General features: G+C 44.2%; 3 protein-coding genes across 4 annotated transcripts; 2 read left to right on the top strand and 1 right to left on the bottom strand.

The window, feature by feature from the left end:
• The first annotated feature begins 17,363 nt into the window (after positions 1–17,363).
• st6galnac5a (ST6 (alpha-N-acetyl-neuraminyl-2,3-beta-galactosyl-1,3)-N-acetylgalactosaminide alpha-2,6-sialyltransferase 5a) lies at positions 17,364–49,716 on the top strand. The gene is made up of 5 exons (XM_064338162.1): positions 17,364–17,586; positions 18,527–18,724; positions 39,301–39,710; positions 47,612–47,719; positions 48,401–49,716. The coding sequence occupies exons 1-5, from the start codon at positions 17,572–17,574 to the stop codon at positions 48,669–48,671; spliced, it is 1,002 nt and encodes a 333-aa protein (XP_064194232.1). The 5' UTR covers positions 17,364–17,571; the 3' UTR covers positions 48,672–49,716.
• Positions 49,717–54,370: 4,654 nt separating this feature from the next.
• Positions 54,371–86,078, bottom strand: pigk (phosphatidylinositol glycan anchor biosynthesis, class K). Of its 2 annotated transcripts, XM_064338159.1 has the most exons (11): positions 85,914–86,076; positions 85,030–85,083; positions 84,139–84,230; positions 82,349–82,484; positions 81,887–81,998; positions 81,655–81,751; positions 79,414–79,531; positions 78,659–78,769; positions 75,513–75,685; positions 65,764–65,839; positions 54,371–55,845 (listed from the first exon to the last, which is right to left on the bottom strand). In XM_064338159.1, the coding sequence occupies exons 1-11, from the start codon at positions 85,998–86,000 to the stop codon at positions 55,729–55,731; spliced, it is 1,173 nt and encodes a 390-aa protein (XP_064194229.1). In that variant the 5' UTR covers positions 86,001–86,076; the 3' UTR covers positions 54,371–55,728. The 2 variants fall into 2 exon arrangements, with proteins under 2 accessions (XP_064194229.1, XP_064194230.1); XM_064338160.1 differs by lacking the exon at positions 65,764–65,839 and having other exon boundaries at positions 85,914–86,078.
• A 769-nt stretch (positions 86,079–86,847) lies between these two features.
• ak5 (adenylate kinase 5) lies at positions 86,848–143,264 on the top strand. Its single transcript, XM_064338158.1, has 14 exons — positions 86,848–87,191; positions 88,889–89,075; positions 90,010–90,177; positions 92,646–92,818; positions 94,774–94,887; positions 99,899–100,090; positions 114,921–115,011; positions 123,512–123,588; positions 129,255–129,297; positions 130,260–130,304; positions 135,892–136,055; positions 139,807–139,923; positions 141,211–141,402; positions 142,516–143,264. The coding sequence occupies exons 1-14, from the start codon at positions 87,132–87,134 to the stop codon at positions 142,579–142,581; spliced, it is 1,689 nt and encodes a 562-aa protein (XP_064194228.1). The 5' UTR covers positions 86,848–87,131; the 3' UTR covers positions 142,582–143,264.
• The last annotated feature ends 915 nt before the right edge of the window (positions 143,265–144,179 follow it).

Below are 144,179 nucleotides of genomic sequence, written 5' to 3'. Positions count from 1 at the left end.
GAAGCAAAAAGCTAGGATGGAAAATGGGGGAGCAGCTGTGGGTGCGAATGCATCCGATGTCAGCCGCCTGACCCTCTCTGGGCAGAAGCGGCCCATTGTTACATTTTACTGAGTCAGGAACACCAGGGGCTGCCAGGACTTGGACGTGTCTGTTTCTCTTTGAGACAGAGATCTCACCTGTCACTCCATACCATTTAGACTCGGATGGACCTTGTGGAGTTCACCTGAGAGTGACAGTGCCCACAGTGTGTGCACACCAACCTGGTCTCACCCCTCTGTTGCTATGGAAAGATCATAGTCAGTCTATCGACTTGAAGGAAATGAGGTCAGGTTTGTATTAGAGCTGGTGATTAAATTTTTAAAATAACGTGTCAAAGTCAACCCTTACAGACCTGATTTCCTCAGGCTAGAGTTACATGCATTCTCTAAAAGTAAGGGCTGTACAGTACATTATCCACTATGTGAATGTGGCCAGTCAGAACATCTTAGAAAAGTGGAGAAAGCAACATGGACTCACTCCTTTTGCGTAAATAGGCTGACATCTAACCGTAGGGATGACAATACCATAATTCCAGCCTGGAATATTATTCATTTGGATTTTACGGTTTAATTGGGACCTAGAGTCTCAAGCAAATATGAGGCTGTGCACCTTTCAGGACCTTCAATAGCCTGCTTCGGCAATAATCAGGAGAAGAAAGCCAGCCGAGGGAAGCTTTCAGAAGCAGCGCTGGAATATGTGAGCGCCTGAGGGAAGGTAATTCAAGCTGACAATGTCTCTCCACATCGACCGAGGAGCGTCAGGCGTACATTACGCCGGACAGGATATTTCTCAATGTACTGCGAGCTGCAGGAAAAGGAGAGAGTATTGCCGAGCGGGCCATTGTGTGCTGAAAGAGCAAAGGCCTCTGGGACATCTGCGTTAAGGGAGGGTTATTGATGTTGCGGGTTTGAAGTCTCTGTGAACAGAAAACCAAATGGCTTAGAAGGTACAGCGCAGAATGGAGTATTATCACTGAGGGGAGAATTTTAAATGATCTCTCATGTGGTGTCTCTTTCTTCCAGTTTGAAAGCACCGCATAACTACGCAACTGAAATCTCAGTTGATGATGTAATTATTCAACTTTTTTCTTTTTTTTTGAGAAATGTAGTTGGGGTTAAACTACATATTAAATTAGTCTTTCTAGTTCCCTCACAATTCATGCTTTGACCAGCGGATAGGAAAAGGCAGTAGATGACAAAGAATTGGTCATCTCACAGTGACCTTCTGCCTGTAATGGAATCGGGTGCATTTTGTTTTCCCCACAGTTACAGCAGAGGACGTGGGGAGTGAGCACTGGTCACTTATTGTAATTCAGCAATATGACACCCATATGAGACCGATGGCTCCCTTTCTGGAGTCTCTTCCAGGAACACGTCAAAGAGGTCAGAGGGAGGTCAAGTGATTGCAGAATAGTGGCCAGCTGCCAGGTCCCTGTTAAAGGCTGAAATTCTCTCCCTCGCACTGGCAATCACAGGGCCTCCTTCCGTTCATTAACGAGTCAGAGCAATCAAGCCCATTAGCAAATCAGACTTTTCCACTACAAATGGGGTCAGAGAACAACTCTGTTTTATAACTGTGAACACACTTGTACAGTAAATACCGGGGGTCGGTAACTAAGTTACTAGTTGGTGGGGCGGAACACAGCCTCTGAATGAATAAGCCTATCGTTAGGCCTGCATTGCAAATGGCACATAAAATGCTGCTCACGTGTCTGAGCAGCAGGCCTACATAACAAAATCAAATTAATTCAAGCTGTAAAATCACCCATATCTGTAATTTCAAAAATTCTAATTTTTTCAACTTGATCTCAGGGGAGGAATGTTCACAATGAGTTTTCATGAATTTACATTGTTCAGTTTTTTTAAATAATGACCTACCTACCTGCCTTTTTGTGATTGCATGAATCTAAGTGATGAACTTAACCTAGCTAAACCTGGCTAAAACCAAAAATAGTCAATTCCTTTGCTGAAACTGCACCCGGAATCACACTCCCCAAGCGACACAGTTTGTTTACTAAAAGACTAAAAGAGGTGCATTGCATTGCTAAATAACTTAGCAGACCGCTACCTTCATCCCACAGCAATGGTACTGTAGACTCAGACCCCTCAACTATGATGTTTAAGAACCATAGACTACTGTTGAGGGGAAAGGATCTGGGCTAGAAGCACAATGATTTTACTGGACACCACCTTTACTCCAAGTGGCCTGAGAGCACAGACAATGTTACGTATTCCAAGTCAAGACTGTTGTGTGGTACTACAGTATATGCATTTTTTTTTTTTTTTTCGCAATTTAAATAAATTTGCTTCTGCCATTTAACCCAAGGTGAAATGTAGCTCTGTTCACACTACACTAAAGAAATCATTTTGGCTGTATTAAGTGGGTCAAAAAAAACTTCTGTGGAGCCAGTCCATGTCCCTCCCAAGGTAAATACAACCCATACACTTTATATGTAGGTGCAGTCTCACATCCTAACCATATATGAATGTGTCAAGGCTGAGTTTGAAATGAAAATTGTAATGTGTGCTTTTGCTTGCTCAATGAGATCTATATCAATAAACCATTCATCTAACTATAAGGCCACGGAGACAGCTGTCATCAGCATTTGAATGACTGCCCCATTCAATATACATTGATGGCAGCAAATGACATAGCTCAGTGGGGCTAGTCCAATAGCAGCTAACCAGAGGCAGCAGTGGTGATTTATACACAAGAGAAAAGAGAGCCTTAATCTCACCCTGAAAATTGTGACTCAGCAGTATTGACTTCATTTATATTATTACTTTATTATTATTATTTATTTATTTTCCAAAAGTGCAAATGTTAAATTGCAAGTGTAGCCATTATCGTTTTCATGTTGTTATTTTGGGTAAGGAGTTGGTCTTGTGAGCTGAAGGTCACAGGTTTGATTCCCCGGTAGGACACTGCCATTGTACCCTTGAGCAAGGTACTTAACCTGCATTTCTTCAGTTTCCAGCTGTATAAATTGATACAATGTAAATGTTATGTAAAAAGTTGTCTAAGTCGGTCTGGATAAGAATGCCTGTAATGTAATGTAATAAATGTAAGAGATATTTCTGGAATGACTGCTCACTGATATGTGTCTCACAGCTCGCTCAATTCAGTGCCTCTTCAGAGCACAGCGGTGTTCCATGGGCAAGGGCACAGGAAGTGGGAATCAGGACAGGCACAAAGCGGAGATGTGTGCTGGAATAAGGGTGTGCCATTTTGCAGAGTACAGCCAAATACCCGCGGGACCAAGCTGAGCAGAACGCAATGCCCACCCAGGCTGCTGATCTCCTCTGGGAGATTTTAATCCCACAGGTCTCACACACCCCTCTTCTGTGAGCACAGTTGGTCGGAAAAAAATGGAGCGTGTATGATGATTGGCCTCAGTTGTATTCGTGGCATAAATATATTTGTTCTCTACCTTTATAGGTTGTTTCTTTTCATGTGTATTTTCACCAGGCTGAACATTCAACAGGTTCAATCTTCTGTGCCCACCCAGCTCTCAGGCTTCTGAGATGATGTCACACTTAAGCAGCGACAAGACAAAAGAGGAATTCTTAGTCACAAATGCAAAAAAAATCCCTTGTACTTAAAAAAAATGTACATGAATTAAGTAATGCTTCTTTTGATGCAAGCTGTATATTTAAAGCTCGACATGATATTGAATGTGAACTTGAATAAATAAACGTATGCGAAATTTGCCAAAATCAAAATAACAGGACTCACTAAGGCAATGCGTCTAGGATCTTGTTCGGATCAGCTAAAGTAAATAGCAGACTTTATTTTCAGGGAGATTTTCTTTAAATAAATGAGCAGCTGTATACTGTGTCTGGCATATCAGTCATCTAGATGCAGCTAAGATGTTACCACCCTCCGCTCTCCAGCACTGCGGTGCTCTATCCTCCTCCTGTGCATCATATTAATTTTTTAAGGGAGGTCAGGCACAGAGGGGGGAAAGAACCGCTCAAGGGATGTCAGTGAATTACAGGGTACAGCAAAGCAGTGTCCAGCTGTGCTGCTGGTATAGATTCCAGCAGAAGGTCATTCTCACCCGGAAACAGAGGGGCCTACTCCAGGAGAGACCCGAAAAAACAGGGTGCGTGAAAGCAGGGGTTCGACCCAGACCTCTTTTCTGCCTCCCCGCTTCCGTGTCAGGATAGGATTGCCGTCAACCTTGACGCAATATGAACTTCCGTTTTTTTTTTTCTTAGCACCACAAGCGGTTTCATTATTCTGACAGTAATTGTCCCCCTTTTAAATTTTTTTTTTTTAATCTTCCAACAGCCCTCATTTATTGCTTCAATCAATTATGGGAACGGATGCACCCGTGTGACGGCAGCTGCTCTAAATTAGTCCCGGGTTTTAATGAGGCCTCGTTTGAGTGATGATACGAGCCCCAAATTGACAGCGTCGTCGAATTGCGAGCGGGAACACCGGCGGTTCCCAGCAGCGGCGGCGCCGGCGCCGGCTAACATTCAGGGGACCTGTCCCGCGCCGCGCCGTGCCGCACCACGAGCGTGAGAACGCCTAAAAAAGAGCTGGACTGTAATCCTCCGCGAACTCCGGCGATTTGACAGGAAGGAACGGCGAACCCGCAGCCAGGCAGCGGTGGATATGAGGAGCTTTTATCGACCGCGTTCTTGGCTTGTCAGTTCACAAGAGTTGGCCCCCATTTAAGTCTATCAAGGAAGGGTTAGAACACGTTGTCTTTTAAGCTAAATGGGTTCCCGGCAACCGGAGGCAGAGCAGAGGTAAAGAATGAAATGTTTCTAAAGGAGACCTGAATGCACTTCCGCTGCTTAAGAGCCATGTGGTTTCTTCACTAGAGTATGCACAAAAGATATGAGTCAATAACTGGAGGGGGGGGGGGGGGCAAATAAATGATTTACAGCCATCAAGCTCTCTCATTTCCCAATCCAGCTCCCTCAAGCTGCCCATCTAATCACTCCCCAGCTTCAGTGGATAAATAAATCCTTGACTCTCTGACTCAGCTGAGGTTTGGGAATGGAGCTCAAAATATATGCCCTGCTTGAACCCGAGAGCTTTTATGCAGGTCTTTCAAGCTGCGGTGTATATGCGCTGCTACTGAAAGAGCTGCATGAATCGGACTCTATCAGGTTTGTTTACTTAATAAGCAGGGACAGTACACCAAAGAAGTCCCTTCAGGCAGGTGTCTGTTGACACTTTGACACTGTTCCCCTCCTCCTGGATCAGGAGCCACAGCACACTGACACTGTTCCCCTCCTCCTGGATCAGGAGCCACAGCACACTGACACTGTTCCCCTCCTCCTGGATCAGGAGCCACAGCACACTGACACTGTTCCCCTCCTCCTGGATCAGGAGCCACAGCACACTGACACTGTTCCCCTCCTCCTGGATCAGGAGGCACAGCAGACTGTGACACTGTTCCCCTCCTCCTGGATCAGGAGCCACAGCACACTGACACTGTTCCCCTCCTCCTGGATCAGGAGCCACAGCGGACTGTGACACTGTTCCCCACCTCCTGGATCAGGAGGCACAGCACACTGACACTGTTCCCCTCCTCCTGGATCAGGAGCCACAGCAGACTGTGACACTGTTCCCCTCCTCCTGGATCAGGAGGCACAGCACACTGACACTGTTCCCCTCCTCCTGGATCAGGAGGCACAGCACACTGACACTGTTCCCCTCCTCCTGGATCAGGAGGCACCGCAGAAGGAGGCACAGCCTCTCTTAGGGGAAAGAGGCGTGACCGCAGCCCGGCCTCAGCGGCCGCCCCTCTTTCACGGATTCCCGCCTCCCGCCATTAATGCTGGGGCGCCGCTGCCTCTCCGGAGACTTGACGCGCATTTGCATCTGCAGGGCAGGGGCGGCCTGCCAGCGCCCGGGGCAGGGCAGTGGGGGGTGTTGGGAGGGGGGGGGGGGGCGTGGAGCCAAAGCCTCCGGCAGACATCTGCTGAGGGCGCGCTGACGTTCGAGGGCCCTCGACCCACGGTCGCCGTGACCGCCACGCCCCCCTCCCTTTCATCCCGCTGGAGCCGCGGCCCGTTCTCCCGCCATTCTCCTGGCCCCGCGGGCTCCAGGCTCAGGGCCAACACAGCGAGGGGTGCCTCAGGACCCCGACCGCTGGATCTCAAACACCTCCTCCATGTGGAGCTCCCCCCTAGCGCAGCCGTGGCTGGGAAACATCTTTTTTCTTTTTTCTTTTTTTTTTTAAAAAGCAAATCTGAGAAAACCAGGAAAACAAATTTAATGAAATGGAAAGGGGACACAGATTTTAAGAGTGGTGGACGCATTACTTTAAAAAAAAACAGATTTCAAAAAGAAAGTACCATTACAAATTTCACCCACCACACGAAGGAGGACTGTTGAAAGTGCTTTTGATAAGCAACAAAGATGAAACTACAAAATGACTTCTAATTGAATGCAATTACAATTAGGCATTAACATGGTATTAAATGGAACAGGAAGACAATCTAGCACAAAGGCTTCAGGCAAAAAGCTTGGAAGGGCATGTTACTGTTTTACAGGAAGGGGGAGAAAATGCTACCCACTATATTACACTGTTATTGATATAAAGTGGTATTGGTTTTACGGCTCATTGTGTTTGTCCATGCTGGATGAACTGGATGGGCCCGCCATTTCTCTGGTGGATCCACAGCAATGTCTGCCACGGCTGTGGGTCAAATATGTATTTCTAATGCTTTTAACTCTTTAGATGCCAGTAAAAAAAAATATATCAACACTCCTGAATGCTCAGTGAAACATGTTACTAATGGACAGAGAAATTTGACTGCGATCCTACTATTGGTCAAAAAATAATAATATTTTTCTCTTAAATTTGTCAGTAATGTGCTGAATTTTTATTGATGTTTAAACGGTTTGAGTATTTCAAATAATGTATTTGGACATTTGTCTGATGGTCTTTTTTAGCTTTCTGCCTTTGTGGCCCCTATTCCAAGCTCCATTAGACCCAAGGGGGAAATTTCATTAAAGGCATGAAATAGACTCCGGAGAATGAACAGTTTCAGCTGCAAAAAACGATCACAGGAAGAAAAAAAAAATCATCTGAAAAACAAGCCCCTCAATTGATTAAGTCTGTGTAGATATCCAAATCAGATCTCAAACCTGCGGCCTGCGAATGCCTAAATGTGTTCAGCACAGCCATTCAAACATTGATCCTGCTTGATAATGTTGTTCGGCGCAGACAGGGGGAAATGGATAAGAGATGGATGCTTGTTCGCCGCGGCTAGATTGCGCCGTGGCTACCGTGTAACCAATGGAGGCAGGCTAACACCTCGGGGAGAGAGGGCGGTGCCGCGGGGGCTTTTTAAAGAACGAGTGAGTGAGATGAGTGCCGGGAAAAGTGCTTTCATCCTCCGCAGGACAGCTTCCTGACCTGGCGACCCCATCACACAAACGCAATAAGACAGTCCGGGACCACCAGCGATGCTCTAGAGACTGTTTCTCTGAGAGCGCCGGCCACACACCAATAACTTCAGAGCGCTTCTCTTTCACAAATTTTTATCTGCGAAATATGTCCGCACAAGCCTCGCCCTCCGTGAATCGCTGGTTGAGTTCTGTTCGTAATTTGTAATTAGCAGTGAGCGAGGTGAGCAAACAGTACGCTATGGCAGTATGTCTTTCGCCGAAAACCTCAAATGTCTGGGATGCATGGAGGGTGGATTCAAAAGGAAATGATAATTGAAAGATTTTTGTAATTAAAGAAAGTATGCCTCGTGGCATTTGCTTTTTTTAAAGCAGGTTTCGCCTTGCTGACCTTACCCAGAATGCGATGACAAACAGCTAGGAAAAAACATCCGGCAATGTGTGCAGTGAGTACTAATTAAATGTAACAATAAAAGGACACGATTTAACAAACATAATTCAATTTGCAGACAAGGGATGGAGAAAACCAAAAAATGAATCAAGCTAACTATTAAATAATGCCATGTACAACGAATACAGCATGTTTTTATTTTCCAAATTGGTATTGTAGCTGTATTTTCTCACTCTTTTATTGAATTGTATGGTAGCACCTTGACTGCAGGTCAGTCAGTCAGTTTCTTCTGATTGCAAAGCATCACATTTAAAAATATTAGCTTCCTAAAATGAATGAGGACCTAGTAAATATTGAATGAAGTGCAGACTTGCCCGTTTGACTTTGTACTGTACAGGCCAATAGTATTCAGCCACTTGTGGTGTTTAAAAAAAACCTGAGGTACAGAGGAATTCAGTTAATATATGCACATGTATTGAATATAAAATCATTTTTCAATTTCTACCTGCAATAACACAAAGCGATTCGTTTTTCTCAAAAATAATATTAAAACATGACTTTCCACAAAACAGCTTACTACTTCTCAATTAAACAAATTATTGAAAGTTATCCAATAATTTTGCAAATGTAGGGGTGGGAGGGAGGTGGAGGGATAGTTCCATTGACTGAAATCTTACCTACCTTAAGTTTTTTAAGCCGTCCTAAACATTGGCCTAGTGTCAGTAAATAGGCCTAGCTATTATAGCCTATCCATTGCCTGTAGTGTCAGTAATATAGGCACTAAAGCTGCAAAAAATATAACGAAGAAGAAAGAGTTAGGCTTAGATGTGTGGGGCCAAGTAAACATATTGTGGAAACTTTGTTATTCAATAAATGTACATACAGTATATATAAGAAGAATTCTTCTTGATTTTATTAAACTACAGGTGGCCGAATACTATTGGCCTGTGCTGTATAATTACTGATAACAATAATCCTGATGTTGAATGGGGTCACACAATCATGGTGCACGGCTGCTAGCTTTACTGTAGGGAATAGCCCTATTATAGCCTTATTATATGAGCCTGTATCCATCTTTGAGCAGAATCTCTTTAGCACTATAGATCTTCAATTTCTATGCAATATTCCCCAGCTAAAGACACTGTCTTCATTCTGTACCTGGCTTTTTCCCTTAGTGCACAATTTCCTTTATTATCGCAATCATATGAAAAGTGTGGAGCATTCAGTCTACGGCCCATTGTTCAAAGCCCGAGTGATGAGTATTTCAATTCTTGGACATCAGCGAAAGTTTGGCGGGCTCTGAAATTAATCAAAAATGCTGTGTAAGAACAAAAATGGCTTCAATTTTCTACTGAAAGATAAAAATAAAGCACCTTAGCTGTTAAGCTGTACTCTAGGTCCCCATTAGCTTTGAGCATGCTGAGAATCACAATTGCGTGCTGACAGATGCTTTAAACAACTGTGGCGTGGACAATTGCAGATATTTCATTGTTTCTGAATAAAGCAGTATTCAGGACCCAAGGAATAATTTCTTGGTTTCGTCATGTGATGACTGTCACATTTACATCAACATGCTCATGACTGCAAGGCCACTTCCTTGAACTCGACATGGTTGTTCTCCATGCCCATAATCTGTTCATCTCTGTTATGTGAGGGGGCAGTGTTGTGTGGTGCTATTGCATGCATCCAGCCATGGGTTAATGCGCGATGAACTGGATGCACTCTTAAATAATATAAGTGAGAAAAACTGTGCCAAATCCCAGCCAGGTGTTCCTGTTGCTGTCATGAGGCGATGTCCCAAAACATTACTACAGAGTCACAGTGGAATCCCAGATTAGGTGTGCTGTAAAAGAGATATATACCGTTAGCCTGTGGGGCTGATACACTCAACCCAGCCCCTCACAAGTTATGGTGTTAGGGTAGCATAAACGTCCCGGCGTTATTGCCTTGATAAACACCAGGTGATCAAAGCAGAATAACAAGCTTTAATTGATGGGAAGTGCCACTTATCTCTGCGTGTCTCACGTACCCCCTGCCGCTGAAATATGGACAAATTGATCATTACGGTTCTGCAGAACTCCGGATCACATTATCCATTTAGGAGACGGGGGGTAGGGTATACAGCAGGGATGGCAGAAGGGGGCTCCGTCGTTGGTGCGTGCTAACCAGTCACATGACGCAGTTTCCGGGACACCCCCCCCCCCCAGGCCATGTGTCTGGCCTTGCAGGTGCGATAAATCGAGACGGACTCATGGCGCCATTTGGCAGTCTGTGGAGATATTAAAAGCTGGCTTTTGCTCACTCCCTACCACTGAGCCCATCATCGGGCAGACACTGCAGTGAGAGAGAGAGATCAGCCGATCTGGTCATTTTCCACAGGCGTGGAGCAAGGGGGGGTCCATTACTTATTCATTTACTGTAAATGTTAGCCCTGTAATAGGAACGGAAGTAAAGGGGCCAGAGTCACCTGGGGCAAAAAGTAGCCCTGATTCATTTCCTCGCATTTCTGCCGCAGAAACTGAGATGATGGGTTTTTGGAAGACCCTGTGAATGTAATTCATTTAAAAGAGTTTGCGATCTAACTGCGTGTTAATGACAGTGAAGAAAAAAGGGCTCATATTGTGAGGTCCTCTGCAAAATGTAATGTCAGTGGAAGGGGGCATTCTGTTTCATCCTATGCTGTGTGGCAAAATTTTATGGCTGATCTCTGTTAGACTGAAATGTGCCCCACATCACATGCACGTCACAGGTTAGCATTGTTAATACGGACCCTGGCAAAAGCCACTATTAGCAAACTCTAATACTGACTTTGCCTGTTATCAGAAGGAATAAACTTTTTTTGGCAAAGAAAAGAATGTGTCTGCAGCTTTTACACTGAGGCATTATTAAATTAAAGTTTTATTATGACAGTATGCTGAGAATTCTGTTTACTTAACAGTTTTAGTAAGTGGTAAATTTTTTTCTTAATCTGTACTGACCCACAAGCTGACATACTGTATGAACAAGCAGTTAAAAGGACAGTAAACATAAACATAAACATGCTCTCTAGGTGTAGCCGAGTGTTAAAAATGCAATGCCGTTTCTAAAGTTCAGTATGGATGTAAAAAAAAATTAATTAGTCCGACTGCATGATTACCCAAAGGCTCTACCCCGATATTTCAGGGAATTTCCTGTCCCAGAAGGACCTCTCTTGCTCGATTAACCATGTCTGATGAGCAGATGCTATTTTTCATGCGGCCGATGCTCCCGTTCCATATTTTCAATCTGCTTTCCACCACGCTGCTCTCTGGGGGTATGTCTCCACTGCATGCTACCTCTCTTCATTTCCACTGACCCCCCCCTCTCTGAGCTTGCACCTGACCTGGCACATCTCAGAGCCTTGTGGTGCCAAAGACTTCCTTTTCACGCCCCACACAGGGATGTTAAATCTGAGTCATTAATACTGCTTAACCCCCCACCCCCACATACACACACACACACACACAAGGGTCACGACTAGTTTATCAGATGCTTTTTTTTTCTCCCGGAAGCAGTATGGCAGCATTTGCATATTCTTCGCCACACGGGGAGTGAAATGAGATTGCAGCTTTCATCCATCCGACTTGAATCCCATCGAGGTTTTCCTGTTTGATAAGGGCTCAGTGCTGTTTATCACTGGGACGTTCCTGCTCCACAAACCAACACATTTGCAATTCACATATCACATACAGGCTTTTACAAATGGCTGCTAGCTCTTTAGCCTTTTGTTTCAGTGCATGGGTTCCAGTGAAACTAGCACTAACGTGGGAGAAGAATGTTAAACGACCTACAGTAAAAAAAAAAAAAATGGAACCCCTGGGTGTGGTGTTCACGGTACGGACTCACAGAGAGAGCTTCGCATACATGACTCTTCACACAGTCACGTGTGAGCGTCTTCGTTTGCGCACTGCAGCTATGGCAACACAAGAGCCTTCCTTGAAGCACAAAGGAATGCTTAACATACAGTCGGAGCTGTGATGAGAAAGGTCGAGCATTAGGCATGTTAATGAGGCCCGCCAGAAATAAAGGTCCTTCCCAGCATCCCCTACTGCTTTTAACGGTAAACAGTGCCATCAGTCATGTTTACTCACCCACTCCACCTTAATACAATGCCTGGCCCCGCTGTCTGCGTGCACCTGTGAGAAATCCTTTCAATACCCATAACCGAAAATCAGTTCATTCTTCTCAGAGATCTCTGCAATGATAGGCTTGTTTGGCAGCCTGGAAACTTCTATAGCCATCATTCTGACAATGAAGCACGGTGTCACAAATTGCTTCTATAAATTGTACAAAGAAAGAGCACTGTACTCCCTCCGAGCTTAGTAAAAACTTGCAAATTCCCCATCTGTCTGGAAAAATGGCTGGAAAGACACATTTAGCCTGCTATTTCAAAAGCTGCAGGCTACTACTCTCTACTGTACTCATAAACTAGAGCCCCATACATAATCCATTTACAGCTTGAAATTCAATGTGCTAACAAGCAGAACTTGCTATTAGTTATAAAAGTAGGAATGCTGGCTACAGTATACCCATTGCTGGCTACGAGATACCTCTTTTGAAATGAACACATTCAATTTTGTCATGAAAAATTATAGGCACCATTTGCACATAGTTTATGATGAAAAACCTAAGGCCGGATAAATTGGGCTAATAGCTGTTGTCAGAAATCATTTGTTGTAAATCAGGAGCATACTCTATTAAATGGCGATGCGCTACAATGCTTCCTCACACTGCACATCTAGTATCACAGACATGTGTTCATGGTTGTGACATTTATCCAGACGAGGACACCCCTCATTACACAAGTCTGCCGAGACTGGGGACAGTGGAATGATAGTTGTCACCAAGACAAAGCGTAACTCATGGCAACTGTTAGCTCAGCACCTTTCATGTCCGCTCCATCGATTTCCAGTTGGATGAGATGCCGGCAAAATCACTTAGCGCATTTGACGTAAAATGGACAGTGCGACCCGCAGCTTTTTCTCCAGTTCCTGCGGATTGTTACCGCGACGTGGCACGTAGGTTCGCATTAATTTGATTTGGAGTGGGCTCGCGGGTGATGGTTAAAGCCTCGGACCGCTATAATAGTCTCAGCGAACATCCATAACTCCGGAGTTTCAGAGCCCAGGGGTGCTGGATTGATAGCGCACAGACATCTGTCACGCGGATGCAATCCTGTTTTGTGCTTCCTGTGATCGGGGAGGGAAGCTCTCGAGCAGAAATTTGCGGCGCCATTCATTATCAAATGCCGTGCCTTTGAAAGCTTGAGGATAGATAGGTTAATACTGACACTGACCCTCACTCTTCCTCTCACATGCAAAAAACATTTGGACAAAAACTTACTTTAATTAAAATAAAATAATAAAAAAAACACTGAAAGTACTCCTTTGTAAAGGGTTGCAAAACAGACAAAACAAGTTGATCACTTCATATCACTTCAGTTGCTAATTCCAAAAATAATATTATCAAAATTTGATCTACTTTTTTTCTCTCTGAAGATGCCTAGAATCCTATTTGCAAGGCTGTCTCATTTACCAGGATTTCCTGTCAATTCATAAGTATGCTTGAGAACATAATGACAAGAATGGGCTGCTCAGTGTACGTAGGCTTGTCGTTTACCCTCAGAGTATGAGCGTACCTAGCACAGCATCAAGCCTGCACAAGAATAGCCTACCCAGAGTCTATGCCTCTACTAAATGACCTGTCAAACTGTCCAGTGCAAATTTACCTTGAACTACCTGTGCCCCGTTGTTCTGCTGACTGAACTCAACATGAAAAATCAATTTTTGTTCACCTTGTCAACCCCCTTTTTGAATTGAAACCTTCAAATCGCCTTTAATCTCCTGTTGCTAAACCTAATATAAAGCATCTTAACTATTTCCTCATAGCCTTTCTGTTTCATACCAGGAACCCATTTAGTTTGTATTTTTTACCCAAAACGTGGCATGACAAAGGCATTGTATAAAATTGATTAATACAACCTCCTTTGATTTATACTCAGTATTGGTATAAAGCTTGTACTTTGCTCTATACAGTATGTTAGCAGCCAGCTGGCATTTCTTAATTACAGTGCAATGCCTTGATCCTGACCGATTTTTGTCAACTACTACTCCTACGTCATTTTCAAATTGAATGCATTCTAATTTTGTATATTCCCTTAAATGCAGAACTTTGAACATTTACCTATATTGAATATAATCTGCGAGTTTGTGCCCACATATGTATTCTGATTCAATCTAGAGAGCTACTCTTGCCAGCTAGTAGCTCCACATACTGTATGCACTCAAGTGCACCTGTCACGGGCAGACAGGGACAATCCCAGCAAATGAACCCCTACCACTGTGGGCATCACTACGGCCAGCAGGGCTGCAAGCCACACTCGGCACTGGGCATGCTCAAGAGTCAATAACTGTAACTATATAGGGTGTCACTAAACCGAACAGGTGCTTTTCCAGAATGAGCCATAGGTCATGCAGCTGTCTGTCATATGAAATATATATGAAATCCAATGCACGGGGGGCAAATCGGTGGCCATCAACGGAAGTCCTTGATGTTTCCCATTTTTCTTTGTGCCCCTGTTGTTGTCATCACCTTAACAACCAGATTTACATTTAAAGTGAGGGGTTAAATTTTGATGTTGGGAAAAAAGTATTTGAATGAGAAAGGGGAGGGGGGGGGGGGGTGGAATTCGATCTTGAATATTGTCTGTGTCATCAAACCCAAAGATCTGTAATTCTGGGAAGCAATAACCTTATGGTAAATTTCAAGTTTGAACCTTGCATGAGCGCTTGATACATCAACTTTGTATCACTGTTATTGGCTGCTCAGTCTCCTGATTCAGCCGGCCCCACAGATCCTATCTGATGGTGCCGTACAACATGGCTGAACCCCCCCACCACCACCACCATTAGCAACCCTGGTTGGTGAAGATAAGTTCAACCCCACACAGCCTTGTACTAAATATAAAATAACTAAGAACAATAAAAAATCTTGTTCAATAACACCTGTGAATCATGGTTGAAATGTGTGCCTGCTAGTACCCTCTTCACAAATAAAGTATCACTGTATTTATTAGTTTTGCTTTTATATTTCCCCATGCCTTTTGTAATAACTGACTAAAATATCAACCTGGGTATATCTTTCTCATTGACTTCATTGCATTGCAACTTTATCTGTAATTTAATCTCTCCAGAATTAAATTTTCTACGCAGTAGCTTTCAAGCATGCTGATAAAAGATAAATGTAAACAATGAAAAGATCTAACTAAAGAAAATAAATCACAATCAAGATGGTGATAATAAAACAATGTATGAGGCTGCATCTCACATATTGCACCAGTCCTCAGGGGTTGCTATTCTGATTTGATTACTTTATAGGTTTGGTTAGGAAATATTGATATATTTGAAACAAAAATAGTCAGTAGGAAAATCGTTTCCTAATTTTGTTTTGTAGGGGGAAAGTGGTAGCTTATCACATTTCTAAAGTGTGTCCCGCATGATTCGATAAGTGACGACACCTGGCAGTGTTTTTACGTTTGTTTTCAAAATGCTGCCAAGGTGTGGCCTGGGTTTTTCAAAACACTGCTTAAATCCTCTTTGGTGTGTGTTCAGGGACACCATTTCAGATTTTACCTACCAGCTTAATAAGGGCCTGAAATGTTATAAGGTCAAATACCTTCCATTATGCTCATAATGCTTGTTTCCACCTGATGTGTCGCAGAAAGGCATGAACAGAAATTGAAGTTGCCCATTCAGAACAATGGAGCTGTTGCTATAGGATACATTGAACTTAATGAAGTGTGATGTCACTTTCAAGCTTAGGTGATGGCCATAGACAGTTCCAGCGTCTCGGATCTGGTTTTTTGTCCCATCCCAAGCTTTAATTGGACGATTGGATCAGTGGATAGGCCGAATAAATGCAAGTGACAGATTGTTTAAGGTTTCTAATTCAGAGACTGAATAGATACAGGTATGTGGCATTCCAGGAACAGGACCACCCACTTATTCCATTCTATTTAGAATTAAACTGAAGGTAGAGCTTTAATACATTCACATGTGAAGTTGAAATTATGATGATGTAAACTGTATCATTACAACACCAACTCTCCTCACTGTCAATCTTCGTAGTTAAAGCCACAGAGATCTTCATGTGCTGCACTAAATGTTAGTAATGAATGAATATAAATACTGTGTGATATATGTCCTATTACTTAGCTTGGCTTTTACTTGAAGATGATTGATGAGGAATTCTGTAAAGTATAATGAAAACCATTCTGTTCACGTTTTTCAAGATTAAAGTTACATTGGCACCATTTATTCAGCAAAGGCCAAGAACCTGACCTTGAAAAATAACTAAAATGGTTCCAAAAAAGGAGACCCCTCTGTTTGGTATTTATTGGTATGGCCTCTCCACATAGCTTTTCCCCACTGTTCCCTTCTTCTTCCTGCTACCTCATCTAGTGGTGGTGTCCCATATCCAATTCAGCCTTGTTTATTCCTACCATTACCTCTGCAGTATAACCGTAGGCTAACCTTCATCACCCAATCTTCCCCCAACACCTCTGCAAACCCCATGTGAACACCCACTGTTGCTCAGATGATTACCCTGCTCTCTCCAAGACCCCCAGCAGAGGCAGCCTCATTCTCCTAACTTTGCACCAAGGTGGTGGAATGAGTTGTGTGTTGCTGTGTGGCTGAATTTATTGTAGGCTTATTAAAGACTTGCTCTTTAGGGAGCACCCAAGCTCCCTAGAACAAGTCCAGTACTGGAAATATATTCTACTGTAGACAGTACCTGTATCTGCCTCAGTGTGGCTCTTTCTTAAATAGCATTCATGTGTATACGCATTTAATATTTTGCCTGCAAACTTCTGAATGCCCATTAGCCTTTCAGTTTGCATTTTCTGTGCTTAGTAGCCTACATGTCTATATCGCACTTGCATCCTGGATAAAGAATATAATGCATTATAATGAGATTTTCTTGTAATGTAATATAATGAGAAGTCAGGCACAAAACCAGGTACACATGAATCCAACTTGCCATATTATAATATTGTTCTGTGCGCATAGGTCCGCGTTTTGTGTGTGTTTTTTAAAAATTCCATACATAAAGATAGGCGACTGCTGACTTACTAGTATTTTAGTCGTTTTGAGGAAAAAAGATTTAATTGCCACCTTCTGATGTCGAGAGATTGAGTCGTCTTTGTGACGACTTAAAACGTATTAATGTTACCATTGCAGATTCGTATTTTAATTACAAACACTGTGGGGTACAGTTCAGTTAAATATGATCGACATATTGCCAAATCGCACCAATATAATACTGGCCAATGTGTAATGCCTATATGCCAGTAGGCTACACCATATATTTTACAAGCACGATTCTAAATATTTTAAACTCGGAGATAACTACAAAAAAATATTCGGCGGAGTGTAAATTGCTGTAAAATGTAGATTCCATTGTTTAAGATATCCGTAGTATAATATAAAACACAGTGCACTTTAAGACCATGCAGACCACAGCGAATGGCAACATCTGCCTACCGCTCTTAGTCTGTGCATTACAGTGAGAGAATAGGTTTAGTCCATACCCGTGCGAACGGTAATCTGACATAACAGCGATACACTGCCTAACGCATCAGCTGTGCTCCAGCCGGACTGAGGATGCGATGAGGAGATGTACCGTATTATGAAGAGAAGTGGACCTACATGTGAAGACTTGTGGACATAGCAGAGCGCACCGCAAAATGAAGACACCGATGGTAACAGTTTTTGTGATACTTTTGTGAAATATTATACGGCTCAGATAGTCTCCCACCGAGTATCGCTACACATAATTCATCGTTTTTAGGATTATCGCGTGTCCTGCAGTCCCAAACACAATAGCATCTCGTGACAAAGGAAAGTAAATTATAATAATGATATGGATACTTGTTTTAGTGCACTGAAATGCTTACTGGCTGGGAACCGAATTTCGCATTAGTGCACAGGTGTAGTTGATTGCTTTTATGAAAATTGTAGCTCAGTGTTTAAACTATTAACAATCAGAAAGACGAAGCGGGGATTTAACGTGCATTTGCGACTTCACAACTTACACTTAGGCTAAACCTTCCGTCAATAGACTCATTCAATTAAAAAATTCGTAAGGCTAGTAAAAACTATTCGCAAAAGCTTGAGCGTTAGCTTTACATAGCCTACTTGCATGTTATCTGTTCAACAAAGAAGGATGAGTCACATGTGTTAATGTTAACGTATAAATAAATAAATAAATAAATAAATGGTTTCTGAGAAGCAACCTGTCACCCACCTGTAGTACAGAAATTAGGTTTTCATAAGATATTTTGTTTGATAATGTCACCAATAGGCTACTCTTGAATCACTAGGGTTTGACAAGTTTTATTTGAAAACAATTGCAAGTATTGCAGAGACCCCGGTATGGGGGGGCTTACTTGCGAGCATATTCCATGTATGTATTTATTTGTATGCACTCACGGTATGAAAGCTTTCTATAGGCTAATACTTAATCTTATGAAACGCAAACGTCTTAAAAATTGGTCAGGTGTCATGGGTTTCTCTTTTTGTAGCCTACACATCAGTATTTTGCACATCATGTCCACAGAATATAGTCTTTCTTGCAACTTGTTTCTCCACTGATGTGCATGGCATTGCTAATTTCTGATGTCCCGACTTTCTTTGTTGTAGCGGCATGGCGTGGCTGTGTTTCTAGTGATTACCATGTGTACCAGCTTGTTGTTCGTGTACAACGCCAGCTACAACAACGCGTCAAGAGATCGTAGCGATGTGGACAGTGGACAGAAAGAACCCGCCAAAACAAATGCCAAGCCCCAAAAACCGCAGATATCAACTTTACAGGGATACAGCAGCATCATCGATCAAAAGGTAAGCTTGAAACATCTGGTCCCTTATTGGAATTAAATAGATGACCTGGGCAGTCTGTATTGACGACCTGTCCTTTACTAAATTAATCATTATTTACCCCCCGACAGCTTTGGTTTGAAGCTGGGTATTTAGCGCAGGCAATCGACAGGTTGCTTGTCAATAACGGGTACAGAGCGCTATCACTGTGATTTGATGCCCTTTGGAAAAATACTGGCTTTTGTTTATCATTTGTATTCGCTGGATTTATTTCTTTATCGACCTCAGAATCAAAATGAAGAATTTTGGATATTGTTTTAAAGTGCCTTGCACACCCTTGCAATTACCACAAGCATACATCCCCTATAGCTGTCTAGCATAGTGCTTTATTTGTTATACAGTGCTGTAAGAGATGAGCGGTTTCTGGTTTGTATAGAACATCTAAACAAAGACAAATTAGATTGCCGTTTGTAGTGTGCAGATATTATGCTGATCTGGCATTCAGACAAATAAGTGGTGATGTGTTGCAAAAGCCTGATAGTGGAGATCATGGTCACATTCTGCATGATACGGTGTTCAAGGTGTCACAGAGAGGAAAGTGAACAACGAATGAGATTTTCTGTACTGTGATATAAACAGTCCTTTTTTTTGGCAAGACTGTCCATATTCCTGGCTGTGAGCATCTGTGTGGGCCAGTGCTGACTGGAACACATTAACGCTTTGCACAGGAAACACTGGCATATTTCCGGAAAATGATTCAGTGGCTGTCAGCTTTCTGAATCATGCGGCAGTAAGCAAATGTCTGGTTTTGTGGTCACTTTGAGGACACTGCCAGCCAACGCAGGGAATCGGCAGTACGACTGCATGGCTAAAACTGGAGAGCCTACCCTCCGAACAACTGCAGTACAAACAGCCCGTACCTCTTTTTCCATCCAGCTCGTGGGGTAGAATTAACAACTTGTCATAACTTACCCAGCACTTGCCTTTCCATACTAATCTGTCTTCAAGAGAGGCTCAGGCTAGAACACAAAAGGAACCCCTGGGAAAGGTTTAAATGGGCGACCGATAAAGCTTCCGGAATTTCCCCACAGGTTTAGAGTGACAGGACCTCAGAAATCCTCTTCGCCATTCTTGAATTATCTCTGTTCATACACCCATCAAGAATTGGGGGGAAAAGTGACCAAGTGCAGATTGTTCAGTGATTATCTCATTTTTAGTGGCAAACCGGCTGGCATTGATGAGCTGACAATAACCCGGGGGCTGCCAGAGTTCTAAGTGCTGGAGAGTGCTCTGTATGGATTTCTTATTGAGTTATTGTGATGATGTCTTTGGACAACTGGACGCTTACGCTCCACCATGCATGTAGCCCGAGCCATCATATATGCTCTCAAACAACAACTGTATTATATTTGAGTGGTTGCATTTATATTTCCTCGTTGAGTTGGGGTTTGAGTTAAACAGTCAGCAAAATCAATCTGCCAAACTGTTTTTTGTGAGGGAAACACTTTAATATGTTTGCCAGTCACAAATTAAGGACTGTTGCTGAATTGAATCCCGGCCAAGGTCTATGGGCACTCAGCTGAGGGTCAGTGCAGAGAGTGACGGAAATTTCAGGGGAACGGCATTCCAGCATTTTCTTTTTTTTTCATTTAACAAATAACTGTCATAAAAGCTACATTTGAAATGACTCAGGCTTATGAGAATCTGGGTGGCGTGGACGCACATGTGGCTGTACGGAGGAGGAAGAGGGGGCCGGTATTAAATCAGCCAGCTCTGTATCTGAAATAAGCCCTCGTGCTCAGAACAGTGTGTTTCTGAGCCATCTGGAACTCTAAGCACCCTAAGTGCCACGGATGTCTCTTTGTGAAATATATAATGGATGGGCTGCACATGAAATATTTAGATGTTGATAATTTTCTGAAAGGATGGGCTTCTGCTCTCTGGCATTCTTACCATTTCCCGGGAGGCCATAGTTCAGTAAAGCCATATAGTCAAAGTGCATAAGATGAGCACTTAAAAATACATTTCTTGTGTAAAGTCGTAAAGGAGACTGCTTTGAGTAACAGCGGTACTTTTCCGTACAGTACTTTTCAGGAGCCTTGTAGCCAGGCATCTTAGAAAAGGCACAAGTGGGATATTTGCATTGATGCCTGTAGATGAGGCTGCTCTTTTTGCTCTTGAAATATGAATATTTTACCACGTGTGCAAAATACCCAGTGAACAGGTCCACGCAGCCAGACCTCTGAATATTTTTCAGCATTTCTCATTTCACTTGAATCTAATCAGATACATTTGATTAAAAGTGAATTTCAAAACAGTTAGAACACTTATAATATTACAGGCATTACAGGCATTTAACATATAATATAGTCCTACAAGGCTATAAAAAAATAAATGCTCTGTTTATATTTTTACATTTGTTGAAATGTTTTCCTCTTATCAGAAGACTCGCATTTTCGACTCGCTTGTGGGTCGCGGACAAAGCACCAATTTGACAGTTGCATTTAATCAGCCTGACTGACTGGGAGGCTCATCCAGTCAAGCCACTGTTCTACTGCTTGGACCGGCCCCACGCTCTGGTATCGGTTCCAGAACGCGCCGATTTCCAACTGTGGCTGCCAGCCCCGCAGGGTGATGGATAGCTGCCGCCAGCGTCGCCGGGGAAGGGAAGTTTTTAGGTCTGTCGGGATTGCACCAGCGACCCCTGCTGGTTGATCAGATCAGCCTGGAGGCCCACCTGTGGAGTGCCTTCCAGCCCAGCCTGCAGACTCGCAGTGCAATGCAAAGTGGCCGATGACATCACAGGCTTGCTTTGTGCCCAATCAATACCGAAGCCTGCGGCAACGAGCGCTGATGAATACAATCGGACATTCCAAACAGGGAAGAAAAATGGGCGAAGGATTAAAAAAAAAAAAAAATTTTAATCAGTCTATTTATCCACCTGCATAAATGGTTTGTTAGTCAGACATAAGCAGGGGGAAGTTTCCCGGGCTGAGGCTGTCTGCTCCATGAATAAATCTCGCCCGGCAAACGGAGCAGGTGCTTCCGCACGTGCCGGTGGTCCGTCCACAGGCGTCTGCGTGCCGTCTTTGATCCACAACGCTGCCTCCCAATTCAATTAGATCTGGCCCAGCTGCATCTGCGGCGGCTGTTTTTAATCAGGGCCAGTGCATTGCCAAAGCATCAGATAGCGGGGCCAGGGTAAATACACCTGGAGGGGTGCAGGGGGCGGAGGGAGAGCCCGGCGAGGACGCACGGCCCCCTCCCCGGTCGCCTCCCGACGCGTTTCATGTGCAGATGAGCAGCCCCTCCTTGTCCACCTGTGTCAGAGCGCTTATCAGACTAATTGGGGCGCGTTTTCAAACAAACCCCGAGGACTCCTCCGGTCGCACCTGCACCCGCCTCGGAGCCACTTTAAAAGGCTACCAAAGAAGAAGCCAGCTCAGGCACAAGCTCTCCTGAAAATACGTGGTATATAAGCAACGTTTCTGAATACACATTTCTTCTGTGAAGAAATTATTGACTATATAATTTTTTTTAAATTTCTCCTACTCTCTTTTTTTACTATGTTATGTTAAGTCACATATTGATGCTGTTCACTCCAGTCTACTCAGTGGTCATTGTTTTGGCCACTTCTGTTATATGCACCTGGGAAATGCTGTCTTATGCAGTGACATTAAAGTAAGAATTTGGGAGTTTTCCACTGACCAATGTCCTTTTTGCAACCATCGTTCTACCAAACATGAAAAGCGGAAATGAACAAAACAAAGCAAGCCCAAAATATGTTTATCAAAAGTACTTCTTCTTTCTGGCTGAAAGGGTTTTTTTTTGAAGATGCAAAACATTCAATGATGTAACTGTCCAGGGTCCTGAAAACTTCCCAGGCTGTTCAGAATAGCAGGGGTGTGCCCTGCCTAGTCCCACACTCTCCCTCTCAGCATTATAGCACAACAGTGCAAGTTTTGTAAAACACTGTTACCCATCAGGTTAGGCTACCAAAGAATTCAAATATAGGCGTAATCCTCCATAGGCATAATGCTATGTTTAATATTGATAGGTTCAAAAGTTACCCTTATGGTTTAGCCTGCAATTTTACTGGCAAAATCTTCATGGAAAGTGGACACCTGTATGTACGTGCATGCATTTCCAAATGGAGCATGTCTCTCCCAGTCCGTTGAAATGCAAAAAATTAATTTTCTGTTTATGAATGTGTCACAGTTATTGTTGCGAAATGTCATCTTGTGTATGTGCTGTACTGTTCTGAAGACAGCCAGAGAAGCCTGCTGATTTGTATCGTATCTATTTTAGACAGCACTTGAACGGGCCTTTTCAGAAGTTTTAAAAAGACTATTCAATTAGGTGCTGGGATGGGATCAGATGAAAATCACTCTAATCTGGCAGCACAATATGAACTTGAGCCGGTGGTACTTGAGGCCAGCGTATATACCTGCCCTGTCCTACTCTGTTATCATTCAGTCCAGTGAACTCCAATAAACGGCAAACATTTTCACGGCTAGCAATTCCATCAGCGGAAGCTGTGTTTTTCTGAAGAAAGGGCTATATTCATGATGTTTCTCCCCCCTGTTGAAAGCGTAGTCGGGGCAAAAGTAAATTAAAGACTGGAGGAGCATGCTTCCTCAGCTTATATGCCACTGGTTCCCAATGAGGCAGCGCTTTCAAATGAGCAGACTGCTGAAGGATCAGCGATCGCGCACGAGGTGCTTGTCATCAATAATGTCAGTGTTGCTGAGCCATTCATTGCATTAAGAAATGTTGACATTTGTGTGCTGGAGATGGATTATTCCTTAATGCCACAGCCACATATTATTGAATAATGATTTATGGGTAGAAGGGACAGAACTAGGGGAACAAGATTAATCATTTGTTTACCTTCTCTTGAGGAAAAGAACTGAATTGTATTTGTCTTCACTTGCGAAACTCAGATCTTTTCGGGAACTTTGTACCTTGGGTCAGGGTCATTTTCAACAGTAGAATCCTTTTTTGATCATTTACTACTGACATTTTGACACTCCAGATAAAGACATTAAATATCTTAAACATGTCACAGTAACTGTGTAACGCTGTGTATGCAGTCTACATGTTTTGCACACCACACCAATTCATTGGTGGGGGTAAAACTGCAACTGTTGTGAATGGGAGCTCGAACATAACTTTACAGTGTTTCATCCATCCATCCATTATCTGTACCTGCTTATTCCTGGTCAGGGTCATGGTAGATGCTGGAGCCTATCCCAGCATGCATTGGGTGAGAGGCATTTGGTGAGAGGCAGGAACTGTTCGCCAGTCCATCGCAGGGCACACACACCATTCACTCACACTCATGCCTGTAATATACCTTTGCATGCTACAAAAACTCTATATGAATATGATTAATGGTTTTTTCCACCAGATTTTCTCATCTATAATTTGTAACTGTCGGTGTGTCCCATCGCTGCAGCGTCCTGACTCACTAGTGCATGCATCCTCCAAACGGCACTCCAGACACGGCCTCTTTCCACTCTGCGATCCGACAGCGACTCTGCACGCTTGCTGCACTGGGGGAACCTGCAGGTGTAGCTGGCACAGATGGATGGCAGGTGCCCAGTTCACCAGGTTGCTATTGTGTGATGAGGCAGGGAAAGGAGTAGTGTCAATTCCAAGGTGCCAAGTCTGACTGCGATGCTCTCTGGGCAACGCTGGGGCCAGTTGTGTGTTTCCCCAACAGACCTCCAGCCAGTGGCAGGGTCAGGATTCCCTCTACACCATGATACAAAATCGTTGGGACCATACGGTTGAAACGCACACACATCAGGGTCGATGTCAATTCTAGTTCAATCATGACAAAATTAAGCGTTAAAATGAACTTACAAGTGGAAAAAATGCCTATAATGTTCTTTGAGGATTTTTCAATTGATTAATTACATTTAAAATGATTTTATGAATTGAAGTGAAACTGGAATTGATACCAACCATGATACAAAAGCACATTGCTCATTTTATCACGAAGCATGCATGCATCAATTAATATCGAGCTAATTAGGAAATATGTCAATCGTGCAGAAATTGGGACTGCTGAGAAACGTAACTCTGTAATCCTGTCAGGGTGATCAGGAACTGCAAAATGATTGTTATTATTCTTTTGCTTCTGGGGTTTCGCACGATTTTGGTCTACAGGTAACCATGCCATTAACCACGCTGAAAAATGGCGTAAGCACATCTGTACGGCACATCTGCACCGCGGTTTTCAGAACCGCGGAGACGAGAGCTCTGTCCGTTTCGCGCTCTAAATCAACCGGCGCCCGAGATGGACTTTTAGCGCGGAACTTTGACTGAGAGTGGGAGCAGCGAGCGCGCGGCCAGCTGTAAGTAATGGGTTTCAGCGGGATCCTCCCGGGGTCACTCAAAGATTTATTTTTCCTCCGGTTTATTTTTGGCTCCAGGCCTCGAGGTCCAGGTGACACAGTGCCTGTCATTCTCCCTGCGCACAAAAAAGTCCAGCAGCGCTGCTCGCCGACATCACTTCCCTTCGAGCTCTGGACTTCCTGCCGATCGCCCGAAAAGTTTTTCAAATAATCTAAAAAAAAAACAACCATCTCACGGGTAAAAATCGGCCTGCGGTACGAGGTGACTGTGGCGTCTTTCTTTACCTGTTGGGCAGTGCGGGGGAACGTAAGAGAACTTCCTAAACGATGCGCCCCCAGGTGCCACTGAGGCTCCTGGCACTCAATAAAACTGCTAACGACAACGAGGTCCGGAAATTATTCAAAGGCAAACCCTGGAATCCATTACTCTAATTCAGAGATTGCTGCAGTGGGGGCGGTGGGGGGGGGGGGGGGGGGGAGGAGGAGGGAAATTCAGCAATTAAAAAGAAAAAGCCTGTCACTAATTGGCCATTTAATTTGATTGGTGTGCATTGGCGAAATTGCAGGGCATTGGTGGTTATTATAGTTCAAACAGGAGGAGGGGAGAGCGGGCCGGGAGCTCATATATAATAGATTAAAGGGTTTTTAAGAATAGGTACCTGATGCCCTTTTAATAGACACACAGGAGGATACTAAGGAGAATAAAAGCCGGTGGAAAGATTGTGTTTGAATATAAGGAGCGTTTGCTATCAGTCTTATGAGGGTCATTGATATGCTGTATGCTTAGGTCTTCCCGCATAACATTTTCCCTAGGGTTCATTTTAAAATATTTAAGGACTGTTTGGGAAAAACTTCAAATAAATACCAAGCTCTAATTACTGATTTATTTTTACATTACAACTAAAAGAAACTGCAGATGATTTTTTACAGGGCCGCACGGGGTTTTTTGAAACCAGACCTGGGTCAAATACGTATTTGTTTTGGACTCAAGTACTTTTCTATGCTCTATTGATCTTGTCTGGTGTAATTGAGCCTGCCAATATGACCATAAGGCGGGGTTTGCACTTTTTGAGAGTATTTCACTGGTTCCAATACACCAGACTAGATCAGTAAAGCATAGAAAAATACATTATTTGACCCAGGCCTGTTTGAAACTGGCGAAACAGAAAATAGAAAGTCTCATTGAGTGTGAGAGTAAAGTGCACCACTTTCCCACCACCCCTAACTGACAGATAAAATGGGCGGATCCATAAGCTTCTGGCCAGTCAGATTGATCCCTCATTAGTCAATCTTGCCCAAGCTGGTGGGATAAGGAAAAGAATAGCATACTCAAACACTAAACAGGAGCAAGCGTAGAAAAATCGGATGGCACTATCTCTGGTGACACAGCACCTTGGGTCCTGTGATGGCCGGCTCTTTACAACAAAGGTACTGATGGAGGCTATTAAAATGCAGGCTGTGGCCGCTTTGTCTCATCTTTATAGTTATAGAATCATGAATGTGGCATAAAACTGCAGAGCTAATGCAATCACCACCAACCACCATCACTCCCCCCCCCCAGCCCCCCAGCCCCCCTGCCCGCCCGCCCCCCGCCGTTCTCCAATGGCACAAAGAGATGTCTCCCCCGAAGAGCCACTGACCTTTAAGGTGTCAGCTGCGGCATCATCAATCTGAGCTGGCCTTTAAACCTGGTAATCACCAGTCCTGTCGACGCGGTAAATCTCTGCCGTAGCAGGTTTCCCCCCCCTCCCCCCCCAACCCCAACACCCCCCCCCCAACCCCCCCAGCATCCTCTTCAAGCAACCCCCTGCCCGCCCCCCCACCCCCCCACCCCCCTCCTCTACGCTCGTAAGCTCTGAGTGCGGGGCCCCGTGTCGATGCTATCAGCGACGGAGGAAGGGGGAGGCGGCCGACAGTTTATCAGATCAGAGGACAGAAAACACCTGCACGGCTCTCTTTTGTGGGATTTATTACTCGGACTGAAACCAAATACGACTTATGATGGGGGGGGGGAGAAAAAGAAAAAGAAAATATAAAGATGTACAGTACGAGTACGCGGGCGGCGGTGGCGGCGGTAGAGCCATCAGAGACGCTGGAGAACAATGGCAGAGCGCGCGCGGTACAGTACGGCACGCGGCGGCGAGATTTACGCCAGCGCACCCATACCGCCGCGTGCCATCACAACACTCGCAAATCACGGCTTCATTCCGGAGCGTTCTGTCATCCCGTAATAAGGCCCAGCTGCCGGAGGGAATTGGACGTTTTCGCTAAACGCCGTCAGGTACAGGCTGTCATTTGTGAGGCAGCTTTCTAGTTGCACGTTGAACTCGGGTCCTATTTAAACTTTATAACCAAGAGCCTATACTTTACGCCAAGTTTGGCGGCTCTGTAGCTGCACAGTACGTACGGTGCTCTTATGGTTAATGAAAAGAAATATCTCATAATTCAGTTGCCTTGCTGTCCATGAATACTCCATAGAGGCTAATATTTCACTGTAATCATGGCTCGGGTCAGAGGTCAGTCCCTGTGATTACTGCTCCATTATGAGTGAAGTGTACTTCATGACTCTTGAGGTGACTTGCATAACGTTCATCAAACAAAAATATTATGAGTCTGTATTAAGAATGAATTCATGGTGATGGCATATCCAGGATGGTAAAAGATTAAAGGTTTTATCAGAGACCAGCAAGTACCAGCTTCTTCTATCCTTCATCATATCCTTCACCACTCTTTTCACTCATTTGCAGATTCTTCGTTTTTGAAAATACGTCATTAATAGTTATAAATGCCGTCTTGTAGTTGTCTTGCCATTAAAACAGTGTTAGATTTAGTCACATCTAGAATGATACTGGAAAATATGATTAATTTCAGACTTGGTAACAGAAAGGGTCCATAACTATCTTTAAAATGCTCATGGCCTCTTTAATCCTTGCATAGTTTGTAGCCTGGTAAGAGGGCAGAAACAGGGTTTCCTGGACGCTCTGCATCTTTCAGTTGAAACGCAGTCAAATTTTGAGCAGTTATGAGCAATTGTTTGTCTGCGGATGGCTTGCCGAAACGTCACATTCAGAAACACCTGAGCCTACAAACCGACTGTGCCCCATAATGTCTGATGATTTTATCCGCTGTAAAGTAGAACATTACCATTCGTTCAGCGTATGAAAGTGCGCTACATCATCAGTCACACAAAGCACGTTATCATTGATCAATGCAATTTGGAAGAAATTCCTGTAAAATATAAATCACATTAACCAAAATGGCATACAACATTGGTATAAAAAAGATGGGAACGTGTCTCATTTTCTCCTCATGCTTACTGCCGTCCTCTATTTCATTTTGTCAGTTTGCGGTTGTATCCATCCAGCAATGGAAACTGACCAACAGAACACAGTGAAGTTTAGACTCACAATCTTAGTGGCAGGAACAACCCAGAAGAGCTAGAAAGCCACGTCAGGTCGTGTCTTACAGAAATGCCGGCTGGCGGTATGTGGTGAAAGTGCTACTCGGGGAAGTGAGAGTGGTTTGAGCGAGGGGGTGGGGGGGTAGAGTGGAGGGGGGGGGGGGCAAGAAGGTTGCGGTAGACACCAATTACGTAGTTTCCGGGCAGAGGGTCCTTGTTAGTGTAGATCACTCTTGACCCTTAATCAGCGATGATCTCCTGGGCGTCCAGGATGACACATCAGGCCCATTAGAAGAACATGACATGCAGAGCTCTCCTCTTTCTCCCTCTGCCGCCGGAGCGGGGGGATCAGGGACTGAGGAGCAGGATCTTTTCTCCCTCCTTCACGTCAGGGGAAAAAAAGTTATAATGAGTCTCAAGTTGTCAAGCTCCGACTTAATAGGGACAGAAGGAGCAGAGGAGGAGGGGATTATTTCCTGCCCCGGCATACGTGGCCACTGTGAAAGCCAATTATAACTCTTCAAAACAGGAATCAAAACTTCTGACTCACCCCCCCTAACGGCTAATTAAAGAGTAAGTAGCGTGCCGGCCTTTCGTGTAGGACAGGGAGGATTACGGTATTTGGAGTAGCCGCCCTTCTGGCAGACGATGTTTTGGAACAGGCGTAGGAACGCTGCACGGCGAGCGAACGCGGCGTTCGCCTCACCCCAGACCGTCGGCTCGTTTGTCGTTCGCGTACGTCGCTGTTTCTGATGCGCGTGCTTCGGCCCCTACATTCCCCACGCTCCTGCTTCCTGAAGGGAACAGCGACCCCGCCCTTAGCTCAACGCTCGCGCTTGTACTCATGAATAAAGGTGAATGGTATCTGGGGGGAGGGGGGGGGGGTGCTCAGGCTTGCTCTACATACAGAATGTGCCCTCGGAGCTGTCCTGGGGGGTCGAAGTTGGAGCGCGAGAGGCTCTCCAGAATGCGAGCAGTGTTAAGGGCCAGCACGGCTGCAGCCCGGGCGACACTCTCTTCACCTCGCTTCGCAGGCGACCTCTCCTCGCCCCGAAAAGGGCCGCGCGGCCTCATCGGCAAGCAGAGGAAAAACGCTAAATCATGTCTGCCCTGCTGAGAAGACATGGGGTGGGGGTGGGGGGGGGTGGGGTGGCATGATGGGAACGGGCGGGGGGGGAGGGGGGGCGTTATGAAACGCAGCCCCCATTTTGTGCGGACGACGGTCAGGTGGGGAGGGAAGCGTCGGGGGGGTTTAATGTCGAGCCGCAGCGCTTCTGGTCCCCTCACGCGCTCGCCGCACGGACAAACGAGCAAAGCTCCCGGCTCCCGCCATCATTATTACCCCTCGGCTCCCGCCATCCCACGCAGGGCCGAGGGGTAATTATGGATGCGGAGTGCTTTTTATTTCAGCGAGCGCGTCTCACAAAGACCCCTCATTTGCATGCCGCCGCGTTCCTCTGGGTGTTTCTCAGGTAGGTGAAATAGGCGGCCGAATTAGCATTTCCTGCACAGAGCCACAAGCAGAGCTACTCGTGCTCCTTTAAGCGCGGAATGATCGTTTTAAATCTCCCAAGTTTAAATAACGATTGGTCGCGTGTTATCGTTCGATAGAGTTTGGATATTGAACTTATATATATTGGACTACTTCTGCAATCAGAGCCATGGAAAGAGAAAGGATCAATGCGCCGCATGAAAACATTTATCTTCCCTGGTTTGTTTTTGCTTGTGGCACTTTTCAACCATTTAGTCTTGATTGATGAGTTTTTCTTCCACGCTGAGATAAAGAATGATGAAGCCATTATTTGTGTTTTTGGTGTAATCTTGCTGCAATAAGTCCTTATGTCAATGGTGTTTCCCCAGAGATTACCCGCGTATTGGAAGTTTAAAGAACCTTTAAGTATTAATTAAAGGTCGGCAAAATTAGTCAGACAAGATTTTTGGCCAGGCTTAATAGCTATTTTTAATTAAACTATAAAAATGTTTACTATTTAACTCAAAAAACAATAGAAAATCAGTTCATATTCACACACGGTTAATCTTTAAATATTTACAGTGTGGCTAATTGTGTTGACAATTAGCCTAATCCCTGATGCAAATGAGGCAGCACACAAAGTACTAACCCAGAGAAAATAGTTTTCTTCTGCTCTGACTCCATGTTTGATTCTTAAAAATATGACATGGATTATTTATGATCTACTGTCTACCGAATAGAATTAAGTGAACATGACACAATGACTAGATGCCAAAGTTCTTCCAATTTTTCTTGTAATTGAATACTGTAAAAAAAAATCTATGCAAACACTGTGGTGCAGTTGTTCTGTTCTACACACTTGCCTGGATTCAATCATCATTTGTTATTAACCTTGACTCAGACAAATAAACGCTTTAGTGTTCATCTTTCGGTGGTAGTGGTGGTAAGTTCTGCAGCACATAAATTCAGTATTTACTATACAAATAGTGTTTATGAACTCAAAACATGAACTCCTGTATGGACAGAAGTCTATTTAATCCATACCACTGTCTTGCTGTGTTCACTCATGTACCGTCAATAAACTGCCTTATGGATCCACCTCACAATGATATAGCCGCACAGGAAGAGAAATCTTATTGTTTCGCACGGTAAATTAATTTGTGAATATCTCATTGAGCTGCACTCAGTGAAGGGCATGGGTTGACAGTTTCACTAAACATTACTCAACCAACACATGGCACAAAGGCCCCACGGTTCCGACAGAAACGCAGCCGTACTGCACACGCATTACCCATTGCAGAACACATTAATGGTGACCTGCTGGACCGCTGTCTCGTTACTAATGGAGATGGAGTGGACCAGTCTGTAGAGGATCCTTTCTCTTTCCCTCCACCTTCATATTTACACCTTTCCAGCTTTTCAGCTTTGTCCCACTTAGCCTCTTTATGATCTGGGCTAATAGGATGTGAAATTCCAGCTATTTCCAGCGGTGAGCTGTTGTCTGCAATCCTGGCACTCGCTCCGAGCCTCCGACTGGCTTCCAGCCCTCCCACTTGTGCAGGTGCATCGAGCAAATGGCCAGATTTAAGGCTTGACGGCAGAAGTCATTAAGAATTAAGAGCATGTGACGGACTGACAGCGAATGACAGCGCAAAGCGCACCCGAGCTTGTCTGTCATTAAATAGAGGCCTTCCGCAACAAGCAAAGCTAACCTTAACGAGTGACTTAGTCTGTAGAGCTTTGAAACGCTGTCACTGCTTGACATATTTTGGTTCAAATGTCAAACTGCATTCTACCATTTAACCATTCCCCACTGTTGGGGAAAAATATTGGTTCCAATCAAAGAGTTGGTACTCAAACACTACTTGTGCATTTCTCTGTATTGTAGCAAACAACAAAAATGCATTACTCTGTGGCCTAGTCACAGTCATGGCCCAGGGTATGCTGATACAGTATGCACATACATGATAACTTTTGAGATTGCAAAATGGAAATCTGCAATGACATTTGAATCTCCAAAATCAGAAGGGTGATGTCGCGTCGGTTGAAATCACACAATATTGGCAAGCAGCTCCGCGCTGTTTATATTTATGGCCCATAAAAAATAAATGAGACCGAAATCTCATTTACAAAGGTTTTCTCCTTTTTCCTTGCGATTCAATGGGCACTAATGAGCGGCAGGAAAGTGGCGCAGAATCATTCAACGCGGCTTGATGAATGTCGCCGAGCGCTGGCAGCTGGCGATGTGGCAAACATGACATTGAAACAATGTTGATGGCAGCGCCGTTTTTTTTTTTGCGCGCGTTCTTTTTTTACTGGCGTGAAAGCCGGGTGTGGGCTGCCAAACTCAGCCCCTCGCCCCCCGCCCCCTCCCACCCCCCCAGCTGCATTTGACAGCGCTCCTCTGTCTGGGGCGTCTGTCGCATTGTCTGCGGCTCTGTGGCGTTTGGCCAGCGCTGAGGATAGACGCGCACATCTGGAGCGCAACGCGCGCCGTCGTGTAAACACTCGCGCCCACCCAATCATCATCTCTGCGTCTGACTCCCAATCAAGGACCGCCCTGCTGCCGATGCCAAATGTCAGGCGAAGGAAGTGTTGGCTGTCATTAGTTAGTTTTCAAACTTTCAGTCTTAATTATATTTGAACAAACATCTTTAAATTGGAAAGGGCTCTGAAGAAGTTCTTAATAAATAAAGATAAGGACGATGATGATAATGATGATCATGATAATTATTATAATTATTATTGTTTTATTTATTTATATATTTTTATGGTCTACAAGTTATCTAAAATTCTCACACTAATTTCTAAAAAGCAAGAGTAAAAAGGTAAAAAAACTCTGTTTGTAGTATGTTAGGGTTGGACTTTGGCATCATTGCAATTTGAAGCAGGTTACTGAACGCAAATCCCATTCCTTACATCCTGGCCTCCACTGAGCTGGTAAGGACACAGATACACTGTATTCCTTCCCGGATTGAATTACTTAATCCTCCTTCCATATGATGGTTACTTAGTTATCTCTGCGCATAAATATGGGCAGGCGACTCTCTGAGAGTAATCCTGACACGGTTTCTTCCCCTCAGACCTTTTACATTACATTACATTTATTTAGCAGACGTTTTTTTATCCAAAGCAACGTACAAAACTGCATATCATGGTTAATGGAACAACTACGTAACACAGGTTTGATAAGGTACAACGCTTATTTCGTACAGTTATTTATAGCCAAGAACACAGTTCAGTACACGCAGTGAACATTATTCTGACCTAACTTATGCCGAGTCAAACTAGGGGGAAGAACAAGCTGAAATATTAGGACGAAAATACAAATTGCAATAAGTGTTGGAATGGGGGTGGAGAAAGTGCTTTTCTGCACCATGCACTCCCCTGTTCTGTTTACCCCAGCCTACTGCCTGCTCCTCTCCTCACTCTCCACTCCTGCCTCACCTTTTCTTCTCCGTGATTGCTTTTTTTCCTCCCCCCCCCCACCACGGCTCTCCTTGAAAGGTGCGGGTTATCACGCCGGCCCATCTCTCTCTTATAAAGCCGGGATGAATGGCAATATCTCCCCCGGGGGCCCCCCCGCCCCCTCACCAGCTCGCGGGAACCCGGGACGGCTCCGACTTTGTTAATCTGCGCTTCAGAAGCGCGGGAGATTTACAAGCCAGTGCCTTCGCATTCAGGGGGCGAGAGGCGAGACAATCATCCGTCCGGGGACTGGGTACGTCAGCGCGTCTCCATAACCCCCCCCCCCCCCCCGTACTCGGATTGGCCCTTCGACACACGCCTGTTTTACTGCCTGCCGTAGCTCGGTACTCAAGGGAGGGTGTGATTTACTGGGAGACAGACCACCGCTGGTCCTGCTGCCGGTTCTGGGGCCCTCATCATCATTTGAACTTCCAGCATTTTCTACCTTTTGCCGTGCTCAGATAAGATTTCACGATACGAACAAGCTCTACTGCGTTGTCTGTTTTCATGCCGTCCAATCCCCGTCACCCAGAGCTCAATAGCAAAGCAAATTCTTTCAGCCATAAGAGAGTGAATAAGCACAGATACTGAACATACCGCTGGGTTCACGTAGATGGATATGAACACATTAAATCACACGGTCTGCAAATTACATCATAGTAATTTAGCTCCGGGTGTAAAGAGGGGGTGCGGACCTACAGTTAAGCTTTACTGCTCGTAATGATGAGCCCATGATGAGCCCATGATGAGCGCATTGAGCTTAGCTGCTTTGGCCTCCCCACGAATGTAAGAATCGCACTGGCTGAGCCTTTCCATCTGTGTTCTTTCCCATCTGCCCTCCCTGCTTCAGACCTGGATTTTTCATCTGAAATACCTTTCCTCCCGGGGACCAGGCTCTCTCTAAAAAAAACAGCACATATGGGTCAAATGTTCTCCGAGTTTCATTTGTAAAAACAGTCACGAATAAGACTTATCGGAAGTGCTTTTAAATGCTTTTAATTCACTCTGTTATAAATGTACAAAAGCAAATCTGGACAGTTTTTTTTGACAATTGAGATCCATCTGCATACAGTAATAGCTATTTTTATGATGAAAGAAATTGAAGAAGAAGTGACCAAGTCTGTCAGGCTGCCAAGCGAAGAGCCCAGCAGTGGAACCTCCACACTGCAGAACCCCTGAGGAGTTTCACCTCCTTACCGCAGAACAAATTGCGCTTCCCTGCCGATCAGATTTCAACTTAACAAGACAAACATTAGCTCCTGTGTGCTACAGTACAATGTCTGCCTCAATTACAATACAAAAAAATCTGGGCTTTCCTAAGCACTAAAATAACTGTTACAGTCTCCACTTGCAAGATTTCACATTTGAAAATACATACTGTATCTAATCAAATTATTCTTTTCCTTGATAATTGCTCTGCAGAATGGCTTTTATAGCCCCTGTTAGTAACTTTTCCCCAATTAGACCCATCAGTGTTAGTCAAACCGTTGTGTAACTTAACGATTTTCCGATGGGCGTACTCCTCTTAGACCCATTCCAGCATCGTGCTCAGCCTGGTTGTTTGATTGCTGTCTCTTTCGCTAGCCCACCAGCAATCTGAAATCAGAGATACAGATGAAATGGTCCCAATGGGGTCCTCAATTGACCGGGCCTTAATTACTACCCTCGCAATGTAACTGCACTTTTATTCCCTTTCAATGCGGCTTTTTTAAACCAGCGACTTGTTTTCTGTAATTGCCCGGGGTATGAGCATTGGCTCTGTTTTCTGTTAATACTGAAAAAAAATAATCTGACCACTAAGAGGAGGAAGCCTTTTGTGATAGCCTTTTCCCACACATGGGTGTGAAGGCCTCTTCCGAAAGAGTTGAAGGAGGGTTACTGTGTTCCGGTGCTGGGTGGACTGATAGTGGTGTTTCAGAAATGGCACTGCATTTACCGGCTGTCATGTCCGTTTCAGTCCGGGAAGTCTTGCTGTTCTCTGTCAGATTAACAACAGATTCCGTGAGGTTTGAAAGACATCACGGTCATTTTTTAATAAAACTAAGCTAACTCTAAAATGATCGTAATTACTTAGTTGTGATAATTCCACAAGCCCGGGGTCATATATTCAGTCATGTACCAAGGTGTAATCCCAAGTACACTGAATAGATTGGAAGTCTGATTGCAGGGCGATACCATAAAATTGAATATGAATTCTGAAACACAAGTAAATATTGATGCATGTTAATTAGGCTTTACATTTAGCTACTGTTTAAACATGTATATTTGTTTTCTTCCACCACATTCCTGTTAATCAAGATTGCATGATCTTCATAGATTTATATTCGAGGATTGCATAATATTCATGGATTATTATGCATTTAGCAACTGTTTAAACACATATATTTGTTTGCTTCTACCACACTTGTTAATCAATATTGCATAATATTCATGGACTTGAACTTCTCCCGTGACATGGCATTGCTAATGGGGCACAGTAGAGAATAGTGATGAAAATCAAGACTGACTGACTGACTGACTGCAGTACATCTGATGCAACAGCTCTCCTCCCTCATCAATCTGGGCCTTTAATTTCCTGTATGACATTTTCATTTCAGGCCACCCTCCACCCCTTCCCCCCCCCCCCCCCCCATTTTTTATTTTTTTTTGCATTGCACTTCCACTGTATTAGATCGCGCGAGGGCCAAGACGGAGGGCCCTAAATTGGGGTCAAATTTGAAGTGTAAGCACAGGTTCTGTTTCGTCGTCCGTCGCGCATACTAACAGGCTCGAGCACCCACAGTATCATTTCAAGGACAGCATTCTGATTTCAGTACGCATTAGTCCCTGATACACTGGGGCTTCTGATCCCGCACTGTTCGTCATTATGTTTCTGAATTTCAGAGACTCCTGTCAAATTTAACTCCTGGAGGGAGAAGCCCTATTACAGCTTTTTTTATTTATTTTTTTGTTCCAGATTCTGCTTGTAATTACCTAATTAGCACAATAATATACTTAGTTTCAATTTTTCCCCCTCTACAGTATGTATTAAAAATGCATACCAGCCGAAGCTTGTTTTTTTGCTCTGCGCTCAATGAGTGTTCCCGAAGTTTATTCTGGGAAATGCGTGGATGAAAATGCGTACAGCTATTTGACTAATTACAGCAATTAAGGCAAGAGAATGTTTTTAACAATAACATGTTTACAGGTGCCCTGCAGGAAATGAGTCTGACACCACTGCACTCTACAGTTTTTTTCACAGCGGGGATAATTATTTATCTCTTTATGTACCACGGCAAAAAAAAAAGTCATGTTTCACATAGCGCTGCTCAGATCCTGTCCTTCTAATGTGATTTCACCGCATGTGACACTGATTCTCCCAGCGCTGCTCTTCAAGGTAACGTCGTGCATATTTGTTTCGTTTCCATAAACTGCGAATGATTCGTGCGCCTTTCAGAGGAAGCAGTTTATAGCCTGGGAAGCCAGTTAATCTGCGCGCACGCATTGTGTGCCGCGGTGCGCGCTGTTCTAAGATTTCTCAGAGGTCGTCGACATTCAGCGTAAAAATGGCGAGCATTGTGCGCTCGCGCACACGCTGAAATTTATCCATCTCCTCGGAAACAAACGAGACTATCACTGTCGTAATTAGTGACTGAACATACGCAATACATATGATATTCAGTCACTAAAATTGGGGGAATGTTTGTAAAAAGGACAGTAATTCCTACTACATGATTCATCCAAATTAAATCTGACGGTCATGTTTAATTTAAAATCCAATTTGCTGGAGTAGACAGCCAGAACAACAAAACTCGTGTCACTGTCACTGTCCAAATACGAACTATATATATAGTGAATATTATCGCCTTAACGGCACCATTCCCAGCCCCTCTGTGGTTCCGGTTAATATTTCCACTCCTGCCTGTTCTCGACCGGCAATTCCCTAAGACGACTGAGGGAGAAGCACGCCAACAGAGAGACAAAAAATATGCAGGATCTCAAAAATGGCCATGGATATAATCCGAAATGGAAAAAGGAGAGAGCAACCAATTATTTTTAACATGAAATTTTATGATGTCATCCCACGCAGGTCTTGGCAACACCTCAGTGTCTGATAAATGCCAAAATTTACGTGTACATTGTCCCAAGAAAAGCAGATGACAGGTCCCTCTTCCTTTGCCTTTTATGGGCCCATTAAAAAGTCCGGTGAAATTGGATTTACGGTATTTTTAGAATGTGAGCCTTCCTGCTTCCCCTGTTGCCTCTGTGATTTGCAAATCAGGAATGTCCTACGAGGGCCAGGATGTGTATAGGTTGACCCACAGGAAATGCTGGAATTTTTTCTTTTTTTCTTTTAACTGTGTGGGTCTGGAGCGAATGCTTGCTTGAGTAGCCAGGACCTTATTAACACAGTGATGTACCACATCACCCAACAGCTTTCCCCCCGAGCTACCGGGGGTAATCCATCACCGAGGGAAAAGTCATCAGAAATGCACATGTAAATGCCGCATTTTAAAAAAAGCGAACGCCTCAACGTAAGATATATACCTATAAGACGGAGTCCGTGTAGGGAAGGAGTTATACTGAATGTCAAAGTGACTCTGAAAGAGGGCGAGAAATGGTTCGGTGGGGATTGCTGTACTTGCGTCTGCCTTTCGGTTCCAAAGATTCAGCCTGTCTTTGCACCGCCACGTCGCTGAGTACAATGAAAGGATTTTACGGGCCCTTTTTTTAAAAGTGCGAAATTATCTTTAAGAGAGAAAATAGCGCCTCATATTGCACACCTCAATTCAGTCCCATTGAAATCCACGTTAGAACAGTGCTTTTATCTGTATAATTGTGCTGTTTTCGCTCCCGCTCCGAGTAGCCTCAGCTTATGATCAATTTTGTATCATGCAAGGGTTGGAAAATTATGGCGTTAAACCTACCATTCCACCCTTTTGATAGCTGAAGTGACGAAGAAACATCGTAAGTGCGTAAACAGTGATTTTCAGCATATAGAGAGTAGATTGAAAAATCTTCTTGCGGGTCTAAAATTGCCACTACAGAAGCAGCCTCCAGGCCCCCCACGGGAGTGTTCAACAAAGGAAATGGAACCTAGTTTCCTTTCAAAAACACAATGCTGGGCTCCCATTTTTATTTTATGTTACAGGTTTCTTGGTAATGTAACTGCACTCTACTGCCAAAGCACAGGGCAGTGATAAGGCAACACCATTTTGGCTGGAAAACTGGATTTAGTTTTTCTTTCCAGATGTTTTACTCGTTGCTGTTTCTCATGCAGGAAATAGAGATGTCGATTCTCAGAATGAGACTGAAGTATAAAACTACATTATGACTACATTGGGACATCTACAAAGTTTCCATATAACAGTTTGTTAAGTTTGAGCCCAGTAGTACCTTTTCCCATGATCAGTACATTAGTCCAAGGTGTGAAAGTAATGGTTTGTGCATTAAGGATTGATTAACTTAACCCTAAGGTCCAGAGTCAACACTGTAAGTGGCTGTCCTGCCATCGCAAGGGTATTTGGGGTCCAAAACATGGCAGTGGAATCTCCCAGTACTTCTCAGTAACTAGTTAATATGCTAATATTAAGAATACAACTGCACCTGCACTAACAACAACACCCACCAACATTTAATTTTCTTTTCCTTGACATTTTATACCCGAGAAACAGCATGAGGGGAAACATGCAATAGCTTTTTATGTTGCTGTTTTCTTAAGTGAAAGCGCAGAATGAGAGTTTGGCTTCAGACTACAGTCAGGTATCTTAGAATGTGAAAGTTCATCAGAGAAAAGCGCAGCGTGCTAAATTAAAGTGTATCCGGTACTCTGCAGCACGGAAGGGCCAGCACCAGTGTTCCGGTTGTACTGGACGCTAAAGTGGGCCCTCTCTTCCACCCCCCTCCCCCCCCTCCACAGACTCTGAAGATGCACTGCAACAGCTGCGCCCTGGTCACCAGCTCGGGCCACCTGACGGACGGCGGGCGCGGGGACGAGATCGACCGCACGGAGTGCGTCATCCGCATGAACGACGCGCCCACGGCGGGCTACCGCCGCGACGTGGGCCAGCGGACCAGCCTGCGCGTGGTGGCGCACTCCAGCATGCAGCGCGTGCTCCGCAGCCGCCAGGAGCTGCTCAACGCCAGCCAGGACACCGTCTTCATCTTCTGGGGCCCCGGCAACTACATGCGCCGCGACGGCAAGGGCCTGGTCTACAACAACCTGCGGCTGATGAACCAGGTCCTGCCCCGCCTCAAGGTCTACATCATCTCCCGGCAGAAGATGCTGCAGTTCGACGAGCTCTTCAAGAGGGAGACGGGCAAAGACAGGTGAGAGACCGCACCCGTCGATCTGTCACCAGATTATGAGATTCCGGGCGGGTTTGCAGTCAATGTAAAGCAGAAATCTTGCGCTTATTTTTTTTTACAGAAAACAGTAATTATGCCTTTTAAAACCTACTGCCCCGGGGACACTGACAGAAATGGAAGAAATGCCTTGGCGGTGGCAGTACAGTTGAAAGTTATTAAATAAACATGAGCTGTCAACGCTAAACATGAAGGTGGTTGTTAGGTATGCAGAGTACAGTTCTAAAATATGTCTCCTCACGAATTTAGATCATAACATGGAGGTTGTGTGTAAGGACATCAGAAAATACACATAATGCAAATGTGAGCAGCTGGCGGAGCCAGAAAACTGGTATGTTACAGACAGAAAAATGAAAAATCCAGTGTTCAGATTTGCCGTATATTTACAGCAGAGGATCATAGTGCTGTGATATTAATGTCTCCTCTTAATCCAAAATGGGCCATGACAGTGCCATGGTAATCCAGGCTTAGAATCTGGAAAAGGGATCGTCTTTTAATCTCTGCTTTGGCTGGAGAGATATTTCGAATGCTTTCTGCGCCGGAGAGCTGGCAAGAGAATGGGTATCAAGCCCAGGGACCGTCACAAAACTGCTGCCAGCACAAAAGAGGACAAGTGCATTTGCAAGTATGCAGGAAAGCAGGCAGATGCTATAAAGGTTTTTTTTTTTTTTCCATGCAGCTCTGAGCCAATTAAATTCTGCATGGAAATAATGGTCACTCAGGAGCCTTGGTGCAAAGCTGAAGCAACTTACAGTCAACCAGCCGGCGCTGCTTAATGCAGCAGGGGTAGGGGCTGTAATCTGAGCCCTTTTATCAGCGTGTGTAATATCAGCCTTACACGGAAAGAGGAACCATAATCCTCCAAAAAGACCTCTGAAGCATAATTCAGACCAGATTCCGAAAAGCTAGGAGTTCATTAAGACACTATAATTAGCCGGAAGCACACACCCACAGGGGCCTGGCTCTATTTTTTTTCTCCCACTCGATAATGGAGAGTTTTCTGCTTCCCTGAACCAATCTAATTACGGCTTGGATTCGAAAGGTTGACCCTGTACGTAAATTAATGAATGCACGCTGGCACCCGCAGGTACTGTACCGTCTTTTTCGTCGAGAGGACATTTTTACTATTCATCGCCAAAACCGGTCATTTTAATGTTGAGACATTTTCAGTGATTACTGGCTACTGCGGATGGGATGCCCTGGGCCAAAGGCTTACGATTCATTCTTGTATTACATTCATTTTAAGGCCCGTCAGCTGCACCAATCTAACTTGGCTCTATTAGGTGGCTGAAAGTGACTAATAGTTTCAATGCAAACCGGATGAGGGTGTGACAGGTACGTTTGATTGCTTCCACATGGAAAGGGGGGAAAAAAATTACATCTTTAATAAAAAGATAAATGCACGATTCTGGATGTGACAAGGTAATCACGATTATTAAACCCATTTCTCTGAAGTAATGAAAGTAGGAAACTGTTCAGTAAATTATGCTAGATGTGAGTTCCTCGGCAAAAACCCTTTGTTACAAAAAGCAGTTGGTGTGCTGCGTTCTTTGGCAGTTTCCCCCTACTCCACAGCTGGTGGTGCTGTCACAACCCTCAAACTACCCACAAATACTAATGCCACCACCAGAGAAATGTATAAACTTGGCTAGCAGAAGAAGAGGGTTCTCAAGACTATTCCAGTACCTTTCGCTAACAGCTGTTTCACCACCTTGAACGTTGAGCGGAGGTGAGAAGCCCAAGGAGTCTCAGTGGTGCTTGTGGCTTTGAGGTTTCCCATTTAGAGTCTGCAGGGGTCCACTATTCCTAGAGGATCTCGCTCCTGATCGGAGAGGATTTCATCCAATTTTATCTCTGGGAGCTATGTGATCACACTAATTGTTCCATTTACTGCGTCAATTTGAACGGCCTCTCTAGCACTGAATTTAACAGTGCCTGAACGAGGCCTGGAAAGACAAGACTGGGCACACCTCACGCTGTCCTTCGTGCCACACATCATCACCTTATTGGCTAATATTGTGCATCTTTCTCAAAGAAGAATTATTCAGGAAGGAGTGACTTACAAGTTATATGCAACTTGGAGACAAAAGTTCTCTGTGATTCTGGTCCATATTTTTACACATGCTGAATTCATACATAATAGCTGAAGATAATTGGCCTCATAAAGCACCTGTAAGCAATTTCTAGCAGGTCACAAATTTTGTAAAAACAATAAATAAATAAATAAATAAATAAATAAATAAATAAATAAATAAATAAAAATTAGTCAGATTTGGGTTTCGTTTGCCAAGCTGACGAGAAGGGCTGCCAGCTAAATGCTCCCAGCAGCTGTTTCCAGCGGGAAGCAGTGTGTGAGCCATAGAAGAAGAAAGACGTCAAGGAGACACAAGCAGGACGTGAACATTAATGCAAAAAAAAGTGCGCGTGGCCCGCAAACAGACGACGAGGAGCTTAGCGGATCTTGGCAGACGCACAAGCGTTTATTTGATCCATCTGCGGGGACCGGGCTACCACCACAAATAACAGAAGCACAATGAGTGGGACGAACAGACACACAGTAAGTGAGAGGCAGGAGCTGGCCGGCTTGGTGCAAATGATCCGCGATTCTGCGAGACCACTTGAAACTGTCAAACCTGCAAGAAAGCAAGCATTGACTTTGTAAATACGTGTGGTAGTAATTGTAGCCATCTCCTAGGGGAATGGCATGCGCAGTAGTTACTGCAATTTCTCAATCTCAAAACCTGCGTTGTGCGTCAGCCCTGATTCCTGTAATTCCTCAGAAGCCAGCTTATGTGGTGTGACAGGTGCACTTTCAATCCTCTCAGTTGTGATTTCCAAAAATTGCACTGTGAATTTACTGAGGTATTTACTAATTACTTGTCCAAGCCTGACTAAACATCCTCCATGCCATGGACATATAGTCCGACATGGGACACTGGCCTGCTTAAGGCAAATAATTGACCGAAAGCAGTAATTAAATAAAATTAGGTTAATTATCTCTCAGGGAATGGAGTGCCTATAGTATGTCTGTATGTAATCCTGAGATATGAAGTGGCATGTTACTGTTGTCTTTCCACATACCATTCCTCAATTGTGGAAGACTTGTGGTGATGTAGGAAGGTCTGATAATGTCAGAGAGTACACATATAGTATTGCTTCTTTTCAGTAGCATCATACATGCTCTTGCAAATGATCTAACACATTTCATAACCTATTCAGACTGATTATTGTTGAGCTGAAGTGCCAAGGTAGAGAATTCAACAGAATACCTAGGTAGGTTAAAACACACAATCCCATGGGTCTGTATAGAATATGTGCCTGTTTTTGTTCTGAAATTGTTCATTTTAAACAAAATTATTCCGTTTAAAAAGTGACCAGTATACCTTGAAGAGTCAAATTAAAGTTTTAGTATCCGATAAATCTTTCCGTCATCAAACTTTGAAGTGTGCACAGCCAAGCATTAAATGTTAAACTGTGAGAAGAATGTAATATGAAGCGTTTCAAAGGCCATCATTAGCACTTGTAGCAGACAGTATGCAACAGAGCCTCAGTCTGAGTAATGATCAACAGAAAAGGTCTCTGCATTGTGCAGAGTTTCAACAAAAAAAAAAGGCTGTGCTCAACCCACATATTGAAAGTAGCTGGCAAAGTCTGCCTGAATGGCTCTACATTTGGTCTTCCAGAGAACAATTAACAGTAAAAAAAAGAGGCAGATGGCATAGTAGGAATATTACTTCCCTTCTTTACAGGAGAAATGTGGTCGTGTTTCCAGAGGCAATGATTATAAAGGCAGAAAGCTGCTTCTGGAAAAACGGTTTCAGTCAGTTCCCAAAGGAGGGAAGGAGGGTAGGAGGGTAGGAATACGGGAGCGACGTTGAGTTAAGTGTTGGGGGGGATGGGGGATAGGTGTTCAGAAGTGTGTGGGTCTCCGGCTCTGCTTTCTGCTGATAAACCCAGAAGAAGACAGGCACGGTATGGAGAGGTTTTGGCACGAAGCGTTAAAGTCTTGGCAGAGCGAACGTACACACCGCTTGCCTCCGAGGACCCTTCCGCTGCTCAGTGGAGAGGAGCACATGCAAGTGCAGCCTCAGGCTTCGGTGGAAAAAAGCGGGCCGTGAATAAATATCGATAAAACTCTCAGGAGCCTCCCTCTGACCTACAAAAAAACGGCAGCTGTTGGATCATTCCAACCGGCGGGGGGCGGGGGGGGAATCAGGGGGATGTCACCCCTCTTGGTTAGGGCTATAAAGGGAGGCTTTTTCGCCAACGGCACGTACGGGCCAGTTCCACGCACAAAAGAAAAAATAGAAGACATAAGCACATCCTTTCGTCGTATATGCGGTTTTGTACACCTTTCTCTTGGTCAACTTGTGGCTTTTTTTCTGCTTTCGGCTTGATTGTTCAGCTTTTTGGGGGCCGTCGGCATTGCCGCCGTCGCTTTGCGACCCCCGACAACGTGGGAATGCACTCAGCGGCCCCGTAGAACAGCCCACAAGGTCGTCTCAAAATCGCACAAGCTCTATGACTCTGGAGTGGAAGTACAGTGCGATTGTCAGGAGCAAGCTGTGATTCAGTCACCAGATATGGAAAGACCCCAGCACATCCAGCTCAGACCGAACGTATCACTTTCATCTCTGATCGCTGAGTGGCGTGTAGTCATGGGGCCTCATTTATAAAAGTGTGCTTGGATTTAAACTTAAGCACAATCTTAAGAACATTTCCCAAGGTATGCTTACGCCTGATTGATAGAAATAATAAGACCAAAGAAAGTTGCTAATGTTGGTTTAGCATGGCGTATCTGCAGCTTATGCAGGTATGATATATAAATCTCAAATGTACTTCAATTTGAACTTCAATAAATGTGAGTGGAGCCAATAATAGTATTCTCATGTAGTGCACAATTACTGTAATACGCCATTTTGTTTTCAGTAAAACTTCAGCCCACTTCAACTGTCAGACATGCAGTAACTGCACATAACCGGCAGGAAATTAACTTAAGTCTAGTATAAACCTTGCGTAATACAATCATATCCATGTCAAAGTGGGAGTACTTAGTCATGGTTTTTTCTGTAAGCCACTATTTAAGATGCAATTTGATCATAAGGCCATTCTATAAATGAGGCCCCTGGTGTTCTTTGAATGTATTTTTTTCAAACCATAGATTATAATTATTATGCATGCTATTAGTCTCAGGGGGTGGGTGTAATGTAAATGAATTATAGTGCATTAGCTAATCTTTTGGGCTCCAGCATAATAAAGAGCACCTGGTAGCAGCCTGTCTGTGACCTGAGGACACACTGTGAAGGGAGGGGGATGTCGATGCAGTCACTGACAGCAACTGGGGGCGGAGACAGAACTTGATGCTTGATTTATTCTGTTAGCCCCAGAGCTAATGGAGGCTGTTTCCCCCCTTGCGCCATGGGAACGGTCTCCAGGCATTTGTCAACGGGTTGTCATGACAGAAGCTAACCTGGAACGGTGCGCCCCGCCTGGTCTCCGGGGTTCCAGAGGCTCCTCGCTGGTTTTAAAATGAATGGGAGTACCGTACCGCGGAAGGCGGTGGCTGGGGACCCTGCGCCGTCCCCCAAAATCCTTCTTTGTCAGGACCGAGCTGTATCCGTGATCAAAATCCCACCGTTGACAACAGATTCCGCTGTTCGTAAGCCAGTCCCATCATCCATCACAATATGCAGAGCGTTCTCCAGTTTTTTTTACATCCGTTCTTCCGTGAAGATCAAAGGCGGATTAAGTAAGAATCCAGTAAGCCCTTTTCAGATAGAATTGATAAGCACACCTTCACATTCTGTACCTGTCTTCCCCTTCTCTCATTTGCACAAGGTCTATACCGTCGAACAATACGGTGATAAATTTAAGTAAAGATAATTGAGCTTTACTAGTGTGACATTCAAATAGTTTTTTTTTTCTCCATTTGCTCATATCTCCTGGGTTTTTTAGTCCTTTTGTGATTGATTTCAGGATCAATGCAGATGTCCTTAAGGGCTGCCTAAGGCTCTCCTAGCAGTCGACCTTGCTGCTAACGCATAGGCCTACTTTAAATGGCCAATCAGAGCTCAAGGGTTTTGCTGTAGTAAATTCTTTAACTTCATTAATTGACAAAGCAGCCTTGGAATGATATACTTTTCATATTTGATATTTTTTTTATAAAAAGGCTTTGTCCTCTGTGTCTAGCCTGGTATAAGTCATAATCACCCTCACACCAGGCAAACACAATTTCTATCAATAGAGTTGTGCGTGGGTGGGAGAAAAGGAACATTCTGGCAGATTAAATATGATATACCTTTTGATATCTCAGAAATACATACGCAGTGCATGACTAAGTATTAGAAACCGTGTCCTGTTAGCTTTGAACCCAACCGTGGTCTTCATTTCAGTGATGCATGCTGGCCTTGACCAGCCTGAGCTTTTCATTTAGAGGGAACACCAGGATGCAAACCCCAGGTGGGTACAAAAGCCGTTTTTCTGCAAAAAGCTCTCTAAAAAGTGCCAAGAACTGCAAGCACTATCGGCGTGTGGTGGGTACATGCAAAGTACTGCCTTATTCTCAAACTGAGGGAAAAAGCCAACCTCCACTGGAAGGATTTGCGAGTGTCATCTATCGTTTTATTTCAGTTTTGCTTCCAGTTATATAGATTTTTATTCGCTCGCTGCTCATGATGTTTCCAGGAGAGGCCGAGTATTTGCCCTCCCCTGTACATTCCTCAGAGTAGCCAGGTAAATGCGCATGAAATTTGTTTAAATCAACTCATAGGCCCACAGTAAAGATTCACAGCTCAGAAATTTTAAGACTCAAGCTGTTTGACTGATTTTTTACAGTCACATCCAGTTCCCATAAAAACAAAACAAAAATAAAATGCTAAATCTCTGGCCGTCAGAAATCCCTCTCTGAAATCCCCTGGAGATGCGATCAGAAACCAGCCGCAGAATAGATCATATGCTAACTCTTTGAATAAGAAATTCCAGGATGCGGGAAACAAGGGCATCTTATTCTTGGGCCACGGCATCTTTGCAGAATCATTTCTACTCCCCACAACACCTCAGAGAAGCTGAAAAGGAGTACCAAGATCCTGGTACCAAGTGAAACAGTGAACAAAGTCAGATTGCTTTCCAAGGACCCAGCTGCTACCCATTGTAAAGGAGGAGTAATTAACAGTAATGAAGTGCTGGCTGGGAATGATTCAACTCTGAAACAAATACTGCAGTAATTAGATAAGGGTATGGAGTGTGTAACCATAGTGATGAGTGATCTGGCTGTGGCCAGGTGGAGACGTTCTTGCAGTTTAGATGTAATTTACGACCAGTAAGAGTCTCAGAATCAATCACATGTCAAGATTTATTATGAGTAGCGGTTTCTCTCCCCACTGGCATTGCAGTCCCTTTATTACCTTGTATTAAATTAGAAAGTATTGAAGGCTCGGCTGATCCTTAAGACTGAAATTATGCCCCCGTATGAATGATTAAAATGCAATGCAATCAAAGCCCATTCGTACACACACCCTCTCCTAAAGCAAGGATGGGTTTAGTTTCCATACTAAAATGTTAACTATTTTAACACTTTTTTTGTATAATATTCTATATTAATGATTTTTTGGGGTCCCGTTGAGAAAAGTAACAATAGATTGGTCGCCTGCAACGAAGTGTCAGTTGTAACCTTATTCAAAATTGAACTTTTGTCTATTTCTATGTCATCAGTTCATTCTTTTTTTCTTTTTTTTTTTACCCCCTGCGCTGCAGCAGTGTTCTAGTTAACCGGCGAAGTCCGTCAGTGACACGCTGCGTATTGGTATTATGCTTTTTTGCGAGTGACTAAAGATGACCTTTTCCGCTTCGATCTGTTTTTCTCGCAGGAAGATTTCCAACTCCTGGCTGAGCACAGGCTGGTTCACCATGTCCATCGCTCTGGAGCTGTGTGGCAGGATCAATGTCTACGGCATGGTTCCTCCAGAATTCTGCAGGTGAGCCCCGCTTGATTTAATGCTGAACCGTCAAACCGCAGGCCTGCCCTGCTGCTGCAAAAGTCAGGATGGGGCTCATGTGACTTGTATACAGGGAAATGTTACACAGTCATTTCAGTAATAGTTTAGACAGGAATGCCCTGTAACAACTTGGAACAAGACTATGAACCTGGAAATCGATCATCTTGCTGGTTGCCATATTTTATCTAATTTATGAAAAACCGAATACTTTTTGAAGCCCCAAGTGATTAAGACTAAATTTTAAAGATTAACTATGCTGCTGAACGAGTGCTGTTATAATTTTCAGTCAATGCTCTTTTTTTACACGGAGGGATAACAGGGAAATAGGTTGTGTAGGTGATCTATAAAAAAGCAATGGCTTAGAAATTATTCATAATGATGTTCCCATAAGTTGAATTAAGTCATAATAATTAATATTGATTTGGCCAATTACTGTATGCAGATGGCCAGCAAACCACTGCATGTGTCCAACCAGCTGGAGCCGATTTACTCATCACTTCCTCCCCATTATCAAACAGCCCGCTTTCTTATGCCATTCCACTTTGAGCCTGCTTCACACGACAGGATTGGCTTTGATGAGATCAGTCCAACCAAAATAAAAGGGCCCTTCAACTTCAACCTCTCTCTCTCTCTCTCTCTCTCTCTCTCTCTCATATGCAGGGAGCCTGCCCACGTCTCGGTCCCGTATCACTACTACGAGCCTTCAGGGCCGGACGAGTGCACCATGTACATCTCCCACGAGCGCGGTCGCCGCGGCAGCCATCACCGCTTCATCACCGAGAAGCGCGTCTTCGCCAACTGGGCCCGGACGTTCGACATCCACTTCTACCAGCCCGAATGGACCCCGGCGCCCGACGGCGGGAACAGGACGGCACCGCCGGCCCCCTCCGGCGCACCCGGCGACGCGACCGCCGCCACCGGCAACACGTGACTCCTCACGGCGCTAGGCAACAGCGCGGCCATACGGTCGGACTAGCGCGGGCAGGACCCCCCCCTCCAAAATCCCCTCAACCACCAAAACCGATGCTTTTTTTTTTGCTTTTTTTCCCCCCTGGACGGTTCTCTCCTCTTAATATCCCGCCTCTTCTTCTCATTTACAAACTCATTCTGAGTTCTATGCCTTTTTGATCATGAGTTTGCTCAACCCAAGAACAGAAAAAAAGCAGCAAATGGTTTACAGGTGATTAATGAGCCTCCATGTATTGGCCCTTTGTGCTGTCAGGGACAATAGCAGGGTTCAATATATTAAAGCCATCAAGTCTGTGTTTCAACATCACAGTAGTCTGTTCTCATAGGATTGCTACGGAAGCCATTTTTTATGTTAGGATTAGAGAAATGCCAAAAGAGTACTTTTTGCTAGTTGAGAGATGCTAAGACTTTAGTAGAGGGTTGAATCAGGGGGAAGAGTATCTTGAACGTGCCAAATAGTTTCTCTTACTCAATTTGGAGAATTATGCTTTATTTAAACATGCTACGCTCCTACGTAACGTTTTTAATGAATGTTTTGTATGCTATTTATTTTGAATTATTTGTGAAAAGCATTCAGTTTTGTCATTTCAAATGATGTGCGAGTTTTATTTAAAAATGCCTGTACAGTCAGGACAATTCCTTGTTTCTTATAATTCCAGGAATGTTATGTAAATATCTGGGCCACAGCTCACAGAAAAAGTGGTACTTCTTTTCTGAACTTGCATCATCAATACAAACCAATATTCAGCAAATGTAAGACAATTAAAATCAAGTCAAATAGAAACAACTGTTGAACAGGGAACGATGAGAAATTTTAGGCGAAATCTAACAGAACACCAAATTCCTGTGTTCTTTTAAATATTTTGATAAACTTTTACAATCCTATCCAATCCGTTTTGTCACTTGAATAACCACTGCTAAGACAGCCATACTATTAAAAAATGTTTGCTTCATTTGAATGTACAAACAAAAAAAAATTTAAATACAATATAAACAGAAAAATGCAATCCAGTGGTCTACGTCATTTTATTTTGTTGGTTGGTGCAATACTCCACAGCAAGGTGGGACATTCAAAATGAAGACTGTGGCAGAAAGACATGGGCCCAGATTGAGCCAATTTGCCCTTGACTCATACTGTACTTTAACATTAGTTTTTCTCCAGGCCCAGTCATGGGCAACCTTAGTCGTAACCACCGGTGTTCAGCTCAGTTGTTGGGGGCCTTGGGTGCACCCTTGGACTGAATTTAAAGGCTTAATGAGCCCACTGCCACTGCCACACACTGAGGAAACTGTGGTGTGGATGTGCAAGTCTGGAAGTTTGATTTGGAACCGGGAGGCTGCAGCAGGAAATCCTGGGTGTTGGACAACGCTGATGTAATGCAGAGCCAGGGCTCTCGGGCTGAAACGGCTCAGCAAATAGCCGGCTGTGTAACCAATACAGAGGCGCCTTGCTTGCCAGGTTGTCTACAGTAATCCGCACGGGCTGAAAGTGTCTCCTCAGCACATATTGTGAGAACTTGTCAGTATATTACTGCAGCGTATGCCGGGAAATGCTGTCAAGCACCGGGAAAGGGCTGGGCAAACTGTAGCGCAGGCGTTTGACTGATCTGAAGGAATGTTTAACTCATGTACAGCAATGACAAGGAATCAATCTTTTCCTAATGGCCCCTCAAGACTTCTATAATAGGAAGTATATGACACCTCTTACACGGTAGTTCTCCTATTATTAAAGGAAGGAGTCGTTTCCTGCCTGGTCCGTGATCCACTGTTGTGGAAAATTTCCATTTGAGAGGCTGAAGAAAGTAGAGGAGGGAGCCAGCGCTCCCTTTGAGATTCTTTGTATTCCCACCCCAGCTCCATAAATGATGAGGACATAATTAAACAGATTCTCCATTTCGGCTCAGAGAGAGAGAGGGAGCCAAGATGGTAGCATATTACACAGAAATAATTTATATGCACATAATTTGTGGCAACTGTAAAAATGTGCTCTCAGTCGCTCCCGTGCCCGCTCTCCGGGTGAGAAACGGCAGGACAAGAACAATAGTTACTCACACAGAATTGTAATTGTGTGTACAAGCCAAAGCCACCATTTACTAATTAGCAGGTCTGCAGCTCATAAAATATTTACAATGCGTGCATGCCGGTGTGTGTGAGCGCGCGTCCGTACGTCAAGACATGTAAAACACGCTTTCGGATTCATCGCTATGCAACCAGCCCAAAATGTCTGGCGGACGTCGAATCGTCACGGACCCCCCGAGCCTCGGGAGAACGGAAGAGACGTCCTTATTTACGGCCCTCGCGGCTCAGTCCACAATTAACGAAGCGGTAAATGAGGCGACGAGGTAAAGGGGCGCGTAAATCCCGAGGACAGGAACCGTCCAAACCCGTGAAAAGTGACGCGCATCAGGAATTTGTCCGAGATTGAAAGCGCTGTCCGACGATAAAGATAAGCACCAGGCGGTCTGTCTCTGCATTGTTTAATTTGTCTGCAGTACATGACAGCTCGGCGCTAACCTGCTATATCTGCTACTGGTGGACAAAACGTGTCCGGAGAAACCCAATCATACTCAACGATAAAATGCAGAACTTCCAGAACACAATTAAGTGTACTTTCCAGTCCTCTACAGATACTTATTATGGCTATACACAGATATACTCATTTTTTTTTAGAGAGTGAAACCCCGCATTTTCCCACTGATCTAAGGAGGAGAACATTAGCTTAATGGACGGTCCTTGTGATAAGAGTATACTTTGTGTTGTGTGACTCTTGTGGGGCTTTGCAAAAACATTTCCAATCTCTACACCCAATCATGATACAGACTCTTCTCTGGGGATCCAAGATAAATCTGAAATGACGTTCACAACTCTAGATTTTTTTTTGTTTTAGTTTATTTTCTTTTTACAGAAAGAAATGCCTTAGATACTTAATTTTTGTCCTTTTGAAGCTTTACTGATAAATTTGTACCTGCTTGTATTGTGAGCAGCCATTTTGAATCTCAGCAAATATTGTTTTTGCAGTTTTTTGGATGCTTTAGAATTCAAGTAAATCTGCAGATGAGATCGCTCTCAGAGGGGTGTTTTGGCTTTTCTTTAAGCTCAAGGCTACAGTAAGAGACACTTTGTAGTATCCCGTCAAAACAAATTAATTTACATGATTCTTCAGTAAAGTTTGGAAAGATGGAATTGCTCACGGAAATGAATTGCAGTGAACAAACATCTAATTGCGATATTCAGAACAGCCTTCATGAAATTAAATTATCACAAGGCAACGAGCATTCCTCCCTTTGTCAGAAGTTTTCTATGGACCCTATTATATTCAGTGCTTACAGGCAGTAGGAGTAATGTGACCTTTCCCGAATAGCTCAAAATTGGCCTTGCAAAATGTGATGTGCAGGCGCTGCCATTTAAACAACCTCCCCGCACTCCAAGGACAGTGTTTATGCCCCTGAATGGGGGCGCCCCGCGCCCCCCCCCCCCCGTACTGTATTATAAAACCCAACCGAGAGAAGCAGTTCAATATCTTTTATCTCGGAGAGAAGGCCTTTCCATTTGTAGCCATTAACTCCCAGTGATTTCTCCTTTCCTTTGCAACGTTACCTGGCCTTGAAAACTGAAAAAGACTACAAAAGACACAGGGGTTACTGCGAGGACTTTATCACACAGGGGGCTACAAAATAACCAGTGAGTATTGGGACGTATTAGCCTACCTGTCTCTACATGTCCCGATCCCCTCCACCCGTAGTCCTTCGATGGGACCCACAGCACCTGTGCCTTAACCCTCAACTTAGACTTCCCATGTATTAAGGGAAATAAATAATTAAATAATAAATATTAGATGTTTGGGAACAAGTAGTTGCATCGCTTTTTTTTTTTTTTTAGTGCATAGATGCGCATCTGCAAAATTCATACGCAGTGAAACATTTCAACATTGATAGTCATGTCAGTAATTAAAACCTAATCAGGGGTTTTATTGAATTAAGCAACCATAAAATGATCCTATTTTACATTTTTCAAATAGATAATCATATGCGCACAGAATTTTCTTCAGCAAGTTCAGTGCAGACACATGCATGTTCTGTATCCAGATGTGCAAAGCAATGATCTCTCCCATTAGGCTAATATGATGCATTTATGTGATCATGGCTTCATATGGACGGTCATTTGAAATCAATAATGAATGTTTTTGGAGGGGACAGTTTTAGGACAGCCTGGTGCTTAATAACGGTTTCCCTTTAGCTAATTTGGCACCGTTCAGAGCTTCACAGTCTGCCAAACGCTCACCTGAAAATCTGCCCTGACTGGGGCAGCACACCTACGTTCTTCCGCTCGGTTTTTTCTTCGTTTTTGACCTTTTTTGGCACTTTGTGAACAACACAATTCAGTATCTTCTATCCCCGATGCCCAATGCCAGCACACAGATGTGACAACAAAAAGAAAATGACAGTGTATGATAGACACAGAGAGCATCAGCCTCACAAGGCACCACTTAGGTCAGGTCCTACATTGGGAGTGATTGATCAGTCTACAGAAGTTCTGGCTTTTGGGAGGGCCTTGTCTCTAGCAGTGTGTGTCGCAGGCAAACCCAAACCCCCCAACGTAAAACAATCATGACAGATGTACTGTAAAAGCAAAAGAACCCTTGAAAGCAAACAGAAACGCTGGTGCACCAAACCTTTCTTTTCAATGTGACCACAGTATCAGTTGCTTTTTTAAAAAAATTTCTGCCTCCCAATCAACACGATCTTCTCAACTTCCTGTAGTAGACGGACATCACCAAAAACACTCAAACCCCAGAAAATTATATAGCTTCGATAAGCTTCCCTCAAACAAACCCTGACCCCCCCACCCCCCAACTCCACACAACCTTCAAAGGGCATTCCGTCTCATTTATTCATGGGGACCAGTAGGCTGCGTGAACTGTGAAGCAGGGCCTTTGTTCCTCCCGCCTCCCTCACAGCTACCGAGGGGCCTGCAACACCAGGCCTCGGCGCCCAGCAGAGAACCGACCTCGCTCAAGTTCGCTTTATGAGACGCAAGCAAAACGCTATTGAAGAAATATCAGAGAATATAGAGAGAATGAATCAATAGTCTATTAGACTGGGGTTGGGGGGGGGAGGGGGGCGCGCTGCATACCGATTTGGATCTTCTGCGTTTTTACGAACGGGAGCGAAAAGCAATATTGGCAGATGTGTTTGTACTACACGAGAGGGCGAGTCTTGCTCTGCTAATAAACCCCACTTACGCCCCCGGCGTTTGCGGCCACGTCGGCGCCGGGGAGGCCCGTCGAGCGTCGCGTTTTCCTCGCGGGGACAAATAAGGCGGCTGAACCGATTTAAGCAGAAGAGGCACTCGAAACGCTAAAAGATGGACTAAACGAAGAGATTTCTTAATAATGCGCGTTCCCCGACGCGCGGGTGGAAGCTCGCGCGAACACTTCAAACGAAATGAGGTCACGAAGCATCGTTTCAGCGTCCAAGTGGATGATGCGCGCAAAGTGATCAAGCGCCGACATCCTGTTTAAGGCCATAAATGCGTTGCAGCGACAAAGTGGTTCAACAGGCAGTCGTTTGTTGAAATATTAGTATTTGAATTCAGCTGACTAGTGGGAAAATTCTCTCGGTAAATTACCTGACAGTCAAAAAAAATCACTTTTCCCCCCCGTCATGGTCAAACGTATTCTTTAATGCAGCTTTCATGTGATCTTTCATCTCAGTTCCAGACAGGTTCATCAGCATCGGCTTCAATACATTACATACTGCAGCAGTCTGAGCACACAACATGCAAAATGTCAAAAAGGAGGAGGAGGAGAGGAGAGAAGAGAAGAAAAAAAAAACCTTTGTACAGGAATTGTGAATGAGAGACAGGCCAGTCACTGGCATGGGCGCAGTAGCCCCCTGTTGATGCCTTCATTGAGCAACTGGGCTTGGGAGCTGGACGGAAACCTGACCGGTGCCAGAGAGCGCCTTTTCATCCAATTTGTCAATACCAGAGCTGTCACAGACGGTATAACGAAGCGGGGCTGAGCGCCGCCGCCGTCCCGGACATCCATCACGCTCGCCGCCGCCCCGCGACGCCGCGGACAGGCCGCTCAGGCCACGGAGACGACTTGCAAATGGGAGAAAATCTGGAGCGGGTGGAAGGGATTATCCATCAAAGGGGGTGAGCGCGGGAGCGCCGTTCTCCGCGCCCGTGAGCGGGGCCGACGCCAAGTGCGTTCCACTCCCGCTTAGGAGCGAGGTCAGCACGGAAAATACGCAAGAAAGGGGAGCTTTCAGCGAAATGAAATTTACAGCTTTGAACGTTTCCCCGGTGCAGTGGGTAAGGGGGCGGGGGTGGGGGGGGTCGTTGTTTCCGACCCAGAACGGAGGCACAGGGCGCGCACGAAACAGCAGACAACAAATTACGAGAAGGAAGATAAAAAGTTGAACGACAACTACACACAAGTGACGAGGGGAGCCTTTATGAGTGAAGCTTTGAGGGTTAAATCCCCAGCGGTAGACCAGCTCCCTGGCATGGCCCGCCTGTGCCCTGGCAGAGCCCGCCTGTTCCCTGGCATGGCCCGCCTGTTCCCTGGCAGAGCCCGCCTGTTCCGCGGAGCTCTGTTTGCCGGCGGTTGCATGAGGCTTCAGCGGCGCTGGTGTTGCCGCTTCATTGCCTCCCTCTCAGAGGAGTCCTTTCAGCGAACGCAGGCGAAGGCGCGCAGGAAGAGGAGCGCTGGCGCGCAGGAAGAGGAGCGCTGGCGCGGAGTGTGTCGCCACCTCAGACCGGCTAAAGTCTCGGCCCGGCAAAGGGGCGTTTTCAAGCCCGTCCCATTGGCGTCTGCTGTGGGGAGGGTCTATCAGTGCACCCACCGCCTTGCCAATCGTGCCACCTTACCAAAGTGTATTCCCCATCAAAACATCGAGACTGGTAGGAAGGGGGGGTTGGGGGGAGGGGTGGACGGGGAACTAAAATCAGTCCGGTAGCGGGGTGAGTTCCCTCCTCCCCGCCCCCCCCCTCCCCGGGGGGCACCTGAAGGCTCAGAAGATGTGCTTGAGGTGCTTGATGCCGTAGGTCTTGAAGAAGACCAGCAGAATCAGGGTCCAGAGGCCCAGGATGAAGCCGTCCGGGGGGTGCCAGTCCTTCAGCTTGGGTTTCTGCAGGAAGAGGAAAGAGGAAAGAGTCGTCAGTCAGACGGCGGCGGCGGCTCCGTGCAGGAAGCGCAGAGCATTGTGGGAAACAACGCAGGTTCCCGGTGAGTGCAGAGAGTGGAAACTGCCTGCAGGCGGCATGGGGAAGAGTCATACAGGAGCAAACTGCAATTAGGAGTGCTATTTCGGTCTCTGGAGAGGCACAGTGGCTCAACCCCAGAGGCTCAACGTAAGGTTTGCACATGATGTCATCAGCTAGCACAGTACAATCGCTAAAGCGCTGCTGATCTGAAGCGCTTAGCTTTCCATTCTGCCTTCCGCTACATTGCGACATGAATGTGCACATGATTCATTCTGAGCCACAGCACAAGCCAAGGACACATTTCATACAAGCGCACGTTTAACTTGAGGTTTTCAACTGAACCGGTAGCCCCCTCTTTGCCATAACCACACCTGGACTGCATACACGAGCCGCTTCACAACAAACAGTTAAAGCTGTATGATCATCACCCTGAGAACCGACGTGAAACTTGGGCGAGTAACAGTCCTGCGTTCTGCTCTGCCCTTTTTCTGAAAACAAAACCTGCTCAGGCTCCACGGTCACGTTCCTGACGTGTGAGAATGTGTGGGGGTGAGGGCGGGGGTGGGGGGTGGGGGGTTCGGGGCGTTGTTTTTAAGAACGACGGCGCGACCGGCATCTGTTAGCCACTCTCGTTCGTCGCCTTGCGGCAGAGGTGGCGGTGTGCGCGGGATTCGCCGCCGGCCTTTCCCGTCCCGACGCCGTAATCAAGACGGATGCGGGGCCGCGGCGCTTCGCCCGCCGTCTGAAAGGCGGTTAGTCCCGACGCCGCGCCGCGAACGTCGCGCTAGAAATCACAATTACTGGGAAAGAAAGAAAAACACAAAGGGGCCCGAACACTTCTCCAGAAACAACGGCTTCAATTAAGGACTTCTGATTAGCGAGGCATTAAGGGTTTGAAAACTCATCAGACGGATTTAATCCAGAGCCCCGGCCAGCCCTACGGGCAAAGCGGGGCATGAGGAGCTCTGCCGTTCAATGAGAGAGTCGGTGGACGAAACGGACGAGGAGCCGACGCCGTCTCGCCGCAGAGCGCCCCCTGGTGGGTGGGGTGCGCCTCCGATTTCGCCCACAGCCCCCGCCACGTTTGCAGGCGGATGTTCCGCCCACGCATCTGCCCATGGACACTGCACGGCGGACCGGAGGGTATTCAGTTACATTCATTACAAACGGAAGGTTTGACCTCGAAAACTCCTTCCGACTGCGTCTCCGCTTCGCATTTTGGAAACGCGAGCTCAACAGCGGCCGTTTCAGCTCTCGGACAGAGGCAGAAAGAGAGAACGGAACCCTGCATTCTCTGTTAACAGTACGAGCAACGCGAGCACGTTTACAACTTCCACTCCTCATTTCTGAGAATACAGAAAATAGCTTGTCTCCAACGTGCCATGTTTGAGCTTTCAACGCGTGACCTTCTCGCCATCAGTAAGTGAGGCGTGTGTAATGCACGGCGTATTTCGTTATGGCCTCACACAGGAAACATGCAGCGGCATGAAATGCGGCGATACAGACTCCTATGGTGCAGTAATGCAGTCCCTCATTAGCGAAGACAGCCACTGGGTCAACAGTGGAGCAGGATGGCAGAAACCCCCTAGAAACATGCAGCAGCGTGCCTGTGTTCTTAGCTTGATCGTGAGGTTGGAAGTAATCTGGCCTTTGCGTGACCCTGCCCGCTGCAGAGCAAGGGGGAGGGCGGAGGGTTACCATCTGTGCGTGTACGTCCTCCGCTTGAACCCTGAGGTACCTTCGCAGTTCCTTACGGTCCAGAATAACAAGGTCACGTGCTTAGGATACGCCCCTCTGCTAATTACTCAATCTGCTTCCACCCGAGCGTACCTGTACCCGTGCCCACACCTGTGCCCGCACCCGTGCCCACACGTCCTCTCGCCCGAATATGAGCCCTGCAGTTTGTGGGGAACCCGAGTCTCCCTCATCTGCGCCCGTCCCGTCCTCCAGTCTCACCAGTCACGACTCGGGGGGACACGGGAGGGGAGAACCCCAATCTGCTACCGAGGCGCACGGGGCCCAGGCCCACGCGGGGGGGTGACTCACGCGAAAGGGGGCGAGAGAGTCGTGACGCTCCATCACCGCGTTTGATAGAAATCCATTTCGGTTTCCGTTTCAGTGCCCCCACAGCCGCACGAAAAAAAACAAATCACAACACACAATACGGTTATAAAACACAAAACTACATCACGTCACGTCAACACAATGGCACTCGTTCGCTTCTCATTGTAAAACCTCAGCGCTTCAGGAAAGAATGGGTCCCCGTGTTTTGTGCTGCCGGAGACCACTCCTCCCCCATCGACTTTCATTTCATAGTTTCCGCATGTAGTGGGCGGCAAAAATCACCGAAGATTAGCTTTATTGCGCATCAGACTTCGGTGTAGCTCAGTCACAGTAACTTGGTCCGGGCTAATTACCGTACATGCGGTCCTAATAGCCCTAGTCCTATCAGCTCTTCCTCGTTTGTTTCTGCATATTACCAAAAACACAAAAGAGGCTGAAGCTAATGATGCTTTGCAGCACACTTTTATGAAATGGCTCCTATAAACGGTTTCAGCAGTGGAGTTGCCTTAAAAAGTCAAAGCTTGCAAAGTTGCATTTTCTTGAATTGTGACACGGTAAAGGCTCCAGACTTTGTGTTAATTATCAGTTTCACCACCAAACTTTTTATATTCACCCACCCTCTCAATATCCACACCTTGAGAGAACGCCTGCCTAGTTTGTCCTAAAAATTTAATTTAGTGAATAACCATGTCCTTGGTTTCTACAGAATGAGATGTTTCTCTCAAAACCATCCATGGATGACTGACTTACTGCTGTTTCAAAGTGAGAGAGATAACAAGCAAAAGACAGTGAGAACTGTCAATCTCTCCAAACAAGCAACCAACTGTCAATCTCTCCAAACGAGCAACCAACCGTCAATCTCTCCAAACGAGCAACATGCATTAAACGGCTCTGTACAGTGCACAAGCATCATGGGCTGCTTTTACCCGCTCAGTGCTGAAGCCGTATTACCATGCGTCGGAAATAATGAAAGTCCAACACAATACAAAGCCAACACAAAGCCTTTAAGGGTAAGAAAGAGGAAGAGGCTCTCTCTCTCCTATTCTTCTTCACACTTGAGGTGCTGCTGAAGCCACACTTCATATAGCCGGAATGCACAGGAAGCCTTTTGAAGGCCGCTCTCGTCACCTTCCACAAAGGTCCCTGTGCGACCCAGGGGCCCGGGCGTTAACGGGCACACAGGCGCGGGGGCGCCGTGCGCTTTCTGAAGGTCATCTTCCGTAGCGGTACGCGGCGGCGGTGGCCCTTTAACGCCGAGAACAACCGCGATCGCGTTGGCTGGAAGTTCAGCGGCCGAGCGAACGTTGGAAAAGAGCTGCAAAAAAGTCGAGAGAACCTTCCGGCGCGGGGAGCGTGAACGTGGCGGCCAGACGGCGGTCGGCGTGCGCCGGGTGCCGACAGGGCGGTCTGATGGACGGGGTGCGACAGGCCGCCGCGTCAGCCGAGCCGACGGGCAGAGAGAAAGACGACCGCGCGTCTCGTCTAGACGGGCAACAAAAACACCGTCATCCCCCCGGCGTCCTTTCAGGCCCGGACGCCGAGCCGAGGAGGCGCGCCTACGCGATTCCATTCAGCTCGCATCACTTCCTGCGTCTTCCCAATTAACCGAGCGCCGAAACTGCCGCATCCAAATTACTGACCTTTAAAACTCAATTAACTCTCATTTCCTCATTTCCTAATTTGTCCACGACTCAAGTTGTTGAAAAACATGCCAATTGCCTCCTGGGCGGAGTACAAAGTTAAGGGACTAGCTGTCGATGCGGGACGTAGCCCACGGTCCAGACAGGAGCCCCCCCTATCGTGCCAGGGCCGAATGTGGCCCCGGGTGCAACTGCCAATAACGTCACCCAGGGACAGAGGGGCTCGTTTGGCAGGATACAGTCCCACCTCAAGGCTGCAGACTATCTGTACCTACTGAATGACTCAACGTGATGGCTGGCTGCATGTAAATTTGATGCGTGGGCCGGGGAGCAGTCTCCTAAAGTCACACTGGACGCTACAGTGATGAGAAAAGCCTTCAAATATGACTGGGAACTCAAATTCGGAGAGAAGTAAAAAAAAACAAATAGTTGCTAAAACTTTGAGAGCGATCACTCAAATCAGCCAAACAAGCAGTGTTTGTTTTTTTTTGCCGGAGGGGGTTTAAAGTTCATTAGTCATAATGACTGAAATGAAAGACGTTTGTGCGTTCGCGGTGTCGGCCCTCAAGTCGCCGAGAACGTCTCGGGCTATTAGCGTCAAATCGCCGGAATCTTCCCAACGTGACAACGGCGGTCTAACCGCTCGTTTTCAGACAATGGCTGCGACTCTCTGAAGACAAGACGGCCTGTAAAATGTCAAACTGTCAGGGCAATAAACAACAAACTGGATATCGTGGAGAGGAGCTGTGAAGAGGAACCATCAGAGGAAGACAAAACTAATAGAAAAAACGTTGTACCTTCAGTAGAGCGCCCGCCCGCCTCCCCTCCCCCCCCCGCAGCATCGATTCGAATGCGGTGCGCCCCAGGCACGGCGAGGCTAACCTCATCTCAAGCATGAGACAGCTGTCAGAGAGCCGGCACATTAATCAACTATTTATTCAAAAAAGGAAAGGGGGGAGAAAAAAGAGAGAGAGAGAGACAGATTGAGAAAGTAGTTACCACGGTGACACCTTGAATACTCCCGGGACTTTATTTTTCCGATACCGCCGACGTCGGAAAGGGAAATGACAGGCGTCTGGCGCATTTGCCTGATTTAAATGGAAGTTGAGGAATTAAAGCATGAAAGCGCGTGTTGAAAGGAAACCCAAAGACGGCTCTTTCCATTAACTTGTCATTTCCAAAAAATGAAAGACCCCAGGTTTTTTTTTTTTTTTTTTATAAATCGCATTCAGACGGATTATGAATAAGCCCCTTGGGGGGAAAGCAGGAGTTAGCATAGCCGGTAAATACACAGCAGCAAGCAATGAAATAAATATACACATAAATTATTCAATAAATATATCAAGTTTCCTTTCCAGTTATAAATTTCACATGCAGAGAACTCATTTTGACCCAATATTTTTCCCACGACTGAATTAAATAAGTTGTTCCATTTGTTTTCTCTGTTGTTTTCTTTAAAATAGCAGGGTACTACATATGTCAAGCTCTAGATGTTTGTATTTATTTTCTGCAGATAGATATTTATCATGATTTTGAGTAAATTATTTTATAAAAAGGTTCAATCCAAAACATTTTCTGCCACGATGTATCAATGCTGGGAACTGGTAGATCGTCTCTGCTTAAAGGTATACTACGTGTGGCCCCTGCAGACTCTGTGTTTGTAGACTTCACTCACACCTCCTTTCTCCTCAACCCCACCCACACCTGTTGAGGACACACACTTGAGCGCTTCAAGCAAAATGTCAAGCGAAGAGGTGAGGTGGTCAGAGATACTGAAAATAGCATTCTTAACAACATGAATGATTCCATATAGATTGTAAATGTAATTAGGCCGTTACAATAACGATCTTTACACTGAGTGCACCCCTTAAAACTAGGACTGAAAAAGAGCTGTTCTGGGTTTTACTCCACACAGTTATCCAGCAAACTCAGTAATCCTGCTTTCTGAAAATACCCCCTGGACATTTACTTAGAATTGGGATATAATCGTAAGTGGAATAAGTAACATTAGCAGGCCACATGTACATCATAGCAAGCTAATACACATGTAAACTGAATGACTTTTCCATTAAGTTATCTGTAGCCTTTTTAAAGTTGTTAGCAACTTTGTTATCTTTGTCAGTGAAGTTGGCTACACATAATGTTAGCTAAATAGCATGATCCCACGCCCACCCCTTCCTATGCAGAAAAAATCACCACGCCCAGAAACATCCTGCCAGACTATGCCTTAGCATAGTCATTTCATAATATTATCCAAAAAAAAAATCCTGCATAGTATGCCTTTAATGCAAAGTATTGAAATACAAACTATGCACATTTAAAAAAGAACCAAACTCAGAGAGGCTGATCAAAAGAAACTTGGAAATACTGAAACTTCCAAAGGCCTGAATCAAATTTTGCAAGAAATTAATAAACTGTGCTTTTTAATAACCCAGTGTCATGACACTTATATACTGAAATCATATCAACAGCAGGGTTAGACTGACCATGCTAAGAGAAATAGTTTGGATCAAAACAATTGTCCAAATGTAAAAAAATGGCGTATCTTCTCGCTGGCATATATTGTTGAGTAGCAGGTGGCTCTCCCCACTCTAGTAGTGATGATCTTGGTCGTGGCTACAGCACAGACTCCCTGGAAATACACTCCCGTGTCCTCAACGTGAGCGGCACTCCAAGTCCCATTTCCACGGCGTATCATTTCAGAAACTACGGCGCAGGCGGCAGCGCGCGAACGCACCCCGCAGATGTGGCTACTTCAGGAACCATGCTTCAGACGGAGGAAAATCAAACGGAAAGTGAAATTACGGATCGCTCCGGGCCGCGGAATGAAAGCGGACCGCTCTCCAAGGGTCCCTCCTTCGCCATCGAGAAACCACTGTTGCGATAAAACTGTATTCAGAAGCTAATGAATTACGGCGAGCGCAGCTCTACAACGAGCGGCGGGATAGCGCAACCTGCTGAAGCGCCGGGTCTGTGAAGTGGCCCAGGGTCTGGAGTCAAACCCCGCCTGTACAGGAGCCAAACTGTGGCCTGTAGTGCAGCAGGGGATTGTTGGGGGGAGGGGGGGGGGAGTTGCACAGTAAGGCTCATCTCATTGCCAACGGAGCGGCTCCTCTGGGGGGTCAGGGACCAGCCGGTGCCAAGCGCACGCGTGCAGCCAGCCGACTGCCAGCCTCTCGAAAGGACGCGTGCGTTAGCGACGGCCTACGAGCGCTGCAGTGCCGCGGTTCTAGCATCACGCTCTAGGATTCGGGGGGGGGGGGTGGGCGGGGGGGTTATCTCTTCTCCTGGATCAAGTCCTGATAAGCCTTGCGGAGCTCATTGAAGCTCATTCACATCGGTAAATAGCACGGTAATGACTTAATTTTTGATGCTAAATATTGACTGAGCTTACAAGCTGAGCTAGTCAAACAAACCCGTGTCCCTTAATCACTCCCAGGTGTTTAAAAACATACAGAGCATAAAGCAGGCCATTAACAAACAATCCTCTAAGGCGCTAACAACTCCCGCCAAGCAGCAAACTCCATCATCACAGGCTCACAAGCATAAAATCCCTTAAAGTGAATAAATAAATTTGCTGTATATTTATTACATTACTGCATAGCTAACACCTAGCTTGCACTCTACACACGGCACTCCAAGAATGAAGGACATCTACTCTGTGACTCAGTGATCTGGGACAGAAAGTTGTGCTTTTTAGCTATGGTGATTTTTTTCCCCCCCAAGTTGTTCCCAAGTTCCAAAAAAGCCTTCCTTCACACTGAAAGTTCCCGTGGGGGTTTAACTGACTTGAGTTAATGCTACAGATGGCCAGTGAATGTGAAAGATCTGGTGTCGTAATCCCGAACTTCTCGTGCAGATGGCATGCAGGCAAAGATTTAAGACGCTGTCTGGCCCAGAGCAGATTTCGGGAAGCGAAGCGTCACTGTTCTCTAACCTCGGGACTCGGGAGAAAAATGCATTTAACACATTTTTGGGAGAAAATGGTTCATCGCTGGTCTCACCTGTTATTTCTGTTCCTAGCACTGCGCCTTGTGCTGAGGCCATTTCTAAGCACTGGTCCCAAACCTCTTGCATTGTGGGGAAAAAACATGGACCATATCATTAAGTTACTCTCTGCATGCTCTATACGATAGAGAAAGGGATATTGCTGAGAGGAAAGTTCTAGCTCTCTCTCCTCAGAGATGTGAGGAGTATTTCTGTATGATTTGTAAAGTGGTAAAAGGTATCCCTTTATAAACAGGCAAATAAAGGTAAAGCCTGACCTACAGAGGTTTACTGTTCACTGTAGCAGTGTGGGGGAGGCACTCATGTTATACAAACCCACACAGGCCTTTCATCCATGTTTTCACCGGTAGTGCTCTGTGCTGCTCGATCTCCCCTTCAGCTTTGGCAAGATCCAAGTGCAAAGACATATCTCAAAGCCTATTGCACCCCAAGCCCAACCTATCAGGTGCATCTATGGACACAGGACCAGCCTATCAGGCACATCTTTGGACACAACACCAACCAATTAGGCGCATCTTTGGACACAGGACCAACCTATCAGGTGCATCTTTGGATACATCACCAGCCTAACAGACACATACTTGGGCACAAGACTAAAGTATCAGGTGCATCTTTTCAGCGCCCATCGAGTGGAACATTTTATGAGCTGAATGGTTTTGTTTTTGCAGATCCTAACTTAGAGTGGGAGTGTCTAATGAGTGCCAGGTTCAGTGATTGAGCCTGTTTGTTAACAGATAAGAGACAGATGCAATTAACAAGAAATAAAAAGTGTTCAGTGTTCAGGACAAACTCATGAAGATTATTGCACTCAAATAATTCTTCAGTTTTAATTGCATCTATTCAGGCTGAGATATCGCCTGAGGGGGAGAGAGAGAGAGGGAGAGAGAGGAAAAAAAGAAAGAAAAAAAAGTCTGCTTCGGTCAAAGTAATTCAGAACAAAGTAAATCTTCAGTCAGTAAATCTGTCAGTTTCACCCGGTGCAGCTCAAGCTAATGAATCTGTTTGCTCTCATAAAATATTCTCTCAGGCTTCGACTGAGCCAAGCGGCAGGACAGGAAGAGGCTAAAGGCAAAGGTATGCTGGGTAATGGAGGTGCAGAATTTTGATGAGAGACAGAGATATGTGGGATAGGGCTCATGTCCTGGAAGCCCCCGCCATGCTAGAGTCTGTGCTACTGCCTGTTTCTATCCGTCACATTAGCATGCAGGGAGGGGGGGGCACACTCACTAGCACATCTGCATGAATGCCCCTCTCTACGCACTTAGTTACTTTGGAATATTAGATATTTTATTAAACACTGTCCTTAATCCGTATTGCAGAACAAATGCATGGTGTACACATTTATGTTTTCCAAATATGAGAATTAAGATTACAATAATAAAGAGGGTTTTCTCTGAAAGAGTTTCTGTTCAGTTAAGAATCACTGCCTGTCCTGTGCAATATTTAACAAATATTAATTTTTTTCCATGTATGTAATAGGCTCAATGTGTCCAGGATAACCATTTGCTCATTTGCTCTTACCTTGCTGTAGACATGGAAAAAATATTTTCATTCGAATCCCTATCTCTTAGAAGAATCACTGTGTGTTACATGCAAAATTTAATGAAACATTGTTCTGGTCATAAAGTGATGTGAATGGTCTAATGCACACTGAACAACCCTTTATGCTGCAATGCGACTTCACTTCATGCGTCACATGTTTCTGGTCACATATAGATTGTGGAAATATGGACAAAGCATTAATGTTGATTTTAGGTTAAGTTGGCCTTCAGCCTAAACAAAGAACATAAACATCTCACTTCACAGAGGCAAAAAACTTCTAAGAGGCATAAAACACAAACCTTTACTGCTTTGCACTAAAGTACCGCAATGTCCAAGGTGGTGCACACGAATGGCAGAAATTTACACTGCTGACATCGATGTTTGACAAACCCAAACTATTCAATTACCTGAAAGTCACGAACCATTAACTCAGTGACCACAATTACGGTGCGTTACGATTCACAGCCCCAAGAAAGGAGCTGAGCTCCACACCACAGAACAGACGAGAACGCAGTGTATCAATGTGAGCGATTCACAGAGCTTGTAAATAACAGTCACCAAACACGTGAGTGAACCCGGGAAACTCACCTGGTGGATAATTTCGGCGACAGGCAGCTGGTCCACGTACGACTGGGCCTCAGTCCTCTGCCCACCCGCTACGCCCCTAAAAAACACACGGGCACAAGCACAAGCACAATCCATCACTTCCGGAGGCAATCGGGGAGGTGCAGCAGCAGCAGCAGGTCTGGATGGAGAGTCCTGCGCCGGTCTCAGTAAAAGGCCCGGGACTCAGAGGGGAGCAGATTTATGGGCGGCGCGCGGAAAGACAACGGTCCTGCGGGCTCACGGGGGAGCGCCGCATTAGGCCTGCTTCCATTAGCCGAGCAAACTTCACATTCAAAGAAGGCCCTGAGAGAGCGAGAACAACAGCCCCTTCCTCTCCTCCTCCCTCACCTGCGTGTGTGTGTGTGTGTGTGTGTGCCTGAGCGTGTGTGCGTGTGTGCACGAGTGTGTGTGCGTGTGTGTGTGTGTGCGTCGACATGAATGTGTATGTGTGGGTGTGCAAGCATGGTTGTATGCATAGCTGTGGGTGTGCAAGTATGGTTGTACGCATAGCCATGTGTGGGTGCAATCATGTTTGTATGCATAGTTGTGTGTGCATAAGCATGTTTGTATGCATAGCCGTGTGTGTGCAAGCATGTTTGTATGCATAGCTGTGTGTGCATAAGCATGTTTGTATGCATAGCTGTGTGTGTAAGCATGTTTGTATGCATAGCTGTGTGTGTAAGCATGTTTGTATGCATAGCTGTGTTCAACAGTTGAGATTATGCATTGGTGTGTGTTGGACCCGGAACCTTATCACAGAGACGAACGAGTTGGCTGGATAACAGTAACCCGACCACTCTCAATAGAACATGACTGTAGCAGAAACTGTTCCACGTTTACCTCAGTACCCACGAACTCAGTAACCTTGCATTGTGATACAAGCCCCTGGAGCCATGGAACAAGCGAAAGAGCTCGGCCCTCTCTTCTAAACCCAGCCAGAGGGAAACAAGCAGCGGGTCCCCATCCAGCTCAGCCCCGCCCACCCCCAAACCTTCACCCCAGCCTGACTCCTCTTTACAAAATTACACAGCACCGCCTTCCCCAGTAAGCTCTGCAGATAATCTCTCCTGGCTGGGGCCCGCCAAATTGCAAGGTGTAGACAGAGCGGAATTTTGCGCTGTCCCAACTTCATACTCCAGCAGTTTCCGAAATTAAAATCGTGGCTGTGGCTCTGTGCGGGGGGGCGGGGGGGAGTGGGATTTACTTTTGGTGTGGTTAAAAACAAAAAGCAGAAAGCAACAGTTGTTATTTCTTGCTGCCTGGCAGGGTCGCCACGGTGACCTTGAGCAGCAGTACTCCGCATAGTGCCAGCTTCAATTTCTCTATTCTCTCTCAAGCTCACGGTGTCAATAGAAAATTTTACACTTTTCCACCGGAGAACGGGAGCCTCGCACCGAAAAACTCACAGGGAGCACAGCCGTATTGCCCCCGCCATACAAAAAAACCCGTATCAAATTCAGGATGATACACAGGTGACCCTCTGACTAGCAAAGCCATCCAAATAAATAACGCACAACAAAATGGATACCACGGCTCAGACTAACAACTGCTCGTCTGACTGAAACGTGAGCGGACTGGTTCGGGAGTGGTGTTATGGTGAGGATTTCTACTCCCCAGTCAAAGAACAGAGAAACTCTCCCGTTTCATAACCCCACATGCAGTTACAGTTTAGATCAGTGGTGCCCAATCAGGGGCCGCGCAGGGCTGAGAGTATGAAGGTTTTAATTCCGACCAATCACGTCACCTGCTGATTTCTCTCATTTCTGTTAGTTCCCTCGTCTCTGCTTGAGGGTGTGTTAATTAGTGAAATCAGCAGGTGTAGTGACTGGTGGCAATGAAAACCTGCATACCCTCGGCCCTCCATGGCAAGACGATTGGTTAGATCATGGCAGAGCAGCCATCCCTGAATGCAAGTATAAAATCCATTTGTGTCATTGCTGGACCAAGTTAACTCATTTTATGAAAAAAAATATTTTGATATTACAAATCCTCCTCTTTTAAGCACAGTGGCAGAAGTGAGAAATGCGCACTGCGAGCGCATCTGCTCAGGTCTGAGTTATCGCAGCAGCTTGTCGAGCCGTCCGAGTCTGTCCCCTTCCCAATTAGCGGAAAAGCTGCTGCGGGGATCGCGCCTAAATGAAAACCAAAAAAACGGCACCTGTGCCTCCGTCTCAGCGCCGGCTTCCAATTACAGCCTGAGAAGGGCCGAGAATTTAAAAACTCTGCCCCCTTTCCCACAAGCCACTGAGGGAGACGCTTTCACACCTGAGCTGGCTCATTATTCCGCTCGCCGCTAGACCCGAACGGTCTGCTGCAGCCCGCTGCCGCCTCGCACCAAACTTCTGAGGGGTTTAAACAGGTGGCAGGGCTTCCGGATATAGAGCTCTAAATTACACAAGGGAGGGCTCGCCTCAGCCACTCTGAAAATCAAGAGCTGCATTTAAAAATGTTTCAACCCTTTAAAAGGCGTGACATCACAAACACGCGATTAGAATGTTCTTAACTGAACATTCTGATGCTGATGTCACAATCACGACAGGTAATTGAGACAGATGGAGTTCTAGAACACCGACTTGGGATTTTTTATTTTTTTATTTAAACATTACAAAAAACCTGCTCTTCAAAGGGTTAAACAAATAAGTCCTCTCTCCACCACTGTACGTTCCCATAGCTACCCTCCTGTGGGCTAAATTTCGCCAAGGTCCCCTACGTGTCACCGTGTTGTGGGATGAAATCTAATATGATAAATTCTGCTACCAACCACTTCACTTTTCTTCATCTTGCTTGAACCCCACTGCTAAGAGCATTTGGATCCCAAAACCCACTTTGGTCCAGGTCTACGCACAGAGGGAAACGCTACGCAGTGTTCCCTCTTACATCAGACTTGCATTTTCTAGGACATTTCAATGACTTTTCTGAGTCTATGATGCAGCGAGGGAGCAAGGCTGACACGCTGTTAATGTCTACATTGATACAATTAATGGACAAAGGGGGATACTTTATATTCAACGGCCATCCCTGTCCACACACCAGCACAGTCCAAACACACTGCTTCTGATATCTCTCAAGGTGACTCCTCTGTAGGCAAAATATTATTCTTCCCAATGCACTATATTTCCCACCATATTCCATATAAAACTTATGTTCATATGGACAGTGATCGCACAAGCGCTATGTGGCAATGCCTTTGTAAGCAGCACTATTCATTAAACTTCTGAGTGACTTCACGGGAAATCACACCAGGCTGAATTTAAGGAGCTCGGTAGATTATTCCAACTGAAATACCTTAATATCCGGTCATTCGACACAGAAGTTTCTGTTGGGGGATTTTGGCCAGGGGAAGACCTCATCAATGCAACAAAACAGACGTTAAAACACAGAAGCTTACGAAAAATAAAAAAATTAATAAAACTGAATTTTTCTGAAAACACTAAACGTGACAGGCTTTTCCTGTTTGCGAAGATTTAAAAAAAAAAAAAAAAAAAAAATTTCATAATGCCATTCTTCCGTGAGGTTTCATGAATAAAAACTCATTTTTTAGGAGAGCAATTTCCCCTCGTCTGTGGGAGATGTTTCTGCCAACAGGTCGCTCTTGCATTTCAGACGTAACTGGAAGCAGGTCCATGGTCAGCTGCTTCCCGGCAGCAGGAGAAGGCGCTGTTCTTTAGCCGGACGATGAGGGCTGCCATTCTCACGGCCGCCCACCGTGCCAAATTCACACCGGCGCGCACCGCGCTTCTCCGACCTGTACAGAACCTGCACCTCGTCACATCGCACCGGGCCAGGCCGGGCCAAATTTGGGCACATTCCCCTCCACTGAGATGAGGACTGGTTTTAGTATGTGTATAAGCACACGTACTGTGTCTCTGCACAGAACGCCGCAAGAGCTTAATAGAGCAGAATGATTTTTGACACAAATAAATCACGAATGACGCCTAGGCAACAGCTTAACTACGTTACACGAAATCACAATCTTGTATAAACCATTAAATACGGTGCATTCCCAAAATTCTACGCCTGGGAATTAGCCAGTGGGCTACCAGTCAACTGCAGAAGGCTATGTAATCGCAAGCGCAAGGATAAAAAGAAGTGCATTTAACGTCCAGCCCTCAACTCGGCCGAGAGCTCATTGATGTGCCGCTTAAATTAAAGCCACAATTTGTTTAATCAAATTGAGTTTCACAGTTCGGCTCTTTATAACCGCTCGTACAAATTTAATTACGTGCTAATGGGAAGGCACAGGTTCTGAGGCAAACTCCTCCTCGAAACGCGGATGAACGTGAGGAAGAAAGACAGGGTTTCACCTTGGTGGCTACATATCCACTTGAACTGTTACAGATGGCTGGTTCCTACCCTCCTCGGGCTATTTCTGGAAGCACAAATGGTCCTTTCTTTCTGAACGCACAGTGCCAGGCGCTGCCATGTAGCAAGCCGCCGCTTAAGAACTGAAGAATAAATGCTGAGTTAACACTCAGGACTAAAGTGGAGAGGCAAGGCCAAGCGCAATCTTAAACGCCATCAAACTGCAAGCCAGCAGGTTTGAGACCTGCAATATACACGCAATCTCTAATTAAATTTTGGGGGGGGGGGGGGGGATTTAAATTTGAGTACCTGGTACATGGATACAAAGCTTCTGATTAATGTCAAGCCTGGGGTGAATGGCTTTCCGCCCCAGAATATAACCCTACTTATAATGCTTCAGGGCTCTACATCATACGGTTGCTAAAAAGCACTTTTTCTAGCGTCCCCAGTTTACAATTTATTGGGTTTTGTAGTAGACACCTGTGATGTATGCGTAACAAGATGCCCTAATGTGGCTTATAAAAACCTGCCAAGTTTCCCTATGTTGTCCAGAAACCCAAGGTACATCTAGCCAATTTACCCAGAGAGTGATAAAATAATCTTGCCAATAAAATTTGGTAACAATCTTCCATTTCCAATTCATACTGCCGTAATCACAATCACATTTCAACTGTATACTACCAGCAGGAAAAGTAGCGGATCCACACTTGGTGCAGAACAAAGGCACTTCATTGGCTCTTCTGTTGTAGATGCCTCCAGCCACACGGTTGATCGCTAAGACCGTCCCGTATACACTGCGCGTGCTGTAATGTGTCTGAACGGGATGCTGAACCAGTCCGTCTTCACATCCGCGCCTTTTAACAAAGCGCTGACATGCAAACGCTTCGGTTGAACACCGAAAGGGAGGCGGGACCATTTGAAGGTGCAAAAACATCAATTTGCTCCGTTTCATCTTCAAGCACATTTGACAGTGCTGCTCTGCCATTCGCCCCCCAAAACAAATCACCCAAGCCTTTGAAGAAAAGCACAAAAACATAACTCAAATGGCCATGAAATATGAGCAGAGATGTAACGTCAATTATTAATCAAAGACAACTACTGTTAAAAGATTCATGTGGTTTTTTTACGCAACAACGGAACATGCTAGAATGGCTCAAAATGACTGCGTTGCCAAAATACAAAATAAGTACCGGAGGACAATATATTTCCTTCATAACATTATTCAGTTAAAAATGATGTACTATGCAGATAAAATGACAGAAAAGCACATACAATTCTGCATCAAATCGAGTTAAAAAAAATATTGGTTAAAAAACAACTAAAGAAATATTATTTTTGAAAATACTTCTGAGGAAACTCATTTTCAGAGTGCTATTACAGTGGTCATGGGCAGTGAATTCCACCTTTAAGGGAAAAGAGAAGGGAGACCAGGGGATAAATTTAATCTAGTCTCGCCCTCAAAAGGAAGATAAAAAGGGGAGAGCTCTATCATTTTTACCGCCTTTTAAAAACACACATGCATAAATAAAGGACATAATCCTACTGTTCTCTCCACTGGCACTGTGGACTTCAATAAAAAAAAGACCCTCCATTCAGAACTTGGAACCAGAGCGTCAGCAGGTTCCTCGCCGCACGCTAATATCATAATTATACACTACGCACAAATTAACAAGAATACAAATGTTTTCACAGGGTGAAAAACAAACCGTTAGCTGCTCGTTTCATACAGCGCCGGCAAACAGCTTCCTCTGTAATGCTGCGGCTTTCCTTCTCCCCGTTTAGACGCTTGGAATGTATTTGAATTATTCAGTTTCAAAGTCAGTACAATGGGAGAAGGGGGGAAAACGAGAGCATCTTGTTCATTAACAATCGTGCCCCGAGGACAGAGCTGCTCAATGCAACTAAAATCTAATTCGAGATGCTAATTAGTTGTAACCCAACTCTGATTACCTGATTAGCACAATGCATTATTTTCGCGGCAAACACCCTTATCCGGGCCCGCTTGCATCGCTCGCCTTGTACGAGCATGTTTGCTCGTATGCAGCCAGTGGATTTCATACTGAAGCAATTTAGGTTCAGTGTCACGCTCAGGACTAACATAAACCCGCAGGCCCCCGGCTCCCAGAACACTGCTCCCAGCCGCTGTTAAATAATCCAAAAACGTGGCGCGCGGCCAACGCGGGGGACAAATCCACGCTACGAGGATAACTGCAGTTTATGCGAGTGGGCACAGCGGCGAAAAGCCCCACACGAATGTCATCTGGGTCATTCTTTCTTGAGTTGATTTTTTTCTGAGCCCAATTTGAATATTAAGTTTGCTATTAAAGGATTTTTTAAAAATTAATATCCGTAGAAGAGTGTCTTCCTTTGGATTATGCCAAACCGATATAGGGATCCTGTGCGAAAAGTTAAATTGGGTATGGGTGCAGTTATACCAAGCTGCAATGGCAAACAGATTAATGTTGCCTCTTATTTTCATGACCTTCACATTCAGTATGAATAAGCACAGCCTTGAAAATGGGTTTAACCTTGGTGCAAGTCCCCGAGGACAGGTTTTGAACATTTCTTCGGGTTTCATTTATCTTTTTGTAAGAATTCATGTAAATACCATCATCAAAAAGTAACCACAAAAATACATAATTCCCCTCAGACTGAATAACACTTTCACATATAATGAAAACCTTGATCACCCTGGAGTGAGAAAGAAAAAAAAAAGAAGACGCAGCATACCAAGGAAAGCAAGATTAATACAAGACACACTACTGCCATCTGGTGGTTAACTCCTGCATAAACTCATCTGTACTGTTCCTTAAGATTAGATAGGACACGCAGTACCTACAGGTGCTCCCAGACCACATAAGCAGGCGCTTGAGTCATTTAAGATCCATATGAATCATTACATGTAAATTACAGCAACATTCATTCAGCAGACACCATTATCCAAAGCACTTATTCAAAACAAAGCAAACCGGTGCTCTGAAAATGGTCAATAAGAGCAGCAGTCACACTTGAAAAACGATGATTGAAGCTAAGTGCCAGGAACAGCGTAAATGGTAGATGGTCTAAAAAAAAAAAAAGTGTTAGAATCAATTGCACTATTGGCACAGTCAACTCTTCTGATGAACATATTCAACTCACCCAGCAGCATTTCTGATACTAGATGAAGTGCTAAGGGGACGTTAGAATACAACATCATTCAGAATTAGTTTAAATTGATGAAAAGCCTGCTGGTAGCAAAAAGCAGCTATTTGTCATGGAATACCCATTTGATTTTGCCATATTATTAACCACTCAGTGCTATGATATCTAAGATACCATATGCAGTAAACCAACAGCCACATTTCTTTTGAAATTATACTGAACTTCTTTCTTGCACAAATTAAAGAAGACTTGAGCTCGAAATTGAGGCAGAAGTTTGTCCAACTGCACAGTCCTATTACTGCATTAAAGAACTAAACTTGGAATCACTTTGCAACTAACTCACTAAATTTGCGAGTAAGCATTACAGTAAGTTTAAAAAAGTGCCGGCTGGCTGATGTCACCTCTCACATCTAGCAATAAAGAACCTCATGCATGCAACCCCATCCATGAAAACCCTCTTTACTGGTCTTGTCAAATTTGGTTAGGTTTAGGTTTCAGGCCACTTAAGACTGCATCGGCTGGGGCTGTCTGGCTGCCAGAGATAAGTTCTCCCAAAAGTTGTCCCAAAGACGAGCAAAGTGCACATCCAAAGACACGCTAGAACTGTAGAGAGGATATCCCTCATACAGTGGAGCACTGAGGATCACATGATAATCGTGATAAGATGACAAGCGTACAGCACAGTATCATTCCAGCCAGAAAAGTGGAGAGGACTGCCAGTTCATAACCCTGCTTATTATCAAGAGTGAACCAAATGGCACAATGTATGAAGAAATAAATCTATGGAACAACAAAAAAATGCCTTAGTAAATGCCAAGATTACAGCTTTTAGTTACTACTTCTACTAATTACTGCTACTAAATACTTATCACTACTGCAACAATCCAAACGCAAAAGAAGTCGATTGCCTCTTGAAAATGGTTCATTTAAAACGCTGAATGCAAGGTCCACAAGTTCAGAGTCAGATAAAGGGCTGGGATACATTTAGGTATACATCAATAAGCGCACATACTTCTAAGTCTAAGCAAACTTACTTCTCAAACCCCCCACTGGTTAATTAATAATTAACATAAATGGATACATAATTAATAATCAAGTCCTCTCATCCGATGTGGGATATTCTAATTAGCCATCTGCATCATTTTACACAGCTTAAACTGCATAGCAGCCACGGTAACCTTGCAAATTATTAGCACTGTTGATTGCTATTGCTAACGGGCCATTAGGAAATCAATATCCCCATTACAGCTTTGTACCAAACCGCCATCAGGGCTTCTAATGTGGTAGGCCTTACACCTTTCCAAAGCCCCGTTTCCATGGCGCTTGGGCTACTGCACTCATTTGTAAACACAGCCTGAAAACAGGCTAATTGCAACTTCCTTTTTCAGCCTCATTCCCTTTAGCAGGAGTGCTAAACGTGTTTGCTGGAGGGGCAACCGTTTTTAGTTCTAGAACATTCCCTGGCGGCAAATCAGGTCTACTGCTATCATTAACAGTATACATTTAAACACACAGTTGCATAAAATTGTAAATTACCAACCAAACAAGTATGTATAAATCCCTTCTGTCCTCGGTCATTACATTACATTACATTACAGGCATTTAGCAGACGCTCTTATCCAGAGCGACTTACACAACTTTTTACATAGCACTTTACATTGTATCCATTTATACAGCTGGATATATACTGAAGCAATGCAGGTTAAGTACCTTGCTCAAGGGTACAACGGCAGTGTCCTTACCCGGGATTCGAACCTGCGACCTTTTGGTTACAAGCGCAGTTCCTTACCCACTGTGCCACACTCCGTCCTACAAAAATCTTAGTGTGGCCCACCAGTGCGGACCCCTCTGTTAATGTTACATTACATTACAGGCATTTAGCAGACGCTCTTATCCAGAGCGACTTACACAACTTTTACATAGCATTTTACATTGTATCCATTTATACAGCTGGATATATACTGAAGCAATTTCGGTTAAGTACCTTGCTCAAGGGTACAACGGCAGTGTCCTACCCGGGAATCGAACCTGCGACCTTTCGGTTACAAGTCTAGTTCCCTACCCACTGTGCTACACTCCGTCCTTGTGGTCGTATTTTAAGTTTACAGAACATATCAATTTTTGAGAAAATGCTAGTCACAACTAAAAGCTAGTCACAACTAAATTTCATATGAGACCATCAGATACTCAAGAAAATAGTGAAAATTTGAAATGTACATTGTGAAGCAAGTACTAAGAGACTGAAAAACAACTATCCACAAGCACAGGGGAATCATGGGTTGACTTACTGATCCTCCTCTGGAATTATGGGTGACGTCAGATTGACGGTCTCCATGGTGAGCTCCACTTTGCGCACGCTACCAAAGAAGTCGGTGATGAGGACGCTTCCGGGATCCCTCTGGAACAGGTCGGTACGGTGGCCAGGGGTGGACACACACTGGCTCTTTGGGCACACCTTAAACTGAGACGCACAGATAAAAGAGTTCACATCAGATTTGGGGACCAATTTTGAAGGGCCAGGCAAAATTTTGGCTGCCTTTTCATGTTTCATTTGAAGCAAATGCTAAATTAAAATAATATCAGAGCACTCCAGCGTCCTTTATTTCTCAAACTGAATATGATACACCAATTAGTTAATCACAAATTACAACGTTCATAGATCAGTTGTGGTTGAAGTTTGTTATGCACCTTTAAAAAAAACCTCCAGAATGGATTTTCTAAAAAAAAGTGCTTTAAAACTGTAAATACAGTAAATAATGAAAGCACAGACTGGTGTTCAAAGTCATCAAAGATCATATAGATCAGCTCATAGTTCATATATGCCTATTTTTCGAAGCCCACAAGCATTTTATTTGAGAGCAGCCAGTCCCTCAAGCGTTCCGAAGTAAGACCACGAAAAGAACTGGATCAAACCTTCCCAACCAGGACGGTGATCCACAACATCAACACTAATCCCTGACAATCAACCAGGACAAGCCCATCTTTTTAAACCGCTACAGTGGCCAGAGAGACGCCAATTAGCCTAGCCCTCGGCGCCGTCGCCCGCGCGGAGCCCGGGCGCTCGACAGCTGCGGGAATTACGGCGTCTGATCCGGAGCCCGGTCTGGCCACGGCACGGCGGGGCTGGCGGGGGGACGGCGGCCCCTGTTCTAGTGCCAGTGGATTAACGGAACAGACACGAAACCGAGGGCCCGGGGGCCGGTGGCCAGCGTGTGTCCCCCCCCCCTCACCACCCCCCCCTCCCCCCCGTGCCTTTGAATCGACCCCGGTCCGGCTGGAGGAACGCTGCTTCCTTTTCAAGCCCTTTCAAGGAGGGCGGCCTCGGGCCGCCCGCTTTCTTCTCTGTGGCGGGACGACTTCTGAGGGCTGGCACCTCTGTGAAGAGTGCCAGAGGAGTCAATCCTCCCGGGAGGGGGGGGCGAAAAAATCCCATTTCGTCTCTACACAAAAAAAGGAGGCCGTTCTCTAAGCCAGGGACCTTTTCTGAAGCAGCAACACGTCTCTCAGAGGCCCCACAGAATGATACTGCATCATTCGATCTGCAATTAGCGCTAGTGCTTCCTTTGTAAAATACAGCCAGCACAGGCAACGCTGGATCAGGACGCCCCTTGGCCCCTTAATCAGACAGGGGCTTCTGTCCCCGCTGGTCGCCAGCGATCCCCTCTGTACTCCCGATTTTACAACTATTTGAGGAGAAGGCGACATCAGGGAACAGTCGATGTGTTCCGTAATCGTTGGTTAATTGATAACTCACAATCCTTAAAGTCACTCTGTTTGAGGATCACAGGACACACTAGTACCCGGATAGTACATTCAGCCTAATTCTTTACATTTGTGCCTCCTAATGAAACAACACAAGGTGGTCTATTAGAAAGGGAAGTATATCAGAGACCTGAAGAGCATTTCACTCTTATTAGGTCTCTTCACCAGTGCAGCAAACCAGGCTGCAACTTTGAAGAAACAGAAAATACAATATATTGATGGAGCTGTTAGCCAGGCAAGAAGCCATTAGCATGGTAAAGAAAAAAATCAAGACTTCTGGAGATTAGAGCTGCTGTTTATTTGATGCCAGGTCTAAACGTAGGGGGGAATCAAACATGGAACACGATCAAAGAGCATCGTTTTATTCTCTATGTATGGAGTCCAACTAAGTTTGAGTAACTAAGCTTTCCTTCCAGCAGAGTATCATCAATGGTTTTAAATAACATTCCTCTGGACAAGAACCAGCCAGTAAATAATGTGCAAATCCTTTCATGGATGTACAGCTGAGCTTGGGAGGTGTGGAACCTTACTAGCTATTACTACTTAAATGTGAACAGTAATCATGACAGGTCAAATGTAATGGCAAATAAAATGGCTGAAAGTCCATCTCTCACAGGACTTGGAAGTCCTCCACAGCCCCAGGTGCATGGCTGAGTAGCTGCCTGTATAAATACAAACAGAACCAAATTCCCAAGGACAAGGACTCCGACACAGAGAAATACTGACGCACTGTCCCGCCGAAGGAAATGAGTCACAGTATATGATGTCACTGTGGAACAGTACCTCAGACTAACACGCCATGATCTGCTGTAACACAGGCATGCATCAAATTAACAAACTCCTCTTGAAAATGTTATAAATACTCATTTTACAAACTAAAATGCACAGTTAATCTATATTTGAATTTGTACCAAGGTCTGTGCTGAGATTTACTATTCAATTGAAATTGAAATGCATTTCGATTTCAAGTTTAAAAAGCTCTGAATTTCATTCCATAGTGAATCCATTGAGGTGCTGCTGTGGAGAGGAATAACAAGGGGAAAATGAGGTCTTTATGCATGCAATCAGTGTGTGTAATCTTCACTAGTGTCAGCAAAAATGCTCTGTGATGACCATCTGATGTGCCAAGTGCAAATGTGCAGGAAATTTTCAATTTCTATACTATTTTTTTTCCTGAACTCTCCAAAGCCTTCCGCGGTTTCTCCTCATTAAGCGCAAACAGTATATTTGTATTCAATGAAAAGAGGAAGCAAGCACATTTTCCACACCACCAGTGCACACACTCCAAAGATGACTTCCTAGGAAAGAAATGGCTCAGGATGCACAGGACAAACAACATGGGCCCGAGGTACTTGAACAAATATAGGAATCCACAGATTACTTTGGGGTATGGCCAATACAGTTTTTGTGAAATGTATTGGTGAAAAGTTGTAACGTGGCATAATTTCGATGAAAAAGACTTTAAGGAATTGTTTTTACAGACGTATAGACCGTAAACTTTGTATCTATAACTTGGCTTTTTTTTTTCATTGAAAATGTATTTGTTGAGATAAACAAAACATGCCGATAAATGCTCAGATACATCCAATAGAAACGTTCCATGGGTTGACTGACATCTCTGCAAGCCAATCAAAAGTGCCAGTGATAGGGCTCATGGCTGGGGGACACTCACCAGGTCGTTCATGTTGGCCTGGCTGGCAGGGTGTATGTCCTCCAGGAACTCCAGCAGGTAGAAGGTGTATCTGTCCATCAGGTGCACCCCAATGGCCAGGTCGGGCTGGTGCTAGGGTCACCAAGGCTCAATCTGGGCTGTTTGTATAAAATACATCATATGTATAACAATCAAAAAACTCAGAGATATTGTAGTGCGCGGGTATATTTGCTTATAATTGCACCACTGGAAATTACCAGTATATGTACCCAATTTATCACTTAAGAGCACTGCAGTTGAGCACATTTTGACGTTTCAAATACAGTGCCACTACTGTCGGGGTGGTGCCCCGCCACCGGGCTGCTACCCCCACCCCCTCAGACAAAACAAAATAAAGGAATAAAGTAAATAAATGAAAATAGAGACAGTGCAGAGAGCTCATTTGAATCTCACAGGCCCAGAAGGAAGGCAGGGTGCGGGCCTCGTCGGCCCACCTGGGATGACGGATCGGCCTTAAAATGTGCCGCTGAGCCGCCGTCGGCGTAGCCGAAAATAGCCGGCGCAGCGCGTGGTGAGACCCGCTGTAGGCCCAATCTCCAGTGTGGAGCGGGAACGCAGAGGCACCGAGCCCCCGCGCTGAGCGGGCGAGATAACAGACTCATTAGCTCGACCGTCCCCAGGGTGCGACGTCGCGCGCCTGCGCTTCGCTCAACGGGCAGGTAGCGGCTTAAGGGGGATGTAGCCGAACGGCGGCGCGGTTAAGCGCGCGAGCTTACCGAGAGCGAGTCTTCCCCCACTTGGCTGCTGGCCAGGGCCATGAGGTTCGGGGAGTAGAATCTCTCGTACATGGACGCCCCCTGGCAGGTGTCGATGATGAACAGCAGCTCGTTGTATCTGCGGAGAAGACACCCCGGGACGTCAGCCTGTTTGTTTCCCCCAGCCGAACGGAACGCTCCGCGCGGACAAAGCCGCTTCCTGCACATGGCCGGAAGTCGCCATGGCAACGGAGACCTGCTGAATTTTCAACCTCCAATAGGAATTTAACATGACTCACCTGTCTTCTTCTACAAGCAAAACAAAAACATTTTTTATTTATTTTATTTTTTTAAATAGAAAAACCCTTTCTATTGTTCGCATATAATCCTTAGATACAATCAATCTGAAATGATAGTGAAACATTCATACAGGGAAGGACTACAAGGCCTGCTGTCAAGGAAGCAACAGACAGGAGCGATACTGGCAGATAAACCAGCGCAGACTCAATTACTTCAGACTGAATGTCAAAAGCTTCATCCGCTGCGAGCAACAAATATTTCATAAACAGCATGAAACCGTACACGCAGTAAAAGCTCATTTACGTCCCGTGCTAATTACACACCGAGGGATCGCAAAGATATTATGGGCCACTTTAAAAGCAAATAACTAGACACCGAGAAGGCCTTTGGCCTGATTTAACGAGCCATCCCTCTCTTATGGAGTCCAAGCCTTTTATCCCAACAGAGACACTACAGAAGCCCCATAACTGTCAACCAGAAATTAAATCTTCACTGCACCCTCAAGGGTTATGTTTTTAGCAGTTAGCCCAAGGTCTCTGGTGGCCATCCCATCAAATGCGTGACGTGCTTATTAAGATTGTTTTTGGCAAAAGTACATAATGTTTGCCCGCAGTAGTTTGGCCACTGATCTGTGCCTGTTCTGGACAGTTGAGCCTGAGGAGTTAGTGCTCTGACAGGACCGCAGCTCCATTCAGAAGGCATAAAACTATGTGCTTTCTTTTTTCACTGCATAGAGGACATGGGAAGCTTTTAAAGCATTAAATTTCAACGTTCCGTACCTCTTAAGCAAGAGACACAGAAAAGCCCTTTGAGAACATGGTTAGCTTTAATGTACAATGTACTGGGGTAGAACAGCACTCAAGTCTGTTGTGCGACTACCTTTAAAGGGGGTTTTAATGGTATAAAAACAGGACTGAGAATGTTTCATCCGTAAATCACCTGTGACAGACAGACAGACATCTATGTCTTGCTGTTTCCTACGAGTACTTCGGTTTCATTCGACAGTCCAGAGGCATGGTGATTAGGCTAATTGGACAGTCTAAATTGCCTGTACATATGAACGCGCAAGTGAATGGTGGGTGTGCCCTGCGACAAACTGGTGACCTGTCCAGGCAGTATTCCTGCCTCATGCCCAATGCTTGCTGGGATAGGCTCAAGGCCCACCCTGTCATTCTGGCAGAATAAGCCGCATACTCTTGGTTTAGGTAAATAAGTCTCATAAACGTACTCACCTATCCGACATCAAAATTCAGATAATGCTTATTATCATTTAGAGAGCTTTAAAAATCTTTTTGTCTAAATTTCGATCTTCAAGTGCATCCAGGACGAATCGAAAGATGAGCAATTTAAATTCCAATTATCATTGAACCATATCTGCCAATGTTTTTTAAAACAACTATTAAATGACCTTCCCAAAGCAGAATTAGCTATGTCTGGTACATTCAATCATGAGGAAATGAACGGGGGAAAAAAACATTCAATCAAACATTTTCCCTGCAATCATTTTCTTCACAGTTGTCCTTAAAACTGTCCTTCACTTAGAATTTGTATCGCGTGCGTCAGCATAGGTCGACAGGAAAAAAGAAAGTAAACCGTGTCGATGCACTCGGAATAATGTATTCAGAAATATTCATGAAGTACAGGAGGATAAATGGCAGAGACGGGGTCCGGGTTCACTATGATTGCAACCTGCTTATTGTAAGCAAGATCACTACGTCATCACTCGCATCCACCATTCAGAAACTCGCTCACGAACATGGAGCCGTGAAGCCAGCAGCAGCCATAGACACATGTCTATGGCAGCAGCATCCACAAATCGGCTTTTAAACGACAAACAACGCATAAATTCACCGTCACCGTCCATTTCCTGTTCCGTCGCAAATATTCAAACTCGATTTGGAACTCGCAACTCATTTACAGGCATAAAAGATTTCGCTACTTAATTCCTCCACTTTCGCTCACCTTCTTTTCTGCCACATTTGCTCGAACGCGTCGGCCAGCTCCACGTTACTTATTTCTTCAGAATCCTGGAACTTCAAGAAACCGTTTCCTCCGTGACCTGCGAAAGTGAGGGTTCACCCCGCAGGTGAGGCGAAAAAATGGTAAAATTTACGCAGGGGAGTGAATTAGAAACCATACCCTGAACCTTTGACGCTGGTACTTTAGCAAGGCGCTACAAATCCCGAAAGCCTACCGGTTAAATAAATAAGGATGTTGCTGCGGTCATCGGAGAGCAGTCGCTTGGACCGAGGGGTACTCGGTGGCAGCCTCCCAGTCAGTACGCGGAGGAAGTTCTCCACGGTAACCTGAAACAGCGCGAGGACAGTTTTAACCCCAGCTGAGCTTACCCTACAGAGGAACGAGCCACAACAGACCCCTGAAGTTTGGCACAGTGCTACAAGAGTACGGATAGTATCCTGACTGTACCATCAGACTAAAGAAGTCACAACAGAAAAAAAATCACATCACAATAGGACTGTTCAGTTAAATTATTTACTGTGTCCATCACTATGACAACATGCTATAACTGCATTCATAAGAAGTAAACGCAACAGTTTAAAATCTCCACAAATTAAAACTGTACCATTATTATTTTGTACTACAGTTCTTCATAATTCTGATTCCCCAGTCCTTCTCAGGCCCTGTGGACGCTCACCTCGTACCCCCGATAGTCCACCTCTACGTCATCTCCATACACATTCAGCTCCATGTTCTTGTGGCTGAAGACCGTGGCAGGCTTGGGGTTTCTGTGACTACAGGCCATGTCGTCCGCCAACATCAGCACAATATGACTGGAAGGCAAAACGGCTTCAGATTAGCGACAGCAGGGTTCCACTACGCTACATTAAATTATCATCGCCACATTTTGCAGATGCTCCAACCCTCAGCAATGTACACAGATTATACTTGTTTTTGTTTTTTCTGTATCTGTTTTTGCATACATCCCATTTATACAGCTGGATTTTTTTTGTACTGAAGCAATTGAAGGGGAATCCACTGCAACCCAAGCTGATCTGGGAACTAAAACCCATGACTTTAGAGATACCAGCCCAGTTTCCTAACCATACTACACTGTCATCAAACACCACTCACAGCTACAATAATAGTTTAAAAGCCAAAACATAAAATAACTCCCCAATATGTATAAAAGTATGCTAATGTGAATCTGACAATAAGACCAATACATACACACACATCAGCACTAAAAATAGACTAAAGGGTAGAGGGTAGACTAAAGGGTGAACTCATACCTACAAATAAAGTTGAACATTAAACATGATTCCCAGTAACGACCACTGATATTTTTACCATGACACCAGAAACCATTAGGTACACCCATAACAAATGATAACATTCTCAGATGGCTGGATAATAAATTACTTCCAAAACACAAAAAGGGAAACTTGGAATTAGTACACTTCTGCAAGTTTATAGAGATAAATGAGATATAAACAGGTTTTTAACAACAGGTTTAAGGTTAAAAACGTGCTACGCATTCCAAAAACCCATTGTGACACTACTACACAAGAGGCTGGAACACAGAAATTGATATCCATGTAATGATTAATATCAAATCACAGCAAATAAAATAAAATAAAGGTATAAATAAATCATTTGTTAAAAATACTTGGTTCAATCTTTGTGTCCAATGAGAGGATGCTGCACTGAAAGGATCTATAACCTTGAGATTTCACTTTCAGAACATCCCTGCTTTCGGCAAAAATTCCAACAGGGGTTCTGTTGACCATTCAAAATAAATCCATCATAATGTGATATTGATTTAATACCATACATCCATTTCCAACGGTGTGTCACAGGGATATTTCAAGATAAATGTCAGCTTATGATGGTAAAACGTCCTTGGGAAGATAAAATGTCACAAAATGGCTCTTTACCAAGCACCAATGTGTGTTCCTCCACTGAAAGATTCTGGGTGTACGTTGCAACACTAGCAAAGCTGATATATCATTCTGCATACAAAGCATGAGGAGGACAGGCAATTATGATTACTTGTAACAATTAAAGCTGCTGCAATAGATTATACAAGTGACAAATATGAAATGAAATATGTTAAACATGTGAAACTAACATGCTATCCGTATTTAACAGATATATACATGTGCATATACACACATATGTATATGCTACTATGCTACCTATTATAAACTACTATGGTTTGAAATCCATTCCTATATTTCAAGATTGTCCACAGGACACCTTTTATTACCTTCAGTGAGGCAAACGTCCTTTTTCTTGCATGACATCATCCTGGTATCTTAATTCGTTTTTTTTTTTTTTTTTTTTTTAATTGTGAAACAACAAATGATTTGAGCACATGGTTCAATGCATTCATTTATCCTAATAATTAAATTAAATTAAAAGGCATATTTAAAACAAGTGCATCTGCACTGCAGGTCTAATACATGCTCCACATACAGTAGTTACCTGTCAGGGATCCCTAGCCTCTTGACGCTCCTGTACACTGACAGAGTGTTGGCCACATGCCGATAGTTAAACCAGAACCTCGAAGTGCACACCTATGAGGAAAAAACAAAAAAAGGAAAAACAAACAGAGCAACAACATCAGTCTTTAAGCGTTTTGTCTCTGGAATTGTACGAGCATCATGCGACATATTTGTGTGGGTTAGCCATTGCCCCATAGACATTTTCATTATTGGAGTCAAGTTAAATCTTGGATTTGAATCACAAGTGCAGAAGATTTCATGCTTCTGAATGCAAATGTACCACAGGCAACCAACACAAAATGTTACTTATAATGGGGCCTTGAAATGGAAGCTAAACAAGTTGCTATCTTCTGTGAACTAGTGCACATGCTGTGAAAATCAATGCCTTGTTATTCAACTTACAAAAAATAACAACAGGCGCAATAACAATTGTATTTGAGTTAAACTACAATAAAATATTTTAAGCAAGAATTTCAGGAGCAGCACAGCAATACATGTAAAATAGTTAATACAATTTTACAATGCAGAACATTGAAACAAGGGAGAAATTGGATGCAAGAGGACAATTAGGGACAAATAGGTTATGAGCCAGAGTAAGACTGTAATGCAGACAATCAGGCCTCAAATGAGGAAAGCTCAATCTTAGAAACGAAGCGACTGTTTAAAATGAATCGTTTCCTCGAGCAAAATCTTGCAAAGATAAACGGTATTAACTAAATACTGCACTTCTAAAGTGGTACACGAATGTTAAACACTGGTGAGTTGGGAAAAAAACAAAGACTTAAAAGACCAATATCGAATGGAATCCTTGATCACACCCTGCAATCAAACAATTCACATTTCCATCTAGCGAGTAGCCACCAATACTTACCAAAACAGCCCAGTTATTGGTATGTCCACTGCTAAAGAACTGGCTTGCTTTTGCCTTTGAAAATAATAAAGAACAATAACAGAACACATGAAATAGTTCTGGCTGCATGACGGAAATATCATAAAATCGCACAAACACATCTTTAAGGGGGTACAATTTAACAGGCGGTCAAGAGATTTAGCTTCAGCCATTCAGGTGCCAGAGAGCTAGCTGGTCACTAGGACAATAATCTTTAAGGGAACCTTGAAGGGGATGTTGAGAACACTATAACTGTACATACATTAGCTCCAAAATCAGTAAAGGCCCCTTCAAAAGGCAGAGCCTGGAGCAAGTGAACCTATGGTGCATTGCCCGGTTGTGTTTATATTAAACATATAGACACTCGTTTTATTAAACCTGAGTAACAAAAATCTAAGCAATTTTTAAACAGGAACCAAATTAGATACTCAATGAATCAATATTTTATTTCCTCATTTAACGTTAATGAATCAAATCTAAAAGTCAGAGCGTCGCTGTACATGATCAGCTAGCTAGCTACAATCATTTCATGTTCAAATGTCACAATAGAACACAGCAAACCACAGCAAAAGCTAGTTGGCTTTACTAGGGGGTGGATCGGCAACGCAACCTTAATTCCCCAAGGGCCTACGGAACAGACATCTAAAAATGTACATGCAGATTGCAATATCATCTAATTTCATGCTGTGAAGCAAGTATTAAGTACCTGGTAATTTGCTAACAGGCAATAGCATCTGCGAGCTGGCTAGCAAGTCGGCTAGCTAAGTGCCTACCACATCTAGGTTTCACAAGACGATTGTGAGTCCACCATATAATTAACAAGGCGAGCAACAGAAGCAGCATTTAAAAGAATGACAGTGATTTACCTCAACGTTATCACCAGCCGCTGGTAATAAATGGAGAAGAAGTAAAGTAAATACTTTCAAATACAAGAAACACCTGCACTCAGCCATTTTTTTGAAAGGCAAACGACAACTTTTCCTGTGTTTCACAAAATGAAGTCCGTGTAGCAACACGGAACCTAGGTAAAGGACCCGATAACAGGCAAAAGACAAGCTCGCAGATAAAGGAATTTGCCATAAATGAATCCAGACCCGCATGCTCTTAACAAAGATTGCTGGCAAAACGTGTATTAACATGATATTGTGCAGTCTATTAGGTCGTTTACTATTTTCTTAATTATCATTTATTAGTTTGGTACTATTTTCTCCTGTCCGCATTCGTTAGATTGGCTGCAATCAGGCCGTCGATGTTGATCATCATTTAGCCCAATAGCCTGTTCAGATTTCACCGGCAGGCAGCAGTATAGAGTTTATAAAGTGAGATGATAAATCAGTGAAAGTTGTGAGATATGCATTAAATGCGCGTTGTTTGACAAACACGCAAATATAAATCTTTGTTGTAAATTTGCGCGTTCAGTCTATATTTTCTAGACTAAAAGGAGAAATATATTTCTCTCTGCGCTATTATTTTGTTATAAAGGGCCTATTCGTTTATATATGCTATTAGACCACAAAATTAGTGTAGGCTGCAGTTCAGTCATACAACAGTGTCAAATATATATTTATCATGTGTGAACGGAGATTATACGTGAAAATGTCATAGACTACATTGTATCTGCATTAATGCCATTTTTAAATATTACAGTGACATTTTATTGTCAATATATATCTAATGGCCATGCGTAGCCTATACCAGAGTTGCTCGTAATGCCAGTCCTCGAGCTTCACGTAATGCATTTTTTCTCATATATCCTACTTTTCTCCTTACATCAGTGAGTTCGCTCTCCTACGTGTGCGACATTTCCGTCGGTCCTGGAACTGTATCTCCTGCGGTCTGTTAGGAGCGTGCACAGACGCACTGCTTAGAAATCGGCATGTCACAGCGCAGCCACTAAGCGACACAAGGAGAGGTTTGCCTTTTGGTGTCAGCTTTCCGCCCCCAGGGAAAATGCTCTGAGGTTCGAACCAGCAGCGCGCGGAGTTAGGGATCCTAACAGTTCAACCTTCAGCGAAATTGTGCATGAAACAACAGCACATAACTGAACACCGGAATACATAGCTATTTATCCACTTGTAAGAGGCATGAATACCAGTGATGCCAAGGAGTATCTCGCACGAAGAGAGGTACCTCAGCTCTTTGAGGTAAGATAAACGTAGTTTACCTGTGGTATAGCTTGCGTTGTGCATTTTACTTTAATTCTTACTTAACACTGACGTGTGTATTGTGGCACTCTTGGTCTGCAGCAGATTTGAAATTTGTTTTCAAGAAAACAGTCAGGTGTAGTCTGTATAATGTATTTTGATATTGACGTTGTTTAGACGAAAGTAGGTTGCGTTTAATATACGATTTTTAGACGATTAGCCAAAATATAAAGCAGTCGTATTTTTTTAACAATTCCTAGTTTGCTTGTTTGTATATAGCATATTTATTTCTTATGGACTCTTTAAAATTCTAATTTTCAAATGTAAATGCAAAATTAAGGTGCTGTTTTAGATGATCATTATTCGTAGCCATTCATAATCATGAATTATTTGCAGCCATTCATTATTATGTTTATCATACGTGTCAAACAGTATTGTTTGTTTGCTTAACATTTGATGAATAAAATATGATGAATCAAGATGAAAAAATATTTATGTAACATTAAACAATTTTATTTTAGAACATGTTTGATAATATTGCGTAGTCAACATGTGTTGCTCTGCTTGGATTCTACGATTGTCATTTTCAGAGACTGATACACGATAGGCTTGAGGAAATTCGTGGTTAAGGTTGAATAATTTGATAATCCGACACATTTAGTGGCAGAAATTGCTAAGATTACCAAATTTAGTGAATATTCATTCTTAACCTTGTCTTAATCTGTCAAACTGAGCCACACCAGTCCATAAGATTATAGTTCAAATATGATTCAGTGTAATCCTAGTTGTAAATTGAGTGGTCTTGTTTTGATTTTGTTGTTATTGAATATTGCAGCACTATGAACTTACACAACATGCTGCCTACATAATTCAAGATGAATATTAAACAGATACTGTATATGATACAGTCAATACTATGAATTCTTATGAAACAGCAGAAAAGCAGTGTCAGACCACCCATTCCTTTGGTTTGATGCTGTTTGGGATTTCCTATAGGTTCTATGTTTAATGCAAGTAAATACAAAACACAACACACACTCTGGGAGATTAGGGAAACTTCTTATTGTCGCAACTGAGTATACTGTATTTTCCAAAACTGAGATGCAGTTGCCTTCATGTACATAAATCACCAACAAATCAGATAATTAAAAAAATATTTTATTTGGCTGCTAACCCCATCCATTGTTTTCGGCTTGGGAAGCCAGTACATTTTGAACTTGGGGAATGTTGTTTTAAAGGGTGGATGATGGTTTTTATCCCCGAGGAACACATTGTTCAAGCACAGTTCAGGGCCAAGCTGCACAGTAGCTCCAAGAATGGAATACATATTTTTAAACAGGGAAGGTAAACACTGCAAGAAAAACGGAAAGGTTATTCAGTAAACAAGCAAAAATAAAAAAGTTGAAAGTAAAATCACAATTATACGTCTATTTTTAAGTTGTTCTATGTGTCAGTGAATACAAAAAAGAAAATTCAGAGTTTAAAACATTCACAGATTGAAAAAAGCCTGCTTTGATAAGAACAGTTACGTTGTTTACTTTCGAGATCAGTAGCTTTAGATGAGTGTATAAATGCAAGCTATTATTATTATTATTATTATTATTATTATTATATAATACTATATATTAATTGTATTTTTTGACTATTTAGATTATTTTATTCAACATAATCCATGCAGCCATGCACTGTTTCTGCAGAGCTTGTTAACAGGTTTGATGTATTATCGGCCGGATGACCCGGTGGAGTATCTGGAGGCCTGCCTGAAAAAGGTCAGGGAGCTGGGCGGGACAGAGAAAGTAAGGTGGGACACCTTCGTTGGCCAGGACAAGAAGTCCCTGCCCCCCCTCAATGGAGGACAATCACGAAGGTCCTTCTTCAGAAACGGTATGCCATTGAGAAACCTGGAGGCCAAAGGGAAAAAAATAGCTGTATTCATGTAAAGTGCCTTGAGGTAAAACTGAGGTGGCAGTAGAATCAACCACCATCTGATTAGTTTTCCTATACTCACACGACAGCCCTGTCAGGTCAGGTCAGCAGTTATGAAAACATTATGCAAGGGGAATGTACCATATGGGGAATCGTACCTGACAGCCTCAAATTTGCAAAGCAAATTTGCTGCATGTGTTCTAGAATCAGGAAGAAAAAAAAACAGCTGCCATGTCTGGCTTCAGCACATAACCGAATCTCTTCCTGTCCCAAGCAATGAGATATTTTGGTCTCGTCCAGATGTCTGTTCTGAGTGTGGGATGGCAGTTCTGATCCTAGCTTACACAGACTGGTATTTGATGTGTCTCTCAGCTTAACCTTGACTCATATTTGATATGCTAAATGGGATTTGCTTCCACAGTGGGGGATTTTTTTTCTTTTTTTGAGGCTGAGCCCCTAGATCTGAATGCCTTCTGGACCAGGATCAGTGCTGGACAGCTATATTGAATTCCTAATTAATATGTGAGAAAAACTCAGGCTGATCCAGGAACACTGTGTTGGGACTGAATGTACCTATATAAAAATGATGATAATTATGATGATGATGTTAATTATAATTATAATAATAATGATAATTATACATTTTTTTTATTTATGAATCACTTTTTAAAGTGCTAAAATGATACTGCAGATGGAAAATAGGATTACAACAAGAAAATTTATGTGCAAAAGTTACAAATGCAGTACAGTTTATAATAAAAATAAGTTATAAAAACAGGATATACCCTTGTTTAAAAAGCTGTTTTTTCTGGTCTCTTTTGAAACTTAAAGTTTGCCTATACGCTCAGACCTTGTGACATTCCCAGCATGCATCTGTGTATTATGTCTGCAGTGCTGCCAGAGAGTCCGAACTTTCCATATCGGCGGTATGACCGCTTGCCGCCCATCCACCAGTTCTCCATCGAGAGCGATTCCGACCTATCAGAGACTGCGGAGCTCATCGAGGAATACGAGGTCTTTGATTCGTCCAGACCGAGGCCCAAAGTCATCCTCATCATTGGTAAAAACAGTACTTAGCTTTAAAGATGACATGCGGCCAGTTTTTATATAGTAATGTAGGCCAATGTAACAATATTTAGTGTAACCATATTTCTTCTCCTTTTCATATCTCTTGTGGCTGTCACTAACGGCAACTGCAAGTTGCATACACCTCATGTGTGCGTGTGTGTGTGTGAGAGAGAGAGCGAGCGAGAGGGAGAGGGAGAGAGGGAGAAAGAGAGCCTTATGGTGACTGCAAATATGCCGCCTGAGTCACCTATTTCTGAGAACTAAAATGTCACTTGCAAAATGCTGTCATTATAATTATAAGACCAAAATTGAGTTGACTGGTGCCTTTTGAATCCATTGTTTTTTTTTTTGTTACATACCAGAAAAAAAGCTTTCAGTTCCAGACCTAATTTTATTTTAATATAACATCATCGAAACTGGAATGGATTTTAACAGCCTTATTATATTTTTGCTCCCCAATCATTAACTATACATTGTTGGTGAGCATAGCAAATAGGGTAGTAGGCATTGCTGAATTTTAATTTCAAGGGAAATGATGAGAATGAGCATGTGTGCTTTCTTGTGTGAGCCTCTTGCTGTCCACTGCAGGACATCCAAATTGGATTCTGATGCTAACCAATTCGTTTCTGCTGCCAAACATTTCTATTCATTGCCATGGGAGAAAATGGCTAACTGCAAATTAAATTGGAGGATTCTAATCACTGCGAAGGTCGCGGCAGCTCGAAACACCCTCCGTTGACTTGTACTCTCAGTTTAAACTTGATGGTTGCCGAAGAGTTGCAACCGAGCAGGTTATGAACGACTATAAAAATGAATGAATCATTGTGTTTCATAATAAATGGAGGGCTGTCATTTAAGATAAATGCTGTTTCTGATAAACTTCTTTCATTCACAGTGCTGTTTTGAATAATTGCTTGTTGCAGAGGATTACATCTGAATGTGTTACTGACAGGCCTGTGCAGAAACCAGTCATCACCATTTCATTTGCCCTTTATCTGCTGTATAACACCTATGCACATTAAAATGCGTCAGCAGTTGTTATTGGCAGACAGATTATGAGTTCCTTCATTATTTCGGCATTTTACAAAATAATAGCATTATGGGGAATCATTTAACCGAAGTCTTCCCATGTTCAGAGACCATAAGGTGTATATCATCTTTATGCCCGATTTCCTTGGTATTAATGTACCATTTTATTGCAGGGTTACAAATAAGAAGTTTTGTTGCTCTATATTTGTGACAGTCTGAGAAAGCACAATCTATTGTGTGTGTTTGACGGTTATTAACCAAGTTTGCTTCTCCTGGGAAATATTTTTTCTTAATGCACAGATGTGTTAGTGTAGATTTTGGGCTGTAAAAATTGTCTTGAGAAAGTTTACGTGAGCTTTCACTTATTAGCTAAAAGTGGTTGTACCATAATAAAATTTAAGTTTGGGAAGACTACATTTTTGAAGACGTTAAAATCCTCTATACAGTCTTTATTTCAGACCACTAAAATCTGTTGCAGGTTAAGTGCATTGCCCTATTTTTATGAATTATCCCTACTGCTCTAAGCAATTTTTAAAAAGAGCAATGCCAAGCTGGAATGGAAATTATTTTCTCTTTTTTCATTTCATAAGACAGATCTACCTAATTTACCACATACCACAGTCTGCCTAATTATCCCCCCACATTGCAGCTTTGGGGAGTGTAGAGTTCATCTGTATTGTCAGTATGTGCTTCAGTCAGTCTGTACTTCAGTCAGTTTGTGATTCAGTCAATCTGTGATTCAGTCAGTCTGTGCGTCAGTCAGTCTGTGATTCAGTCAGTCTGTGCATCAGTCTGTGCTTCAGTCAGTCTGTGCATCAGTCTGTGCTTCAGTCAGTCTGTACATCAGTCTGTGCTTCAGTCAGTCTGTGCATCAGTCTGTGTATCAGTCAGTCTGTGCATCAGTCTGTGTATCAGTGTGTATCAGTCAGTCTGTGCTTCAGTCTGTCTGTGCATCAGTCTGTGTATCAGTGTGTATCAGTCATTCTGTGTCCCTCTTTGTACTCACATTGCCACACAGTGCAGTGGTTGCAGTCAGGGATACAGTTGGCCCCTGAGCCAAAGACAAAGGGGTTTTTTAAATTTCTGGTGGTTTAGAGTTCAGAACCCGCACAGACAGGGGGCCTGAAGGGAGGGCCGTAACCGGAGTGATCTTTAAAAGGCAGATAGATGCTGGCCTCTAAATATTTCACAAAGGCAGTATGTAGCATTTCACAGAGGTGCAGGCTATTGACAGTGAGCCAGGCTGTCCCCCTGACCTTTTCTCTAATGTCCAGCATCCCGAGCTTTGAGCTTTTGTGCGTCCCAGGAAGAGGTCATGAGAAGGCGATGGTCTCACGGCTGCTTGTGTGAAGTGTAAAAATAACCCCTCTCCTAAGCCCATGACCTTCTGAGTCCCCCCCCCCCACCCCCCAAATTCATGTCCACATGCAGGTGGGCCAGGCAGTGGCAAGGGCACCCAGAGCTTGAAGCTTGCCGAGCGATACGGGTTCGAGTACATGTCGGTGGGGGAGCTGCTGAGGAAGAAGATGATCCACAACGCCACCAGCAACAGAAAGTGGAGCCTGATTGCCAAGATAATCACCAATGGGGAGCTGGCCCCACAGGTGGGGGTTGGGGGAGGGGGGGGGTGGGGGGTGGGGAGTGGGGGGGGGGCAGGGGTTGGGGCAGGAGATTTGCTGTGTCAAAGCGCTGTATGAGTCACGGGGGCCATTACTGCAGCATCTTTGCAAGGAGCAGCCAATTAACTGTCTGTAATCCGTGGCATGCTGTGCAGTGGGTTGTCTGGATATTGGTTGCTAATGCTAAAAAGGGCCCTGTCCTTTGATTAAGAGTCCTGAGCCCCCTCCCCCTCAGGCGAGCATCGCTGGAAAAGCAGTAATGAAAAGCTGTCTCTGTACACTTACAATGATGCTGCCAGCGCAGCAAAATGATTAATTGGAGGATTTATTAAGAGCTGGGTTGCCTGGTCACATTTTTTAATAAACATTCCCCAGATGTTGTTTTGCAAAAGCGCCTGTTGTTCCAATGTGACTTAGCAGCCGTTCTCTTTGTACACATACACATTACTCCTGCTATCAGGATGTTTATTTTTTTTAAAAAGCTGTTTATTTGGCGTTAATGTAGTCATTACTGTAACCTAGGTGGGTCAGCTGGTGGTGGTGGTAGTTTTTTTGGGCAGGGCTGTTTGCTTAGGGAATAAAAGCAGTAGGGTTTGCTTTTTCAGGACTGCAAAAGGCACGCGTGCTGCTTGTTGTTTACAGGTGTCTGTTTTAAATGGTTAGTTTGGCACCCCAGGTGTCCAAATTCAGGCTTGCAGAAGGTCCTGTTCAGCTGACAGCTGCAGTGTGGTGTGCAAATTGGTGGATGTGTATGTGGCAGTCAACAAACTCAGCGTCAGTGTGATTAGTCACAGCATCTGTGGAGTAGCTTTGCTATTGAGCATGGGGCATATATTTGGGCACATGGCTGTCCAGGCAAGCAGTGTGCCCTCCCACTATTAGTCCCTTTAGGGCATCCGGTGGAATTCAGGCTAGTTTTACAAAGTCATGATGTTCAAAAATATATCCTTCATTTTGCTTGGTTGTGTATTACTGAAACCACAAAGTCTGTTGCTGCTGTTAAACTGTTGGTTACCCAAACAGTTGTAACCACTGCCTTAGCCTTTCCTTTCTCAGAAAGATGAAACAGTGGCCACTGAAAGGCAACCGCACGTGTCATAAACTGTTGTTTTTGACACGTGCGGTGTCAAAAACAATCTCTGTCGTGTCGTTGCCGCCGCCGTTGCCAAATCGACACAGTGTGATATCAGAGCTCTATAGGCATGGCACGTATGAGTCATTCCCCTGGAGCCGAGCCTGCATGCGCCCGCTGAGAGCGTGCATCGGCTCCTCCATCATCGGCGAAGTGGGAAAACCGATTTAGCGGTGATGACAAAAAGTTTCTCACGGCCGGGAGAAAGTCCACTCCGCCTGTGTAGGTCAGCAGGACACCAGCTGTAATGCGTTTCGCGAGCTCCGCGTCAGAATGGCGGTATTTCAAATGAAGTGACGACAATATCCGAGCTGTATTGTAAAAGGAGAATAGCAAAAAAAAAGATCAAAGATGATCCATTCTGGCATAATTCATAGAGATGAATGAAATTCTTCATTTAACCTGTAGAATGTGTGGTTGCTTATGCGGGTGTGATGTCCAGCATGTATTTGCAGGTCATGTTTGAGTAATGAATGTAAAAGTTATTGGATATGATGGTTAATTGGATAATTTGTGAACATTGCTTCCATAGGTAGCAACTGGGTGACCCAGAAGCATGATACTAAAATTATATTTGCATCCTACCTATTGTTATCTCTTTTGTGAACTAAGGAGTTAAATTTAAGTTAAAAATATTGCAAAATCTTTGCCATTAATACCAACCTCCAACATGAAAATAGAAAGTAGAAATTAGTTCCGCAAAATGTTTTAATTCCTTAGCATCCAGCTACATGCCATTTTCACTGATGCCTGAAATGGTATCGCTGTGATTTCGGTGTTTCTGACTCTTGATTGTATATTCCTTTAGGAAACCACCATAACTGAGATAAAACAGAAAATCATGAAAATCCCGGATGCCAGTGGCATTGTGATTGATGGATTCCCTCGTGACGTCGGGCAAGCTCTGTCATTTGAGGATCAGGTGAGCATCACTACTGGAATGTACACTTTAAACTAATGCATTTGTCCATAGAGTGAAGTCATTAATTAATGGTACAATGGCTGAATAAGTGAGTGAGAGAATGAACGAATGAATGATGTGAAAACTGCATGTGGAATTTTGTTGGATGGCGCCTTCTTGTGAATCACAAAGGGGAACGAATGAACCTTGCTTGACCCTCCAAACATACCTGAGCTCCACTCATGTAGAACATAAATATGATATAACATTCCACCGCTGCTTCTGTTGCACTTCCCACTAATGCCAGGAGAATGGCAATGATACTGTGTATCGAATGGGTAACTACCAGAAGAGCTGGATTTACACTTTGGGGATCTATTCTGTTTGATCAGTTTGGGAAATCACTGCTGTACTTAACTTACTGTGCTTTGAAGGCTGATTCTACTTGATGGCAGGTATGGGCAAATCAACTGAACCCAGCGAGCTGGTTGTCTGTCAGGTGAGGGAATTAAGACCTCTGTGCAATCCAGCTTTCTCTAAGGCTTTTTCCCGCACATTGATTTAGTTGAATTTAAGCGTGTGCAATTATTCATTTGTTTCTTACACATTGTTTTCAGCTACTTACAGGCTCATAAAGTTGTGAAACAGACTGAAATGGTAATGGTGGCAGAATTTTGTTTGTAAAAGCAGGGGCCTCGACCGTTTTTTTTAGCGAAAATGTACAGTAATGAGCTTGGATACTGTGTACACGAATCTGTTATCTGTTTCCTTCTGTTTAAAGATCCTGGTTTTCAATGTGTACTTTTTTGACAGGGGAGGAATTAAGTAGCAACACCTCTTGAATTATTGCAGGCAGTATTATTGCCCTCCAGGGAACATGTGTGTGTGCCAGAACATTAAGGCACAGGAGGAGCTGTGAAGCATTACTCAAATGTTGTTCAGACACACATTTGGCAGCAATAAAATATGGAAATACCTTTCATATTCCCTGTTTACAATGTTCTGGCTCATTAAGATTAACAGGCTTTCATTTATAATGACTTGTTATCATATTTATCCACCTATCTTAATTTTCTCAACCACTAGCAAATACAAGAACTGCATATAGTATGTACAGTAAATTTGCCATCTTCCAAGTGAACGTTGGCTTTAAACAAGTGTGAGGTCATTATAAATCTTTAATTTCTTTACCTGAAATAGTCAGTCTGTACATAGCCTTGCTATAAGCCAGGTAAAAGCAGTGAAATTCGGAGCGATGGAACTGCCCACATTTCAGTATTTTGGCTCATATATTTGTAAGGAATCCTATCTTATCGGTGAAGGTGGGATTCAAAGAGGAAAGTCAGGTGCTTTTGTAAACGGGCTCGTACCTGTTTCAGGCACGTTTGTGAACAGTCTTCCCAGTTTCAGTCTAGCTCGCACGGAAAGCCACGGAATAATTTTGCAGCATTCTCCAGGAAAATGTCCATCAAAATTGATCCTAGATGAATGTTGTTTATGTGAAAGAATGGAGAGAGAAAAGCGATGAATGGACTGGCCTGTAAATCCAGAATTTATGGAGGGCCTAACATGTATGCTATAAAGGCAGATGGCATGGTGAGGGCCATTGTGTTATTGTGCAGTCTTTTCAAAAGGTATTACCAGTGTAATTTTGAATCCCATTTCATAGTGCACTCAGCAAATTCTGTGGTTACTCTACCGCACCAGGGAATAATGTTCCTCGGGGAACATAAACTGTGAGACAAATATAAGTGCTTGAAAAGCAAGAGGGAGGTGTCACGCTTCTGTAAATCACCTGGTCTAATACAACCTCTGCTGTTCCCAAACAGTTGAGTCTGTTGATGTGACTGTCTGGGGTTGGTGACTGCTTTTGCTACATAGCACTCAAGCTTCTGGTGTTTCACTGGAAAAGCGTTTGATGTGTTGTATTGCTGGTGTCATTAACCAGCTAAGACTGAATGTCCACAGCAGTAGGATTCATTGGGATGCCCCACCTCCCACAGGGTCAGCCGGGCGTGTCTAAGCCAGTTAAGATTTCTTAGGATGCTGCTTCATTAGTCTGGTCCTTACAACAGCATGCCAGGTACATAGAGTCTGATGGCAGTGAGAGATGCCTTTCCTCCAGTCAGTGGCAGCTCTCCTGTAGTACTGTGCAGCCTGCAGTATAGGTATGTGTAACTCTGGAAGCGCTATTGGTCATTCTGAAGGGGGAGGGGGGTAGGCAAAATTGTTTCCCTCCAAGTGGAGCAATGCTTATTGTTTGGTGATAAACAATAAAATCTTATATATTGTAGATTTGAATGGTTTCAATCATTTAAAAGGTTTAAATGGATGAATAGGATATAATGTCACAAGCTTGTTTTAGTGTACTTCAGTCTAGGTTCTGTTGTATGTGAAGGAGTGCTGAACCATGCATCACAGAGAAGTCAGTGATGGACGCAAATGCCTTGGCCAGTGGAAACGTGAGCCGAATCTGTGCTGTTCTTTCGAGTAATCAAATGCTCAGAAATGGGTGTGAGATTGATGGCTGTCTGTATCTCGAAGTGTGTACGTGAGGTAATTACTCAAAGTTCAACAACATGTTTTTGGTGAATAGTTCCTGCATGTTCTCTGTTAGAGCAGTTTATGAAATCATTAAATACTTTAACCCTGACAGAACAAGATTTGAAGCCCCTGTAGCACAATCCAGACAACTGGCTTGGCAGAGAATCAAGCAGGAAATATTTTAACATGGGGAACAAGATAAACAATTGCACGTAATGAGTCTCGCTTCCCCTTTAAAAGCACAGCCTTTCTAGGTTGAAAACAGCAATGGGAGTGGACCCCAGTGTAACATATGAGAAACAAGGGTAGAGAAATCCCCTCTGGTATATATAACACTACGGCTAAGGAGGGAAATTTTTATTTGTTGTTTACTTGTTATTGCCTTGAGAGAGCAGGCCTAGTTCACTTAGTTTATTCATCACAGCAACCAGACAACCAATTAATGTGCTATTTTAAACCGTACAGGAACAAATGCTAAACATAGAGAAAGCTGCACTCCGGGGCATTCTAGACAGTATGTATGTTAGTAGACTATGGAATGTTGGTTTCCAATCATGGTTGGATTTCTTACTCAGTACGTTAACCTCAACTTGAGTTTTTTTTTTTTTTTTAAACCCTCTAAAAAATTAAGATTGAAAATGTACAAGTGCAAATTGGAAAATATTGTTTGGACAGCAAATTAAATTGTAATTGAATTACTGATTACCTAGCAACCATGAGGGGGGTGTGTATTCATTTTAAATATAGTAACATTTAAATTGTTTTTTCCTTAGCTGTTGTCACTTTTTAGGTTTTGACAATCTAAAGGTACACATAAAGTAGTGTGTTTTCAAAGTAAAGTAATTTTACTTCATTTTTTTACATCGGATCCAGTGCCATAGGATAGACTGTTTCTATTGAGATTTCTTGTGCTAGTTATGCTGAAGTCCCTGGAGTTGCATTTGCAGGTCAGGTTTCTAGATTCCCACCTATATAAAATTCTCTTTTTTTCTCTTGCTACATCTTGAAATGTGTTCTTAAAAAGGCATTATAGAAATCCAATCTGCGCATTGAAAAAACAAATTGATATTTGTGCATTTAATGAATGTTTGAAAAGTGAGTGTTTTTTTTTCGATTGTTGCTTGGCGGTGGATCTTAATGCTTTTTCATTTTAATCCCCAATTTATTTTACTTCCACATTAAGAATGCCTGGTAATATTTTTAGGCCTGTCTCATCCCTGTCCAACAGTTCACCCCAGAGAACATGTTCTCTGAAATACCTGCAGCCAACTGCTGCTTCCTTTCCCTCTGCCATCCACCAGAGTAGTTTATGCAGCTGGTGCAGTCAGACTGCAGGCGCCTGATTGGCCAGTGTAGCAGCCGTGTCACAATGAGGCAGGGATGTCGCATTAAACTGAAACCCTCCCTCTTTGGATGATGCTGTAGCCACTTATTCACCATGGAAGTTCCAAGGCTCTCTGAATATCATTTAGCATGTAAAAATGAGAGAAAGGGGAAATATGTATGAATAATTTATTAAAATATGTAAGCCATGAAAAGCAGAGACTCAAGGTAACTGTCAGTGCAGTGGGCCTGTGGAAGCAGCAGAGACCTTCAGCAGTGCAATACCGTCAGGATCCAACATCCTAAAACGTTTTTCATTCCAGCCACAGTTATAGACAGTATACATAAATAGTGTGTGATAATATCAATGCATTTATGTGTTTTTGTAGAACAACCTAGGGGGGCCTTTAACTATGCAATAATGCAGTATACACACACTCACACATATAAATAATGTGGTTCAGCAAATCTCGCTGATACCTATGCCTGCGAAAATTTATTGGAAAAAATTAGGGCAGATATTTGGTAACTATGGAAACATGTATTTTTTATTGAGCACAGGTGGCTGAATCGTAGTTGTCTTCCTATTTCTGATTGGTTCAAATGTAAATGTACTCTCACATAGCTGGTGCATGCAGTCTTGTTTCTGAATGTTTATGCCTTCTGTTTCTCGTGGGAAAAGGTGATGAAAGAACAAGAACGAAAAAAATGTTTCTTTGGTATTTTTGTAAGAAGCACAAAATATGAATAAAATTGTGCTATTTATATTCAGTGATATTGTGGTACTGTATTTACTCAATTCTCTCCAGCTGTGAGACTGGTGTAAAAGGAATATAACCCAGATATGCTGTATTAAAACACAATGCCTTACCTCTGCAGGAAAATACTTAATATTATTGTGGTTGTCCAAATTTGTGTGTGCGCACGCGTGTGTGTGTGTGTGCACGTGTGCCTGCGTGCGTGTGTGTGTCTGTGTATGTGTATATGTGTGTGTGTGTGTGTGTGTGCTTGTGTGCACATGTGCGTGCGTGTGTGTGTGTACGTGTGTGTGCACATTTGCGTGTGTATGTGTGTGTGTACGCGTGTGTGTGTTGATCCGAAACGCAGTCGCTGTGCACGGTACTGAGCTCCTGTGTGCCTGCTCTGTCCTCTCTCCCCGGAGCAGATCTGCACTCCTGACCTGGTGGTGTTTTTGGCCTGCACCAACCACCGCCTGAAGGAGCGTCTGGAGAAACGGGCGGAGCAGCAGGGACGTCCCGACGACAACCCCAAGGCCACAGAGCGGCGCCTGACCAACTTCAAACAGAACACCATCCCCCTGGTCAAGTACTTCCAGGAAAAGGGCCTCATCGTCACGGTGAGTCCTGCCAGCCAATCACAGAGAGGGTCAATGTGGATTCACAGGACAGAAGAGGTGCGGCTTTCCTGTAGCTGCAATGCCGGGAATGCGGGGAATTTAAGTCTGAGCTGAATCTGCTTGTTTGAAGTGGCACGCTCCTCCTCTGCAAACTGGGTCGTAGTTTGCATTGCATTTTTATTTCAGTTTTTTTTTTAGAACAGGCAAGCATTTCATATTTCATATGTCACTGCAATTTCCTGAAAAACCCAGGCAGGGAATGCAGACTGGCTAGAGAATCCGGTCTTCCCTGCGGCATTTCCCAGACCCTTTGTCCATCCGTCTTCTGCCTGCTGAGGTCATCCGTAATTTCTGCGCATGGAGCTGGTTGTCTCTCTGCATCTCTTTCACTCGCAGTAGGAGTCCTGTGGGTTCTGTGTGGTCAGCTGCTGATCTCGCTGAACGCGGCCAAGAGAAGCCGCTACAGTTCCGTTGGCAGTCTCGTTCGCTGGGGAGCGGTGCTGATTTGATCTGGAGGCTATGGGCGGCCAAGATGGTCCAGATGGAATGGGAGATTTGGCCACACCATCAATCACTGCTGGGGGGCAGTACTGGTGCCCTAGAGTTATTATCCAATATTCAGTTACCGGGGTTGGGATCCCACGGAGGGAATCCAAACAGTGAAAGCAGCTATTTTAGTATTACTTCATGTGGCCCCGTTGAACCAGGCGAGGCATTGCTACTAATTGAAGTGTTGACAGTAGTGCTAATTACACTGCTGTGTTATTGATGATCTCCTTCTCGTTCTTGTTTGGCAAAGCGGTCGTGCAAGGAAGCTGATGTGCTTCCTGTCGCGTCTACAACAGGGCTTAGGCCCCAGCGTTTTGGTTTGCGCCAAGGACTAAAGGGTTAAAGGGCTGAAAAGTGAGACAAAACTGGTATTAAAACCGATTTAACATATTAATAAAAGTTTTTTGTATATATTAACAGATCCATATTTGCAAGCAGAATTAGGTATTAGCATGAGGACAAGGCTGTGTTATGAAATGGTGGATCTAGAGCACATGTGAATGGTAATGCCCTGGGTCACTGCAACTCCACTGGACTGTTCTAGAATTTACTGTGCAGAGTTCCCTTTACTGGGCCATGCTGTTTCTTTAAATGAAGCCAAATTTTGTCACATGGCAGCCTGCTTCCATTTGAATAATTTTAATGAAATGGAATTTGAGGGATTTGTTGGACAGATGAGGTTTTTCTGGACATTTGAATAATGGTGATTGGCTTGTCGTGTCACCTGTTTGGAAAATTAAACTGAGATCTCATCCAGCTGTGTTGTTTTGACAGATTGCCTTAGATAATGCATATTTACAGCAAGCTTACGTTACAGATAGGTAGACATAAAAGCTAACTGCCGGCACAGGTCAAATCAATTAAGCGCAATTACTCTGTTGCTCCATTGTTAATGACAGGTTTTCCCCACAGATCACTATAATGTGTGTAATAACTGGTAGCTTACCAGTTCATGAATCAAATTCATGAATTGTAAAATCATACTAAAATGATTACTTAATCTGAAGAAAATGTATGTAGGAAATGTAGGCATCGGCATGACTAGCCTGGTTACAATAAATTAAAAATATATAACACTTTTTAACTTTAACCATCCCGAGGTATAAATATATTACCATTAACACATAGCTAATTTTGTGTTTATTAAAAAGTATGATATCTTCTAGGAGTCATTATGCACGGTTCATTACTCCTCTATAAATAGGTATATAAGCAATACGCTGTTTTTATATAAAATCTCTTCAAATCTCTTCAGTAAAACATTGGAACTGATGTTGAAGTGTTTTGGCCTTTCTGCATCTCTAAAAAGCACACAAATATGCAGTTGCCAGCTTGGGTCAATTTTTAATAGGCTAGCATAAGTGATTCATTTAAATGTTATGTTATTTTACAGTCAAAGATAAGAGCTCATATTAAAATATTTTGAAAACAAATCTTGAATTTCTGTTCATGCTCAAGTTTTCACTTGAGGCAGTGATTTAGTATTTACATACGTCAGTAAAATAACTTGGATCTCAGGGTTGGCATTCTGACTGGCACTGGGATGTTGGGCTCAGTAGTGTTAAGTCCTTTGCAAATACAAAGCTTGGATGCAGAGATGTTGAAAAGGGTTTCAATTTTATTTTATTTTTTTTGCCATGGAATGTATCTGTTGCTTGTGCAAAATGCCACTTGTGTACATGAAAACATCACTGCGGCTATTTACAGTTCCATTCAAACAACACACAGCACCTAACCCAACATTCATTTATGTGGTAATTATGTTCAGGAAGTAAAAGGTCCTGGGCCAAGTTCATAATTGGATGATACGTTTGTCCTAAGACAGAGTAAATGTACCGGTATTTCTGACATGCAGTTCCAGCTTTTATCTGCTGTAATCCCAGGTCGCTGATAAATTCCTCAACTGTTGCCCGAGCGTGAACCCTGCTCACGCTGATTTTAAAGTATCTCAAATGATATCCTTGACAGCGTGACTGTGTAAATTGTGACTATTTGCATGAGGAAGCTGTACCCACGTGCGACTGTTACTGGTGTGGAATACTTACCATAGAAGCTAAAGTTGAAAAGAGCAAATGCAAGTGCACTTCTGTTTGGGAGGGAGGCATTACAAGTTAATTGATCTGTCAAAGCATCCAATCAAATTTCATGTAGCATTGCACCCCTGGCTAGAGAAATGTGGCAAAAGGCAGCAAAGATTGGTGAAGGAAAAATCAATAATAAGTGTTCTATTTTTCAGAAACTTGTGCTATGAATGGCAGATAGAGAGAGAGTGTGTGACTGTGGTAAACACAGATGGGGATTTTTTTTTTCTTTTTTTCTTTTTTGTTGTTGGAACGTAGAACGAAAGGTCACAGAAGTCTTATTCTCTCTGTAATTATGTTTTGGCATGTATTATCGGCATTATAGAATACAGTACATGATGACGTGAACGTACTTTGGCTGCATAACGCCCGGTGACATTTCATATTTTTTTTAACATGGCATTTGTGGATATTTCTGTGCTTATTGAGTGTCACGCTTTCTAATTCAGATGCGTAGTACAGCTGCTTGTATATTAAATATTTTTTTGCATCAGCAATTATAACTGAATCTCATTTATACTAGAGTAGAAGGAAGGAAGGACTATTTTAGGTAAATCACTGCAGTGCGGTAGAGTGGCAAGAAAGTCGGTTGTTGTTTTGAGTTCCCTCTCAGCTCTTTGCTGAATGTGAGAGGTCATTTATAATAACCTACACTTACTACTCGCTGAAAGGCAGCAGCAAACAAGCGATGTGTCAACACATGTTGTCAGATGATTTTAGAGACTGCTCAAGCTCACAAATGGACTCCATTGTGACATTTTTAAATGGTGACGACCCATTGAGGGAGCATGAAAAAAACAGTAGAATTAAGGTCGCTTCATCTCTCACAGTTCTCTCCCTGTCTTTCTCTTTCTCTCCCTCCACTCCTTTCACTTTCCTCCCTTCTTTCTCACCTCCCTTCCCTCTCCCTCCTTCTGTCTCCTCATGGCAACACGCTTTGTTCTGCTTCTTTTTTTAATTCTTTGAAAACAGACTGTGTGTGTCTTTGATAGATATATTGGGTTTAGCACAATACAATCTGTTAAGAAGTGACAACCTTAAGGTTGTTGCAAAATCCTTTTTCACTCGAGATGGAAGATTTATAACAGGTGGATTTGAAAACTTCTGTAATTTTTTCTGTATGTTTTTTCCATCCTAAGTGATTTATTGATCAGCCTTCTTAGGAATGGGATGTAAGGCACATCTGATACTACTGAGTGCCTTACATCCCATTCCTAAGTGGCTGGTCACTTATCAGCTGTCATTGTCATAGTTATCCGGTATGTAGTGAAAGTGTTCAGAAAGCTTTCACATGTAAATTCACAGATCAAGACTGAATACAGGATTTCTATCAAACACTCTTTTTTCCTCAGTAGTGGGACTCTTCATCCCACTACTGAGGAAATGTAGAGCTCTATACACTTTATACAGGTATCAAAATCGAGGCAGTGGGTTTAAATGTCATAAATGCATTATGAAATATTCCGCTTGCTTCAGTCTCTCTGCCGTTGATGAATTTTCATTTCAGCCATGGATTCTGGGCTCTGGTGCCAACCTGGCCTCGTGCAGCGGTGGTCTATCATTTCATAACAGGGGAAGAAACTGCGCACTTCAGTCTTCGTACGGCTTAGTCATGACAAGACTTTCAGAAGAATAGCCTCTCCTAGCAGTCCTCTGTGCTTAGCGGTCTCCTTTGTTTTTTATGTGTGGGAAGAAGAATTAAACAGACACCCATTACTGGAAAACACTTCCCACAAAAGTGTGAAACGGAATATAACACCCAAGTATTTTTCACAAAACAGCGTTTGCATTTTAAAAGGTTTTTTTTGGTTGTGGGGGGGGGGGGGGCTTCAATCTGTGGCTATTTTACCTCATTGACATGACTATGTATGTTTTGTCGCCAATGCATGTCATATATTGGTGGCAAAAATATTTCATATGCAGTGAAAATTCCCAATTTGCTAAGCCTCAGTAGTTTACCATTTGTTTTTTTTATCGACCAGATCAACTCTGCTGCTCAGTTCTGAATGTAGAAACACCAATTTATTTTTAATGATTCAGTTGAACTTGCCTAGAACATCCCCGTGGCCTTCATAACAATACACCAGCATTTGAACAAGCCAGAGCGTACTCCTGTGAAAACACATCAGTCAAATGCCTCATGAATCGTGATCAGCCAGTGCGGTGCCTTCCCTCTCTTTTTAGAACGATGCCATTATTTTGTCATTCAGAGCTGTCATCTCCTTGGAAATTGGTTGGGCACATCAGTTACAAAACTATTTACACTTTGGCTGAATACAACACTGTGAACGGTGTTTGAAGATTTCTGTCACTGCTAGAGCAATTAAAGAACGGGTGGCAAATGAATACATTCGAGTGCTCCATGAACACTATTAATATCAACCTAGGTGCAGATGCCTACCATTTAGTAATACCTTAGGATTTAAGGAATATGTTGTATTTAATTCAAATGTACTTGCTTTTCTGGGATACCTAGGATTTATATTCATATAATTGTATTTAAGGGACACTGAAGAATTCAAATTATTTGAACTTAAGGGATCATTGAGTTTAATGCAAATGTAGCCTTCAGTGAGTTTGTATGTTTTTGCAGTGTTTGTGCCAAAGTCAAACTTGCAGGATATCTTACATTTCTCTTCATGGAAAAACAATAACCATGCAGAGAAATGTAATCCTATTGCATATTGCTTAATGATAATGGATGGGTAGAATACATATACATATGTGCAATAACCATTGCACATTTGTACATTCTAAGAAAATTAGTCACAGCAATATATTCAATGCATATATAAAAATGACCAGATGCAAAACATGAGTGACACCCCCCCTGCCCCCTCCCCACAGTACACGCTGCCCTCTGGCTCTGGTGAGAAATCTGTGCCGCTTAGCAGCACGCATGCCTTTTATGAGACCAGAAAAGCAATGTGTTCCAGTCCCAAGAGGCATCTCATTTTTTTTCCCACTCCCTTGACTGCATTTCAATTGCGTAACTCTTAACTAGGCTTTATAGCTAATTACCGTTTCATTTGAACCTGATTTTATCTGCTAGCAAGTTAAGGTTCCCCAATGAGTCATGAGATTTAGGGAGGTGTAGGCTCAGCCGCATCCCAGCTGAAGTGTCGGGGCTCCAGTCCCCGATTCTGCTCCCCGACGTCGACGGGGCTCGGAGGTCAAACTGACACGGGCAGGGGGCAGAGCCCTTTCTTCTCTGCGTTTTTAACGTTCTAAAAAAGAGCAACCTTTGAGCCCAAGGAAGGCCGTGACCTGGCCCACTTAGAGCAGGACTGCGGGCTGCCTTTTGCTAAGTAGAGCGCTAAAAATGGAGAAATGAGATCAGCTGTCGCGCATCGCTGTCGCCGCATATTGCAGGGCGACTCTCGTGCCCGCCCGGCGGCATCCGTCAGTCCCTCCGCGGACTCTGCGGCATTTTCCGAGGAAAATAGGCTGTTGTGCAGAGTATTTATTGGATTGCATCCTCTGACACGCGTTCCGTCGACCACAGATATTTTGAGATTTGCGTATGACAGTGTATCTAGCTGCAATTTGCCGTTTAGACCTACGGCTGGATTCAGTCAACATTTGTGCTTTCACTTAAAAAATAAACGGTTTGATTTCACACAAACACTGTGTAATGACAGGATACCTCCATTCGTTTGTAAGTAAAGGCAAGGACAAATTGATTGAATCTAGAGCCGTGTCTGAGATTCAGCCGAACTGCATTGCCCGTTGCCGTTATATTTGTAACATTTGACTGCCATGCTTCCTTCCCAAAGGGTCTTGCTATTGGCACATGGCCAAAATCATCAGCTGGCAATGCCCAACACTGGAAGTAACAGGAAGCTTTATTTTTCCAGGAGGATGTGCCTCCCAATTCAACACAAATAGGAAAATCTCAGCTCAGTAGTGATTATTTTTCTTGGCAGAAAAGCTCCTTCTCAGACCAAAGCCACATTGTGCGTTACTGCTAGAACTCACTTACATTGTATGTGAATGCAACGGTTCCTTGTTCGATGTGGTCAAATTGCATGTAGCCCCCGAATTAGCGTCTGTTTCATAAGAGGAACACCGAACCAGCCAAGCGCTCGCATAGCTTTAACACATTTTAATATCCAACAACAAAATGCAATGGTGTGATTTATACTTGGTGAAAGATGCTATATTTGAAAACAAACATTTGGTGTATTATGAAAGCGACCACATGTTTGCTCTCATTGCCAAATTAATCACTTAGGGCATTGGCTTTTCAGTGACTAGCAAACAGTATCATTGTGTTAGTAAGAGTTTGCTTGCTGAATCTACTTTTCCTCTTCAGTGAACTCGGAGCTGACTGATTGTCTTCTTTTTGTATAACACCAATCGCTAAATGAATTTTTTTTTCTTTCATCTCAGTAAGCATGTTAAAAATATGACTGCTACCGTTTCTCCAGTTTTTATGTCGTAATTCGGTTTTATGCACATTTCTCCTGGTTTCAGCGGTGCTGTACTTTTCATTCTGTGATCTCGGTAAGATGGCGGAACAGGGTTCTTGTCTGTTCCCATCCATCGCGGTTCAGTATTAGCTCGGCTTACATTTCTGTTGTAATGACTAATGGCTGCTCATTACCGTAAACTGAGCTCTACCGTGACTGGTTTGTTTGTTTCATAAGATATAAATAGGATGTGGGAGAGTTGAAACATTCATTAGTACACAGTCATTACTGTAGTTACCTGGGGCTAATCTCACACATAGACGTGGGTGAATTCACACACCTATGTTATCGCTTATTGCTCAGTGACCTTCAGTCACTCAACATTTATAATATACATATTTCCAGCCTGGTGACAGGTGTTATTTGCTGTGCTACTGCGTGCTTAACTGTGCTAATCTTTTAAGTGGTGTGACTAAGTAATCATCCAGTAACTGTTGTCCTCAGTGTAAGTTGCTACCTGCCTGTATATTATTCACCTGGGTAGTTGGCTGGGCCGTTAATAATGTGGAGGGCTTTTTATGTATGTCATTTTTCTCTTTGGTGCTAACTGGTTAGATCCAGCAAGCTTGTTGCCTCAGTTTTGGCTTCATGGGGCGGCTGGTGGCTCAGTCTGATAAGGCACTTTTTTAGTGTGTGTAGGGACCCCACAGTCTGGCATCAAATCCATCTGTGGGCCACGCTTACGGAACCATCCATAATTGGCTCCTGAGTCACCCAGGAACTGGAGGGTTTTATTTGGGGAGGATCAGAAGGTTCCATCTCACCCCAGCTACCCAGCTGGTCGATCGGCCACCCGCACGTTCGCCTGTTAAGTTGGACATGAAAAGTCTTCCTCCTGTTTGTGTCTGTGCAAGCCCAACTTGTGAACTGAAGAGTGATTAGAAGCAGTGACTGATGTCATGTGCTTTGGAGGAGACCGTATGTTAGTCTTCCCCGTCACATCAATGCAATGAGCACTGCAGGAAAAACATTTCCTTTTTTACAGACAGCTTTACTGGTGCTTAGCTGTTTGATTGTTAAAATATTGGCTGTGGCAGTCTGAGAATTAAAAAATGATTGTGTGTACAAATCCAATCTATTGCTGACTGTTTGAGCATGTAGAACGGAAAAATGCAGAGTTCCAGGAACTGGTTAGTACACGCTTCAGGGAGATTGTCTACATTCCAGAGATGGGGAGTAGGAGGCTAGATCTGTTAGAGAGGGGAGAAGTTGATGGATGCAGATCTCGGAAAGTTCATGTGAACATCCCCCCAGGGAAACTCCTGAAAGTGTGGCTTCCTACCAATTATAGCCCGTGCAGGAAGAGCGTCTGAGCCGGGAGGACTGCTGAGCACCAGGGCCCCCAGGAGACCTCAGCCTCCAAGGAGAGGTGTCAATGATCGACAGGGACTCAGTTTATTAGAGGTGTAAACGGTGCAGCGAGACTATGTGAAAAGGTGCCCAATTAGTAGACCTCATGCAACATTGTACACTGTTCTGCCTGAGCACAGGTGGATCAGACGGCCATGGCTCACTTGTTACTAATGGCTTGGGCTAGAGTAGGTCTGAGGTTCTGCAGGACAGATTTGTTCTTTTTACAAGGTTCCAAGCTTAAGGGCAGAACCCTGACTGTGGTTGTTCTGTGGAATTCTGGCAATATAGCGCTCGCCTAGGCGAGCAAGGGTTGTCACAGTAAGATTTGACTGGTGGGTGGAGGCGGATGTTGGTGGCAACCACCAGCTGGGAGTAAGTGCTTAATTTGCACCAGGGAATCTTCAAAAGAGCTCCACTAATGACTGGACCGCTGGCCTAATTAATGGGGAAGGAGGAGAGAATGGTGCAGGATGCATTGAGCCCACCACCGCGCTCCATAATTACCGCTCGTACGGTACCACGTCTCAGTCAGGAAGTTCCCCTTATTAGCCACATTACCTCAGGAACAACAGGTTCCTGGAATATTATTCGGTTCATTTTCTCCATTTAAAGCCTGAAAACAATACGGAACCATGATGCTGCTGGTGAATTTAATTATTTGCGAAGGTGTCTTTTGGAAACTTCTGTCAAAACTGATGATGTCACTCACAAGAAGTGGTGTGTCATATTTTACTGTTCAAACGTGGAAGATAGTATACGTGAATAATGATTCAGTGTAGTCAACCAAAAAATAAACGTGTTTCTCAAATTCAAAAATTTTTTCACCAGAAATGTCACAGATCCTCACACCTGTTTTCAGTGATACTCAACTAATATCAATCAAGGATTGATCACACAGAGAATGCCTGTGCAACAGCTGCACCTCACACGAATATCACTGTTTTTGTGCAGTTGATTAGTAGCAATAGTTACATAGAGAAATGTTGAATAGAGCAAAATGAATGGACCTTGACTATTTATCTGAACATTCACATTCTAAGAAATTAATTTCTCTCTCAAGCTCATTGATGGTGAACCTATATGGAAATCCTTCAGCATTAAAAGAGAAAATGTCCCTTGTGGAATTTAGCTTGGCTGCTTTCCCACAAGATGTATCTAGATTGTTCACTGAAGATACCAGTCCTCGTTTATCGTGACTGCAGATTGAGATACATTGAGAAAGTTAAGCAGATTTGGGCTGGCTTTTCCTGACAGCCTTTCTGCACACACAAATCGTTGTCTGTTCCTTTAACTCGGAGAAAGGAGTTACATTAGTGTCAAGAGCTGTCGCATATTGTGGCATGCACTATGCTAATCGTAAAACATTTCCCTTCCCCGCTCCCACGTTAAGCGAGCGGAAGCTGAAGTGCAGGCACTCTCCTGCAACCTCGCAAATTTTCCCCCGGACACACAGCGCTGGAGCAGAGGCACGTATTTCACTGATGACTGCTGATAGCCTGCGGGCTCTTGACATCATCGGCAGGAATAAAGCAGCAAAAAGCCCAAGGAGCTCTTGCCATCTTGAACTAGGCCAGTGTTGTCCCTGCCACTACAGACTGCCAATCCCAGCTGGCTAATGGCAAAGGCCAGGCTCGAGCCAGCGACCTCAGTGAACAACTTCACCGACTGGACCAAACTTTCTAAAAATATCTGACCCTCAATCTGTGGGTTGGAAAGGAAGAACATGAAGCCCCCACCCTCACCCACACAGTTACAATGGAAGGATATGCCTGAAAGTGGGTGTGGACCTTAGCGATGCAGTGGGCTGTTCACTTCGCAACTGTCCCTTAAACATTTCTGACAGGGATAATGGAGGACTGTAAATGATGCGCAATGTCGCACCGCGCAGGAGAAAAAGACTGTCGATTCAAACTTTCCGCTGCACCGTCTGTGCGAGTTCCAGATATTAACATGCAGCTTTAGGTTTGAAACTCTGTCAGTCTTTGAAGACTCTGTCAGTCTTTGAAGGAGGGTAAGGTGCTGCTGTGAGCCAGGATTCCAGCCTATTGCGGCTGTGAGTTTAAGGAGAGCACCACAGCTGCATTGCGGAAAAATGAATCTGCGTTTAGAACATTTCCCAGCTTGCTGCTCTGTGGGAAATGATTGCACAGACGCACTCATTTTGCACAGATTAAATGTATTTACCGTTTGCTTGAAAATGGCAAAAAAAATTGCTCCTCATTGAACTAATCGTATATTAAAGAATGAATATTATCTTTTTTTCATCCTTTATGTTTTTTTCAACAAAATAATAGACCATTTGCTTAACCCCCTCTTCCACTGAAATGTATTTCATGGAAATGATTATTCTCAGTAATAATCATATAAGTGCTGCATTATGGCCTAAGTACGGTCGAGGAAAATGCTCAGGAAGTCCATGCTGAGTGAACCACTGAGAAGCCTCGTACTATAGAGCAATTACATACAGACTGATGGCTGTTTCATTTATGTCTAACTTGTAAAGAAGTTGATATTTTACTAATACATATGCAAGCAATGGTATATTACTACAATGGAAATGGAGTGATATTGCACTATAATTAAATTCATATAATATGCTTTTTAATGTGATACTGGATGTGTTTACAGCTTTGTAACATATTCAGTATTTCCATTTTCCATTAGTGTAGGGAGCTTGTAACTGTAGCACTTTACGGCTATAGAATGTACCGTTGTTATTTTGCAATTATCCCTTAACCAAAGAAGATGCCTAACCTTTTTATATGTGCTTTTGTAAGTAATCTAATCTAGCTAAGGTCATCTGCATCTGCTAACTGAATTGAAGATTAATTGGTATAATATGAATGAATGCTTATTTTTGTGCCACAGAACTGAAAAGTTCATCAGTAGCTACTCCATTAGGAGTAGGTGGGCTTGTTCTTGGGTGACAATTTTAATGGAATCATTCTGTTAATTATGCTTGCTTTATATCTGGCCACAGAGCAATCACAGCCAATTTATTTAGATTGCCAAGGTAGGGTAGTGGAATCCCCTCAAGAACCTCTCAAGAAAATACAATTACTGTGACCGCCGCCATTGGATCATTAATACGTTCAATTCAGCCTTACGCACAGAAAAACAGCAGGCGGAAATGCAGGCGCTGTGCACTGCAGAGGCTGTGATTAATACGCAGCACCACTGCTCCACTACTGTACGTTTCTTCCTAATGAGATATAGCGGTCTGCCGCAACATCCATTCATAGATTAGCCTCCTATTCTTGGAAGGCCGTTTTCAGTATTGCTACTTCACCCTAGTTACAGTACGCTGCTTGAAGTGGCTGCCATGCACACAGCACTGCATGAGACGCTTATTTGCATAAGTTGTAGAACATAAGCCATGCCAGCAGGTCTGACCCGACTAAACCCCTTTATTTCTCTACGTTCAATGTTTTCTTTCATAAGGACTTAATTGCATATTCTTCCGCAAGCCGAATTAATGAATATCCTATGAAAGGATGTTGTCTGTTTTTAATTAGTTGTAATTAGGACATGGATCAAAGTTGAAGACTTTGAGTTGAAGGCTTTTTTTTTTACTTTGAGTCAGAAGCCTTTTTTTTTTAACTGTATTTGTTCATTCTAATGCTCGACCAATGAAAAAGTACATCAGGATGTTTATCAAGTTGCTACAGGCATCCTTTGATGTACCTTCCATTTGCATGCATGTTTTGCATTGAGAAACTGAAAGTAATAAGAATTATATTTGGTGTTAATTTAAGTTATATATTATGGATATGTATATTAAAGTTACATATTCCCAAGTGGTCACTACCAAAGTGAATCAAGTTTTCAGTTGATCCAACTGGTTAAATAAAGGTAAAATAGAAATAAAATACTCAGGCACATTATTAAGGGAGAACCTGACTGAAGCAGACACACTGAGGAATTTATACTTGCACATTGGCTGACTGAGGTTACTCTAACTGGGTTTAATGCATTCAAACGCATTCAGTATTTAACTTTTTTTGACAGAATGCTAGTGTTTTGTATGACAAACATGTTCCAGTGAAGATATTTTCAGAAATATTATCCTTCTATTTTTATTGAATCTCCCTTATAGTGTAGGTTTCAGCATATTTAGAATTTATGGTTCTTGAGATTACGACCAAAGACTCATGTCCCCTACATGGGATGGAAATAAATTGCCAGGAGGATATTTTCGTTGTCCAGGATACCGTTCCGTTATGTAAATCAATGCAATGTTATTGTTATGGCATATTTCATTAAGTTTCTGTTACAGTGTGCTTCACTGTATATCCTGTGAAGCACATTGTATATATAAGTGATGGTAGCAAGACAAACCTCCATAGATGGCATGTTAGAAGAAACCTTGGGAGGAACCATACTGAGCCGGGGGAGCCCGGCTTCCTGTGGACAGCACACGGTGCTCACAGGGACAAACGTGGTCAGTTCAATTTTCATGTGTGATTGAGGGCAATTTTACGGCTGTATGCTCACAGTCTTTCTCTGTGCTGCACACTGTTATCTGCAGCATATCCAACTGCGTGTCCTGCAATCAGTTGGTGGTTACTTGGTGGTCTTACCCTTATTCAGCCTCAGCTGAGTAAGTGCACCGTTCACAACTTGGATGAGTCCGCTGGCAGAGAAAGCTGTTTCGGAGTTTGCCGAAGGCTTCGAAGCTTATCACTCTCCAACTTTCCAAAATAGATGCATTTTCCATTCTTTGGGCTGTTTTTCCAGAGTTTATAGTAAACACAGTGAATCCCTGAGAACCAGGCCGCTTCCAGGTAACTCCATATTAAAGGTGGAGAGCAATTCTCTTGGCAGATCTGTGAAAATAAAAGGGTACAGACTCAAACGCAGACACAGACACAGCAATAGATGCGGCTACGCTACACTTTCACAGGGCTTGTTTTTAAAACAAAGAGCAGCGTGAGTGGGTGGGGACATATTGATCTCGGCCTTTTGAAACTGCGCTCCTGGCTAGTCCAGAATCCATACTGAATGTTGAAAAGGATCCCTTAAAGGAAAGATGGAGGCCTCAGATGTTTGTTTTTATTACTGACAGTCTGCAGAGCCGTATTTTGCGGAAGCGATAAGGGAGCAAAGCTTGACAGCAGAGCCCACCGGTCACACCAATTATTTAAGGCCACAAAAAGACCACAGTTGCTGCAGACATCGCCTGATTGAAACCATAACACCATCTCTCTCCCGATAGCTACCTTATATACTGTATCCTGGTACATAAACCCAGAATGATAATTAAACTATTTCTTTGCATGCTTAGACAGTCATCGCATTGGTCATGCTGCTGCATGCGAAGTACGAGGCGCACATATTGAGGTAATTGATTCTGTTCTCACTGGCTTTGGCTGAGAGCAATTTAAATGAGTTAACTGTTTGTAGGCCAATTTAATCGAGTTAACTGTTTGTGGTGGAATTAATTTAAATTTAATTCAAATGAGAATCGGTCATTTTAATTAACTGTCTGAAACACACACGGCGTATTGCGTGTTGTGTAAGTGACATAGAAATGCGAGACTAAATGTCAGACGTGTGTGTGGAGAAGGTCATCTGGGAATTGCCTGTGACAAACAGGTGGCATAGATACGTAATGGTATGTTAATAGGATGCACACCAGAGATATGAAGGCAAGGATTCCAAGACACTTGTGGAAGACAGAACCTATCATCCACAGCAAACAGGCAATACCCGGTGCTGTGTACAAAGCTCCAAGATTTTCTTCAGCAGACCCACTGAACTACACGGTGGCCCTTTCATGTCTGTTACCATGGAAACATCCAGGGTGGTCGTGGGGGGGGGTGTGGGGGGGGGGGGGGGCTGGCTGCCACCTCCTCTTGAGATAAATCTGCAAGATTCCTATTTTTCAAAGCTGTATCGCCGCAGACTGCAATATAGAGGCATTTGGTGCCCCTCCAAGCAACAGGGCTGTCACATGGCAAACTGATGAGTGCGTCCAGCAGAACAGACAGCCTTGCACTTCAGATGTCTGATTGTACAGTATGACAGCGCAGGGGGACACTGATTTTGAGGTGATAGATGTCTTTCTTAATTACATGCCATTCATTTCTCCAAATTAGGGAAAATGCTTTGTGTATTACGTCACACATGGGTAAATGCGAGTCTGGTAATGTTTTAGTCAATGCGGGCTGGAGTAAAAACAGATGGAATTCAGAGTAGAAGGTTTGGTGGTGGTCCAGAAAACAGGATTCAGTGACATATACAAATCATTAGTATTTGTTCTTAATAACTTCAAATTTTCAAACTTTCTTGCAGAGTAACCAGATCTCTTGCAAAGAGGACAATTAGCCAAATGACCTTACAGACACTAATGAAAAATGATTTTTGTCCCTACAGCTCGACGCAGACAGAAATGAAGAGGAGGTCTTCTATGATATCAGTGTAACCGTTGACAACAAGCTCTTTCCGACCAAAGAACCCATAGCCGGTAAGTAAAGTGATCTACAGTGATTTCTGAAGGGCTAAATAGCTACAGTCCACCTGCATGGCACTGCTATGTTTATATATATTTTTTAAATAAATACATTTGAAAAAATGTATTTTGACTTGGAAATATCTTAATGGCGTGCAATGGCTGAAAGTCCAGTGAATGAAACTAAAAACAGTTGCTCCTTATTTACCACTCTATCCTCACTGCGCTGCCACGTTGTAGGGTTGCGCAGTACCGCTGCCGCAGGGTAGCGGCAAAGCTTTGGGTTTTGTGGGAGAAGGGTGGGGGGGGGGGCGCCGCGTGGACACGAGAAGCCACGGGGCCTGTCGTGTTCAGGGTCAGTGTTCCGGAAGGGGTTGGCGTGCGCAGCATTAGCGTTCACTAGCAGGAGCCTGGCAGCCGCGAGCTGAAGAGAGAGATGGAGAGTTTGGGGAGGGACGTGCAGGGAGGGTGGGGCTGGTGATCGGATTCTGATATGTATGCTGAGCATAAATGTGAGCTTCACAGCAGGTGCCAGACGTGACCCTGAACTGCCCCCCCCCCCTCTACCGTGTAATTAATGGGTGCAATTTCAGGCTACAGATACAGCCAAGCTTTTCCCACAGGCTCACAAGATCCAACAGGAAAGTGGAGTATGCGGCTTTTGGAATTAATTGCATTCCCCATGCTGCCATGGGGATTTTTTGGAGCGATTAGCACCTGTAGGCACCAGTTTTTTGCTGGAGAATACAGTTCATATTTCCAGTAAAATGGATGCAGAGGTGTGTACTGTGAGTCGCTATTCAGAATGAAATAAAGATATGAAGATTGAAGGGATTGGTTTTTGAAAAAAGGGCATACAAAAATAATCATCTTATCGCTCTTCAATTTTTCCTCCCCCTCTTCATTATAATTAATAAAATGAACTTTAGAAGAAAGGACGAGCTTTGGCAATTTTCCATCCAGTATCTGAGCTGCTGCTAGTGTCATGGTGCAGGCAATCTGCTGAAATGACAAGCTGAGAGGAAAGTGCTATTGGGCCACACAGAGGAGAGTCTCTTTAAGTTGAATTATCCGGTAAGGGCATGCCATATGATTGGAGTAGTAGAGCACTTTCTGAATGGCCTAGACATTTACAGTATGATCTGGCATTAATCAACTGAAGAAACGTGGAACGCATGTCCTTTTTCGAATTTTGATGACGCACCAAAAATCCAAAGGTGCACTTTTCATCACAGTTCACGCTGATACAGTTTCTTTTGGCATTTCAGCTAGCAGGTTTTTCATTGCCTTTCTGTGCATAAGTCAGCATGCTTTAACTGATATACATAAGTGATCTCATTATTAATGCAAGCCTGCTGAACTTTGAGTCAGTAATGATAACACATCACAACCATTTCACATTTCCCATACACGTTTCAAATGACAAAATAAAGAAATGGCTTTCGGTGTATTGCCGCACACCACAGTCTGGAGTCAAATCCTGGTTGTGCCAGTGCCTACTGTGGCTGGCAGTCCTATAGGGCAATGTGGTGACGGCTCCACTCCGTAGGGAAGGGAAGACTTTGCCTCTTCACAGTCCTCACATCTAAGGTTTGAACCACAGCGCATTCTGTTCCCCATATGCCTCATCCTTTTAAGGCTTCAAAACCACAAATGCCAGCAGCTTTTTTTTTGACAAAAATACCCTGTCAGACATATACCAGTAGACGCCCCCCTGGCTGCCATGTTGCCGAACGGTAACTTGAGGGGATTTGTCATTTCCTGGCTTATTAATGGCGTGGAACAGATTGTACAGCGGCTGATCCCGACCGTCCCCTGAGAGGCCCCACTCAGACTGGGCTTTACGAGGGTGACAACCTCCAGAACGCTAGCAGATGTGACTCCGCAGCGGTGGCGGGTGCAGACACCTGGGGGTGTGCTGGTATCACAGGCGATGCGGACCCGCGGTGCGCGGCGCAGCAAGTCCCTGGAGGCCCGCTGTCAGGGCCGAGTGTCACTCAGAAGCCACGTAAGGAACGAGGAGCTGTCCAGAGTTTTTTGGCAGCCGGCACAAGCCGGTTTTCTGCCGGTTCAGAATTGCTCCCGCCTTCTCCTTTTGTCTGCCAAAATGATATCATTTCATTTTTTCTACATTGGTTTGTTTTTACTGTTAAATTGTGTGTATGTTTTTTTTTTCACCATCATACCTGGATCATATGACTACATTGCAATTAGTCATTTGATTCAGGTATGATGGTGAAAAAACACATACACACAATATAAAAGTGACTCGTGAAAAATGACCCCCAGACGCCTACTTTACCTACTTGTCCTGAATATTTATTATAGATCATTCCTTTCTTTTCCGGGAATTGTCCTGAGACTGCATTCATCCCTAAACTGATTCCACTCCTCCACAGGGAGAATGGTGTCATAATTACATATGATGAAATTCAAGTCCCTAAACTCCCGTGGATTCAAATCTGTTCCTATTTCCCTGTCATCAAGATACATTCACACTTCAGGATTTCATGATGGCCTGCAGTGGCTGCCTGATCGCTCTCTAATGGCCTCAGTGCTGATTTCAGCTTTGGGCAATCTCAGGAGCTTGACTGATTCATCCCAACATTGTGGTGAATTGAGACCATCTGTGACCATCTGTGCCTTGAAGAATATAATTAAATATTTCATGCAGGAAGACAGAGAGGTAGGCTGTTGCACGGTAATGTTGTTCCTGCTGAACGGCTGCTCTGGTTGCTCTTAGAAATGAGCTTTTTTTTTACTGGCAGACACAGGATCTTCATTATAGGGTTTGGTATGAATGGGCTCTTTAAATGGATAATGATAATGGATGAGCCCCATGGTCATCAATCAAATGCTGGCTGTGCTAATGCTGACTGTTCCCGGTAGCTCCATAGAGAGATGTGCAATTGGAAAAAATGTCACCCACATTTCTTCGCTATCTAGCGATCCCTACTGATCAATCGGGAGTCCGTGGACTGCATGTTAAAGCCGCATATGAATGATCTTCCTCCCACTCCACTCTGTGAGGTTAGCTGCAGTCTGCGGTGTGAAAAGAAGCAGATTGGCTATGCCACATGTTTCAGAGGAGAACTGCAGATGCAGGGTTTGCTATGTGCTGTTAACAAGAAGAAAATACTCCACGTGGGCCAAGCATCATCAACACTGGACCAAAAAGATTGGGAAAAGGCAGATGCACATCCTTTTAGGCCAGCAGATCATAGTTGCTGTTTCACTGTAGTCAGGGGAACTGGTTTCTCTCTAGTTGCATCAAATTCTTCCTGTAGTTGTGGTGCAATTGTACAATGGTTTTTTTGTTGTTGCTAGAAACCACAAGATATTTGTCTACTCTCGGTCTTCTTGGTCTTCTCCTGTTAACATTAATGCCCATCAGCTCTGCCCTTGTGTGTACTGAACAGTATACCTGAAAATCTTAAGCCACATAGCTTGCAGCTTTAGTGTCTATATTAGTTACACTACAAGGCAATGGTATTAGGCTACCTGTTGTCTTAAAAAACTTAATGTAGATAAGATTTCAATCAGTTTAGTGACTCCGCCTCCTTCCCACCCCTCATTTGCCAAATTATTGGACAGACTGTGATTAAAGCCAAAGGAGGTTATTTTGAGGAAAGTCATGTCTAAGATTATTTTTTAGTAGAAATTGGGAAAAAAATGTCCAGGTCTCCCAACTGTAGCCCAGGATAGATAAATATCACATTATATGTCTGTTTGGTGGCAAAACTGGATTAGGTTTGAGACTTACAGTTGAGCACCAGAATGAAGTTCATTCACAGCCATTGAAATATGACTGTGGGATATGACCAATTATTATGGGATATGACTGGGGCATCCTATTGAACATTGTCTGACCAAGCTGTTGTTTGGATATCAAAAAAACTCTGAATGGCCAAATGAATTGCTTCCAGTTTCCCCTAACAGTGCTATTTGAGGACACATTTTATGGTACTGTAATATCTTTATCTTCAGGCTCTTTTTTTGAATCTTGTATTCATACACGGAATAGACTGGAACATTCTATATCTGATTCCTTTTTCCTGGACCTCAGCTGCCGATGACTCAACTTAATTTCGCCTTGAGGTCATTTCTCATTTTCTTTCGAATCGAACGATTTGACAGAGGTCACGCAGACGACGCTTCTTGTCCATAACCGTTGGCCGGCGGTGGGCCTCCGCCATTCTGTTCATTTCTTGTGCGGTGCTGCTGAAGGGGCTGTGTGAATTGGCTGGAATCCTCTTGTTGATACATGGGGGCCGGTAACCTCCCTGATTGACTCAGCCAGACCGTGAAATCCACTTAGCCTGAATGGGGCCCCGGCGCCGTGCTAAACTGAGCTTCAGGTCTGAAACTATTTCCACTGTCTCTCGCCGTAGCCGCACGCCAGCGAGTAAATGTAAAATGCGTAGCCAGCGGTACAGAAAGCAGTGACTTTGTTCCATCAGACCACTAGTGCACTGTCATCAGTTTGCTGAAACTTTCCAACCCAACTGCCAACTTTCTGTGTACTCACCTGTGGTCACAGATTTATCTCCACATAAGTTTTCACGTGGAAATGTCAAACACGACATTGAGTCGAGTCACAATTCATTGCCCCCTAGCAACCAGGGAGATTATTTCTGCGACCTGCTGCTGAGTGTATTTATTTTGGCGAGATTTGGTCTGTCTTGGGGGAGGGTTGGTGCTGCATCTCTGTCAGCGTCAGTTGTCATTTGAGGACAGTCGGTGAGAGTTGGCGGTGCCTGGCGCTGCACCTTGCCGGTGGCGGTTAGCCGTGATGCCTCCGTCGGGACAGCTGCTGTCAGTCGGCCGTGGCACTGAGCAGAATATGTCTCCGTGAAGCCTGGTCATGTGACCTCTCTCGAAGGATCTGCTTCCCTACAGCGGTGGGATGTCACCAGACGGGAGTAGGCAACTACGCGAGTGGCGAGCCACTGGATGCTCTTTCGTGTATATACACACAGCAGGTTAACATTTGTTCAAGGAGCCGCTTCACTCGATTGGATGACTTATTCAATTCAGCTGAAATCCGCTTTCTTGCCGCTGAATCTGGCTTTCTTTCACGTATTTACAAAGTAGGCTGACACTTGTCCAGAAATTTACTTCGCTGGATTGAATAACAATGCATTTTTTTTCATTCTGTAAGATTTTCTTACTTGACCAATATTGGCAATAGACAGGGTAAACAAGCAAGTGTGCTTTTGAGTTAGCACTCCAGATCCACATCCAGTCCGCATTAATATTCATGTAACTGTGCATTATGTAACTGTGGAGAATACATGCATAGCGAAAACATATTAATTGTGGACCTGAAACATTCAAGATCTTCTTTGAATTCCTGACGTGGTGTGGCGCAGTGCTGTGTGGGGCCACCGTGTCAGATGGTGAATGTGAGTCAGAGGCCAGTGTGCTTCATTTTAGCTTTTTCTGAGAGAAAATGTGCCAAAAAAAAAAAAAAAAAAAAACAGATCTTCAGGAATATAAAAAGGCTTGCTCTACAGTTAAGAACCCAACACAAAGGACCTCCCAGGCTCTCAGATGTCTTCTCCAGAGATTCCCCCACTGCAAAACACAATAGACTGTGCGCCTTTATGAAAGGCCCAGTCAAAGCAACAAATAGAACCGGGGTGGATAATCCATCACTGGAGTCCCTGGAGGTGCGGCAGCTCCTGTCTCATGTCCTGAAGGCCTAACAGGTTTTTGGATACAGCCCGAAAATCAGACAGCAGCTAAAGACACAGACCGACACTCTGCTCCTCCCACCACCCTTTTCTGGTGTCACGCGTTAAAAGTATATAAACTGTAGTGTTCACAAGGCCAGTGTGAACAGGACGAGACACATTGACAGAAGCTAGCTTTCCAGACTAGTTGCCCCGTAAGTACGAACAAGTTGCCCTGTCTGTCTACTCACAAGCCTCCGTTGCTGACTAGGATGGCTCCCTGCAGGTCGAGCAGAGATGTTCTACTGTGTTAACAGGAAGTCTGAAGTGAAAACTTCTGTGTGCACCTTTTCAGTATTGTGAGGGGCACAGGGAATGTATAATCATTGCAGATAATTATTTATGCACTTTATTTGTTTGCTCATTGGCATAACATTCCTTGTGAGTTATTCATAATTTAACTTATAATCTTCTTAAATAGTCGAATTATATGTCCAACTCATTCATTTTCATGCTCTGCATTACATTGCATTGCATTATATGTAGTAGTGCAGAGCTTTTACTATAGTAAAATATAATGTTTCAGTTATAGATCTTTATCCTTCTGTACTCATAAATTGTAATATTGTAACATTGTAACATCTGTGCCAGAATAAAATCTATTGAAAAAGATCTGATCAAATGTGGGTTGTAGCCTACGAATATGTGCTCAAAACACACCTTCAAAATGTAATTAGAGCTAGCTCTATTTCAGCTAGCCCTCAAGATCATTGTTATGCTTTGTGGCTGCGTTCTGCATTAATATTTCATTGCATTCTGTGTTATGTAACTATTCAAATATTATTATTATTCGGTCAGAGTGCATGTCTGTCAACAGACTACAATCTCTGTCTTGGATGACTAGCTGGATGATTTTATCAATCATAGGAAAATACGGAAAACCTCAGTGAATGCAGCATACAATCAGAGGAAATACGTCCGGGGTAATATTTTCCATTTTGTAAACTGAGATAAAACGTTTCCCACAGTGTCATGTTTAAAGATGTATCAATTCCGTAAATATTAAGGTGCACACTTATTAGTGTTTCCTGTTCAGTCACGTCAAAAAAATAATAGTGACAACAGCAAAAGAGGCCAATGAGAACCATCTAATGCAGGACAGGAGAGCCTCTAGCCAGAAACGCATGTTGTTTCGAAGCCGAAGATGGTGAAACGATTGAGCTGTGCCAAGTGCGTGGGCATTTAATTGGTCCGCAGCTACCTCTAATTACAAACGATGAAACCGGGATTTTAAAAAATCCAGCCATCTTCAAAGAAGCAGTTGGTGACTTCTGTGTCCTAGACATGTGCTTAATGCTTCACAGCCTTCTAGGCCAGCATCATTTCCAGTTGGCAGCACTGCATTGGTCAGTGATCATTGCTGTCCTGAGGTGGTGACAGTACAATTCCCCGATTTCAGAAACGCGTGGCGTGTCCCCCCCCCCCCCCCCCCCCCCTTCCCCGGATTCTGTAGAAGCCCAGTCAGAATGTGTCTCAGGTTCAATCACTTGTGATTTGGCTGAATTATAATTTGTCCTCAAGGCCCAAGGCCTCTGGGTGGCTGTACATTTTTTTTCCAGAAAACAAAGATTCTTTACCCATGAAAACAGGCCAGTGCCTCAGCAGGTTCTTCCACGACAATATGACATATCGCTGTCTGTTTCTGCCCACCTGCTAATCATAGCTCCTGGTACTGACAGTTGCTCTATTTATCCCTTTGGATTTGTGCATTTCTCTGTTAGCACATTGGAAGTGTGCTCGGGGAGCTGGAGCATGAATGCTGCTTTAGAGAATAAAACCAGCATGTGCAAAATGTATAATTATCCTTAAAGGAAAATTCACAATGACACAAATTTTATCATATCTAGCTGCCATCAAATTAAAGTCATTAACAGCATATGAAAGTGGGAACATTTTTCAGAGCAGTTTCAGTGCTAAAATTATTATGTTAAGTGATTATGAAAATAAAAATGCCATTCATTTTCTCGGTTCATGGTGTAGAGGTTGTAATAACCTTGATGAAAGCATGTACTGTACAGTATATGAATATATATATATATATAATTTTATCTTGGTGTCCTTCTTGGCAAAATCATTATGAACAATATGAAATTAAAATCCATTGTCATGCATTTTCTATAGGCAGATTTCATTGTCCTCATTATCTTACCAAATATTTTTTTACCAAAAATGCATTTGAGTTTAACAGAAATTAATGTCCCCCATTTTCTCGTACCAAAAGACAACTTTAACTCATTCAGAGCACTGTTGGCCTTGGCTGGTCTTCATCCTCCCAGAATATGACCAGTCTTGTTCCTCCCACCCTCTTGCTGTGATCCAACAGGAGTCCCCTGTCATAGGTTTTGTGTTCAGATTTGTCTCTGTTGCGTGTGTTTCGTTCTTCTGGTTTGTCATCTGATTGACCGTTTACTTTGATTGTCTCTGGTTATTATTATTATTATTATTATTATATTAATATTAATATTAACATTAATATTAATAATTACATTCCTCTTCCATTTATAACCACAACAGTACATTGAGGTCTGTACGTGCTTTTCTGTACCTTGCTCTCATTGTTCTGAAAGCAGTTAACACGCAGGCACAAAATGCGAGTGTGAGACATTTGTTTATAATCATTCACCATTTCTTATGAGTCAGGTGTACATTACTTAAGAACAACACCAAAAAACTGGGCCAGGTGCACATCACAAATCACTGTGTGAACAATGGCTGGCCTCTTTTTCTGGAGAGTGCTGAAGATGATCTCATTCTAATGTGTCCCATTCTCTCTTCTCCAGGCCCCAGCGAACTCGACCTCAGTTTGCTCGTGGAAACTTCCAGCCTAGCAGATGTGTCCTCTGAGTTTGAAGAGCAGGTATTGGCACCGTATCTTTTTTGAACATTGTGTTTGAATCTGAAGTGCTGACTTCCACGGAGGATTCTAGAAAAAAATATTTTTGTCATTAATTATTCAAGTGGTACTTTAATTACCTTGGATGGGAAAGGATGCTTGGCTTTGGCTGCCAGAGGGATTGGTCCGGTGGTACATAGGCATTGCTGAAGCTGACGCCAGGGTCTCATGTGACATTGTCTGTTTTTCTGGCATCCTGTTTTCTTGCTTTTGTGAGGCCGCGGACTGGGAGTTTGAACTGAATTTGAGTGGGAGCCAAGGCACCTTGAGTCCCAGCGTGCAGAATTTCAGACCCATAAGCCAGTGGCTCTATGTGGCGCGGCTTTATTTAAACTTTATTTAAAATCTGTTAATTACAACAACCAGTGCACTGCTTGCTGAGGGCGAGGCTGCCACCCATTTGCTGCAGATCTCCATTTGCTGCAGTGGATGGAGAACAGGAGTGAAAGGTTTGACGAGAGGATGGCCTTCCTCGTCAAGTATGGGTAGGGGGCTGAATTTCCACTGGATCTGTTGCACCTCCTCAGTGGTCCTTGTCAATAAAAATAATTTCTCCAGAGAGCTAACCGTGCCAGAGCTCCTTGGCTCAAGATATCCCAACAGTACGTGATGACTTTATAGCCAGCTCAGTTTATTAGCTGCCAAAGGAAAATGTCAGTGACTGGAACATTAAAAAAAAAAAAAACTATAATCTCCACTCAATAATCTCCCTTTCATCTGTCTGTCACTCTTCTGCTCCCATCCTTTCAGCGATATACAGGTGAATGCAGGATCACAGAGAATTTCCCCTGGTAGTTTTGGTTGTTGACAGCACTGAGTTTAACAATAAACCTTCACGGTTTAGTCTTAAAATCCTGCAGGCTTAGTTTTAAAATCTTACAGTTTTAGTCTTAGAGTCTGTCAGGCTCAGTCTTAGAAACGTACAGGTTTGCTAATTCTGAAATTTCTCCATAACCATATCAGAGTCCTCCTACCACTGACTAACAAGTCCTCTAGAGAAATGTGCCTGGAAATCCTAGTTTATTTATTTATTTATTATTTATTTATAAGTGAAAATTTGCAAAGATCTTGGTGGCTATGTTGCCTGGGATCTAATTAGAATCTTCCCTAAAAAGGCAAGAGAAATTAAAATGAATAGGTGAGCACACTGGTATTGGCACCAAATTAATTAGTAATTACATGGCATGTTGTAATACATGAAGCATAACATTTACTTGGTATATCGGGGAAAACTACATCATATCACTAATGTTATATGGGTGTTATTTGTTTTATATGTGGGTGTAGTTTGTTAGCCTGGTGATGGTGATGGTGATGAGATTTTGAAAATGGGAAGCATGCCTGGGCGATAGCCCCCACCCGTCTTGAACATGCAAAATTTTCTCTACTGCCTCTGTAACACCTCAGTCCTGGGGTGCTGCCCAGCCCACCACCTTACTGAACCCGCAGCTTAGACCTCCTCCCATCCCTAAGCATGGTTTGTTACGATGTAATTCAGGTTAAGCACCAGCTCAAGGTTAAAACAGGTTTTTCTGCCCCCACCCCCGGCTCTGCCCTGTGATCGTGTTTCATGGGTCTCAGGAGAACATTGTGGTGTTTGAGTAAAAACATTTTCAGACCAAAGAAATTGGATTTGGGAATCTAAAAATACTGAGGTGTTTAAGCATTAACTTTCAAAGCTTTCTGATTTAGTATGAAAGTATTCTGCTATAAATGGGTGACATTTTCATCATTGGTCCTTTCAAAGCTAAACTGTGTGTGATTCCTGCATTCCCTAAATTTAGCTTTTCTAGAGAACCAATATAGGTAGACATTTCCATTTCATAAGCTACAATTATTAAATCTGAAATTATGTACCATTTGGGAGAAAGGATCCACAGTATCCAGCATGATAGTGGTATTTGGTAATACAGTGTAATATTTGACCATGATGAACTGGGTACTGCATTAGTATAAACACCCCCAATTTAAGATTAAGATATTGTGCAACCTGAGATTCAGGAAACACGTCTGACAGCTACCAGTATCCTTTGCCTCCCACCTTCTCATTCACAGCACACTTTCACCAAGACAATGTCCTGTTCTTTCACAAGTGTCAGAACACGATATCAACCTCATTATGTCTCACACTGCGTGGCCACTGAAACCGGATCATGCATATTCATGGGAATGCAACTCTCCTGGAGGAGAGGAGGTGGCAGATAAGCACTTTTCCATGTGGGAAAATGTTCAAACACAATTCGGCTGTCACTTTACGTGACAGCTGTACCCTGCCAGAAATCCCAGGCGGGCGTCTTTGTGTCTTTTTCTTTCAATTACTCGAATTCTCTATTGCCAAAAATTAAAAATCGGTCAATGGGTGGTGACTGGTCGTCACGTATAATGAAATAAAATTAGGAGGGAGGGTTCCTTCTCCAAAGGGCATAGGAAATGCAGAAAAATCTGACATCTTTTCAATGTCATTAGAGATGGATTTAAATTCACTGCTTCAAAAGCAAACACGGCTGTTTCAAATGCGGCAACCAATTGGCCTTAACTTTAATGATTCAATGAGTCAAGATGATTTTTTACTCTCATTTAGTCTATTCAAATGAGTGACTCATCAAAGTCTGATGCATTCATCTACAAAACAAAACTGCAGATCTTCCAGCTCTGTCCGGGGGTTGGTTGGGCAGTTAGCTTTTCTTTCCAGTTTGTGTATGTGTGTGTGTGTGTGTGTGTGTGTGTGTGTGCATGCCTGTGTTCGTGAGTGTGTGTGTGTATATGTATGCGTGCATGCGTGTGTTCGCAAGTGTGTGTGTGTATGTGTGTGCGTGCCAGTGCAAGTGTGTGTGTGTGTGTGTATGTGTCTGAGCACACACATGTGCATGTATGTGTATGTGTGTGTATGTGTATTTGTGTGTGTGTGTGTGTGTGTGTGCGTGCGAGTGCAAGTGTGTGTGTGTGTGTGTGTGTGTGTGTCCTCACCAGCCCTCCACTCCCCGAGCTCTGAGAGTGACTCACCCGGGCCGGCTGGCGTGCCCACATGACAGGACGGCTCATCTCTAGCACCATCTCCACCACTCTGCCACGCACCGCTGCACCCGCCATCCGCCATCCCTAATACCGCCACTTTCAGAGCTCCTAAAATTCCTTCAAGTATAGATAAATCTCTACGTAAAAGCGTAGACTTATGCACTTATTTAGTATAAATTTCTGATTTTTAACAATCAGTTTTTTTATTCATTAAGTAGTAACTTTATTTTCTTTCAGGTCTTGAAGGCATACTGTGCAGGATTTTTGCCTTGAAAATATTATAAAATAACCATGAAATTTTCCGGGAGTTTCTAATGAAATGTGTGTCTATGGTTTGGTTGGGAACTCAGGGTTGATTGGGCGGGGTTGAAGACGGAGGAGGATCAAATTCTTAGACTGTAAACACGGGACAGCAAGGCTAAAAAATCCTGCATAGTACGCCTTTAAATTTTGTTTGGTGAAGTATAATTTTGAAAAGTAATCATCACCCTAAGAAAATGAATTACATTTATCTCATAGCTGAATCTTTGGACTATTTAATTATTCAAGTGTTTTTTCACAAACGCAGATTGTTTCTGGAGTACTATATGGAGACAGCACACCGCTACATTATTCCAGAGATAGTTTGCGTATTAATACTTGTAATAGTAATGGGGTGATTTCCATCGGCTACAAATATACTTGGCAAATAAAATCTGAATTATAATTTTGGGATAGTGGCAGTATGATTCTTTTTAAGCTCCTGAAAAAAGATGATTCAATGACCCAATTAAATCAGGTTTTCTCACAAGCTAATTTGTTAACAAAAAGGTTGTATTTCAGTTGTTAGCAGTGGTTTCTGTGGAATTTCAGCCCAAGGTCTATTTTAGCTTAATCTTTCCCCAGCATTTGCTCAAGACCCCTCCAGATGTGCATGGAAATTGTATTAAACCTTGAGAACTTGCCATGGCAACCAATCAGCTGAGCCTCCACAGGACATTTCAGTTGCCTGCTTGGAATGAATGACATTTTTTTCCATCAACACAGCCCTGTGCTGAAAGGCAATATAAAGTGTATTTCAAAATGAAAGACAAAGACCTGGCAAAGAGAGAGAGAGTTCCTGCAGACACATCTATCCAGCTGTTGAGAGCACTCTCACCCCAGTGCCCAGTTGATGCTCTGTGTGTGTGTGTGTGTGTGTGTGGAAAACATGGCTATGGCGTCATCACTCTTCTGTGTGGCTGACCCTTCTCCTTGCCTTAACAAAGTATTGATCACACCACAGACTGAAGGTCTCCTGTTCAGCATTGTGATGAACTAAGAGACTATTTTTTATTTCAGATAGGATCTAAAGGTCGAGAGTTCGTCTCATATTTCTGCCTCTGCGTACATATTTATATTATCTCAGCTCACGCAGGTCAAGTCAAGCTGTGCGTGAAGTGAAACTCATGACAAAGCCTGCATCCAGGTTGAAGTTGCTTACCACCCAGGCAATGTGGAGTTTCATATCAGCGTAACCCCCCTGGGCAGTGAACTATAAACTGGCACTCATATATCTATTGTTATCATAGACAGATATATACAGTGTGGTCTGAGTATTTGACACAATTTTTGTTATTTTTGTCTTTACTTTACTCCAGCACATTGGATTTGAAATGAAACAACAAGTATAATATTGAAGTATAGACTGTTAGCTTTAATTTGCAGGAATCATATCAGACGTACCACATAGGAATTGCAGCTATTTTTATACATACCCACCATTTTGGGGGACCGAAAGCAATTGGACAATAGGGCTGCTCGGTTAGTTCTAGAGTTGCTTATAGATGTGAAATTTGCAGTCTGTTGCCTCTCAACACGAGGAGCAAAGACTTGTCAATGCCAGGAAAGCAGGCCATCATAGGGTATAAAAATCTGAATAAATGAATCAGCCAAAACATTGGGCGTGTCAAAATCAACTGTTTGGTACACTGTTAAGAAGCAAGAATGAATTAGTGAGCTCAGCAATAGCAAACAACCTGACAGACCACAGAAGACCACTGTCGTGGATGACAAAATAATACTTTCAGCTGTGCTGTACGCTCTGTGTTCTATTCATCATTTCATTTCAAATCCAGTGTGCTGCATTACACAGCCAAAACAACAAAAACGGTGTCACTGTCTAAATGCTTACAGACTGCACTGTAAATACCCTTAAATTAAAGCTGACAGTCTGCATTTTAACCACAGATTTGTTGATTCATTTGAAATCCACTGCACTGGAGTACAGAGACAAAACAATTGTGTCACCATCAAAATACAAACTGCACTGCAGATGTATGTATAGATTGAGCAGCAGTGTATGGTGCCCATGGACATGACACTGTGACTCCAAATCGATGCTGTCTGGGTTCCTCTGCATGAAGGGACTATAGTTGCATAGTTCTGGGCTGGCCAGTTCTGGGCAGTCCCACATGGGGGATTGAAAATGAACGCGGGCCAGGCCACGTTCGGTATCGACCCCCCTACACACCTCCCCCGCTCTCCAACCCCCCACACACACCCCCCCCTACACTGGTGCCTGGCCACAGTGTCACTCCAGGGAGGCTGAGATTTCTCTCTGAATACATCTTTGTCCTTGTCCTTCTCCCTGACAGGCCTACGATGAGTTGGCGGGATTTGCTGGGGCCAATGCAACCGGTGAATATATGCATTTTTATTGACTCAGAACTCTCATGATAGAGCGGAGACTTCCTAAAACAGTGGGGGGGGGGTGGGGGGTGTGGGCTGCGTGTGTGTGTGTGTGTGCGTGCGGAGGAGGTTGTGTGTGGAGGAGCTAATGTTATTTTTTGACAAATAAAAGTTGAGCTCACAGCTTGTAGCCTTATTCACTTCATTTGATTTCAAATAAGTATTCCATCCTGTTGCTCTGAATAGAGAAATGGTTTAAAATCAGCATGAGACTGCAAATACTGTTTTACTGCCGACTCACCGGAAATAATGAAAGGAGAGATGAAAAAAATAATAAGAAATGAATAGCCATGTTAAATTGAAGGAAATTCACTTTCTCTGACCACGTCTAGGTTTCATCTCATCTCAATGGCTCATTCACCAAACGAGTTATATACATTCTGCCCCCAAGATATAATATTCCCAAATTGCTAGCGAACTGAGCTAATGGGTCTCAAGAATCTGAGCAGGAAAGAACATTTGATTGAAATGAACTGGCCACAGTCTCTAGTGCTGAGATGAGCAACAGGGGCTGAATGTGTTCCTGGTTTTCATGCCAACTCCTGCCGTTAATTACTTAATTACCCCTAACGTTTACACCATCTAAAATGTATCTACATTTCTTGATATGAGCGACTGCCAAAGATATGCCCCTATATGAAACGTTTTACTGTGATCTAATCTTTGAGTGAACCACTGTTGGTGTGTACAGCCAATTAGCTCATTTAGCCAGGGTAATTGGTGTAAATGAAAACCTGAATGAGATGTGCTTTGTTAGGACTGGAGTGAAAGCCTACAGGATGGTAGATTTTCAGGAACAGTGTTGAGAACACTGTGTTAGGCATAGCAAGATACAACAAAGTTGTTATGTTGATGCTGAAATACTTGTATTTCTAAATTTCATGTTTTCATTTTCTGTTTTCTCCTGTCAGGGTTTCTAGAAGATATGAAGAAACAGAAGATCATCTTTGTTGTCGGTACGTCAGACGTTCGGTGCCCGCAAATGTGGCATTCACGGCTCCAAACAGAATGTTTGCAGTAGCCTTGCATCAGTTTTCCGTTAGACGGCTGGGTTCAAACGATCAGGGCAAGGGGTGGGTTGCTTACTTTATTGCTTTTCTACAGTGGTACAAAGGAAACTAGCCAGTTTGAATTTAAATGTGTTTTTTTAATTCATTTCTCCATCAGGGAATTGAATAATTGAATGTTTTTCACAGTATGAATGCCTGCATTCATTTTTAAGATAAGGACTCTAGTGTACAGATGGTGGTTACTCAAGGACAAAGAAACAAGGCTTCTTTGATAAAATAAAGCGGAATTCGGTTGACATCCTTTGAGGACATTACAGGTATATTCCAGTGCGGTCCATGCTGCTAAAACATGAACAATGATTATGGGTTGGTTTGCATATTACTTCCCATCGCCTGCATCAAACTAAAACTGGGTCAGTATTTATTGAGGGGTCCAACTTCATATAATGCTGCATAGCTGCATCACAGTGTTTCAGTCATGCCTAGTGTTGTAAACGTATACTTTTATTTAGTAAATAAATTTTTCATTGGGGTGTAATTGAAAGAATTGAAGACATGAATCATACTAGACAAATCGAAAAGTGAAATGCATTCTGGGTGACTCAGAAAAGCTCTTGGATGAAGACAACCACAGTGGTGCCTTTTTGTTGTTTGTGCTCTGATTTAATGAGTCTTACGGCAAGTGATTGATGTAAGATGGATTCCCCCATTTTGTTCTTCTCCAAGTGGCATCTAAAGAGACTGAACTAAAAGCTAAATTGTACACCCGTAAAAGAGCAGAAGAAAGGGAAATAAATTGTGGGCTTTTCAACGGAGACACACAGTCACGGTTTTCCACAAGTTTTATTACTCAGCTGTTTTAATTACTGTGGCTGAGGAAGGCAACTGGAAGGGATGCGTTTGTCTCCTCCTCCATTTTGCTGATACTGTGCAGCTGTGTCTGTGAGATAGGGAGAGCCTGTGAATCTCGTGTCTGTGAGCGCGCATTCGCATGCGTTATTGAGTGCAGGGTGCCAGCGAGTGGTGCTGTGTGCCCGTGTGGACAGGGCGACCGAGGAGCCCTTCGTGTCTCTTCAGTATAGGGTGTCTCTGAATGCGGCCATGTTGTCTCTGGGCTAACCCCCGCCCCCCCCCCCCCCGTGCTGCCCAGGGGCGGTTTGCTGAACTTGAGCCGGCTTGCTTCGCCCGCTCGCGGCTCGTGCGCTGCCCAGAGACGGCTTTTCGCTTCTTCGACTTTTCCGTCACGCTCGGCTTGCTTGCTCCGTGCTTGTCTTCAGAGACTCTCTGAAAATGTACACGCGTCATGACAAATGTAGGCCTTCTGCGTCGTGCGCTCTCGTGCTTCCTGTGTGTGCTATTCGGTGCCCTCACCAGTTCCTTTCAAGACCGCTGCATCTACCTGTAGGGAAAAAAAACTCTTTTTGGAAACAATTCGCCAAGTGACACTTGGCGAAGAGACTATAGCTAAAGCAAAGGGGAGTACGTGACAATTTGAGACTTCAGACTTTAGTAGCCTTTTTCATTTACAGGGGGGCGGGGGAACTTAGAGGGATGCGCAGCGCATCGGCTAATCCCCATAAATCACGATGAACGTCAAACCCCGACGCTCGGGGGTCTGGAGGATGCCAGGTTTCCCCTTCAGAGTCGAGCGGGGACACCGGGACGCCGTCATTGAGATGCAGGGGACATCCTGTGCCCGTTTGTCTTGGCACCCCCCCGGCTCCCGCCGCGTCGCCACTTAGAGGATGACACGCGGGGCTCTAACTGCCGCTGCTGCCGCCTCGCTAGCCGAGCGCGCTCAGTTCACATTTCCTTGCTCCTCTTTCAGAGGGGCTGTCAATTGCTTGGAGGACTCTTCAGTAGACATGGAGGGCTGAGATTTATTGAAACACTGGGACGAAGCACACAGTAAAATTATTCTCTTTTATTCAGTAGGGTTTGAATTATCTCGCTCGACGCTCATAATTTGCTATTCCAAATTTTCATCGATTTGAAAACAATGGCATATTGTACGTATTAAGTCACAAATCAAAAAAGAAAATCTGCTGTGAGTGATGTCCTTCGAATACTCAGTAAACAATGTTTTCAGAAGCAGTAGAATGTCATTTCTGGGCTGGTATTATTCAGTTTGTTTTATGTTTATTTACATTGATTTTTTTTTTCATTCCAGTAGCTGCCTTGGCCTGCGTGTATGTGCGTGCATGTGTGCGTGTGCACATTTGCATGCACATTCATGCATGCTGCATGTGATGGACTGCGTGCGCAGCGATTTTGTGCAATGCCTTGCGTTGGGGGAGTGCTGCAATATGCTGGCTCTCTGCCACACACACATGTGTTTGGATGTGGTTAAAATGAAGTGGCTCTCTGCCCTCAACCCTGTCCCCCCCAATACAAACTAGTACAAATCACGGGCCCCCAGTCTTTCATCAGCTTCCTGTCACAAAGCAGGCAGGAGTCCAATAACTCACTGTAGGCAATGAAAATAGATACCGGGCTGCAGTGGGCTGGTACTCTGGTTCTCCCGCCTACAAAATGGCTGAAGTTAAGCTTGTAGGCTTGTGTACCAGCCGTGATAGACTGTTAAATACTATCTATTCAGTATGTTATCAGAGCACTAGGTACAATTTAGTTAGGAAAATGGTGAACATTGTAGGGCTGAATGGCCTGGTCTCATCATTATGTTATGTTATGTTATGTTATGTTATGTTATGTTATATTAGGTTATGTTTGGGTGGGAGAACAAAAGTGTAACAAAAATAACGGAAGTGTTACTGTTGAGCTAGTAGGAGACACTCGTCCTTTCAGATCAGTTGAATTACATTTCACAGTGCAGATACTGTGCTGTAGGAGGTGCCTGTCTGCCTCACTGTATTCATTAGACCTCGTGGCATTTGTCCGGACGTCCTGGCAAGGTTTCCCATCTCTAAGCACCCATCTGGCTGCGTAATCTTCCCCCTGCTATTAATTTCCTAATGTAATCCCATTGCTTGTCTTTGCCTCTTAATGCACCCAGGAGAAAGCAACAGAAAGCTGTCTTGCCTGTTCATTTGCCAGCTGGATATATTTAGAATTGCTGTGCATCAAAAACAAACGCTGCCATTTTCCGCAGAGTTTGATCCTGGTGGACCTGCGCTAGTTTCAGAATTCCAAATCCGTACCAGCTACATGCGGAACAGGCAGAAACAAAGAATTCATCCTGTTAGCTGGCTCTCCTGTTGGGCGCCGTCCATGTCCTATTTTTACCTGGAGACAGACTACAGACTACAGAATGTACATCATGGAGATGCAGATGAGCTGTCAATCATTTTGTGGGAAGTCATATGGTGTCACTAACCTGATAAGGTCATGTGTGGTCACTCGATGTAGAACTCACCGTCTTACACCAACCTGGTGAAGCAACGGCACGGTATCTCAGTGAGTTTTAGTCTAGAGGAGGCAGATGAATGAAGTTATGAGTACAGTGAATTAGCGTTTGTGCTGTGTATTTCCTCCCAATATCCAGTTATTAACAAGTCATGCGTTTTCATGTGCATCCTTGGTTAGTACCCGGCTGGGAGACTTCCTGCGAAAACTGAATTGCTGCTGGATGTGGTGTTAGTTATTCAGTATTGCACCAGAGCGTTATTTACAGAAGTATCTTATTTCATCCAGTTGCGGATATTTTCGAAAAATAACCTGCATAGATGTTGCTTTTCCAGAACAAGTGATGACCAGGACAGGACTGGAGGCAGGGTTTTAATTACAGGGGAGCTAGGCAGAGCTCCACCCCCCCACCACTGCCCCCGAAAAACACTGGAGCTCCCCGAAGAGACCTGAGTCCTCTCCCCCCTTCCCCAAAGCAATAAGAGCGATCACAATCTCTCCCACCCCCAGGTCCATGATTTCACAGATACCCCTGAAAGCCACAGTGTAATTCAGACCCTGACTGGAGGCTAGCTGCAGCTGTCTGGAGAGATACTCAGGGCCCCCCATTCATTCGCTGTCCGCGCTGGTGCCTGTGTGCATTAACCCTGTCCTGCCGCCCCCTAGCACCATATCACCTTACCTGCATTACTGTGGTGATCTATGGTAGCTAACACGGGGAGCCTTGCAGGCTAAAAGCTACGCGGTAGCCAGGCCGATCAACAGTGTGATGTAATGACCCTCGGACCCGCTCCTGGCCTTTTTTAATGAGGCCGTTTGGATAGGATCAGAGAAAGGAGGCAGCGGTGCAGGAGAGCAAGCCTGGAGTGCAGGTGCTACATATTAGCAGTGACTCCTCAAGTCTTTCCTGTCACTAAATCACGTTTCCCAAAGCCCACTGCTATGCCCGCAGCCCACAGAAAAAGGCTTTGAGGATTACGGAGCAGACTGTGAAAAAATCTCTGCAGCCCCCGGTCCAATCCGCCATCTTGAAAGCATGACTTTAGCAGGTGCTGTTCTGCCCATTCCATGGACTGGGAGCACCCCGTTCTCCCTTTAAAGCCGCATGAAGCTCATTCACTGTTCGGGCGCTCAGAGCTGGTGAAAATGCGATCTCAGCCCACTTAATCTCGAATAACCGCAGTCGTGAGCTTCCCACCCGTCGTGATGGGGACACATTTGCGGTGTCTTAAAATTGTTAGAGAAGGCTTCCGCCTCCCTCTGAGAGACAGAGGCAGCGCGTTCGGCGTGTCCCGTCTTCAAAGTGTGCGGCCGCACGCAAAGCCAGCTGACAAATACCCGGGCGGAATGGATCACAGAGAGGCGGATAAAGACACAGCACTTAGCGCTTCTTTGTCACGCCGCAGCGAGATCTGTTCCGTGTTTAACCTTTAACCGTGCCATTGTGGAATAAATCCATTCTTCAGGATGTGATCCCTCCTTCTTTCCGAGGGAATTCCACGCACTTCCCTCAGTCACTCCGGGAAACCGCAAAAAAAAAAAAAATCCATCCTAATCCTTACCTCAGATTCTGTAGTTTGGGCTTTGATTTATTATCCAAAGTGAAGTGGGTGGTTTAATTCTGATGTGTGCTCGGAGACATTCAGCCTGCACATAGAGGAATTTAGTGCATTTCTTTGCTTGGACGGTCTGTTTAATACCTCTGACTGAAACCCACCCAACCCATTTGATTGTTTGCACTGATAGATCCCTCATGACATTTCTGTTTTCATTCATTCTGTCTTTACTTTTACACCGGGCTTACCAGCGGAGGATGGGCTCCCCCTCAACAGCCGGGTTCGATCTGAGATTTCTTCTTATTTGGGAGAGTTTTCTCTCCTTTGTTTTATAGAGGTTTTTTTTTCCCCAGTATGGAGTTTTTTTTAAACTGCAATTGCTCGCTTTCTTCAGGCCTGGTTTCGCCCAGTTATCTATCCCATTTCTTCTGAAAGGCATCTTTGTGACAGTGTCTCTAAATTGCAACAGAAATAAACTTGAATTGAATTGAACTGAACTGAATTGAATTGAAATGAATAGACAGTGTTGAAAGAGTGAAAACAGCGTGTCCAGGGGTTGAAGTCTATCCTAACTAAGCAGCCTGTCTGTGTGTGGGGTGGTGGGGGGTCCACAGGGGGGCCGGGTGCAGGGAAAGGCCTGCAGTGTGAGAAGATTGAGGAGCGATACGGACTCAGGACCCTTTCCCCCGGGGACCTCCTGCACAGCGAAATGCAGGCGGACAGCGAGCGGGGGCGCTTCATACGGGACGTCCTGGAGAGAGGCGAGCAGCTGCCTGTGGTAAGACATGATGACACCGCACTGTGTCTTACTCCCCACGATCAGAACAGGGTGCGAATTACAGGGGGGTTTGGTTGGGGGGGGGGGTAACTGGGCCCCCTATCTGAAACTTAAATTCCCCCTGAAGGAACTTAAAACAAAAGTTTGGGGAGGATTCTGAAATCCTTACATAAACTCTAATTCTAATAATAAATGTAAATGCAAATGTGTTTGCCCAGCTGTGCCTGAAGTAAAATTCTACTGCAATTTTGAACACCTCAACGGGGGGTCATAGCATTTCTTAACCGTTGAAATTGCCTGGGCAGGCTTGACTCACTCATTACTTCAGCACATTAATTGCTGAGAGAGATTGTGTTCGATTCAAATTACAGGAGCCAGGGGGATCTCAGCCCTAACTGAGAGAGAATTGAGCCCCCCCTCGTCCACAATCCCAATTTCCCCAACCCCCCCTCGCCCCCCCCCCCCCCTACCCAGCAGATACAGGTAATAGAATTGCCTGCCAAATAACCAGGCCCAATAGAGATTAATCTAATCTGATCAACTCTAATGAAGAAAGGGCCTGCTATCAGAGATATACTTCCTGTCAGTGCTACAGACACCTACGTATCATTTTCTTGTCCAGTTTTCCTTTCTCTTTCCCCTGTAAAGTGTCTTTGTCTCTGTAAAAAAAAAAAAAAAACACTGTATAAATCAAATTGAAATGAATACTCCTGCATTTCCTTCTGCTTCGTCTCCCAGGAATGGTGTTTCCATCTTGCTCCTTGATGGAAATAGGCTTTTCAGTCCCTCTTGCTGAGAACCGGCCCCATATCATGATTCTGCCACCACCATCCTTAAACATAAGGATTGTGTTTCCTGCGTGACGGGCTGTTCGCTTTGCACCGAACATAGCACTTTGCTTCGAGACCGAAGGGCTCAACTGTACTCTAATTACAGTATCTTCTTCAAGAAGGGCTCAGGGTTCTGTCACATGTCTTCTGGCGAACCCCAGGCCTGACTGAATGCTTGCATTTCACAGAATGTTTCCATCCACCCGTCTTCCTAGAGGGGCCGTATCTGTGAAGGCCATAAAGAGTTTGTTCTCTGGACAGTTCCTCCCATTTCAGCCAATTAGCCTCCTGCTCACTGCTCTGACAATTACCCTGCTCATCTGGCGGCTCGATGTGGCGGGACGGCTCGGTAGACAGGCTCATGGACGTACGCGCGGCCGCGAATATCACGACCGGAAAGAAGACAAAGTGCCGCCGTGTTTCGGCGGCGGCGGAGCAGACAGCGCCGAGGTGATTATGAAGACGGAGAGCGGCGAGCCCTTATTAGTCCCGGGCTCCCTCTCCCCCCGTTCCTAGGCGGATCGCGATTGGCCGTTACATCTTGCCGGGTTAGAAACCGACGTCTGTTAACATGCCAGACAGCGGGCGAGAGAGAGAGAGAGCGTCGACCGCCATCCAGTCGACGGTGTAATTAGCGGGGCCCGTCGGTCCCTGGGCGATTTTACTTTCCTGCGTGATTTTCAAAAAGTCATGACATTCAACGGGATAAATCACCTCACCTTCCTCGCCCCCCGTGTCAGATTCTGAAGGGTACCAAAAAAAAAAAAAAAGTCCAATTTTATGCCTTGTTATATCATACACGCCGTGGCAATGTGCTGCCCACTGTTCCAAAATGAAGATTGTGCACAGTTTCTAATTGATGCCACGGGAGGCTGTGCAGAATTGAAGTCTCTTAAGGTCATCTGTAAATTAGTCTACCACCTAAATGACTTTTGCCGCACGGGCTTTGACGTTTTTGAAGTCTGCGTGCATTGTAGATGTCCCAACCGCATCAAAATGCCGGGCGCCTCTCAATGCTGAACTGTTCCACACAGTCTCGCGACAGTTAAGCTCATTTCAGACGGTGATGTTTAAGCTTTGCTGAGCAGCCTGCCGCAGATCTGAAGCAGGACTCTCTGATCCATGAAAGGCTCGAGCCACACAAGATGAGGGCTGGCCCAGACTTTTGTCTGACCTTTGAACTTCTGCAGCTGTATGCTATGACGTCACACCAGTATGTTGGATTCTTTCCATTTAATTGTTGATTTTCTCCAGCATTGTACACGGCACCCACGGCATTCTGCTTAACGAGGTGTTAGCCCCCCCCCCCCCCCCGGCCCCTATGCTGGTCCTAACCTGTGGTGCCAGTAGCTGGTCTATGTTGCCGAACGTACACTGGGGAGGTTTACTTGTGTTTAAACGATCAGTAATTCATCATTTTAAAGCACACCAAGAGCCATTGACTGAAACACCGTCATTTGTCTTCATTATGCTCATTATTTAACACAGATGTCGAAGCACGCAGCTTGGAATTGACTTCCTCCAGAGAGAACAAGTTTGTAAATATAAATGCAAGTTAATGACCCTTTCCAGAAGGACTTATGGTTGCTTGCTATTATGCTTATGGCTGGTAACCACTTTTAGTGCGTCCAACTTCCCAGAGGCTTTTCCCATAGAACAGCATAGTGAAGGAACTGTTCTGCCTGTACTGATCAGACAGTTGGTTGGCCTTTATTGAGATTTCCTCAGTATTGAGGACCCATTACTGTGTGTCTCCAGGATGGAGATGACAGATGTACGGTTTCCCCCCCCAATCCTCTCCTCTAACAGTGGTTGTCAGATGGCCAATGGGAGCCTTTTCTAAAGGCCTTGTTATGACTCATCATCAGATGACTGAGCGCAGTGCTGTCCCTCTTCAGGGCAATATGCTCTCACCAAATGGCCACAGACGGCTCGGTCAAGGAGAGTGTATTCCACCACGTCCATGTTAACTCAGTAATCCTGTGATGTCACGACAACGACGTATTCATTCAAAATTTACAGTTATCCTTTGGCATTTAGCAAACACCCGTATCCAGTACACAGATTCGCTTACTTTTTGAAGAATACAGTCCAGCTGCATATTTTATTGAAGCAGTTCAGGTTGCTCGAAAGGGACTTTGTCGAAATTCACAGCTAGTAGCCTGGTGCCCTGGTGCGTTCTGCCTGTCCAGCCCCCACCCCACCCACCTTTACGCAGTGCAGTGTGACCTCATCAGCATGAGATGCGGTCTGCATTGCATTATTAACTGGCAGCAGGGGAAGAGTGACCTTCACAGAAAAGCCTCTGTTAACACGGGTCTGTGCTTTTGCAGGTCTCCCCGCTACCATCACCCAAACAATGTAACCCATGCCAACCCTCCTGCTGCACTGCAGGTGTCAGCGTTAGAAGCACCAGCAGGGGGAGCTCCCGAGCTGCTCTTGAAAATAGACACATCGCACGGGAGATCCCTCCAGTTCTCCACCGTTGCTGTCTCTGTGGCCAAACAGCATGAAATATAAATGAGCTTGAGGAAGAGACGGAGCTTTGCCCTGACAGAACAATTAAAGATTCAGCCATGTCGAACCTCTCGGCAGCCCTTAGATCAGAGAGGCCATTTTCAATGCGTGAACTGTCCGGCGATGCAAAAGGACATCTCATTGGCCGAGAGACAGGAGAGGCAGTGGGCTGGCTCTGTGCAAGGACGCCCTCAGATCCACCCGAGCGTCCGGCAGCAGTCCATGGTGTGGTGTGGTGTCTGAACGTGCCCGTCACCTACTATGGATTTGAGATGGGCGAAAGGCTTGCAGCTGTACGCAGCTGTTCACCGCCGGTAGAAGATTAGTTTCTCACTTCGGTGTGCCAGGTGTCTCCGTGGAGAAGAGCTGACGGCCTGTCTGTGTGTCTCGTCTCGCCCTTATAGGATTTGATGATGGAGCTGCTGGGGGAAGCCATGGCCGGCAGCCCCTTCCAAGGAAAGGGTTTCCTGATTGACGGCTTTCCGCGGGATGTCCGACAGGCGGAGGAGTTCGAGGCCAAGGTGGGCACCGAGGAAGATTCGCAGCGGGAATTTAAATGAAGTCACCCCCCCCCCCTTTTTTTTTCTCAATGGAACTTTGCCCATTTGTGACCATTTCCTACCCTAGTCCACACAGTGCATCAGGAGTGCGCTCGTGCCGATGGAGTCTTCAGCTTTGTTCCTTTTTGAATAATCGCAGATGTTGTGACACAGCCTCCTTGCCACTTTACAGTAGTGCTGAATTAATGCTGGGGCTGTAATGAGCGGTAATGTTGTCTAGAGCGGGGGGGATGTCAGAGACTCCTGCTCCCGTCTCATTTTCTGCCTTTTGAGCTCGGAGCTCCTGGGGGATTACATCATTACATTTCACCATTTAAAAAAAAAAAAAAGCATCAGTTGCGTTAGCTTGCATACTGAGCTTAAGTTGGCTTCACTAGTATTTTCACAACTAATCAGCCTCTTATTCTTATTCTAATTAGCCTGTATTTGCATAGCTAATTAGCCTCTTATTCTTATTCTAATTAGCCTGTATTTGCATAGCTAATTAGCCTCTTAATTCATCTGCTTGTTTAATGGTACCTTTCAAGCCGGAATATACTGGCCACTGAGCATAACATGAGTGTGCGGTCCAAGAGCCCTCTGGTCCCAAAACCTCACTCTCCCCTCATAACGCGCACCTTCAGTAGAATGTCGATGGGTGTTATGAGCCTATGGGGAGAGGGCAATTCAGTCTAAATTACATCTTTGTCCCGAGCTCAGGACCCACTGCTAGGAAAAGGCAAGACAGAGACCTCATTTTTTAAACCTAGTAAAAAAAAATTCCCAAATTTAAAGGGATATTTAACTTTCCAATGTTTCTTGTTTCCATGTGAGTGAGATAAAGAATATTTTAGATATTTAAGGGAGGATCTGTATATCAGCCATTGTAAAGCCAGCAGGTCCAATCACGTCATCACACACAATCACACAGTCTGTCTGTCTGTGTGACATACTGTCTGGAAAACATGCACTAAAACAAATAATATTCAAAAATTCAATTACATTTGTATGTGAGTGACAGCAGCACCCTCTGGTGACAGTAGCAGCAAACTTTACCTTGAAAACCAAAGAGAATCAAAGAAGAGCACTAAACCTGGGTCCAGTCAATCACACCACTTTAATCCCGCCCACTCAGATCATCGCCTCCTATCAGCATCATGGTTATTATTATTATGGACGTCTTGCTGTTGGTGCAGCCTCGGCTGCTGGCTGTGCATGTTGCCTCGTGCGCCAGGCTGGCGCTGACGGCGTGTCTCTGGGTTCCGGCAGATCGGCGAGCCCAGCCTGGTCCTGCTGCTGGAGTGCCCCACAGACGTCCTGTCCAGGCGTCTGCTACGCAGGAGCGGGGCGGGGCTCCGGCCCGAGGCCCACAGAGACGCCGTCTGCAAGAGGCTGGAGGCCTTCTGGAACACGTGCGAGCAGATCGCCGCCCACTACGAGCGCAGGAGGCTCCTACACAGGGTATGAGGTCACCCACAGCATGGGGGCATGGAGGAGGAGGAGGAGGAGGGGGGAGGGAGGGGAGGGGAGGGGGATGGGGAGGAGGGGAGGGGAGGGGGATGGGAGAAGGAGGAGGAGGAGGAGGGAAGAGGAGGGGGAGGAGGGGGGAGGGGGATAGAGGAGGAGGAGGGGGGAGGGGATGGAGGAGGAAGAGGAGGAGGAGGGTGGGATGGAGGAGGAGGAGGAGGAAGAGGAGAGAGGGGGAGAGGAGGAGGAGGAGGGTGGGATGGAAGAGGAGGAGGAGGAGGGGGAAGGGGAGGAAGAGGAGGGGGGGGGTGGGTGGGACAGCGCCAACTAGGGTTGCCGAGCAGAAGCACGGTGGCAGTTGGCTCGGCACCTCTCTGATTTTCAACCGAAACGTCTGGATACCTTCTTGGTGAAATTTTAATGAACAAAATTTCTTAAACAGCATTAGTCACCTAGTACTAGTCATCAGTACAGGTCCCAAATCTTTTGCATAATTTTGTCAAATAAATGGTTTATTAATAATGGGTTTATTGTTCATTGATATTTCATACTATTCATCTTATTAGTTATTATTCCTATTACCCACACAGGCAAACCCATTAAACTTCAAATATCATCTATGAAAGACCATGGCATTTCAAGTATATGACTAACTGCTGACTTTCACACTGTGGTATTTTTGCATTGAATTGGGTAGGCTAATTGCATCCTTGAGTAACACTGATTAAAATGGGGAATAACTCATTTATTTGGTAAATTTATTTTAAAAGTTTAATTTAATGTGGTTATGCTTAGATTGGCTACAAGGACCCCATGTCCACTGTTAATTTGTGGGGAAAGTAGTGAAAGTGAGCAGTTCAGGGCATTATTTCGAAGTGGTTGTGGTTCTTGATTTTGGTATGTAGCCTATAGCCATTTTGATTTTATAATAGCTTTTAAAATTTAGCGTTGGTCTAGATATCGCTCAGTTCAGTTTTTGACGGGGTGTAGATCAAGATTTATCACAAAATAAGCCAGCCTGGTTAATGTATATATATCATTTAAAACAAGATTCAAGCAATTTTATGCTTTCACACCTATAAACAACTATATCATTTGGATTTCCAGGTCGATGCAGAAAGGCCCCCGGACGAGGTGTTCCAGATCATCTGCCAGATTCTGGACTTCTGTTAAAATCCCACCCAGGACCCTCAGTGCTGCCACCCAGTGGTCAGGATGTCTCATTGATGTATGGACCCAGAAAACCCCCCTGAAGACCCACTGAGCAAACCCACCTGCTTACACTCCTCACAGCACCAAGGGATGAAAGGAATCCGGACAACACACTGGGAAAGCAGAGCTCGATGGGGTCAACTTCGGGACAAGACCACGGGCTAGCCGCTCACGAATGAAGACAGATCGGATTGTGCCACTGCGGTGATGGAGCCCCCATGCCGTCTAATGATTGTTGTCCAGCTCCCCCCCCCCCCCCCCCATCCCCCGCCCCCCGCGCCGCTTCAATCCCCTACACCGCTCCCCTCCGAGCCAAAAAAAAAGAAAGAAAAAAAAACACTGCCTACTGTCAGGGCGTTTACTCCTGCTCCAGCACTGCCGCTTTAACACGACGAAGCTCGGACCGCCGCCATTCAAACGGGCCGCCGCTCTGCCGCCTCGCAAACATAGGCCACAGTGTGTTATTGGTCATGTCTGTGCTTTGTGGTTATCATGCATGAACGACTGTGTAACAAACATCAGCCAGAATTTGCCACAGGCTGTTCGTTCGGAGGGATCTCATTTTTCAAACTTTGTAAAAAAAAAAAAAAGAAATGGTATTACTCCAAATCATTTGAACTCAATAAAGGCTGTTACAAATTTTGCATTTTTTGTTATTTTTTTGTAGACTGCAGCACATAAACGTCTCGGTATAGACTGGTGGAGTTTTTTTTAAGACAGGAGAATAACATGCATTAAACAGAATATCTCTGGAAAAATGTATTTAGTGAACTGGACAAGCAACTTCCTGTGTCACTGAAAAGCGGGTAATGATAGTAGTCGCGTCTAAATTGCCGCGATTTCAGGCTTTTGCACCTCAGCCCGGCTGAGACGGCTGCCTCCACACAATCCTGCCTCCCCTGCACAATCCACGGGCCAAAAATAAAACACTTATTTCTTGCTTTTTTCTTTCCTGCAGAGCCCCAGGGACTCCCGCATCTCCTATTAGTATCCATCTCAGTGCCATTACCAGGTGAGGACCTGTTTCTACAGCAGTTATTGGGAAGCGATTACGGAAAGCGCTCGGGGGAACAGGTGGTCCCTCTGTGACGCAGGCCGAGGAGCACGTCGGCGAGTAGTGCTCCCCCTGCTGGACGTGCCTGGGCGGTGCGTGTAACGGCGCTTGCTGTGCTAATGCCAGTGATTAGCGGAGGCGGCGGCAGGGCCTCTGGGTCTGCTTTAATCATCAGATGTGTGGAGGCGCCCGCAATGTTCACAGGCTAATTATGATATAATGATTAAGTTAGGCTATGGTGCCTATGAGGCATCAGTGGGGGGAAAAAAGGGATTTGTCTAGTAAAGCAATCATACATCCTCCTGCCTGGGTCTCATCTTCATGATTCCTTCATTTTAATCACTAAATCGCCAAGAGCCAGAATGGCCGCCGACCAATAAGGCGTCCCCTTCAAGGACAGCCCACATCAGAGAGGGCAACATCATATACACATGATCTCTATGAAGAGCAAACTGGAGTCTATTTCTCTCTATGCTGCAGGACAGCAGTGTGTGAAAACTGTGCC

The sequence above is a fragment of the Anguilla rostrata genome, chromosome 6, assembly GCF_018555375.3.
Source record: "Anguilla rostrata isolate EN2019 chromosome 6, ASM1855537v3, whole genome shotgun sequence".
Taxonomy (NCBI): Eukaryota; Metazoa; Chordata; class Actinopteri; order Anguilliformes; family Anguillidae; genus Anguilla; species Anguilla rostrata.
Note: the sequence above shows the minus strand (reverse complement) of the source record. Positions and strands in the feature narration are given on the sequence as shown.

Coding starts and splice junctions, on each gene's coding strand:
- st6galnac5a (XM_064338162.1), top strand. Junction 18,725..39,300: donor GCAGCATCATCGATCAAAAG/GTAAGCTTGAAA, acceptor CCCCCTCCACAG/ACTCTGAAGATGCACTGCAA. Junction 47,720..48,400: donor GTTCCTCCAGAATTCTGCAG/GTGAGCCCCGCT, acceptor TCTCATATGCAG/GGAGCCTGCCCACGTCTCGG.
- pigk (XM_064338159.1), bottom strand. CDS start 86,000: ATGGCTGAGTGCAGGTGTTTCTTGTATTTGAAAGTATTTACTTTACTT. Junction 85,084..85,913: donor CGGCTGGTGATAACGTTGAG/GTAAATCACTGT, acceptor TTATTTTCAAAG/GCAAAAGCAAGCCAGTTCTT. Junction 55,846..65,763: donor TCGCCGAAATTATCCACCAG/GTGAGTTTCCCG, acceptor CTCTTCCTGCAG/AAACCCAAGCTGAAGGACTG.
- ak5 (XM_064338158.1), top strand. CDS start 87,132: ATGAATACCAGTGATGCCAAGGAGTATCTCGCACGAAGAGAGGTACCT. Junction 94,888..99,898: donor CTCTGTCATTTGAGGATCAG/GTGAGCATCACT, acceptor TCCCCGGAGCAG/ATCTGCACTCCTGACCTGGT. Junction 115,012..123,511: donor GACCAAAGAACCCATAGCCG/GTAAGTAAAGTG, acceptor TCTCTTCTCCAG/GCCCCAGCGAACTCGACCTC.